The sequence below is a fragment of the Myotis nattereri genome (assembly GCF_964212035.1).
Source record: "Myotis nattereri genome assembly, chromosome: 12".
Lineage (NCBI taxonomy): Eukaryota > Metazoa > Chordata > Mammalia > Chiroptera > Vespertilionidae > Myotis > Myotis nattereri.
Window position 1 is genome coordinate 34,511,384 of NC_138087.1, and position 110,247 is coordinate 34,621,630.

The 110,247-nt window shown below is 37.6% G+C and overlaps 1 protein-coding gene across 1 annotated transcript; it reads right to left on the reverse strand.

The window, feature by feature from the left end:
• Nucleotides 1-7,604: 7,604 nt before the first annotated feature.
• Nucleotides 7,605-109,263, reverse strand: JAK2 (Janus kinase 2). The gene is made up of 26 exons (XM_081103422.1): nt 108,831-109,263; nt 108,382-108,463; nt 75,892-76,142; nt 65,887-66,010; nt 64,137-64,254; nt 61,521-61,666; nt 52,178-52,499; nt 51,282-51,401; nt 49,198-49,355; nt 47,781-47,892; nt 44,831-45,017; nt 44,069-44,196; nt 40,768-40,902; nt 38,742-38,829; nt 35,583-35,710; nt 34,483-34,621; nt 29,753-29,904; nt 29,448-29,598; nt 28,622-28,758; nt 26,261-26,450; nt 25,562-25,686; nt 25,218-25,390; nt 19,865-19,982; nt 17,419-17,532; nt 15,860-16,000; nt 7,605-8,021 (listed from the first exon to the last, which is right to left on the reverse strand). Exons 3-25 carry the CDS (start codon nt 76,115-76,117, stop codon nt 15,893-15,895), a joined length of 3,399 nt encoding a protein of 1,132 aa, XP_080959548.1. The 5' UTR covers nt 76,118-76,142; nt 108,382-108,463; nt 108,831-109,263; the 3' UTR covers nt 7,605-8,021; nt 15,860-15,892.
• Nucleotides 109,264-110,247: the final 984 nt, after the last annotated feature.

Here is a 110,247-nt window from a genome sequence, read left to right on the forward strand (position 1 = left end):
CTCTCTCTTCCTCTCCCTCTCTGAAATAAATAAAAATATATTTTAAAAAAGAAAGAAATTGCAGTCTACTTGGATAACAATAGCTCTTTTTATTAGTGTTTTTCCTATAACTGGTGGTCCACATAATAACAGCCTTTTAGAAGTATTATTCCTACACTGGGATAATTCTAGGTTTGTCAGCAATAGTTCTATTACCTCTCTTAATTCTCTGATCTGTTCTGATAATCCCCAGTCTTAGAAAACAGAAATATTCCCTGTGTCTTTATGAGACATGCTATAAACCAGTGGATCTTAACAAATATCTTTGTAATCATTTCAAAGCAATTCTTGTTCCTGGCTTCAGGTTACTTTTTCAAGGTTATATTTTATATATATATAAATAACAATGTAATTTTCTCCCATTAATTCCTTAAGTACTTCACCCGCAATCTGCCCAGATTTGGTGATTATGGAACTGGCCTTGATTGTTCCCTTAGCTGTTTAAAATACTTGTTGATCTTGTGCTACAAGCATTTTGTTTTATGATAGTCTTGAAGCTCTTTATCCCTATGATCTGCAATGATGAGATGCTATCACTTATAGGGGATACCAAGAATGACGATGGCATATATGACAAACCCACTGCTAATATTATACTCAGTGGGGAAAACTAAAAGCATTTTTCTTAAGATAAGGAACAAGACAGGATGTTCACTATCACCACTCTTATTTAACATAGTACTGGAAGTCCTAGCCACAGCAGACAAAACAAAAACAAACAAACAAAAAACAACAAAACAGAAATAAAAGGCATCCAAATTGGAAAGGAAGAAATAAAACTCTCATTATTTGCAGATAACATAATACTGTATATAAATAATCCTAAAGACTCCATTAAAAAATGATTAGAGTTGGTAAATGAATTCCAGAAAGCAGCAGGATATAAAATTAATACTCAGAAATCAGTTGCATTTTATATACCATTAATGAACTATCAGAAAGGGAAACTTAAAAAATTTCATTTATAATTGCATTAAAAACTACTACCTCAGAATAAATTTAACCAAGGATGTAAAAGACCTATACTCAGAAAATTACAAGGCACTAAAGAAAAAAACTGAAGAAAATACAAATAAGTGGACGCATATACTGTGTTCATTGGTAGGTAGAATTAACATCATTAAAATGTCCACACTACCCACAGCAACCTATAGATTCAATGCAATTCTTATCAAAATGCCAATGCTGTTTTTCACAGAACTAGAACAAATAATCAAAAAATGTATATGGGACCACACAAAAAGCCCAAATAACATCAGCAATATTGACAAAGAAGAACAAAGTTGGAGGTATCACACTAGCTGATATCAAATTATATTAGGAGTCCAAAGTAATAAAAACAGCATGGTACTGGCATAAAAACAGACATATAGATCAATGGAACAGAATAGAGAACCCAGAAATAAATCCATACCTTTATGGCCAATTAATATTTGACAAAGGGGGCAAGAACATACAATGGGATAAAGACAGTCTATTCAATAAATGGTGCTGGTAAAATGGAACAGATACTTGCAAAAAAAATGAAACTAGATCAATTTATATAAAAGAATAAACTCAAAATGGATTAAAGACTTAAATGTCAGATTGAAATCATGAAAATCCTAGAAAAAAACATAGGCAGTATAATCTCTGACATTTCTCAACATTTTTTCTAATATATCTTCTCAGGCAAGGGAAACAAAAGAAAAAATAAACAGATGGAATTAAACCAACTAAAAAGTTCTTGCACAACCAAGGAAACTCATCAAAATGAAGAGATAATCTATTGAATGAGATTTGTCAATGATACATCTGACAAGGGATTAATATTCAAAATTATAAGAACTCAGACAACTAACACCAGAAAAACAACCCAATTGTAAAGTGGTCAGAAGACCTGAATAGACACTTCTCCAAGGAAGACATATAGATGACCAATAGACATAGGAAAGGTTGCTCAATATCACTAATTGTCAGAAAAATGCAAATCAAAATGAGATATCAACTCACAACTGTCAGAATGGCTATCATCAATAAATCAACAAACAAGAGTTGTAGAGGATGTGGAGAAAAGGGAACCCTTGTGCACTGTTGGTGAGAATGCAGATCAGTGCAGTCACTTAGAAACAGTATGGAGTTTCCTCAAAAAATTAAAAATGAAACCGCCTTATAACCCAGTGATTCCACTTCTGGGGATTTATCCAAAGAAACCCGAAATACAAATTTGAAAGAATATATACACACCCATGTTCATTTCTGCATTATTTACAATAGCCAAGATACAGAAGCAACTTAAGTGCCCATCAGTAGGCAGGCAGAGGCAGTTAGGGGCAATCAGGCAGGCAGGCAGGCAGAGGGGTTAGGGGCAATCAGGCAGGCAGGCAGAGGCAGTTAGGGGTGATCAGGCAGGCAGGCAGGTGAGCGGTTAGGAGCCAGGAGTCCCAGATTGCAAGAGGGATGTCCTATTGGAGAGAGTGCAGGCTGGGCTGAGGGACAAACCCCCCCTGCACGAAATTCGTGCACTGGGCCACTAGTATCCTATCTAATAATAGACAAAAATGGTAATTAACCGTACCTCCGACACGCTTCCCATTGGCTAATCAGGGCAATATGCAAATTAACTGCCAACCAAGATGGCAGCTGGTAGCCAGGCAGCTGAAGCAAACAGGAGGCTTGCTTACTCCAGTGATGGAGAAAGCCAAGATTCCTTGCCTGCTGCTGCTGGCCTCTGAGCTGCACTCTAAGAAACAATGTTGCAATTATAGAAGCTAAACAAACCTGAGATACCTGCTTTCAGCCAGCTGGGCCTCAGAGCTGGAGCTGCAACAGTGTTTAAATTATAGAAGCCAAACAAACCCAGATACCTGCTTTCAGCAGCCGAGGTCTCAGAGCTGGAGCTGAGCCTCAGAGCTAAAGCCGGCTCTCAGCTCCAGTGACAGCCACAGAAGGTAAATAAATCCCAGAATAAAAGAAAAAAGGAGAGGTTGGGAGCTTGAGTCACCCGCCAGCCTGAAAACGGCCCTCAGCCCATCGCCCAGACTGGCCAGGCACCCCAGTGGGGACCCCCACCCTGAAGGGGGTGTAACCAGCTACAAACAGCCATCATCCCCTCACCCAGGCTGGCCAGGCACCCAAGCAGGACCCCCACCCTGACCCGGACACCCTTCAGGGCAAACCAGCCAGCCCACACCTGTGCACCAGGCCTCTATCCTATATAGTAAAAGGGTAATATGCAAACTGACCCTAACAGCAGAAGGACTGGGAATGACTGGTCACTATGACACACACTGACCACCAGGGGGCAGACACTCAATGCAGGAGCTGCCCTCTGGTGGTCAGGGCGCTCTCACATGAGAGGAGCTCTGCTCAGCCACAAGCCAGGCTGATGGCTGCCAGTACAGTGGTGGTGGTGGGAGCCTCTCCCGCCTCCTCAGCAGCGCTAAGGATGTCCGACTGTAGTTTAGGCCTGCTCCCTGCTGGCAAGTGGACATCCCCTAAGGGCTGCCAGGCTGCCAGAGGGATGTCTGATTGAAATCTTAGGCCCAATCCCCTGGGGAGCGGGCCTAAGCCAGCAGGTGGTCATCCCCTGAGGGGTCCCAGACTGGGAGAGGGCACAAGCCGGGCTGAGGGACCCCTCCCTACCCCCGAGTGCACAAATTTTTGTGCACCAGGCCTCTAGTTTTATATAAAAGTCTTTACTTTGACGGGTATTTTTATTTTGGATATTTTATATAATTCCAAGTTAATAGTTTTTAATGCACCTTGGTGTGACTGTATTGTGTTCCTCCTACTTAGGGCTCATGATCTTCTTGAATTTGTGTGTTTATTATTTGGAATTTAGAAAAATTTCACTCTTTCTTCAAAATTTTAAATTCTCCTGTTTATTCTGGATCTCCATTACACAGATTACACTGCCTGATAGTATCCCCCAGGTCAGTGATAGTCTGGTTTTTGTTTGCTTGATTGTGTTTTCTCTTTGTGCTTCAGTTCAGATAGCTTCTATTGGAACCATTATAAGACTCACCTCATTTGTTTCCCTTCTCTTGGGGAAGCACAGTTGTGTCTGTTATCCAATATCTGAATTTAGGTGTTTTGTTTCATTCTCCACTTCCTTACAGAGAAAGGGCAAACCTGGTTCAAGTTACTCCATGTGGCCAGAAGCAGACACTTCAGCTTAATCTTTAAGGAAAGAATAATCAAATCAGACATGGGCATACCATCAGATTATCATTCTTAGATTGCAATTTGACTTCAAACTTCAGTGAGAAAGTAATCAGAGAAAAATGCTCTCATGCTTCCACCACCAAATCTATAAACCTATCTGTATTTACTCCATTTTACCATCTTCCCCCTAGTTGTAAAAGTGTCCGTGATGTAGTAAAGAGATATTTCTCTCTTGTGCTCTGGATCACATTCAAAATTTCACTCCTTTTATAATTCTCTCCCTAATATCATTAGTCACTCTCTTTCTCTATGACTCAAGCATCACCATATAAAAGTGGTTTAAGATCTCCCAACTAAAAGATTTCACACCCACATGAAGTTTCACCTTATTTTCCTGCTTTCCTTCAGGGCAAAACTTCTCAAAACAGTTGTTTACATTTACCGTCTCCACTTCTTACCAATCTCATAACTTCTTCAACCTGATAGAATCTGGAAGCTTATCCCTTGAACTTACCCATCAGTTCACAGTGCTCCTATTACTTGGTCCTTCAGTAAATACATTCAACAGAGTTGACCACTTTCTTCTACTTAAAGCACATTGTTCTCTTGCTTTCATGAAACCACACTCTCTCACTTCACTGACCATTCTTTGCCTCCTCATCCTCAATCGGTTGTCTCAGGTTCTGATCCTTTACTTGCTTCCTTTTTCTAACAACATTTTCTTATGTTACCTTAACTATATCCATTATTTTAAATGACTACCTATGGACATTTCTACTTGGCTATCCAATAGGCATCTCAAATTTAACATGTTCAAGATGGAATTCTTCTAAATCCCCACCAGCAACTAGATGGATGGTATTTGCTCAAACCAAAACCTGAGACATGCTTTTGTTTCTTTTTTCTAATCCCTCCCATCCAATTTATCAGTAGCATACTTTTCTACTTCTTTCCATTTCTATCCCCACATCTCTAGTTCCAAGCTACAAGATACTTCCAGAAAATGGTGAGTAAACTAGTCTAGCTGGATTGGCAAGTTATTATTGATGAATAGTGGGAGAAAAATCTAGGGAAGGCAGTTTGGGACATGTTTTGAAGGTCTTCAAATGACAGAATCCTCATTTACAAAGGGGAGCAGACGAAGTTAACCCTCCTGAGCATAATTCTCCTGAAAAGTGGTACCTTTTCAATAACTTAAAATATACTGGCATAACAGTTGTTAATATTATAATAAAAGGATGCTAGTTAAAGGCGTATGAAAGGAATACAAGGAGACAGGTGGAAAAGTCAGTCAAATGATGATATCTTTAAAAAGTACTTTCTTCCTGTTGTTCAATCACACAGCAGGCCCTAACCCAGGCTCTTTTGATGTTAAAATCTAGCTCTGCCTCTGGTGACACTCTGGAGTGTTGAACTTTATTCTGCAGGAAATGGGGTGAGTTGAAAAGCTTTTGAGCAGAAGAGTGACATGGTTAAACTGTACTATACTGTGGGAATAATGGCCTGACAATGATGTGTAGGACTAATGTGAAAATGTAGAAAGAGTAATTAGGTTATTACGATAGAACAGACATGAAATTATAAGGGAGTACAAAAAATGAAATTGATGCAGTAAGGAGGAAGATTGGAAAGAGTACAAGAAATAAAAACAAGAATCAAATGTGTTTATTCAAGGATTCTCATCTCTGATGACAAGAGAATTATGGTGTCATTATGATGACTAAGTACATTAGGAAGGGAGGCTATTTTGTGGAGAAAATACAATGTGTTCTGTCTACAAGTTCTGAACTGACAGCTGTAAATAATAGTTATATATGGCTGTACTTGGCATAATTCTCTGAGTCGTACACCATCATACAAAATAATTTTGCAACCTTGGTTCTAGGTTTACACTTCCAAGGTTATTTACCTGATTCCAATATATTAAATATATATTTGCTATATTATATGCATAACTGATAATGCTTCAGTTTTACCTACCACTGATTTCCTCTACTGCCATTTCATCAGAAGTAACTTCCTTTTAGAGATGTGCTACTTCTTCATGTTGTTTTTTCCCCTAGATATTTGCAGGTTATCTTTGTAATGCTTTCTGAAGATACATCCTACTCCCTTCTCAACTAAAAATCCCTTGAGGCTTTAAACATTTTTGTTTCCTAACAGTACTTAGCATAGTGCCTTGTTCACTGTAGGTTCTCAAAAAAGATTTGTTGAAAGGTTAAATAAGTAAAGTTTATGGTTTGTTTACAACCTGGGCTCATTTCTTCAAAAAAATAAGGTAATTTAGCATGTTTTAGTATATACAGCATCTATCAGAGTCAGAAGAGCTGGGCTTTAGCCTGGCTTTATTCTTATTCAGATCTGTGATGTAGGAGAGTTAAGGTAACTTCTTTGGACTTAGCTATAAAATGATTTCAACTAAACCTCTGATCCTCTTCTTGCACCCCAGTAATCCTCCTTCACGTAGCAAATATTTTGGTGACTATGGAAAACATGATTTAGTCCCTTAAAAAACCATATGTATGTCTAGACTTGAGAGTATTCAATTTAAATAATAGTTATTATTTAAAGTTAATAAAAGTTCACTTATTTTTTATAATGTATGTTTTTATTGATTTTTAGAGAGAAGAAGGGAGAGGGAGAGAGGATAGAAACATCAATGTGAGAGAAGCATCAACATCAATCTGCTGCCTCCTGCACGCCCCCTACTGGGGATCAAGCCCACAACCTGGGCATGTGCCCTGACCTGGAATTGAACTGGTGATCTCTTGGTACATGGGTTGATGCTCAACCACTGAGAAACATTGGCCAGGGAGTTCATTTACTTTCAACTTTCCTCATCCTTACACTGCTCCTTTCATAAAGACTTACTTTCTACACTTAATCAAATTGTTGTACACTTTAACTATTTTGTTTATAGGACAGGATATAGTTAGTTATCCAACTGAAAATATACTTATTTATACTGGGAACTAAAATGATTTTGTCATCTTGCTACCTGGGAAATGTACCTGCAGTTTATCTACTTTATTGCTGCTTTATATGTGTGCTGCCAAAACTGTTAAAGGCAGCATGATGAAGTGATATGAACTCTGATATTGGAATCAGACTGCCTAAATTTCAGCATCCATTCTTTGTACATGTAGGATTTGGGAATTTATTTTATCTTGCTTAACTGCAGTCTGCACACATTTAAAATGAAAAAAAAAAATGGCACCTACCTCATAGTTGTATGGATAAAATGAGACAACCCACAAAAGAGGGACATTACTCCTACCCAAAGTATACTAAAGATTTAATGCAATCCCTATCAAAATCCCAATGACACTTTTTGTGGAAGTAGAAAAACCCATCTTAAAATTCATATGGAATCTCAAGAGACACCAAATAACCAAAAGTTTTTTGTTGTTTTTATTTTTAAACTACAACAAAGTGGAAAGTGTCACACTTCCTGATTTTAAAACTTACTACCAAAGCTACAGTGATCAAAACAGTATGATACTGGCAAACATACAGACCAATGGAATAAATGAAGAGCTCAGAAATAAACTCTCACATATACAGTCTTTTTTTAATTTAGAAAGAAGAAAGCACTCTACTAAAAATATGGCCATTAAGTAGGTGAGTTGGAGCTAAAAGAAAATGACCTAGGGCCTGGCCGGTGTGGTTCAGTTGGTTGAGTGTCATCCCATGCACCAGGTCACTGGTCCGATTCCTGGACTGGGCACATGCCTGAGTTGCAGGCTTGATCCCCAGTAGTGGATGTGCAGGAGCAGCCAATTGATGTTTCTCTCTCATCAATGTTTCTGTCTCTTTCTTCCTCTCCCTTCCTCTCTCTAAAATAAATAAAAACATTTTTTTAAAGAAATATTGGAGTTCACTCATCTTTAAAAAAAAAAAAGAAAGAAAGAAAATGACCTAGGTAATTACTAGAGCCAAAGAATTTTTGGCATTTGATTGAGTTATGCTCTAACTCAGTGATGGCGAACCTTTTCAGCTCAGTGTGTCAGCATTTTGAAAACCCTAACTTAACTCTGGTTCCGTGTCACATATAGAAATTTTTTGATATTTGCAACCATAGTAAAACACAGATTTATATTTTTGATATTTATTTTATATATTTAAATGCCATTTAACAAAGAAAAATCAACCAAAAAAATGAGTTCGCGTGTCATAGGTTCGCCATCACTGCTCTAACTCAATACTCTAATCTTCCACAGTTATTTTAGTAATCCTAAAATAAGAGACATTAAAAAAGTTAGGAAAATTCCCATTGCATGTGAAATTAATATCAGATCTGGAAAAAAACTTTTCCCAGCACCATATTCATTGTTCCTCAGGTCTCAGATGTCTAAATCATTTTTAGGAAATAGACTGGTGGGTGTATATATATATATATACATATATATATATATATATATATGGAAGAGAGAGGGAGAGAGAGAGAAAAACATCAATGATGAGAGAGAATCATGAATTGGCTGCCTCCTGCACACTCCACACTGGGAATCAAACCCACAACCCGGGCATGTGTCCTGACTGGGAATCGAACCATGACCTCCTGGTTCACAGGTCAACGCTCAACCACTGAGCCACGCTGGCAAGGCAATAGACGGTTCTTTACAGTTCTATCAACTTTTGGAAATTTCTTCCTCTGTTAATAGTTTTGGAAATAAATGGGTCTCCTGAAAGGCTGGTAGTAAAATTTATTTGGGTGGAAATAGGCGGCTGCCCCTGGGTTTCCAATGTCCCATCTCTGTTCCTCCTGCCATGGGTAAAGTCCAAATTTGTCTTCATCAAGGCCAAAACAAAGGCCAGTGTCCAGAGTTCTGTTTCATATTATAGCTCCTTTGGAACCCATGCAGTTTGCTACAGGCCCCAGGTGGGACTGCTAAATGCACATGGTTACTACGGGGAGTAACAAATGGGGCCAGTGCAGGACACTGAGAGAGAGAACTCTGCTCCCTGGGGTTATATTATCTCAGTCTTGGACCAGGAGCTTTTCTGAAATAACCAATCAACTTCCCAAACTTTCTCGAGCTTCTGATGGGTCCACCTCCCAACCAATCCTTTCTTTCCCCAGGTTAGATTGACAGGCTATGTTTGCTATTTTGGCTCCTACTATGCGTGCCTCATAGAAGCGCCTTCCCCTGGGCCATTTGGACTTCGACTGCACATGTGCTTACCTCCCTCTTCAGTGTTTTATCTCTTCCCCCAGTGATCTGTGGGGAACAGACCAGTGGTTCCCTGAGGCGGGGCGGTGGTGATGTGAAGCTACAACTTCCTGGTGAAGCAAGCAGGGTCATGCTTCCCAGTTGATCATGCTTAATAATGTCTGCTTCCCTTTGCTTCCTTAATATCTAGCTACCTACGCAAACAGCTGTAAACAATAATATAAACACTCAAGTAGGTGCTGCACAGTGCTTGCTTACACCTCGTGGTTCTTTATTATCTTCAGATATAGCCTTCTGGAACAGATCTATTTGTTAAAATGAACTTAGTATTTTGTTATTATAAAAATCTTTGCTGTCATCTTTGTTTGCATAGCTCAGTGTTATAAAGACACCACTCTAATAATAGTTGCTCAACATTTTAAGATGATCATTAAGGCCTATGAGACTTAATATGAAAAATCTGAAGAAACCATAGAAGATATCAAAAAAAAAAACATGACGCTAAAAGCCTTTTCTATTCTGGCACTCTTATTCCTCAAATGTGGCCGAAGGCTGCTAAAAAACCACTGTCCCTTCTAAATAATATCCCAGGAATGAGTCGTCCCAGCTGTGAGGGACTAACAATGGGATGACAACAAAATGAGCCACCTGACAATGGAGGATGAAGGATCCTTTCATAACTGATCAGTACTGCTTTCCAATAATTGATCAGCAATGCTTTCAAGAAAAAAAATCTTGAAAAGCGTGAAAATGTAAACAATAATATAAACAGAGCCACTTTAATATGGAGCTGCTCTGCCAGAAGAACTGCCTCAAATCTTTGGAATGTTAAAATAGGGCAAAAGAACCTTTAGACTGGGATTAGGCAAACATTGTGTCCCAAAGAATTCTTTACAAAGATAACAAGAAAGCAGTTCTTATGACTAATGGACTGACCACCAAATTCCAAATTAAATATAAAACACTGTTTAAAATTAATATCATTATTATCTGAACCAGTAGAAATGCCTTCCTTCTATTAATGTAATCGTCCTTCTTCTCTTTCTCATGAATACCCACTGCTTTGTCTCCTAACTGAAACACTATTTGGGCTTCTACCTGAATCAGTGCATCCCAAATGCCCATCTTTACTGATTTTAAAGAAATACTTGTTACCTCTCACTTTGAAAGGCTTTTTAATTTTAATTTGATTGACTGGGAGAGAGAAACATTGATTCAAGAAACATGGATCGGCTGCTTCCCACACCCCCCAAGTGGGAATCAAACCTGTAACCTAAATATGTACCCCAACTGGGAATCAAACCCACAGCCTTCTTTTGGTGCACGGGACGACACTCCAACAGAACCACATTGGCCAGGTCCCTTTTTAAGTTAACACAGTTGTGGGCCAACTAACAAAAGTCTACTCACACTCCTGAATGCATATTGGAACTTTAAATCAACCTGCAGGAGTTTATTAGCCAATCACTAGACACCACCACATCCTGCATATATACATGAACTTTCAGAACTGTTGCCTGTAATCAATCAAAAAGTAGTAAATATTTCTTCTTACCGACTGGGCACCTACCATAAAACTGCCTCTACATCACTTTTTCCCACACATGTTATCTGTAACCAATGTAAATTCTTCCAAAACAACTTACATTTTTCTTCTTCAAAACATAATGTATAAAAGTGCTCGTCAACGCCATAATGGCAGACATGTGTATCTTTTCTATGTAGTTCTGTTGATGTGGTCTAGACTTCTGCCCCAGGATCTGGTCCTTTTCTGGCTAGCATATGGTTCAATAAACCCTTAAAGCTTTTGGCTGTGAAAGTTCTTTTGTTTGCTTGTTTGTTTAAACACAATCTTTTCCTTACCGTCCTGCACTATTAATGTTATTTATCAAGTCAGATCTAAAATCTATGTTTCTGTCTATTCACACTACTCAAAGCTGACTTACTTGACCCTGATAAATATCATTTATAGGAGTGCCTCCTACTGCAGTTATTAAAAACAAAACTATTCCCCAAACCTAAGAATATGGATAATTGGAACAAGGATTCTGAGATCTTTTAACCCTCTCGTTTTATAAATTCGTTACAGTTATGTTCAAAAACAAGATGTTAAACAATTGCTATGCATAGAAAGACCTTATAATGGAATATTTATATAGTGTAAGGCCTAACAGTTGAGTTTTCTTCTATTAAATGTATGACTCAAGCTTTGCTTGATGAGACATCCACTTCAAAGAAGATTATCTCCAATAAACACAATGCAGCCACAGACTAGAAGAACCAGGGGACTATCTCCACCAAGGCTCTTTTGCTTTAAAGATCTTGGTTTAATTTCAATAAATGAGCATTTGGGCCACTTGTTTTCTTTTCTTCCCAAGCTTTAAATTCCTGCTCTTACGTTTTATAGTGGGCCCATGAGCCCATGAAAGCTCGAGCCCCAACATTTGAAAGCAGAACCTTAGGCCAATGCATGTTCCCTCTCTGCCTCACTCCTCTTTCTCCCATCCCTCTCCCTCTCCCATCTTTCCATCCCAACAATGATGGTTATTGCTAAATGGCAATCATAATAAGAACCATGGGACCAGTCTAAGCACAACGTTAGTTACTGATAGGCTGAGACCAACATAAAAAGCAAATCATTAACAAGTTTTAAAACCGTATTAATAAAGATTGGTGTTTCACTGGAGACAAGGCTTTTCTTTATACATTTGTAAGACTGAAAAAGAATGAACCATATTTAGGAAAAGAATGAACCATATTTAGGGCCTGCACCAATTAAGCAATGCTATCTGGCAGAAGCACAATATAAATTAATTTCTTAATCTAAAAAAACGACATATTGCAAAAAAGTAAAAACATTAAATATTTTAATAATTAGGTATATAATGCACATTTTACTCATATGAAATTTCACTCATATGAAAAGTTAAAGGCTTGACTATAAATTTGACTAATGTGAAAATTTTTAAATTCTCTTCTCTGTGTCATTCTGAAATCTCTCTGTTACTATCAGCATCATGAAACACTTAGCATCTAGTTACCTTGAAATTAATTACAACCAACCCAAACCTGGGAGAAAACATAAAATTTCTGATATTCATACTCAGATGTTTTTCTTAAATAAAATGAAGCTTATCTCATATAATCTAGTCTTTTGCTTGGGTAATCTTGCTGGCATCCTTATTCTTATTCTTATTATTTATTCTGATACTAGAGGTCTGGTGCATGAAATTCATGCACTGGGGGGGGAGGGGTGTCCTTCAGCCCGGCCTGCACCCTCTCGCAGTCTGGGACCCCTTGCTCCTTACCACCCACCTGCAGTGGAGGCGGGAGAGGCTCCTGATACTGCCACTGTGCTCGCCAGCTGGGAGCCCAGCTTCTGGCTGAGCGGCACTGCCCCTGTGGGAGCGCACTGACCACCAGGGGGCAGCTCCTGCATTGAGCGTCTGTCCCCTGGTGGTCAGTGCTGGTCATATCGATGGGTTGTTCCGCCTTTCAGTCGATTTGCATATTAGGGTTTTATTATATAGGATAACAAAGTGAAAGAGCTTTAGTAAGTAACACTGGAAAACTAGAGAAACTTTCATTAGAAATCATTTAAATACCAGAACTACAGTGGATATGGTCATGTTCATAAGAACATGCAGTATAATCTTAGGAAGCATTTCTTTAAAAAAAAAATCTAAAGGTAAGTTTACTTTTATAACAGGCTTTCTCTGCACATCCCTAAACCAATGTGTATACCCCCACTTCCTTGGTGGGGGTATTTAAAAGACAATAAAAAAGAAAATAACGTCTGAATATTTATTACATCAATATTTCAATTTTGGGGAACATGCTAAAGGCACAATGAAAAACTTAACACATCTTCATAAACTGGCCATATAACACCACCCCATGGAGAATGGCTCCCAGGTATAGAACTATGGGTATTTCCTGATGTCTACTCCATAATAAAATTGTTTAAATAAAATTGAAATATCAGAAGTTATAGTTGTGACAAAAATTTCACTTGACTTTATAGCAGAAGTCTTGGGTTGTAAGAAAGCACTCCTTCACAGCAAATTACAGTGTACTGGCAGCACATGTATAAATAACATAAAAAAGTGACTGTTTCCCAAAGCAGGTAGCCATGGATATAAGGAATTATTTATATAAAGACTGTATAACTTACTATACCAGAATATTTACAGAATTACAGAATTCTAAAAAAATCTTTATCCTCATTTCTGAAGAATATTAACTTGAAGAAACATTTTGGCATTAACTAGTACAGTAATTACCTATTTCTTGTGCAGAAACAACTAAACAGCTACAGGTTCAATTTCTTTTCATGTATAGTCAAAATCAAAATTTAAAACACTACTAACCCTTAATGAATAATAATTCTCTTGAAAACTTAACATTTTACAATAAAGTAGTCATCAACTCTAAATACTTAAAAATGCTTATAAAGTATTTCTTCTCTACAACTAAAAATTGAAACATTAAAAACGTTTAAAAAAAAATTAGTTAACATCCTTGTTTTTAAAAACAAACAAAATGGCCCTCTCTGGTTTGGCTCAGTGGATAGAGCACCGTCCTGCAGACTGAAGCATCCTGGGTTCAATTCCAGTCAGAGGCACATGCCCAGGATTGCAGACTAGATCTCCAGTAGGGGACATGCAGGAGGCAGCCGATCAATGATTCTCTCTCATTGATGCTTCCATCTCTCTCTCCCTCTCCCTCTCCCTTCCTCTCTAAAATCAATAGAAAATAATAATAATAAAATAAATAAAAACAAACAAAATGTTTTAGACCTTTAAAATTCTACCTTTCAGAACTTAAGTTTTAATACAAAAATCTGAAATCAAGCACATCATCATACTTTTGATTTGAAAAGTAGGAAAATGGAGATCTTTAATTGCACTGTATTTACAGATCTTGAAGAGTCTTTACAAATTAAATAAAAACTATATTCAACTTTCATCAAAATATTTAGTAGAAACCTTTTAAAATTTTAAATGATTTTTTTATTCGGCAACCACTAAAATATTTTAAAGATCATGTAAAAAGAATTTCTCCTCTTTCCTTCCTTCTAACCAAAAGAATCTCAAACTTTACATGTGAAGAATTTTTTCTTACAGAATTTGCACTTTAAAACTAGCTCCAAAAAATAATCAGAAAAATAATTAAAAGTCTGTTTAAAAAAATAGCACATACCACTGAAACTAGATTAAGAAATTATTTTCTTTTTAACCCAAATACTAAGTATTTTAAACTTTTTATAAATAACAATAAATACCGCCTTATATTATGTACGGTGTATAAAATGGAGTAGCACTAAAACAATTGATGACAATGAACAACCCATTATACTTCACTGAAAATAAGTATACTCTCATTTTTCTTAGAGGAATATTATGAATTTTCTACTAGCATTCTGGAATAAAATAACAAGCATACTTTTTTTTTTTTTTTTACCAATTTCCTCTCATTTCTCCTTTGAATATAAGACTTTCTAAATTTTCTAAGAAAAAATTTATTCTGAGACTACAAGAGATTTCTGAAATCCCTAAAATACAGTCTTAAAAAACATCCCTAACCCATACTATGAATCTTAATAGGTTAAGTTTAATGCATGATGATAGGTTCCAAGGATTGAAGAATCATACTGACAGCCAATAGCTCAAGGGATGACAATAATCCTGCATTTGTAATCTCAAAATTTTAAAAGAAAACTATTTACCAGTCTTAGAAAAATTTAGAGATCTATTTAAAAAAAACAACAACATACTCATCACAAATAGATACAAGGGAGACAAATAAGAAAATAGATTGTGTTACAGCTTGTAAACTTGTTCCATTTCAAAATGTATTCTTTATAGTTAGGGAAATCCCTATACAAATAAAACTAAACATTTGTTCCCTTTTCTTTGAAAAATATTTACAGTACATAAAATGATAAGCAAAAAGTGTACACCTGCTTTTATATTGCTGGCCAGTGATACAGATGAACAAGAACACAAAAGTGCTTACTCAATTATTTGAGCATCTTAATTTGTTTGTATAGTGAAGTTATTATAGATCAACTATGGAAAAATTAGAAAACACCATAATGAACCAGCCCTTGTGTAAAAGATCACACAAGATGCCAAGGTATTATACATTCACTGTGGTAAAAAATGTACATATATATTCTGTGCTTCTTTAACATTGTAAAATTTATATTACAATTTTTTCATCTCTCAAAATTCTGAGTTAAAAAACATCTATTTTTTTCTTTTGCCAAATAAAAGTGATGTTAATCAACTAAGTTCATGAAACTTTTTACAAAATTCTTTACTAAGAACTTTCATCAATTTCTTTTACTGGTGTCCCCATAAAGAAAAACTCACTATACTTTGGAAGTTTTGAGCAGATATTTCCACATCTTTGTGGCTAGCATCATGATATACATAACAATGACATATGTAGTAATAGTCCACAACAATGTGAAATACAAAACTTTGTTCTCTAACTTTATTTTGGTCTCAGAGTGAAGTTCATTTCGTTCATCCAGCTATGTTGTCCCTTATTTGATCAACTCGAAGAGCTAGGTTTCTGAAAGACGGACGTTGATTTACATTATTATTCCAGCATTCTGTCATGATCACATAGATCTGTAAAAGAGAAAATAAACCAGAATTACAATGAACACAAAGTGCTATTTTTTTAATTAGCAGAAGACATGAATTTAGAACTCCCACTTAATTCTTCCATATAGGTATCTGTGCCTAGATCCACAGTTATATGATTACTAGAGGCCTGGTGTGTGAAATTCATGCACGATGTGGGGGTCCCCCTCAGCCCAGCCTGCACCCTCTCCAATCTGGGACCCCTTGGGGGATGTCCGACTGCCAGTTTAGGCCCGATTCCAGGGATTGGGCCTAAACCGGCAGTCAGACATCCCTTTCACAATCCTGGACCACTGGCTCCTAATCGCTCACCTGCCTGGTAACCCCTAACTCCCGCCCCCCTGCCAGCCTGGTCACCCCCAACTGCCCCCTCCCTGCCAACCTGGTTGCTCCTAACTGCCCCCCCCCACCGGCCTGGTCACCCCTTACTGCCCCCCTTGCCGGCCTGGTCGCCCCCAACTGCTCCCCTGCTGGCCTGGTCACCCCTCATGGCTCCCCTGCCAGCCTGATTGCCCCACGCAGCCTGCTGTTCAGTCATTTGGTCGTGCCTCACTAAACCCCCTGCCGGCCTGGTTGTAGGCAGCCATCTTGTAAGAGTGTGAGGGTTAATTTGCATATTACCTCTTTATTATATAGGACTAGAGACCCGGTGCATGAATTCGTGCATAGGTGGGGTCCCTCTGGGTGGCCTGCAGGGGTTGGGCCGAAACCCGCAGTCCAACGCCACCTGCAGCTCTTACCTGTGGCTCGTGCTCATCCCGGCCCCACTGTGCTTGTCGCAGGCTCGCACCCAATCAGTCCCAATTGGGAGAGGCTCGTGCTGCCAAAGCAGCGCTCGCCAGCCATGAGCCCTGTGTCTGGTGCCCTCCTGAGGGGAGTGGCCTGTGGGATCAGGCTGAAACCAGCTCTCCGACATCCCCCATGGGGTCCCAGATTGCAAGAGGGCATAGGCCAGGCTGAGGGACCCCACCGGTGCACGATCGGGCTGGGGAGGGATCACAGGAGGGCTCCAGGGCATGTTTGGCCCATCTTGCTCAGTCCCAATCGGCCAGACCCCAGCAGCAAGCTAACCTACGGGTCAGAGCGTCTGCCCCTTGGTGGTCAGTGCATGTCATAGTGACTGGTCGACAACTGTCCACCCCCTGGTGGTCAGTGCATGTCATAGCGAACAGTTGAGGAACCTTAGCATATCATTAGCATATTACTCTTTGATTGGTTGTTCAGTTGTTCTGCCGTTTGGTCTATTTGCATATTACCCTTTTATTATATAGGATTATTATATAGGATGCTATTTATTTAAAAGCTCATCAATTAAATTTGATCAAGTGACCTGAAGTCCTTGTTCTAAAAGAGCAAGAAATTGTATGATTACTATGGATAAAAAAAATAAATGAATTTGTGACCTCATCTGGGCATCCATCTGGTCTTGGTAATCTTCCATTATTCTTCAAGAGTTCTATCAAATGAAACACAATCATTTGTCCTTGTTTGTCGTTGCCAATCATACGCATGAATTCCTGAAACATAAACCCACATTTCAGTGAGATTTTTTGGGTACATTTAATTTGAAGCAGAAATCTTTCTCAACTTCTTTCAATAAATGGGAACAATTCTGTATATGCATGCTTTCTTATATGTTTGAAACATTTTAAAAACAGACTATTTTGCTTGGTTGGTGTGACTCAGTGGTTGAGCATCAACCCAGGAACCAAGAGGTTGCTGGTTCAATTCCTGGTCAGGGCACATGCCCAGGTTGCAGGTGTGGTTCCCAGAGGGGGCATGCAGGAGGCAACTGATTGATGATGTTCCTTTCCCATCAATATTTCTACCTCTCTATCCCTCTCCCTTCCTCTCTCTCTAAAAAAAATCAATGAAAAATATTTTAAAAAGTCAAACTATTTTAAAACTTCCTTTTCAGGAATACTTCAGACAGGATTGTTATATGTGGAACCTCTATAATGCCATTTCTATAAATGTAATATACTCAACACAAATTCCCTGAGAAGGGCCCAAAACAAGTGAACTAAAACTATATTTACATTTTTTGGTGGCTATTGTTTTAACATGTCACATTACATTACATTTCAGCTGAAATAAAAACTTGAGTGTAAAAGAGGGCATAATAAAAAGAGTGCAGAATGAACGTTTAAGTAAAAGACCATGGAGAGAAAAATATGTTCAAGTGTTAAACATTCATAAAAATCTGATTTGTAAGCTAGGAAACTATTTACAGCACGTCCTTTATTGAAATATAGAGAGCGCTTATAAACCGGTAAGAAAAATTACCAAAATAAAAACGGGCAACGCACATAAGGAGACAACGCACACACGTATGTGCACCAAAGACCCGATAGGTACGTGTTCAGTCACACTAACAGGAGAAATGCAATTTCAAGTCAAATAGATGCAACTTCTCTCCTACCAATTTGGCAAAGCTGCATAAAAACACAATAGTGGATACTGTCAAATGATGACATGCACATGCCCTGTGCACTGCTACTGAGAATGCAATCTCTGGAAATGCTTTTCTGGAAAGCATTCTGAAAAACTCAAGAACCTTTAAAAGAGTTCATAACCTTTCATCTATTATTAAACTTTTATTCCAAGGTGACAACCACAGAGAAACAAATATTTATGTATAAGGATGTTCACTATGTTCATTGAGGTGTTACATAAAAGACTGAAAATGGAAAATAACTGTTTAGAAATTACATCCTTATTATGAAATGCTATCCAAAAGTTAGAAGCCAGATTTTCAGTAAGTAGTTACTAGTAAAGGAAAATATACATGCTCTAATACTTAATTAAAAAAAACAAGACAGCAAGCTGTATAGTATAACCTTTATTTTATAAAAAAATTATTTTAATACAGTTTCACTTTTACATATAAAATTAAAAGAAGCCAGGAAGAAACATACCACAGTACTAAAATAGTTACCTCTGAGTAGTTGAATTGGAGAGGATTTTTTTCATACTTTTCAATATTAAAGAAAATTCTACAATGATCAGAAAAAAACTACTTTAAAAGTTTAACTTTTGCAATAATTCCTAGAATGAATGAGTTATTGGATGTACTAAGAATAATATTAAGAGAATATAGTAAACTAGAGGCCCACTGCACGAAATTCGTGCACGGGAGGGGGGGGGTGTCCCTCAGCCCAGCCTGCACCCTCTCCAATCTGGGATGCCTTGTGGGATGTCCAACTACTGGCAGTCGGACATCACTCTTACAATCTGGGACTGCTGGCTCCTAACCACTTGCCTGCCTTCCTGCCTGATCGTCCCTAACCGCTTCTGCCTATCAATCAGCCTGATCACCACCTAACTGCTCCCCTGCCGGCCTACTTGATGCCTAATTGCTCCCCTGCCGGCCTGATCGCCTCCAACTGCCCTCTTCTTCCAGCCCAATCACCCCCAACTGCCCTCCCCTGCCGGCCTGATCTCACCCCCAACTGCCCTCCCCTCTGGCCTAATGGCCCCCAACTGCCCTCCCCTGCCAGCCTGATCTCGCCACCAACTGTTCTCCCCTGCAGGTCTGGTTCCCCACAACTGCCCTTCCCTGCTGTCCTGATCGCCCACAACTGCCCTCCCCTGCCGGCCGTCTTGTGGCGACCCTCTTGTGACATCGTGCGATGCCCCCTAGGCTTATATTATATAGGACAGTACTCTACCCCTCTTCTTTTAAAAAATTCAAGTTAATTTAATCAATAAGTTTAGGGTTATTTTGTTGGATGTTGTAATACAAATAAGCAAGAAGAGGCTAGATAAGCTTTAAGCTTACTATTATTGTTTGGCAAAGCTTTTCTCATGTTAAAAAAAAAAGTTGAAAGTAAATAAAAACATACTGACCGCTGGTGGACTTTTACTCTTCTCAATATAGGTGAAAAGTTCATATAGAACCACTCCAAAGCTCCACACATCTGAGGCCACAGAAAACTTGCTCTCTGTCAGTGATTCTGGAGCATACCTGTGAAATAGGAAAGCATTTAAAAGGCGGTTACTTGATGTGTCAACTCTTGTTTGTAGCTGCAAACCAATTGGATTAAAAAAAAAAAAAAAAGAGCAAGATGTACAGGAAAGCATTAACATAGCAGGCTTGAGGCTGTCATCCTAAAAAAGGCCTGCTTGCAATGTTGACACTTGACTGGTACCAGGAACTTAGATTTCAGGAGTGTTTCCACAATTCCCTAAATGATAAGAGGGGCTCACTGTGCCTAAAATGTTTCTGCAAACTACATGGTTTGTGCTGAATGCCCACTTTCCCTCTAGGAGTCTGAAATTGTAGTACATACCAGGCAGAGGGTGCTTACGTGTCCAGTCCCAATACAAACCTTGGGCATTGTGTTGTCACAATTACTGCTGGGAAAAGGAAGTGTGTCCCACATGACTTTACTGAGAGAGGACCTTGGAAGATTGTGCTTGGTTTCCTCCAGCTTTGCCCCAGACTCCTTTCCCCTTTGCTGATTTGCTTTGTGTCCTTTCCCTGTAAGGAATCATAGCTACGAATATGGCTGTATGCTGAGTGCTATGAATCCTCCTAGTGAATATCAAACCTGAGAGTGGTCTTAGGAACCTCCAAATACACAAAGATAACTCAAAACAAAAAACAAACAAACAAAAAAACATTTTGTCTCTATAGGAAACACCAGGGTTAACTGCGAAGTACCATAGAGAGAAAACATTGCTTCTAAACTGGAGCAAGACTTGAAGCTATTAACATATAAAACAAAAAACCTGCTCATCCCAAGGAAGTGAATTTTGTAAAGGAGCACAGAAAATTAGAAAGTCCGGGAGAAATGGTGCGATTATCTACTCAAGTATCAACACTAACCAAGGGAGAATTTTGGCTAATGGACTGTGAATATCCTGGTTACATTGCTAAGTTTATCCATATTATAGAGAGTGATGACAGAGATCCATTTAAGATTGATGAGATTTAAACTATAAATTAGAAAAATTTAATCTCTCCTTTAAAATATGCTCACTTCCATAAATCCTTCTCTGACTACTCAAGGTTTTTATGACCCAATGCTACTGAATTTCTACTGAAATACTTGTAGCCTATACCACACAATTAACCATGCAATGCTATATTAATTTTATATTGTTTTTAAAAACACTTAACATATTTATATTTTTAAATAAATGTTAGCTTTAGCCCACAAATGGAACATAACATCCCTGAAGACAGCACTACTCCCCCAACCATTGTAAACTATTCTCATCCTTCGGTTATACTGAAAGCACTCCTGTAATCGCCTCCTCACTCCTCCCTCCCCCAATTTGCAAGGCTGTTTCTCTCTCCCATCACTACTGTAAGAATAAATACAAATCAAAAATATAATTCTCCTTGTTGAAAATGAGGAAAATGACTCTTCCCCCTCTTTCCTTAAAGCATTTATTTTAGAAAACTTACCATTGTAAATTCTTTATCTCTTTCAAATGTATGTAAGTATTTTTTAAAGCTTTTGCTCAAATGCCTCTTGACAGCTTTATGATATGTTTTTCTCAAGAACCTGGGAACCATCTCTTTGTAATATAATCATCAAGGAAGTTAGCACCCCTACTTCTCAGTTTCTGTGAGAGGGTAGATACCTGACTCCTTCCAAGTTACAAAATTATCTCTTGTCATAAGTTAATTTTTCCTTTGGTAAAGCCAATTAGCTAATACCTGGTGACTTCAATTACCCAGTGACTTTAGGATGAACCATGTGTGACAAATGTGATGTCAAGTCCTCTCACTTGAGGACTAGTTACTGTTTATCATGAGAAAATGTATATAATGGGTTGAATTTGCTTGGCCATAAGAAAGAATAAGATTTCTTTCTCTCTTTGCAATCTATAAGCAGATTACTTTTGATGCACAATACCTTCTGGATTAATGCTTACTCAGTAATAAAACTGTTTTCATTCTAGCTTCTCCCTGCTGTTAGCCTCACCTTAATGTACCCTCTAAGCGAGTTCTCCAACCATTAGGTCAAAGGCCCCTATACACTCTTAAAAATTACTGAAAAAAAGCTGAAATTACTATAAAAAGAATGCTTCTGTGAGAAGAGTAGCATTGTTTTACATTTTTTAAAAAAATATATATTTTATTGATTTTTTACAGAGAGGAAGGGAGAGAGAGATAGAGAGTTAGAAACATCGATGGGAGAGAAACATCGATCAGCCGCCTCCTGCACATCTCCCACTGGGGATGTGCCCGCAACCCAGGTACACGCCCCCGACCGGAATCGAACCTGGGACCCTTCAGTCCGCAGGCCGACGCTCTACCCACTGAGCCAAACCGGTTTCGGCTGTTTTACATTTTTAAAGTTTCTTTACTGTTTTGTTTAACAGAGAATATAAGAGTATAACCTGTGGAAAATTCCACTATCTATTCATGAAAAAAGGAGAGTGAAAAAAGCACATGACATCTTAGTATTAAAATAACTTTTGATAACAGACTCCCTAAAGGGGGTACAAGGAGTCCCCATACTTTGAGAACTGATATACTGCACCAAAAGTAAAGGTGGAGGGGGAAAAAAAGTAAATTCATATTCCTAAAATATGACTCTCACAATGTTATTCCCTGGATAAAGCCTCTAAATCTTTCACCTACACAATGTTTACTAAATAAAGGCTGACCTCTTTAACATGTTGTACAGGGCTCAATATCATTCTAGCCCCAATTGCTCCCTGTTTGCTCTGCAATTATGTCATTCACTTACAAGCCCTCATCCTCTTGTTCTTACCCTCTTCTTATGGTAAACTTAAAAAAAATTAAGTAATACTTTCTTTTCTTTCTCTTAAAGTATAGTGACATATAATATTATATGAGTTTCAGGTGTACAACATAGTTATTCAACATTTACATAGCTTATGAGGTGATCATAGTGATAAATCTAGTAACCACCTGTCACCATACAAAGTTATTATACCACTGACTATCTTCCTTGTACTGTACATTATACCCCTGTGACTTATTTTATAACTGGAAGTTTGTACTGCTTATTCCCTTTCACCATTTTCATCCATCTCCCTAGGACCTCCAACACCTCTAGGGTACCATGCTAAGTGAAATAAGTCAGACAGAAAAAGACAAATACCAAATGATTTCACTTGATATAATATGTGGAAACTAAAAACCCTTGACCTTGAGCAAGCTATTTACCCTGTCTACAATTCAGTTCCTTCATGCTTAAAATGAGATATTAATACATATTCTCCAAGGATTCTTATGAGGATTAAATGAGATAATCCATGACACACATGTAAGCCCAATGCAAGTACATGAGAAATTTTTGCTACTATTATCCTATCTAATAAAAGAGAAACATGGTAATTAGCCATACCTCCGCTACCCTTCCCATTGGCTAATTAGGGCGATACACAAATTAACTGCCAGCCAAGATGGCGGCCAGCAGCCAGGCAGCTTGAAGCGAACATGAGGCTTGCTTGCTTCAGTGACGGAGGACTCCAACATTCCCCGCCTGCCGCTGCCGGCCTCTGAGCTTGCAGTTTGAAACACTGTTACAAATATAGAAGCTAAACAAAACCCCAGAAACTTCTTTCAGCCAGCCGGGATCGCAGAGCTGGAGTTGAAACAATGTTTCGATTATAGAACCCAAACAAACCAGATACCTGCTTTCAGCAGTGGAGGCCTAAGAGCTGGAGCCAAGCCTCAGAGCTAAAGCTGGCCCAGAATAAGAAAAAATAAAAAATAAAAAAAGGAGTGGTTGGGAGCTTCAGTCACCCGCCAGCCTGAAAACAGCCCTCAGCCCCTCACCCAGACTGGCCAGGCACCCCAGTGGGGACCCCCACCCTGAAGGGTGTGTGACCAGCTGCAAACAGCCATCATCCCCTCACACAGGCTGGCCAGGCACCCCAGTGGGGACCCCCACCCTGATCCAGGACACCCTTCAGGGCAAACCAGCTGGCCCCCTCCCGTGCACCAGGCCTCTATCCTATATAGTAAAAGGGTAATATGCCTCCCAGCACCGGGATCAGCGTGACAGGGGGCAGCGCCCAAACCCCCTGATCGCCCTGTGGCTCTGTGTGTGACAGGGGGCGGGGCCACAACCTCCCTATCCACCCTGCTCTGTTTGTGACAGGGGAAGGCACCCCAACCCCCTGATCGGCCCTGCTCTGTGCCTGATAGGGGACGCTCCCCAACCCCCTGATCGCCCTGCGGCTCTGTGTGTGACAGGGTGTGGCACCCCAACCCCCCGCCACGGGCCCTGCTCTGTGTGTGATGGGGTAGAGCCATAACCTCCCCATAGGCCCTGCCCTGAGTGTGATAGGGTGCGGCGCCCCAACCCCCTGATCCGCCCTGCTCTGTGTGTGACAGGGGGAGGTGCCCCAACTCCCCTCTCGGCCCTACTTGTGAGTGACAGGGGGAAGCTCCTCAACCCCCTGATCGGCCCTGCTCTGTGCATGACAGGGGGGAGCTCACCAACCCCCTGATGGACTCTGCTCTGTGCGTGACAGGGTATGGATCCCCAACCCCCCTGATGGGCCCTGCTCTGTGCATGACAGGGGGCAGCGCCCCAACCCCCTGATTGGCCCTGCTCTGTGCGTGACAGGGGGTGGCGCCGCAACCTCATCGACCCTGCCTTGAGTGTGACAGGGGGTGGTGCCCCAACCCCCAAATCGGCCCTACCCTGAGCGTGACTGAGGGTGGCATCACAACCTCCCGATCCGCCCTCCTCTGTGCATGACAGGGGGCGGCGCCCCAACTCTCCAATCAGCCCTGCTCTGAGCCCGACCAGGGGCTGCACCTAGGGATTGGGCCTGCCCTCTGACACCCGGAGCAGGCCTAAGCCAGCAGGTCGTTATCTCCCGAGGGGTCCCAGACTGCGAGAGGGCACAGGCCGGGCTGAGGGACCCCCCCGCACCCCCCCCCCCCGAGTGCACAAATTTTTGTGCACCGGGCTTCTAGTCCTATATAATAAAAGGCTAATATGCAAATTGTCCCCTTGACCTGGAGTTCAACCAGGGGGCAGGGCCGGCCCACCAAATGACCGAGACCCCTCCCCGTGGTCAGCCCCCCCAATCGCCCTCCTGACCCCGATCGGGGTGGGCCAGCCGGACCCCACCTGTGCACGAATTCATGCACCAGGCCTCTAGTAAATATATAAATGACAAACTATTAATAATAGTAAAAATAAAGTTTTAAGTTTATGCTCTAAAATTTCATTTTATTATACTAAAATATACTCACCAGAATATAGGGCTTTCACCAGGTTCTTTCACTTTGTAGTATTCTTTGTCTTGTGGCAAGACTTTGGTTAACCCAAAATCTCCAATTTTAACTCTGTTTTCATTCTCTACCAATATATTCCTTGTTGCCAGATCCCTGTGGATATACCTTTTCGTACCAAGATATTCCATACCCTATGGATAAAAATAACATTTTTTCTTTCAGCCAGTTTTGTAAACATAATCAATTTCAATGGTCTTGCCTATTTATAGTCCCTTAATTATCTAAGATAAACTAGAGAATTTCTTAACAATTACTTCAACATGTTCACTTCATCTACAACTAATAGTCAGAATATTAGGTACCTTGCATATCTGAGATGTATATTGCAGAAGTTTCTTATGATCTATTCGTTCTTTATGCTTTTGGAGATAGTCCCGTAAACTTCCATATGGTAAATATTCCATAATTAATCTTAGATTACGCCGGCCTTTTAAAACACAAATGGGAACATAATGTTATGCTTTGCCATATTTTACTGATGAAATATTAAAAAACAACCATACATAAATGACTTAAAGATATATAAAATCTGAGTCTAAGATGACAGAATTTATTTGTAAATTAAAGGTGAAATAGTAAAGAACACAGGCTTTTTGAAACAAAAAGTTTTAAAAAGCTTTAAAGTAGTTGTTTTAGTCTTCTGTAACGCAAATCAAAATAAGCTGAGAAAACTTCCTTCTCCTCACTTTGTACTGAACAAAAAGCATCAAATTTAAATATTATACTTTTAAAGAAAATATGAGCAAAGACAATTTCTTTCTTTGAAAATGATATTTGCTTAATAAGCATAAGCAAGGGTGATAACAAACATTTTCAGTGAAGAGAATGATTAACCAACTAGTTAGAGATTTCCTGTAGTTACAATACACCATCACCAAGCAGTCTTCCGTCTTCTCTCCCTGGGCACTGTTATAAGTCCACATCTTGACACAGTATGTTTCTATTACGCAGGATGCCAACAACATAGCTTGAGTTCAAAATAGGTTTCAACGGCAACATACCAGCACTGTAGCACACTCCCTTGTACTTTACAATGTTGTCATGCTGCAGGGATTTAAGGATTTCAATTTCCCTTTCAAAGTCTCTGAGGTGCTCTTCAGTACTGTGCTGGAGCTTTTTCACAGCCACCACCTCCCCAGTGTTGTCTTGTAGAGGGTCATACCGGCACATCTCAACACTCCCAAAGTTACCCTGAACAATACAACACATCAGGACAGAAATCTCAAATTTTCCACACAAACACTACCAAATTCTAATTACATTAGCAATTCCAACAGTCAGAATTAGCACACATCCCTAAGCTTAGATTAGGTAACTTTCAAGACAAAAAAGAAAATAGTAATTCCACAGGTAGGTAGTAAACATATACATTTAATTTATTCAAAAAGAACTAAAAGATGAAATATAAACAACTGCCAAAAAGCTTTTAGACACAAATCATGAACATTAATTATGAAGACAAACCAAGGGACATGCTATCTGTCACTACCTTCCAGGAAGAACTTCACTTTTTCACAATACACCCTTTGGTATCACTGTCAGAGAGCTGGATGGAGTAAGGGTCTATTATGGACTGAATGTGTATGTCTCCCCAAAATTCATATGATAAAGCCCTAACCCCCCAATGCATGTATTTGGAGACTGGACTTGTGAAGAGACGATAAAGGATAAATGGGGTCATAAGGGTGAGGCCTTAATCTGATAGAACTGGTGCCTTTAAAAGAAGAAGAGCCCTGACCGGTGTGGCTCAATGCTTAGAGTGCCAGCCGAGCCAGCCGAGCACCAAAGGGTAGAGATTCAATTCCTGGTCAATGCCACGTACCTGGGTTGCAGGTCTGATCCCCAGCCCCAATCGGAGCATGTACGGGAGGCAACCAGTTGATGTATCTCTCACACAGATAGTTCTCTCTCTTTCTCCTCCTCCCTCAGTCCCTTTCACTCTCTCTAAAAATCAATGGAAAAAATCTCAGGTGAGGATTAACATAAAAAAAGAAGAAGAGGAAGAGACACTAAAGCTCTCTGTCAATAAGGTGGCCAAATGAGGACCACTAAGAGAGCCCTCACCAGTAACCAAACCCTTTCAGAACCTTGATTTCAGACTTTCCAGCCTCTGGAACTATCAGAAATAAATATCTGATGGTAAAGCCACTAAGTCTATGGTATTTTATTATGTCATCCTGATAAGATTAGTACACAATCTGTATTATTTGCTCAAGAAAGTAAATTTTTAGCCTAAGGGGATGTTCCCACTTTTTTGTTTTTAAGGTGAGTCATTAAAGAAACCTCTTTTTTTTTTCTTTCCTCTTCTCTTTTTATTAAGGTTTATTATCTATACATAGTTGATATATAATATTTACAATTAAGCTTTGGGTATTAATCAAAGTAATATATTTTGGATATTATTGCATTCTTAAAGAACAGAACAACATAGTGTTAAGCTAAAGTTTCTAAGAGACTATATTTTCAGCTATATTTTTGAAGTCAATTTTTAAAAAAACTTAGACCACATATAAGCTCAAAGTTAAATCTCTAATTACACAGGCCAGACAGCAGTGATGAGATGTCACTACTGAGATTAGGTTATAAAAAGACCATGGTTTCCACATTGGGTATTTTCCCTCAGCTGCCATGTTGTAAGAATCCTATGGAGAGAGAGGCCTGTGTAAGTGAACAGGGTCCAGTCAACATCTTCTAGACTCTGAACAATCAGATTATTTCTTCCTCGGATGACTAAAAAAGGAAGTGAGTAGAAAGGCTTAATTTAGCCCTGGCTGGTGTGGCTCAGTTGGTTGAAGAGTCCTGTACATCAAAAGGTCACAGGTCCAATTCCCAGTCTGGACACGTATCTACGTGGCACATTCATTGTTGTGGGGCGTATGAGAGGCAACCGATGGATGTTTGTCTCTCACATCAATATTCTCTCTCTCTCTCTCTCTCTCTCTCTCTCTCTCTCTCTCTCTCTCTCTCTCTCTCTCTTCCCTTCTCTAAAAATCAATAAACACATCCTCAGTTGAAGATTTAAAAGAAGAAGAAGAAGAAGGACTTAATTGTCCTTTTCTCTATTTCATAAATAAAGCACTCTCTACCAAGAAACAGTCCCATGGTCAAATCAGTTGGGGAAATGTTACCTAATTTTTGAATATGTTCAATGCATATTACATGTTAAAGATTCTGAAAAGTTCTTCTTAAAGATAACTGTTTAACACAGCACTTCTCCAACATCTGACAACTAAACTTTTTCTACAAATACTCCTTAAAGTTTTATGAAATGTGAACTTTAGAGAATCTTTAAAGCCTTTTTTTCCTAAATAAAATGTTCTATGGCTATAATTTAACTACTTAAAAAACTTCTTTCATCTTACCTTGCCAAGTTGCTGCAGAAATTTCAAGTGTCTCTCTTCAAACTGAGTAGGGTCTCGGTCTTCAAAAGCTCCAGAAAACCCTAGGGCACCTATCCTCATATTTGGTAACATGTCATTCTCTGTTAACAATTCATAATCTGCAGAAATAAAGAATAATACACCATAATCTGGCAAATAAATTCTCTGGGTTAATATGTATTCAAGCTGACCAAAATATTTAGAAATACTAAACACAGGATAATGTTAATAGTTTAGATTATATTAATGGAGCCTTTACTTATTACCCACAATCTGACAGGCTTTCAAGAAAGATTTTTACAAAGAATAAATAATTACTTTATAAAATTGGCAGTTTTTATATTGATAAAGAATATATTCTGATTTCTTTGTGAAATTAGTAATACTGGAAAAGGAAATACCTGTAGGTCAGACACATGCATATTTAGCTACATACTTTAAAGGAGTGGACAAAAACAAATCTACTTCATGTTTAGAAAATGAATTATAAAATGTATTAAAACTAGTTTTTAAAAAACAAATAATTGTTTTTTAAAAACTCAAATAAGATAAACTTTTATAATATACTAGTCATCAAGTAGCAGACTAAAATTGGGTAAATGAAGGAGAAAAAGCCTTCTTTTAAATGTAAATATTGCTCAATCAAGGAGCCTAGAATATGTATAAAGTAGGAAAGTCATATGCCCATATGAGACTCTAAAAGACATCAAAGAACTTATTGAGAGGATTACAAAATTAGTAAAGATTTGTTAAATACAAAAAGCACACAAAAAATCAGAAAGATAGCTGGGGAATCAATAATACATACCTGGAGTAAACAAACTATTAAGATCTCGTATGATGGCTCTGAAAGAAGGTCTAAAATCTGGTTCATAATCCATACAATTATTAATAAGATTTGCTAATTCTGTCCACTTTGGTGCAGGAAGCTGGTGTCTATCTTCATAAAACTGTAGCTTCTATAATTAAAGAACCACACATTGAGAATTGTGTAATGCCTTATCAATCCCTTCTTTTTAAAACCCCTTCTTTTTATATTAAAAAAATATAAAATCATGTGAAAGAATCATCAAGATTCACAAAATTAATCCAACCCCACAGACTACAACTCACTCTTTGAGAATCCAAAGCACTCAGAGGCTTGTCTCCTCCACTGCAGATTTCCCACAAAGTGGTACCAAAACTCCATTTGTCTGTTGCCAAGTTTAGGTTTTTAGGATTTTCAATACATTCAGGTGGTACCCATGGTATTCTCTCCTGAAGAACTTTTAAGTGATAGGAACATAGTATGGTTAAATAGTTCTCACAAGTAAGTAATTCTTTTATATGCAAATCATTTTCAAGCTGATTTGAATAATCATTTAATTCAAGATCTCATTTTTAACAATGACAACACTGAGATCCATAAAGACTGAATAATTTGCCCAAAATCACACAATTTTTTATTAGCACTAAGAGAATTAGAACTCTGTACAATAACTCCTGGATCAACTAAACTTTTTTTCATTAAGTCACCAATTTTAAGCCCACGTGCCGCAAGAATTTTTAAAACCTGCAATAGGTATTACTACTTAGTCAGGGGCAATGACCTCTTCTCCTTAAACTGTCAAATAAAAAAATTACAACAGCCAACACAACAACAGATATCCAGTGTGAATGCACCAAAATGCACTTCCATACGTAATTAAAAATTAAAACTGTTTTTTAAAATTATGTATAAAATTGTAAAGAAAACAAAAATTATTTGACGAGGGTATGAGAAGTACACATCTAAAGCACATCCCAGTATTTAGAGAAATGCAGTAGAGGACAAAGGAAGGACACATTAATTAATACCAAAGAGACAGAGGGTAAAACTGGCTAAGTCCTCCAAAAAATGTCAATTTAGATACATTGCACAACAGGGGTCCTCAAACTTTTTAAACAGGGGGCCAGTTCACTGTCCCTCAGACCGTTTGAGGGCTGGACTATAGTTTAAAAAAAAACTATGAACAAATTCCTATGCACACTGCACATATCTTATTTTGAAGTAAAAAAATAAAACGGGAACAAATACAATATTTGTATTTGCATGTGGCCCGCGGGCCATAGTTAGAGGACCCCTGTTGCACAACATCAAAATAAACTCCAGTTCAAAGAGCGGAACATGTAAACAAAAAACATAAAATATTTAGAAAAATGCTTAGGTAAATATTTGATCTGTGGGTTGGAAAGAATTTTCAAAGTATAAAAGCAATGGAAGAAATCATAAAAAATTATCAATAAATTTTCATATTTAAACAATCTTAAGGTTAAAAAAATTAAAAGGTAAATCAGGATGTAAAGAATTCAACCAAAATTAGAAAGGTTAACCAAATTGTTTCATGAAGAATACACACTGATCAAAAACAGTTCACTAAGACCCGCAGAGAAAAATGAACAAAAGATGTGAAGAAACAGTGCAGTAAAAAACAAATACATGCCCGCTGGTGTGGCTCAGTGGTTGAGCACCGACCTATGAACCAAGAGGTCATGGTTTGATTCCCAGTCAGGGCACATGCCTGGGTTGCAGGCTTGATCCCCACTGTGGGGTGTGCAGGAGGCAGCCGATCAATGGTTCTCTCTCATCATTGATGTTTCTCTCCCTCTGCCTCCCTTCTGAAATCAATAAAAATATATTTTAAAAATTAAAATAAATAAAATAGAAATATACAATTTATGAAAAATTGTTTAGTGTCATGAATAATCATAGAACAACAAAGCAAAACAATGAGGTATGATTTTAATGTATTAAATTAAGAGTTCTCTAATGCTTGAAAGCCCTCTAGGTCACTGAGTACCACTTTTTCAGAGCGTTCCCTGATGGCTTGTATCGAAAATGTTCCCATCCCTTGATCCAGTAATTGCACCGCAGTGATCTACTCCTAGGAAATATTCAGAAATATAGCTAAGATTTTCACATATTATCATAGTCTCTAAATAAATATAAAAATAAAGAATGAATAAAATCTGACCTTTCATACATAATTAGGGATAGCCGATTTGGCCCAGTGGATAGAGCACTGGCCCAGGGACTGAAGGGTTACAGGTTCGATTCCAGTCAAGGGTACATACTTTGGTTGCAGGCTCAATCCCTGGCCCAGTTGGGGCACATTCGGGAGGCAACCAATCAATGAGTCTCTCTCACATTAATATTTATTCTCTGTTTATCCCCCTCCCTTCCACTCTCTCTAAAAGTTAATAGAAAAATATCCTTGGGTGAGGATTAACAACAAAATTATCTTTATTTGATGTATCATTCACAAATACGTTCTTCCATATAATGAACTCCCTTTTCATTTTGTTGATGGTTTCTTTTGCTGTGCAAAAACTTTTTATTTTGATGTAGTCCCATTTGTTTATTTTCTCTTTTGTTTCCCTTGCCCTAGGACAGTGATAGCGAACCTTTTGAGCTCGGCGTGTCAGCATTTTGAAAAACCCTAACTAAACTCTGGTGCCGTGTCACATATAGAAATTTTTTGATATTTGCAACCATAGTAAAACAAAGACTTATATTTTTGATATTTATTTTATATATTTAAATGCCATTTAACAAAGAAAAATCAACCAAAAAAATGAGTTCGCGTGTCACCTCTGACACGTGTGTCATAGGTTCACCATCACTGCCCTAGGAGATGTATCGGCAAACATATTGCTAGGAGAGATATTTGAAATTTTGCTGCCTATGGTTTGTCTAGGATTTTTATGGTCTCATAACTTACATTTAAGTCTTTTATCCATTTTGAGTTTGTTCTTTTTTAAAATATATTTTTATTGATTTCAGAGAGGAAGGGAGAGGGAGAGGGAGAGGGAATAGAAACATCAATGATGAGAGAGAATCATTGATCAGCTGCCTCCTGCATGCCCCCTACTGGGGATCAAGCCCACAGCCCAGGCATGTGCCCTTGACAGGAACTGAACCTGAGACCCTTTAGTCTACAGGCCAATGCTCTATCCACTGAGCCAAACCAGCTAGGGCTTGAGTTTATTCTTGTGTATGGTATAAGCTGCTGGTGTAGTTTCATTTTTTTTGCATGTACCTGTTCAATTTTCCCAATACCATTTATTGAAGAGAGTGTCTTGACTCCATTGTATGCTCTTACTTCCTTTGTCAAATATTTAGAATAATGACAGGTTGATTTATGGGGGTCTCTGTTGTATTCTATTGATCTATAGGCATGTTCTTGTGCCAGTACCAGGCTGTTTTGATTACAGTGGCTTTGTAGTATAACTTGATATCTGGTATTGTGATCCCTCCAACTTTGTTCTTTCTGAAGATGGCTGTGGTATTCAAGGTCTTTTTGGCTCCACATAAATTGTGGAGTACTTGTTTTACATCTGTGAAATATGCTATTGGTATTTATTTTAAAAGAGATTGCACTGAATCTATAAATTGCTTTGGGTAGTATGGACATTTTATACCTAGAGAGTATTAAGCTAAGGAAAATAAGTCAGTCAGAAAAAGACAAGTATCACATAATCTCACTCATATGTGGAATCTAAAAAACAAAATAAACTGATGAACAAAATAGATACAGAGGTATAGAAGTATAGAAAAGACTGTCAAATCACAAAGGGAAGGCAGGGGTGGGGTTGGGTGAGGGCTAGAAGGGGTCAGTGGGGGGAAAAGGGGAACATCTGTAATATTTTCAACAATAAAGAATTTTTAAAAACATTATCTTATCGTCCTGTGGACCCTGAGAAAGATGCCTACTAAGAAGGGCTCCTGGGGAGCATGAGTGTGAAGAGCGGGGGGGGGGGGGGAGAGGTTGGGGGTTAATGGGGGGGATGAGGACACATTTGTAATACCTTAACTAATAATAAAAAAAAAAAGGAAAAAAAAAAAAAAGAAGAAGGGCTCCTGGTAGCTAACTGGGCTCAAATTAAAAAAAACAAAAACATAAAACCTCTAGGGCCTAGCAGCCATTTCTGTACAAGGGCCTCTCATGCAAACTGTACTTTAGGAAGAAGTCTACACTATACTACTGACCTCTGCACTGAACTGCCTGCTGCATTGTTTCTGCCATTTGAGTTAGTCCTTATAAAGGAGTTCCTGAAATCGTATTTCAACCAACAAGACTAAAGTTTTCCCCATCCAACTGGAGCTGTGCAGCTGCAACCAATAGAGGGCTCTATTCTGACCAATAAGGACAGTACTTTTTGGACCAATCAAACTGTGAGGATTTGGAGTCTTCATTTGCATCAGGACAGACCAATCAAGGACCAGGGTCTGGAACTTCTGTCTATATAAGCCAGCTCCCCTCTAGCTCTAGAAGGCACTTTCTATTTCCTCCAAATACTGAGAACTGCATTTCCCTGACTTCTCAGCAGAGAACACAGAGCAGACCAGCGGAGGCCAGAGCAGATTTGCACAGAACAGAGCAGACCAAAGCACAGCACAGCAGACTAGCACAGTGCAAAGCAGACTGGCACAAAGCAGAGCAGACCATCAAGGAGGAGCAGAGCAGAGCTGCCTAGCCAGAGAGGGGCCTGGCCCCAGAGTTGCCTCACAGTCTTGCTATATTCACAGCAGTGCTATATCACAATTAGCTGGTTTGCACTGATAAAATTTCCTTTTTCACCATACCCCAAATGGGGATTCCTGCTGGCATTGAATTAGCACTAATCCCTAGTAGCATGCTTATAAGGACAAATGGACAAAGACTAGGATGTAACTATAACTTAATTTAGATTGCTAAAAATGTTAGATAAATTTTATATTAATCAAGAACATGCCAATAAAATGGTTTAAGAAAAATTAACGTGTTTATGCAACCCTCCAAGTAAAGCTTAATAAAATTAAATATGATCCCTAGAGAACTTACTGTCCTTTGGCAAAACTGTAACACTAATGCCAGGATCACTAAGTTTGATGAAAGGAGGATTTCCTGTCTTCCTGTCTTCTTCTCTGATAAGTAGAATGTTTTTGGCACATACATTCCCATGAATAAGGTTTTTTTCTTCCTATTCAAGTAAAATATAAATACATTCAAATATCAATCCACAAATATATGAACATTTAATATGTCTTAAGCCCCAAATGGATTTAAAAAAGAAAAAGACTATTAATTAGTAAACATTAATTATGGAGGTATGCTTTGAGATAATAAAAGGAAATTTTATGGCAACACTGTGCTTCCTGTTTTACATTTTAAATGACACAATAATCTATGCCCAGAATAAAACAAATACATTAAAACTACCCAATGCCACTTCACTTTTAAAGTTGAGATTTTAAGTAGTACCTATTTTTAGGTAGTAGCTGAGAGAAATACTATTTATTTTCAGCAGCAGAATATAGGTGTGCTCTGAAGGGTCTGATCCCTGGTTGGCCCTCTGGTATTCTGCTTCTCCAGAAATATTGCTTTCTTATTAGACATAATTCCTAATTGCCCACAAACACTACAACAAGGTATATTCTGAGTTTTCTGCTATCCATAGTTAGCACATTTCTGCATAATTTTTTGTTAAATTCTTTAAACACAAGTGACATAAACCTTAGATTGTTTGTCATCAGTTCTAAGAGATTGGTGAAATGACAAAACTATGTTAAAAGTGACTTTATATAAATAAATACATGCCTACAATAATACCTTTCATAAAACAAACAGATTTTAAATAACTTAGCATCCATTCACAGACTTATTTCTTGTTCCCAGGTCAAGATCCTTTCTACATTGCTTCACTAAATAAAATACCTGATGAAGAATATACTGCCCTGGCTGGGTGGCTCAGTGGTTGGAGCATTGTCCCATACACCAAAAGGTTGCAGGTTTGAGCCTCAGTCGGGCATGTATGGGAGGCAGCCAATCAATGTTTTCTCTTACATCGATGTTTTTCTCTCTTTCTCTCTTTCTATCTAAAACCAATAAAATATATCCTTGGGTGATGTTTTTTTTTTATATAGAATATACTAATTACTTACTAGAAAATGCATGGCCCATGCCAACTGTTTAGCCACTTCAAGTTTCCATAATATATTTATAGAATTTTTATTCTTTTTCAAATATGTATCTAGTGATCCAAATTTCACGAACTCCTGAACCAGAATATCTGCATTAAAATATAATAATGATAAGACTCAAGTACACATATAATACAAAATATATATAACTTGAAACTTGTATAAATATATTATAGGTACCTGTGGGTATTATAGGAAAAGAGATTAAACTACATACAATTCACTAATTTAAAAAGCTAAACAGCTGCATACCATTCAGAAGGGGGGGTTAGTTTATTCACAACAGCAAGAGGTAGGAATCTAAATTTTATATACATAATATGCATTATTCATAGTAATAAATAAATAATACATAGTAAAATATATGTACACAATACATGTAATATTATATATGTACATAAATATTTTATAATAATACACATTTTACACACCCCTACACATATAAAATATTACTTCAGCATACCTCTATGTGTCATCACTGAATTATGGCTGCTTTTTTAAAACAAATAAAAATGTCTCACATTATTAATTTTTCTTCCATGAAACTATTTAGACATTCAAAACTTCCTGAATTCTTCTTCCACACACAAAAAATAATAACAATGTCTATTCTATTGGAGATATGAAGGATAATTTGAGTTTGAACTGCATCCATTCCTTTAATTTACGCTGTAAAAAATTGTTTTGCATTGCTTTATCTTTAAAACTATTTTTTAAAAATACTATTAAGATATATATTTTCCAGAGAAGCAAGTATTTGCTTTTAAAAAAAAATGCTGACTGCCATTATGAAACAGTAAAAATTCCCTGTTAATACTAACTTATTTCCTGAAAGCCAAGACTGTTTCTACATAAATGCATGCTATTTAATAATTAACTGGGTTTAGGGTTTATTTACAGTCTTCGAGTAATCATTTGTAATAGAGTAACCTTAAGTTCTTGATTTCAAATATGAATTTATTGATATTTTGTTTTTTATCAAGCATAGTGTTGTCTTCAAAATTAAATAATGGAAAATTAAGCTACAAAATAAAAACCACAAAAACTCAAGTAAAAATTTTTAACATGGCATAATGATACATATTTTTAAAGAAATTCTCACAGACTTCACATTGTTATCCATGTTAATTCATGGCCCAGTAAGTTATTAAGTGGCTAAACTTCATACATGCCTATATTTCATATATTTGCTGTAAAATGCATACTGTAGATCTAATCTCAAATTGTGATACTGCTTGATTTAATATTAAAATGACTTAGTTTTCATTTGGAATGTAATAATTGTTATTGACAAAAGTTGCCTTTGGACCTCGCTGAGTAACAGAAACAAATTAAAGTTTTGCTGCCCATAGTTAATTTGGAGAACAATCCACATACCAATAATTAAAAATTGAGCAATGTTACCCCAATAAATTTAATTTTAGAAAAATGCCTGCAGGAAAATTTGTTAGGGGAAATATCCAGAAAAAGACTTAGTAGCTGCAATGTTGCAATGAACAAGAGATTAATAAAATCTTTTTTATGTGGCATGTAAGACTTACTATTTTTCATAGATACCACAGATTATCATATGTCCCCTTATTTTATGTTATACAAGAAAAAAATACCCATTAAGCTGAAAATGCCATCAATTATATCACAGCTTCTCAATTTCAGATTTTTTTAAAATATATTTTTAATTGATTTTTTACAGAGAGGAGGGGAGAGGGATAGAGAGTTAGAAACAACAATGAGAGAGAAACATCGATCAGCTGCCTCCCGCACACCCCCTACTAGGGATGTGCCCACAACCAAGGTACATGTCCTTGACGGGAATCAAACCTGGGACTTTTCAGTCCGCAGGCCAACGCTCTATCCACTGAGCCAAACCAGTTAGGGCCAGATTTTTTTTTTTTTAATGAGAAGAGTACATCACAGAAACAATGAACTAAATACAAAAGCAAGTGCAAGAATTGGAATTATATGCTCTAAGTATATCCTCCCCAAGTGAAAAATTATGAGAAACATCAATAAATAAAAAGGATAAATACAGAACCACTCTAGTTGGTGTTAAGTGGGTAGAACTCTCCACTACTGCACTTAGATTTATAGTCATTTTATTAACTCCTCTGAAATACCTGAGGAACTTACAGAAAACAGATTTGAAAGCTATTGCCTTTGAAAAGATTATCAATATTCAAATATATGAAGCAATGTTATATGAGTACGGATGCATATCTAATCCGCATTACTAATTGAAAATAGGAATTACATACAAAGTTTCTGAATGTAAACCTTGTAAGTTTTTATGAACAGTCTAAATTTAGACATAGAATATATCTGATATCAACATCTAATCATCTCAGTCAGTTTCATTCAAAATCAGTCTAGGCCTAGCCAGTGTGGCTCAGTTGGTTGGGCATCGTGCTGTACACTGAAAGGTTGCCGATTCGATTTCCAGTCAGGAATCATGCCCAGGTTGCAGGCTTGATCCTCAGCAGGGCATATGCAGGAGGCAGTTGATCGATGTTTCTCCCTCTCTCTCCCTTACTCTCTAAAAATCAATGAACTCTTTTTAAAAAATCAGTCTATAATTTATATGCTTTATCTTTATAATTCCAAATAAATGGGTACTGTACAGAAATGTCCAGTTATTCCATTATTATGTTAAACCAGCCATAATATATAGGGTTGGGCAAAACTAGGTTTACAGTTGTTCGTATGGAAAAATAATACAATAATTAACAAATATACAAGAAAGAATAAACTCCATTTAGAGTACTCACAACTATAAACCTACTTTTGCCAAACCCTGTATATTATGGTAAAAGATTAGTAAACATTGTTTATTATAATACTCTACTGTTTAACATAAGCCATATTAACTATTTTCTGCATTTTAATTTCATTCATTGGTTTCCTTTTTTAGAAGGCTTAACTGAAAAGCTCTACAATGTTTTTGGTTTCAATAATATTTAACTCCTGTTAAACTATGGTTTATACTGATACATAACTATGATCCTGAAAATGATCATAGTTTCTATATAAAAATTTTGGATGTATATAAAATTTCTATATTAAAAAAATGGATGTACTGAGAAAGGCATAACATTAACATAAAGAAGCCAGAGCTTTACTTACTCTCCTCTCCACAGACACATACTCCATAATTTAAAACCAGATGCTTGTGAGAAAGCTGGCTCATCATGCTTGCTGCTTCAAAGAAAGACTAAGGAAAAGAAAACCATACAAAAAATGCAAAAGAATTATTGTTTGTGCCTATAAGTATTCACAGTTCAGAAAGATGTTCTTTGGCGGTGCCGTGGTTCTCAACCTTCCTAACGCCGCGACCCTTTAATACAGCTCCTCATGTGTGGTGACCCACAACCATAAAATTATTTTCGTTGCTACTTCATAACTGTAATGTTGCTACTGTTATGAATCGTAATGTAAGTATCTGATATGCAGGATGTATTTTCATTATTCGCGACCCACAGATTGAGAACCGCTGGTAGAGAAATGCACTTTCTCCTCTTCTCTGCAGAACTATATATGTAAGGCTACGATGTGCTTTGGTCCCCTTATATGGTCTTGCAATGCCATCAATCTTAATGCTAGAGTTCACCCTGAAGAAACCCCTCAATAAGGCTGGAATAGAAGATAGCAATGGAAAAGAGCAATAGTGACACAAGGCAGCATGAATGATGGAAGATACACAGGCTTAGACTCATGACACCTAGAGTAGAAGACAGAGGTACAAACAGAAGTAGACACCAGAGAGAGTGATATGAGATTGAAGTAAGTGGATGGGAGCTTCAAATAACACTTCCTAAGGAATTGGAATGTACACCTAGAACTAATATAGTGTATGGCAACTGTAATTAAAAATTAAAATGATTTAAATTTAAAATAAAAAAATTTTAAGTAAAAAAAAATTATCTCTGTGCATATAAAATATCATGACAACTATGTTGGGAGATTAGCATGGTATTAACATCACTCTAACTCAACTAAACTTTGACTAGAACTTCTGGCTATTGCTGCTGAAAATCATATTCACCAATACTGCGGTGTTCTGGATTAGAACAACTCTTTGACTTGTATGTTTCACATCCTCTCCTTACTAACATCCTTTAAGATATTTTAAACATCACAAATGTTTGGTGATGCTGTGCTATGCTAAGAACTCAGGCAAATAGCAGCTGGGTTTCTGTGGGCTAGTATCTCTGTAATCCGTATTTCAACTAGAATGTTTCTTAGTACAAACTTTTTTAAAAAATTGATTTTTAGAGGGAGAGGGAAAGAGAGAAAGAAACATCAATGTGAGAGCAAAGCTTCAATCAGTCTTCTGAACACCCTCCACTGGGGATCAAGCCCGCAAAAGGGGTATGTGCCCCAACCAGGAACCAAACCAGTAACCCTTCAGTGCACAGGACGATGCCCAACTAACTGAGCCACACAGACCAAAGCTAAACTCTCTCTCTCTTTTTATTTTTAAGTAGATGACATTATGAAAGAAATCTGTGGAGCCCATAAAGCTCTGGGAACCAAGTCTGAAAACCACTGCCTTAGTATATGCAGAGACATAATGATACCCTTAACACAATGCCAAAAGTAGTTTTAAAATGTTATTATAAAAATCCTATATAATAAAGCCCTAATATGCAAATCGACCAAATGGTGGAATGACCAGTCACTCTGACGTGCACTGACCACCGGGGGGCAGACGCTCAACGCAGGAGCTGCCCCTGGTGGTTAGTGTGCTCCCACAGGGGGAGCGAGGCTCCGCCAGAAGCTGGGCTCATGGCTGGTGAGCACAGCAGTGGAGTGGCGGGAGCCTCTCCCGCCTCTGCTACAGGACTAAGGACCCCTCAGGGGATGTCCATCTGCCGTAACCTGGCAGTCGGACATCCTCTGAGGCGTCCCAGACTGCAAGAGGGCTCAGGCCGGGACCCCCACCCTCCAGCGCACGAATGTTGTGCACCAGGCCTCTAGTATTCTATAATTTTCTATAGCCACACTAGAAGGCCATCCTCAGAAAGGTCCTTGATATAAACTTTTTAAAGTTACAATTTTGAAAAGCTGCAAGCATGATGTGTTGTGTGCATATTAAGCCCACATCTTTAAATATCATAAACTATATAAACTACACAAAGAGTATACATACCTCTGAATAGTTTCTATGTGCTTTATCCAGAACTTTTAAAAGAACTTCTGTTTCATGCAGTTGACCATAATCTCCTACTTCTCTTCTTACACCTTTAAAAATTTTTGTAAAAGTGCCTTGGCCAAGACTTTCATTCTTTAAAAGAAAGAAAGAAAAGAAAATAATGAGTAAAGATAGATAAAGATGTGAGAATTAGGAAATATGTTCAATGACAAAGAGTAAAAAAAAAAAAATCCATGAGCAAATATCTCCCAGATTTAAGACTCCGGATTATATTCTGCTTCCTTATACAATAATAGAAGACAAAAAAATAAGGATTAATGAATAAAGTGTATTTTTGTTCCACCCATTCTTAAACCCCCTGGGTTGGCTATAATTATCACCTATATTTACCTACATTTTTTTTTATCTACCTACATTTATTTACATGTGAAATTTTGTTGCTGTTGTTGCCTTTCCTAATAGTGCACTATAATGGCAGTACAGTATGGTCTGTGGGGGCAGCATATCTGACTTGTTCCATATTACCTACTATCTTCTAGTTGTTTGACCCTATACACAGTCTTCGGGTTACGTCACACTCGAGGTCATTTCGTGGTTACATTGCCATCTCCCATTTATTTATAAAAAAAAGAGTTCTGTCATTTCGACGTATGTACATATGTGCTTTGTTTTTTATTATTAATTTACCACAAGGTCAGGAATTGTTACCTTTCTTTTAATTTTTTTTTTTTTTTTACTGTTCCACTTCATTACTGCTGTGTATGTGCTCCATGTGAGTGACGTAGGTGCTTATGTAGGTGGGTTCCCACTTACAGTGAAAATTGCGTTACGTCGCGCCTTAGGAACGGATCTCCGATGTAACCTGAGGGCCTACTGTACAGGCAATTTAATCTCTTTCTGCTGCAGCTGTCTTTTCCTCTTTGGAGGAATAGGAATAACTACTTTTCCATAGATTGTTATGAGCAATAAGTGAATAAATACATGAAAGCACTTAGTATAGTCTATGACACAGAGTAAATGCTCAATAATTAGCCTCTACTAGTATTTCTTATACATCCTTCCAGAGTAATTGTTGAAACCCTGAACTCTGAAGCAGGGCTGCCTATGTTCAAACTGAAAGTCTACTATTATTCATTTTATTAATTAGGTTACCTGGTGACTCTGCTTCCCATTACCTGAGGATGTCTTTATAATTCTTGATAATTTTATCTACTATCTCTTTATGGAACTTGGACATCAGTGATCATTTTCCTACTCATTCTGCTCAACATGAAAATTTTTCAGATCTCTCTGCCAATTCACTAATTATCTTTTCAACTAAAGGTAATCTGCTTATTAACCTGTTCATTTTGTATCACTGTCAATGAGTGTGATTTTCCATTTCTATATTTTTCTTCTCTAAATATTTGTTCTTTTTTAAAAAGTGTCTTGTTTTTCCCCCATGCTTCCATTGCCTTTTATATCTTTAAAAATATGTATTTTATTGTAGGGCATGGCTATAGGGTTAAGCCTCGGACTGACCTGTTGGCAAAGTCACAAACAAGTCCCAGCTTAGAGGGCACAGTCCTCTTAGCATAATTAGACTTGACCTTATGATGCTCCCTAGATCTTATCTGGGAAGCTAATGGGCTGAGGGAGGTGCAGCCAAGTGCTGCCAAAACAAGTGAAACTCACAAGAACAGTGTAACTTTGGTAACCACTACCTTGTTTACCTCTGGCTATAAAATAAAGGCTCAGCTTGCCTCTGGATCTCTCTCTGTGGCCTCAGCCGGGCACAGGAAGATCCACCTAGACCCAGCTTATTCTCTTTTTCATTTTCTCCATTCTTCTCCGCCCTCACTCAGGCTTTCGAACCCTTGGCTGAGCTGGCTTGGCACATTTTATAATCTCTTTCTAAAAATCTGTTATATGAAATACTTTGATGTTTGCTGGTCTGCTTACTCTTGGTTATTCTAGGGCTATTTCCCTTTTAATTTTTTCAATTAAAAGCTCATGCTTGGCCCTAGCCAATTTGACTGAGTGGATAGAGTGTCGGTCTGGACTGAAGGGTCCTGGTTTGATTCTGGGGGGGGGGGGGGGGGGCAGGGGTGCATACCTCGGTTACAGGCTACCCTGCTGCCTGGGCCCAGGTCGAGGCGCATGCAGGAGGCAACCAATCAATGTGTTTCTCTCTCACTGATATTTCTGTCTTTCCCTCTCTTTTCCACTCTCCCTAAAAATCAATGGAAAAATATCCTCGAGGGAGGATTAAAAAAAAAGCTCATGTTTGGAGTCATTTCATCGGTAGACTTCTGAGTGAGCGAGGTTAAGAATATGTTCTTCCAAAAAGATTTTGTTTCTGCTTCTGCCAAGCACTACAAGGTATTACTAGGGGAGTATCATTTTTTTTAATTTTAATTATTAGCTTAGATCAGGCGGGTGGTATAAACCCAAACTCAAAAGTCTATGATTACAAATTCTCAGGAGAGACATTTTTTCCTAAGAGCCCACCTAAAACAACACTTCTCTTCCCCTTTTGCTAGTGGGTGAATTTTTCACAATCCACATATTGTTTTACTGAGAATGTATTTATTTGAAGGTCCTGGCTTTATTCAGACATGGCCTCACTTTTAACTCCTGCTCTTCTATAGGCCTTAAGACTTGGCCCTACTTTTAGATCTTAATCTCCTTGATTAGTGAGACTAATCCCAACCCCCAACATCATTCTATAGCCAAACCATCAGATATTATGTACTACTTTATTTTCCGTTTCTTTTTTTTTTTAATATTTTTATTGATTTCAGAGAGGAAGAGGGAGGGAAAGAGAGATAGAAACATCAATTGATTGGCTGCGTCCTGCACACCCCGCACTGGGGATCGAGCCCAAAACCCAGGCATATGCCCTTGACCAGAATCAAACCCGCGACCCTTGAGTCCACAGGCTAACGCTCTATCCACTGAGCCAAGCCAGCTAGGGCCTTTCTTATTTTTAATCCCTTGAATTTCCCTTACTTCCTCTACAATTTGAGAATTAAGATATAGGTCTTTTATAGAAGAAGAGTTTTAATTTTTAATTTAAGATTTATAAAGAAATTTTTAAAATCCTGTAAAAAAATACAATTCCCTTCTTAAAATAACATTATTAATTTCTCACTTAAGTTTGGTATTACACTTTCACAAGAAATAAAAGTATTTAAAGTGCAAAAAATTTTAATATAGTTTATAATAAAACACTTCCAAATGTCACATGAATATAAGTGGGAAACATTTGTTATTTTAAAAGGACAAGAAAGACCATAATCAGCATCTAGTGACTTACAAATACTAAATCTTCATTTCTGATTTTGTGAAACACCATTTGGTTCACATTATTATGTCTCTGTAATGTTGGTGAGGTTGGTACATCAGAAACACTATTTGTTCTAAAGACTAGAAGGTTTGATTTATCTGTAAAAGAAAAAAAAGAAATAATGAAAACATATATAATCAAAACATGCTGAGGACATAAAGTTCTCCAAGGGGGTAAAATAAAATATGTTCTAAATATAAGAAATGCTTAATAACTTTGACTGTTCATTTTTTTCTATAGAAAATTATTTTATCAGTTTATTCACTAAACTTTAATGTACCTTAACCAGTTATTTCAAATATTCAAAATTATTCACTTCCATAACTCAATTTTCAGGAATTTTAATAATTTTTAATAATCATTATTTCACGAGATTTCCAACCTTACTATTTTTATTTTAAAAGTATAAGAAATTATAGTGTTTACTTAGAACCACATATGAGAATTTGGTAGTGAGGTCTTTCACTTCAATTAATAAATGATTGATTTATATCAAGCATTATTATTTTTAACATCATTTTAGAATTATAGAACTTCATGTCACTTCTAGAAAACCCAAACCAAACTGAACAATCCTATTTGAGGATATATTTATAAAGAAGGAGGCAAAAGTAATCTGTTTACGGAGCTGCTGCTTTCATCTTTCTTTTTAAATCAATCTACTAAAGCTATCACTCACTATATACACAAGCCATGACTCATATTTTTAAAATAACTAGAAAATTATTTTACCTTTTGGCTTTGGAGGACAGCATTTTGTAAACTGGAAAATTATATTGTCTGAGCGAACAGTTTCCATCTGGTAGCAATTCAAAAGATCTTTAAGATTATTGAAGTTCTTCTTAGTTCCACTGAGGTTGTATTCTCCATTCTCATTTTTTGTAATCAAACAGTGCTTATATTCAATGACATTATCACGCTATATAAGTTTAATTATAAAGAGAGAGAGGGGAAATCACAATGGACATCATAGTGATTACTATTACAAAATGGATTTCACAACACTAACCAACAAAATATTTAGACATTTGAATCATGAATCCTAGTATAGTATCAGAGTAGGGTAATAGAGGTGCTTGATTCCTCAAAAAGAACTATATTATATAAGGCTAAAGAAATGGCTTAACAGTTGACTTTATTTTTTAAAAAGCAATGATAATTAACAATAATAATACCATCTTTAACAGTTTTCCATCACTTATAAGATAAAGTCTATAACCAATTTAGTGTATAAGGTTTCCTTGAGCAGGATTCTGCCTCCATCTCCAATCTCAACTTCTGCCAATTACAAAATACAGCCTATGTTCCGGCTATATTGTGACTCAAAAAATTCCAAGCAAGTGCCATGCTATTTCATGATAACTGTACATGCTCTCTCTCTACCTATGAATGTACATGTTTTCTTTCTGAGCAATGGACTTTTATTCATTCCTAAAACTTAGTTCACATACCACTTCCTGTGAGGTCTTCCCTATAACTCTCACCACATTCCACAAGCAAAGGTCATTCCCATTCTACTGTGCCACTACTGTATTTGTGTAATTGTCTCCAATATGGGAATGTTAATATTTTTCAGTTTTTCAATGTCTGTCTTATGTGCTTGTTCATTAACAAGCTTGTTCATTCATCTATTTTTTGAGTGGCTTCTTAATAACATATTCAACCTATTTAGGACCATTTGTATAAACTCAACTAAATACTTCAAGGTCTATCTCAAATCCTTCCTACTCCAAAAGATCTTTAACTGTATTTTCTGTTGTTGTCTATGCCTATACTATATAATAAAGAGCTAATATGATAATTAGACCAAACAGAACGATCATTGGGACATCCTTCAGGACGACCGTCTGGAGGACCTTCGGGACGAAGCCAGGGCTGCAAGAGCTGGCTGAGGTTGCAAGGGGCTGTGAGGGCCGGCCAAGGCTGCGTGGGGCTGTGAGGGCCGGCCAAGGCTGTGAGGGGGCTGCCAAGGCTGGCTGAGGTTGCAAGGGGCTCCGAGGTCTGAGCCCCTTGCACAAATTTTGTGCATCAGGCCGCTAGTACTGAATAATTACAATGCTCAATTTAGTAAATTTTTTGTATTCTTTCTTCTTTTTTCCCCAAAAGACAAACTTCTTGAAACAGGGCTATGTAACATACACTCCCTAATACATAACAATATATTCATTTTGATTTGGTAATTGAATATAATGAGCTACTATAATTTCAGTGAGAAAATATTGTGAAATTAGGATAGAGCATTTTACAATACTAAAGTTGTAGAGTAACCTACCTTCTGTTTTTATGGACAATAAATCCACTCTGCATATGCTAAATATAACAACTGTATTTTATAAAACTTAAAATAACTGAATAACAAAATCCTTACTTTCTATATTTTAAAAAAACAAGATAAATTTTGGAAGCTAATATAAAGTTTTTCAAGATTTATACCATGAAACTGCCTTATAAGTGATACTATCTTTTTAGATAATTTTGGATTGTAAACAATCTTACATGGCATACAAATAATCTGCATTAAGAGTGAGGTTTCACCGTTAGAGCATCGTCCTGATATGCCAAGACTGCAAGTTCAGTCCCTGGTCAGGGCACATACAAGAATCAACCAATGTTGCATATAAAAGTGGAACAAGTTGATATTTCTCTCTCTTTAAAATCAATCAATAAGGCCGAAACCGGTTTGGCTCAGTGGATAGAGCGTCGGCCTGCGGACTCAAGGGTCCCAGGTTCGATTCCGGTCAAGGGCATGTACGTGGGTTGCGAGCACATCCCCAGTGGGGGATATGCAGGAGGCAGCTGGTCGATGTTTCTCTCTCATCGATGTTTCTAGCTCTCTATCTCTCTCCCTTCCTCTCTGTAAAAAAATCAATAAAATATATTTTTTTAAAAATCAATCAATAAATAATTTTAAAATGTTTTTAAAAAATGAGGTTTCATTGTAGTTTTAAGCTTAAAACATACATTGTAGATTGTCATTCTTAATATTGAAAGAGGTTAGCCCTGGCTGGGTGGCTCAGTTGACTGGAGCATTTTACATCAAAAGGTTGCAGGTTTGATTCCCGGTCAGGGCACACACCTAGGTTGCAGGTTCAACCCCGGTGGGGCGAGTAAGGGAGGCAACCAATGAATGTTTCTCTCTCACATCGATGTTTCTCTCTATCTCTCTCTCTCTAATCAATAAAAAACATCCTCAAGTAAGGGTTTTTTAAAAATAAAAAAACCCACCACTAGCTAAAAGTTAAGTAATGTTTGTTTCTTTGTTATTACCTTATTTTACTCTAATCTTATAACCATTACTAGTAAAAGGAAAGTTTACTTCTGATTTATTGTGTTCTATATGTTTTGGTAAAGATTTCCATCTTTCTGAAAAAAGAGACTTTAAGAGAACTGATGCAGTATGACACCCTTGTGACACCCAAACACCAAAAAATAAAGTAAAATAAATTCTACATTAAAAGACAGAAGGACATTATAAATCATTTTATATTTTTATATAAATCCTAGGAATTATAATTTATTATACATGCAGGATCCCTGGGGTAAATTAAATATTATTATGCTAGCTATATCCAGAGCTATAATTCAGAGTGTTAAAAAGGAAATATATATGGTACCTAAACATGAAGGGGAAATTATATAGACTAAATAAAGATGTTACTGTTAATGAATGTGACATACTAACCTCGACAGCGAAAGTCAAAAAATATTTATTAAACTCCTTAGGACTGCATCGAAGTACATAAAGTCCAGTCTGATTACCTGCTTTCTTCAGTTTACTTATGGCAAAATCCATTCTAAACATAAAGAAGTAATGTGAATGATAACATAGCAAGATATCATCTAAAAGATCAAAAGTCAAATCTAAAACTCAGAATTTTTAGAAGTCTCCTCTACTTTGTAAGTTTATCAATAATCTTGTAAGGAAAAATATTAAGTTCAAACCAATTCAAGGGACAATTATATTGCTTTAAAAACAAATCAACAGCATTAGAGGACACACAAAATCACAAAGAACAACTCATTTATTTGAATTTTCTGCCTTATGATTGCAAACTTAGTATTTTAAAAACAATACTCTCATAAACACTTATGTCTCTTCTACCATAGCAATTTCTAATATAAAAATTTATGTGCATTATTTTAATACTTAATATAATCCAAAGTCTACTAGAAGACCAATTGCAAGTAACAAAGACTACTGATTTTTAAAATTTGCTATATGCTTTATCGAAGCTGCACATCTTAAAGAAAAATCAAAATGTAATCTACATGAAAGCAAGAATCATCTATCACTATCTCGTAACACACCTAGGCAACTCAAATTATACAAATAAGAAGATTTGTATCTGTAGATTGAGATACAGGTAATAAATTATATCCTAAATAATTCTAATTATTATTTATATCTTATTGCAAATAGACTTTTATTACAAAAACACTTCAGTTAAGTTCTTTTTTTCTAAACTCCTAAACCAGTGATGGCGAACCTATGACATGTGTGTCAGAGGTGACACGCGAACTCATTTTTTTGGTTGATTTTTCTTTGTTAAATGGCATTTAAATATATAAAATAAATATCAAAAATATAAGTCTTTGTTTTACTATGGTTGCAAATATCAAAAAATTTCTGTATGTGACACGGCACCAGAGTTAAGTTAGGGTTTTTCAAAATGCTGACATGCCAAGCTCAAAAGGTTCACCATCACTGTCCTAAACCTATGTACATCACTCTGTTGTATAAAACCTTTTTTGTAAATATTTCATTTACTATTTAAAAAATTTACTTCTAGCTCTAGCAGGTTTGGCTCAGTGGATAGAACGTTGGCCCGCAGACTAAAGGGTCTCAGGTTCAATTCTGGCCAAGGGCACATACCTTGGTTGCAGGCTCAATCCCCAGCCCTAGTCAGGGCACGTACGGGAGGCAACCAATGATGTGTCTCTCTCACATCTCTCTCTCTCTCTCTCTCTCTCTCTCTCTCTCTCTCTCTCTCTCTCTCTCTCTCTCTTCTCTCTCTCTCTCTCTCAAAATCAATGGAAAAATATCCTCAGGTGAAAATTAACAACAACAAAAATTTACTTTTAAACTATGTTTTACTTACGAAATTGGGCCATGACAATTGCTTTGTATATTTTCAAGCACCACTGGAGATGCTACTTCTTTACAGAGGTAATGATGTGCATCTGCAGTTAATCTATAATATCCATCAATTAATGACACAAAAGACAAAGCCTCCTTTAATGAACTAAGTTCAATTTCCTAAGCAGAGAAAAGAAAAGTATCATTTAAAAAGTCAACTGCATACTACAGATTGAAAATTCTCTTTGCTCCATGTTGTTAGATTAATTCTCCTAAATTTTTTTCCACATTGCTCAAATGTTTTTTATGGCCCAATTTGAATTATAAATTATTCTAATATTTAAGACGCTCTTAAACATAAGCTTATTATGCTTTTCCAGTTATCATTCACTCTACATCCATAATTGTACTATATTTTCCAGTATTCCCATTAGAAAAATGCCAGTTATCTCAATTAGAAATCTATCTAATCCAATATAAGTTGGTATTAATTAGAAATAATGATTTATTTTTACATACCAAATATACACTGCTAAGTTAAAGTACTTATGCTAAAAACTAAAATGTATACAATATAAACTTAAATCATATATAGTCTACTAGGGAGTAGGTGCACACTATTAATTCATATTTTTATCTAAGAACAGGAAAGCTTGCTGACTAAAATGAGTTGCAAGTTAATTATAATTTTGGTAATATAAACCTGAACTGGCCAGAGAGGTACATACAGATACTTAAGTTAAATAATCAAATAACACTAATATGACATTTAAGCCAGGAAGTTAAGAAATATCGGAGCTGAAAACAGAGCCACATAAATGAGACATTTAAAAGCAGGGTATAAAATAATGTATTTCTTTTTCATAGAGGAGGGGCATATAATAGAAACAGATTTTCTTACCGACCCTGGGAAACTGAAGCACATGTTACAAGAAGAACAAGCCCGGGAGATAAGGTATCCCAGCGACCAGATCAAGGACAGAACGTATCTGAAGGGAGGCAGCATTCGGGGCTAATCTTTACAAGAACAAGGAAAAAAGGCAGTCCCTGGGAACTCACTAACTGAAGATTTTCCCCACCCACTAATCCTACAGAAGAGTTCTTTTGAAATGAAAGGTCAGAGAGCAGGATATTCAGGATGACCTGCTGCTTTCTCAATACTGCCAGCATTATTGGAATAAACGCTTATTAGTATATATTGATTCAATCTTGTCTCTGCTTAATTTGGCTCAAGTGGTGACAGTCGGCCTTGGACCCATTTAGTGTCTAGTTACATTTCATTTCAATTAAAATAAGTGGGATTTCTGAAGATATTTAATAAAAGAGAAAGGGTTAAATCTTTCATAATCAATCATGTCTTACAGCTTGGGCAGGCTGATCTGGGATTAGTTTACATTTTGCTATATAAATTCCTGGTAGTATTGTTTTGATTTCTTTCTCTCCTTTAATTAGGCAGTATGACTGGTATTATTCACATATCCATAGGTTAAAAAAAAAAAAAAAAAGATGATAATCAGGAATAAGAACTACAACAGGGCCCTTGCCAATTTGGCTCAGAGTGGATAGAGCATCAGTTTGCTGACCAAAGGGGCCCAGGTTCGATTCCAGTCAAGGACATGTACCTCGGTTGCAGGTACCTCAGTTGCAGGCTCCTCCCTGGCCCCAGCCCTGGTCAGGGCTCATGCAGGAGGCAACCAATTGATGTGTTTCTCTCACATCAATGTTTCTCTCTGTCTTCCCCTCTCTTTCCCTCTCTCCCTAAAAATCAATGGAAAAATATCCTCGGGTGAGGATTAACAAAACAAACCAACAAACAAAAGAACAACAGGGAACTAGTGCAACCCAGAGTAGGAAGAAAAAGTAGCTAATGCTTTACTAATCATAAAAATGAATGAAAAACACATTAATGTACAAGAAACTCCATTGGAAGATAGTTTTGGTAGTGACACAAAAAGCTAGATGTAATAAAAAAGCTTACTAAACTGATATTTAGAGCTATATTTAAAACTATTAATAAAAACTTCTACAAGATACCTTGGATATTAAAAATAAATACTTCTAAAAACTGTATAACATAACCATTATTTAGTTATAAAGCAAACTTACCAGATTTTTACCATCTTGCTTATGGATAGTTACAATTCTGCTTTCATTTGAGCCTTCTTGGCTTGCCTGCTTAATACTGACATCAATAATATCGGGAAAGTCACAATATAACTGTAAATCCTATAATTAAGAGTATTTGAAATTAAAAACAGAATCTATGGAGCCATTTTAAAATAAGACTTATGATATAACATTCACTAACAAATTCTTTAAGATAAAAAAGTATTGATAGCAATAAGTAAGTATTAAATGGGATTCTTTCCCCCAATATTCACCCTAGACTATACTGTATCTTGCTTTGACTTAAAAATGAGAGCATTAAAGGGTGCCAGAAATCTTAAGTGTGCTCTAGTACTCTTCAATCCAATCAACAGTAATAGCAATTGCCAGAAAATTAAAAGTTTACCACAGAATGAAGACTAGAATATTTTAAAATCTCTAATAATAATCTAACAACAGATAAGAACAAACTTAAACTTACAATACAATCCTAAGACATACTAAATTATTTAACCATACTTCATCATAAAATTAATTAAAATTAACCTTTTCTAGGATATTAAGTTTTATGATTATGCCTCCTATATCAATAATAGTAAAAGAAAAAATATTTTTTAAAAATAGTAAAAGAAATAAAGAGGCAAAAATACCTTAAAAATAACTTTATGCCATTTCTGAAGCTATAAGAATACCATTACTAATTTTGTCATAAAGAATTAAATAAAAAACATTTGAGAACAATCAGAAAAGATCTATAGATATAACCTCTACACTTACACTTCTATCAATGGGAGAAGAAAAGTACAAGGCCATGTTTCAAATGACTAAAATTACTTTACTTCTACTGCCATTCTACTTAAATTAACAAAGAATGAGAACATATCATTAAGAATTACCTGTTCTGTCAGTGTTTCACTTTCTTTATGTTTCCCTCTTGACCACTGAATTCCACCGTTTCCAGTTATTATAATGGTTGCAAAAATCTCCTCACCTGAAGGACCTCTTCCAGGTTCTTTTACTTCAAATTGCTCTGTGTAGAAGGCAGACTGAAGAGTTTCCAGATTTATAAGATACTTAAGTTTCAAGTTTTTGGCAGTGGCTTTGCAATGGCTGAATTGCTCAATAAATCTGCGAAATCGGTACCTTATTCGCTTTCTTGTCAAAATATGATAGTCTTGGATCTTTGCTCGAATACATTTTGGTAAGAATGTCTTATAGCTAGGCATAAAGAACACACACAGTGAAACAAAACATTTGGAATATAAATCTAAAACAAAAGTAAAAGAGAACTTACCACCTTTTTCCATGATAAGTGCTATAAGAACACAAGTGGAGAAAGATGACATAGTTACCACTGAAAAGAAGGAAGAAATGGTGGACCTTGAAAATGACTTCAAGTTTTCTCACTGCACAGAATATAGTCAGTAATGTATAGTTGGATAAACATTTTTATAGGCCAGCTTTAATAAATCCTAATAATTCTTTTGCAATCAAACAATTTCATTTGGAGTCTTTTGTACTACTTCCTTCTCTATGTAAAATATCCTAAAGAAAGTGGATAACTTATTTCCCGCCTGCTCAAATATCTGACAAATAATTAACATTTTATTTCTTCAAAAACAACTATATTAAATTTCCATGCCTTTCACATATGCCAATCCTTCTTCCCATCACCCAGCCCCTAAAAGTTTAGCTCTTACTCATTGTACAAGTCTCAGTTCAAGCATCATCAAATCCAGGAAACCTTTGGAACCTCTAGATGCAGCCTGATTTGTCTGACAGTATTCTGTGCACTGCTCCATAACATCATTTATCACTCTATACTGTACTTGAGTATCCACAGCCGGTGATGGAATAGCTAATGCTAACAGCTTATTATTACACTTTAGGAATTATTTTGAGCTGTTAAACAGCCATCATTAAAATTTAAGTTATAAAAACTTACAACTGAATAAATTATATTAAAATATAGATAATAGCCGAAACCGGTTTGGCTCAGTGGATAGAGCGTCGGCCTGCGGACTGAAAAGTCCCAGGTTCGATTCCGGTCAAGGGCATGTACCTGGGTTGCGGGCATATCCCCAGTAGGAGATATGCAGGAGGCAGCTGATCGATGTTTCTCTCTCATCGATGTTTCTGACTCTCTGTCTCTCTCCCTTCCTCTCTGTAAAAAATCAATAAAATATATTTTAAAAAAAATAAAATAAAATAAAATAAAATAAAATATAGATAATAAGTACTCAAAACATATTACTTCCTAATTATTTTACATTAAAATTTTTATTTTATATTTTACTACTATCTATGCTTTTGAGATTATGAATGTCTATCATATATGAGTGGTGAAAAGGGTTTGCTACTGCTCATCTCTTCCCAATTCAGTGGTATCAAGTTGATACCTTGAGATTGGCTGTGAAGGGAGTATCCATGGATATCAGCAAAAATTACAAACCAGACCTTCCTTGCCACCTCACCGAGAACAGGTTGTTAAACATTTACCAATTTACCACTTCCTACTCCCTACTCCCCTCACCCACCCAACCCCAACACACATACTCTCCACTGTAAGTCCCTGGAGGAACTCTCTGTTTTGTAAACAGCCAGCGCTGCTGGAGAAAGTTATCTGACAGGGTACATGTGCTGCATCGTAAATTCATAGTCACCTATCCTATCGAATAAAGAGGGAATATGCTAATTGAGCCACACCCTCACAAAGATGGCGGTGCCCACAGCCAATAAAGAGGGAATATGCTAATTGACTATCATGCCCTCAAAGGTGGCAGCGCCCACAGTCACAAGATGGTGGCGCCCAGTCTCCTCAGCCCCCCAGCCACCCAGGGCCAGCCCGAGGCGCAGGCAAGCCTCAGATGGTGGCTGCCCAGCTGATGTCCGAGGTGCAGACAAGCCTCAGATGGCAGCTGCCCAGCTGCCCAGGGCTGGCCCAAGGCTCAGGTAACCAGGGCTGGCCAAGGCTTGCGCTCCCGGCAGTGGCAGCAGCAGAGGTGTGATGGGGCATCGCCGTCCCCTGATCGCCGGGTCGCCTCCTGCCTCTGAGGGCTCCCGGACTGTGAGGGGGGACAAGCAGGGCTCAGGGATCCCCCCCAAGCCCCGCTCCAGTGCATGAATTTTCATGCACCGGGCCTCTAGTTTTAAATAGGCTTTCATCACTTCCATCTCTTTTATGACATTTCTCTGGCTCAACCAATTTCCCAAGTCCCACAACCATGCCAAACCTTCTCCAATTCCTTCAAACCTCCTCTCTCAAACCTCAGCTACATCCCTTCTCACTTTCAGTTGACTTCATCTCTTTCTTAAAAAAAAAAAAAAAAAAGTTAAAGCATCTCTAAGCAGAGTTCCCTCAATACCCTGCTGGCAGCCTGTATACACTGCACTTGGTCTCTCCTCCTTTTCACCTACTCCACGAATGAGGTAGGTATAAACCTGTAGTTAAAGCCACTTCGTTCACATGTATTCCCTATACTCTGTCTTCTTCTAACAGACATCTGCTTTCTGGGGACTCTTACTCTACTTATTCTTTCTCTTCTATCCACATGTTTTGAAAATACTAATCTTCTTCCCATCCTAAATGTAAAATCTCTTTACCCTATATCCTCTCCAGCTACAGCATATATGGTCTTTTTTGGAAAGCATTTAAAACCATTTTAATTTTCCTGCCATCTTACTTCTCAACTCACTCAAATTTGGCTTCTGCTCCATAATCCCACAGAAACTGCTCTTACTAAAATAAAATAAAAAACTTCAATGTTGCCCTAACTGGTTTGGCTCAGCGGATAGCACGTCGGCCTGCGGACTCAAGGGTCCCAGGTTTGATTCCGGTCAAGGGCATATACCTGGGTTGCGGGCACATACCCAGTAGGGAGTGTGCAGGAGGCAGCTGATCGATGGTTCTCTTTCATAGATGTTTCTAACTCTCTATCCCTCTCCCTTCCTCTCTGTAAAAAGTCAATAAAATATATATTTAAAAAAAAAACTTCAATGTTGTTAAAAACTCAAATTCTCTTGTTTATTTGTCTTGTGATTTTTTCAGCAGCATCCAACACTGTTAATCATGCTCTCCTTGAAATTTTCTCCCCTTAGCTTTCCTGATTTTATTACCATCTCTTTGGCTGTTCCTTTTCAATCTTCTTTAAAGCAACATTCCCTTTTATCTAGTGATTAAATGTTGACGTTACTCAAGACTTAATTATGGGTCCTCCTCTTATTTTTTACACATTGTCTTTCTTCTAGATACTCTATATGCAAATCACTTGATATTGCCATCTAAATATCTAAACGACAGACCCTTATCTTTCACAATCAAGCCAATCTACCCATTTAATTTGGATAGCCCCAAAGCTCCTCAGAAAATGTTTCAAAGGAAACTCATGAGTCTCGCTAAAGTCCTCCCAAGATCCTCTTACAACATTCTCTATTTGAGTAAACAGCACTACAATTCACCTACTTCTGCAAGTCCCAGGAATCACCCTTGACACCACCTTCTCCCTCAACCACCACCATTCAATCCATCACTATAGTCCCTGGGCTATACTTTTGACATATTTCTCTTATTTGCCCATTTTTCTCATCACTAAACCATTCAACTGCATCTCCTGGAGGACCTACAGCAATGACCTTGCTCTGTTTGACTCTCATTTCCATTTACATTTATGCCCCTCTGTTTTCTACACTGGAGTCATGGGGATCTTTTAAAAACACAAATTGAATAATGTCACCATTGCTTTAAACCCCTGCATGGTTTCTTAGTGTTCTTAACCTTGACCACATGACTCTAAGGTTCCACATGGTTAAACTCCTGCCTCCTCTCTTACTAACTCTGAGCTCTTCCTATGGTCTCTTCTGCTACGAGGCCTTTTCCATTACTCACTTCTTTCCACCCATTAAGTTCTACTCATTTGTCAGACCTTAAAAGTAACATTCTGTTCCTTTTCATAGCAATTACATATCTGTAAGTAAAGAAATATATAAAATTTTAATAAGTTTATACAGCAAATAGGAGAGCCTCAGTAAGTTTAGAAAACACTGAAAAAAGATTTAAAATACAATCAGAATGCACATTCAAATGCCTACTTTATCTACTTTTGTCAAAAAAAATTAGTTACCAAAAGCCTTACTAAGTGTGGAATGCAATTTACGTCGACATCAATGACTACTTGATTTAATAAGGCTTTGAAAAACTAATTTGAAGATGAAAAAGAGAGTTTAAGATAACATCATACAACATGGCTTTCCACTTTGATTCCTAGAATTAAGGACTAGACATGCACCTTTTGGGACTACCATAGGAGTATGTGGTTCTTGAATATGATGAATACACTTCATGTCATGCTATCAGAACCAGATTTGTTAGAAACACTAAAATATTTCAAGAGACACAAATTGTTATCTCTTACAGCATAAAAACATTTTTCTGATGCTTCTCTTATATTGAGTTTTTTAAAGAATCCTAAAATTAAGGCTCTAAAAGGCTCTGAAATTGAGCTTTGCCTTAGAAACTATACTATATTTTGTACTATAAATGAAATCTTCATCTTACTGCTAAAGTCGTAGTAAATTCTTGTATCTGCTTAGTTATTTAGAAAGGGAGTCTTAATGATATGAGGTATGTAGCTTCTTGCTATGTAAGTGTTCTTGGCCCTGGCCTAGTGTTTGCAAATTCAATAGACTCTCCTTTAAACTCCTTCCATTCTCCAGTTCTCTTCTTCCTACCCTTTAGCAAATATAAGATTTTAAAGAGCAAGTAAAGAATGAAAACAGAAAAATCTTATTTCCTTCACTTTCTATACTCTAACACCTAAGCCAAAATATCCAATTAGGGATTGACATACAAAATATTAAGTATCACCCAGCCGGTGTGGCTCAGTGGTTGAGCATTGAACCAGGAAGTCACAGTTTGATTCCAGGTCAGGGCACATGCCCAGGTTGCAGGCTCAATCCCCAACAGGGGGCATGTGGGAGGCAGCCAATCAATGATTCTCCCTCATCATTAATATTTCTATCTCTCCCTCTTTCTCTCTGAAAACAATAAAAAAAAAAAAATTAAGTATCACCCTGGCCAGTATGCTTAGTGGTTAGAGCATTGGCCTGTGCACCAAAGGGTAGAGGGTTTGTTTCCCCATCAAGGGCACATACCTGGGTTGCAGGTTTGATTCCCAGACAGGTCAGGGCATGTGCGGGAGGGAACCAATCGATGTGTGTTTTCTCTCTCTCTCTCTCTCTCTCTCTCTCTCTCTCTCTCTCTCTCTCTCTCTCTTCTTCTCCCTACCCCCTTCCTTCCACTCTCTCTAAAAATCAATGGAAAAAATATCCTTGGATGAGGATTAACAATAACAAACAATTAAGTATTTAACACATACAGATGCACAAACACATGCGGTTCATATGCACATAGAGGCTTGTGCTGACAGACATAGACATACCTAACACACGGGCACAGATACAAAGAGGTGCACCTTTCATGTATTTTCTTTTTAAGTCTGGGAAAGGGTATGTATTTAGTTATACTAATCAGAGCTCCATACTCTACTGGATATTTCTGGGAACAAAGCAGCTTATTTATTTAACTAGAGGCCTGATACACAAAATTCGTACAAGAGCCTTGGCCTGGCCCCTGCCCACCACCACCGCGGCCGGGGCCCTCTGCCACTTCTGCCTCGCCCCTGCCCACTGCAGCTTTGTCCGGAAGTAAGGATGTCCAGAAGGATGTCTGGTCTAATTAGCATATTACCCTTTTGTTATTACAGATTCTGCCCCAAACTATTAATTCATCTGTTTTCCCATTAATCTTAAATATTTTAACATTGAGCAGAGTCTTTATTTCTCAGAAATGAACACTAAATGAGAATTCAGAAACTATCAGTGAGTTAAATTATATTAACAAGGCAAGCAAGGCAGGTATGTTTTTAACTTCAGGACAGGCATAAATTATTTATCGAATATTAAAATATCATGGTGCAACAGGCAAAAGAAAAAGCTGGAAAATTAGACTACTTCAAAATTTAAATTCTTGTGCTACAAATGATACTTTTAAGAAAGTGAAAAAAACAATATACAGAATGGGAAAATATTTGCAAAACATATATATGATAACTTATATATGTAGTCTTATATCCAAATATAGACTCCTTACAAATCAATAAAAAATGTTGAATTGTACAGTTTAAGTGTGTGAATTTTACAGTATGTGAAATATATATCAATAAAACTGTTTTAAAATACCATGAAATTTTATAATGAATGTTTGATATCTATATAATTTTAAAAGAAAAATAATGCAGAATTTGCAGATGCATTTATATCCTGATTAAGAAAAACCACAGAAATACCATTACTAAACATTCACTGAGTTTAGGACACTGGACTAAATAATATAGGGAGAGGAAGAGAGGGCATAATTCCTGACATTAAGAAACCACAGGATTGTGCCAAGACTTTGGGCAATATCATGGTCTCCAAAGCAGAAGTGTTCCACCAAAGCATAAGCCTAGAGATGGCTTCATATTTATAAAATTCAAAGTTTCTCTGTTCCTCAACTGTGTTCCCCTCAGTTCCTTTAGTTTCCATCAATGGTATGTAAAATGCTCCTCCCCTGACTCTGTTCTCCTATGGTCTGGCATATAGCAGGTATTCAATAAATGCTGTTAATGAGTGAATGAACGAACCAATGAATGAGGCCTTAGTGAAAACAGAAATGGTTTTGTTTTTCCTTTGGGCTTTGGAATCTTCTAGATTCCTCAGTGAGTTCCTGAAATCATACCCTATAGCTCCTACCCTTAAGTTAAGGCTTAATGGACATCTGAAAGCAAGAAAGGAACACTTAAAACCAAAGAGGGAAACGAGAAATCGATAGCCTGCAAACTGCATATGAACTGTTTTGAACACACTCAGTGACTTAAGTCCATCATTGAGAGAAGCATTTCAAGGACTAAAGGGAGTTTTAACCAGATTCATGGCATCTTCAAACTTCTACTCTGGTAAATATGCAATAGGTAAGACATATGATTTCGTATTCAGACTTAAAAAAAAACCCAAAGCAATCTTATATACTATATATCCATATTCCTATATATCTTTAAAAAGAGTGGAAGTTTTCCAGCCATAAAAGCTGGGCTGCAAGAGTAGTGTTTCAAAAACTGTATTTGGTAATACTTTCAACAATAAAGAATTATTTTATTTTATTTTTTTTAAATATATTTTATTGATATTTTGCAGAGAGGAAGGGAGAGAGATAGAGAGTTAGAAACATCGATGAGAGAGAAACATCGATCAGCTGCCTCCTGCACATCTCCTACTGGGGATATGCCCGCAACCCAGGCACATGCCCCCGACCGGAATCGAACCCGGGACCCTTCAGTCCACAGGCCGACGCTCTATCCACTGAGCCAAACCGGCCTCGGCAATAAAGAATTATTTTAAAAAGAAATTTTAAAAAATTATATTTGGCATGATTGTCAAAATTCAATATGCAGAAGAATAATTTGAAGTGTGTGGAGTATGCTTCACTTGTGGAAGATTCTGCTGAATCAGTTATAAGATGAATAAGGTCTGAGGATCTAATGTACAACACACTGACTAATTAACAACACTATATATGTATAGGTAAAATTTTCTAAAGAGAATAGAACTTAAAAAGTCTCTCCCTGCCACCACCCCCCCCCCAAAAAAAATAAAAAACCACAACAAAACTCAAAAAATAAATATGTGAGGTGGTGGATGTATTAATAAACTTCATAGGGGATCCTTTCACAATGTATATCAAATCATGATGATGTACACTTTAAATATTGTGGATGAAAGGGGCCACATGCTAACCTAACAAACTCAGGGAAAAGTAACCACAAAGGAGGGCCTGAAATTAAACTTTAACTAAAAGCAGTTATGCTGGGTAGTTATGTCCTAGGCCGGTGTCTTCACTGACAAGGTCAATCTTTACCTTAACTGACTCTGTCTTTTTGCACCTATGATAACCTATCCTAGAAATGTCTAGGTAACTTGTAACTTGTCTTTTTCCAGACCCCTTGGGCACAACCAATGTACCTGGGCATGAGGACAGATAAGTGTCTATCATTTTACTTTTTATCCAATCCCAGAGGTTCTGCCCCACCCCTCCACCCCCACTTTGCTTTCTCACACATCTCTAATCTATCATGTAACCCACCTGCATCCCCTCTTTTTGATTGCCATATATAAAAATAGATGGAAAAAACCGCCATTCTCTGGAGCATTATCCCAATCCATTGAGATACTGCTTCCCGGCAGTTGTCAACAGTTTGGCTCAAATACACTTAGAAAAAATTCTTTACAGGTTTGAATGTTTTTACATTAACTATATCTTATAATTTTATGTCAATTATACTTCAATAAAACTTATTTTTTTTCAATCTCCTGGAGCACTTATAAAAATTCCTATTTGTAGACCTCACCTCAGATTTACTAAATCCAAATTGTTGGGTTAGAGCCCAAGAATTTTCCATTTTAGCAGGAACCTCAGGTGATAGTAATTCAAGTAAAATATGGACACTATTAGAGACATTCTGATTCAGAATTATTTATACAGAAAATGTGAGGATCTGCTGGTAGAAATTATGACTCCAGGTGCTCTTTTCAGGCCTCTGACCTTACCTAGCCTTTTTAGAATAAATAAATCAAATAATAAATAGGTATCGAACACCTATATTTTCTATAGTATACCAACTCTTTTAATAGTTTCTTTGATAAATAAGTACTACTCAGATACAATGTACAATATGATGACTACAGTTTATGCTGCTTTATGGTATACATGAATGTTGTTAAGACAGTAGATCCTAAGAGTTCTCATCACAAGGGAAAAAATATTTTTTTCTTTCTCGTTTTTTTCTATCTATATGAAATGATTGATGTTATAACTGAATTCATAGTAATCATTTCACAATATATGTAAGTCAAGTCATTATGCTGTATATCTTAAACTTTAGTTAATTTTGTTTTATTGCTTAAAATATTACAAAGAGTACTACATATGTCTCCTTTTTTTCCCCCTTGACCTTAAACTTATACAGTGTTTATGTCAATATTCAATAAAACTGGAAGAAAGTGTGTGTTGTGCACAGAAGGAAAACTTACCCATACAACTTTTAATCATAAAATAAAAAAGTATGGGGAAGTTCACTAAATACAAATAAATCATATAGAGAGTCCAACAGTTCCATTTATGTATATGGATTTACATAAGGAAATTACCTGATAGAGCTATAGACGTCGAGTGGGGTTTGATCATTTTCTTTGGCTATTCTCATCATATCTAACACTGCCATCCCAAGACATTCTTCCTGTGTTTCATGAGTCACAGGTACTTTTATCCATCCATGCAAAAAATCATGCCGCCACTAAAGGAAAAAATATTTAGACGGAAATATTTCATAAGTTTCAATATTACATTTTAATCTATTATCATATTTTAACTGATAATATAATTTCCAGAACACATATATTTAAAAAGAATACAACCTCTTTTGATTTTCAACCATTTTTCCATACAATTTTAATAAGTTATTTTGCAAATGGAAATGGATTAAAATTGGTTCCCAACTAGAGAGTATATATATCAATCTATTTCATTGCTTTTATCTTTAAATTATATCTTCTACATCAAAACTGCCTAAACTAAAATACATATTAATTAAATATGTACTGAGTCCCAAATATGTTCAAAGCATTATACTAAGGGCCCTGGCCAGATAGCTCAGTTGGTTAGAGCGCCGTCCCAATAAGCCAACGTTTCAGGTTTGATCCCGTTAGGGCACATACAAGAAGCAACCAATGAATGCATAAATAAGTGGAACAAATTGATGTTTCTCTCTCTCTCTTTCTATATGAAAAAATCCCTCTACCGTTCATCATGACCTGAAATTTCTATCCTCTAAGTCTCCTGAGCCAAATTTCAGTATCAAGGTCAGTTATTGGTGCCCTTGGAGGAAGTGGAAGCCAGCTAGTTTTCCTTGGGTCCTAACTTGTCCCAATTGAGCTTAGAAACATGAAAGCACCCCAAATAAAATCAATAACATGTGAATGAAAGAGAGAGAGAAGGGGAGAGGGAGAGAGAGAGAAAGGAAGGAAAAGAAAGGAAGAAAAAAATGTAGAAGAAAAGTGCATGATATTGGATCAGGCAATGACTTCTCAAATATGACACCAAAAGCACAGATAACCAAAGAAAAAAATAAATTAGACTACATAAAAATTAAAAACTTTTGCACACCACAGGGCACAATCAACAGAATGAAAAGTAAACCTATAGAATGAGAGAAAATATCTGCAACATATATTTATTAAGGGGTAAATGTCTTGAATGTATAAAGAACACTTGTAACGCAACAAAAAACCCACCTGGTTTTAAAATGGGCAAAGGATTTGAATAGTTTCCCCAAAGAAGATATACAAATGGCCAACAAGCTTATGAAAAAACATTGAACATCACTAATCATTAGGGAATTGCAAATCAAAACTATGAGATACCACTTCACACCTACCAGAATAACTATTATTAAAAAAATAGAAGGTAAGTGTTGGCAAGGATGTGGAGAAACTGAAATGCTTTGTGCACTGATACTAGGAATATAAAATGATGCAGCTGCTATGTAAACCAGTATAGCAGTTTCTCAAAAAAATTTTTTTAAAAACCAATTACCATTTCATTTAATTAATTCCACTTCTGGATATACTAGTATATTCAAAAAAATTAAGAGCAGGGTCTCAGATATTTGTATGTCCATGTTCACTGCAGCACTATTCACAAGAGCCAAAAGGTGGAAGCAACTCAAATCAACAGATGCATGGATAAACAAAACGTGATACTGTGTACAAGGGGAATAGTCAGCCTTAACCTGTGTACGCCATAAGCATCTATAGATGCAATTAAATTCAAAATATCGTGGCATGTGGGGATGCTTTCTATTCTGGACGTGTGGCAGTTAACTGGTTAAAAAGGAAGGACATTCTGACACATGCTACAACAGAAATAAGCCAGTCACAAAAGAGCTAATATTACATAACTGTAATTATATGAGGTACCTCAAATAGGCAAATTCATAGAGACATAAAGTATACAGGTGGCTGTCAGGGGCCAGAGGAGAGGGATATGGAAACTTATTGTTTAATGGGGAATAACAGGAACATATCTTTACCCAAAAGTACAAATATATTTTCTTTCTTTAGTTTCTACTCAGTCTTCTAGCACATAAAAACAAAAGTTATTTAATGATAAAACATTTTAATTACTGTTTAAATCAAGGTAATAGAGAAAAAAAGCATTGTTCAAATATACTACAAAAAAATTAACATAATAGTATTAATAAACAAATAACTAGAACAAAGCTCTCAGACTCAGTATCAGCTAGCCAACCTCCCCTGAGAAGCTACACAAGCTATTATAGCTCAACTTTTTATGCAGTTACCAAGTTTCTTTACGTTTCACTCCCCACTATTTAAGTCTGAATTTGTTCAGGAATTAAAAATCAAACTTCTCTAAAGATATTTTATTGTCCTATGTTCCAGCCACTTATGTTTACATGAATCATGTTATAAAACTCAGTCAAAAACTTTGTGAAATCCTTAAAATAACTTAAAGCACTAAAAAAAGAAGAAGGATGTTCAAAATGGTCAATTCAAGGAATCTCTATGAAATAAATTCTATTGTCCATAAACCATAAACCATAGGATTAAAAATTAGTAATAAAGACTTCATTTTGTTACCTAGCTATACCTGCTATGCAAGACGGAACAATTTTCTCATATATGAAGATTTTTCTGACTAAGAGGTATTTGTCATTTAACACATGAAAAGTAGATAATATATCATACCTGAGCAAAAAGGTAAGACATAACAAAGTCATCAAGAAGAGGAGCTTCAGCACCTCGAGATATTCCATGCCGATAAGTTCTGTTGCTGCCGCTACAATACCAGTAAGGAAAGTAAAATCTACAAGACAGTTAAAACAATCTGTCAGCCTCCAAATAAATCAAATATAAACATACTGTGTACATATAACCACTTCCAGCATAACGAAAGGTATTATCCCATAATCAGAAAACACAGTTAATAGTGTTAAATACAAGTTGACAGCAAAAGGAAATCTGGATAAAACCATAATTAAAATATAGGTAGAAAATACAAGAAATCTAAGTGTAAAATCAATATGCTGCCTTCTTCCATGCATAGACTGTAGAATAATAGGAAGCAGAGAAATGTAGAAATATGCTTATAATATCACATCCAAATAATAACCTTTTGCTTCTTTGTTCTAAATTATTAAACTTTTTTTCCTGTCTTATTGGTTAGGAACTCCATTAAAATCCTAAACAAAAGCAGTAACTAAGGTTATCTTTTACCTAATTTTAAAGAGACTGCTTCTAACAAACATTTTATCATTTAAGAATATTATTTGATACATGTTTTTTATAGATACCCTTTATCATGGTAAGGACGTCTCTCTTGAGTCTTAGTTAATTAAGGATTCCTTCACCTTTTTTTTTAAAGTTATGAAAAAGTCCATGCTCTTTTTTACTGCAACATTGACTCTATGCATTGAATGGATCTATTTCATAAGTACGAGCCACAGATCAAACTTAACTTTTTAAGATTTTCTATTAATTTTCAGAGAGAGAGAGGATGAAGAGGGAGAAAAACATCAATGTGAGAGCAAAACATCAATGGGCTACCTCCTTGCATGCCACTTACCAGGGATCAAACCTGCAACATAGGCATGTGCTCTGACTGGGGAATCTAACCAGCAACCTTTCTGTGCATGGGACAAGGCCCAACCAACTGAGCCACACCTGCCAGGGTCAAACTTCTTTGTTTCATCCTTTTGAGTAGAAAAGTATCTCTGGATTTCACTAATTTTACCATAAATTATTAAATAAACTAGACTGCTTAGGCCCACTCCCTGCGCTGTCAGCAGTTGGATATCCTTAGCTCTGCCGCGGAGGTGGGAAAGGCTCCTGCCACCGCTGCTGCACTAGGCAGCTGTGAGCCTGGCTCTGGCTAAGTGGCGCCCCCCCTGTGGGAGTGCACTGACCACCAGGGGGCAGCTCCTGCACTGAGTGTCTGCCCCCTGGTGGTCAGTGTGCGTCACAGCGACTGGTCATTCTGCTGTTCGGTCAATTTGCATATTAGCCTTTTATTATATAGGATTAACTTTATTATTTGTGACTGTAATAAATACTGGCAAAACCTCCTTTTCACTTTAAAAAAGTTATTAAAAAGAAGATATGTGAGATAACATTGTATTGCACAAAACATCTAATTTCCTAGGAAACTAGAAATATTCCAGACATTTAGGATTTTGCTAGTAAAGTCATGATCACCTTTTAAAAATGTAATTATAAGTGGTAAAGTAGTATTTCACCAGAACAGCTTTATTTTCAGAGCATTCTAGTTAAAAAACATGTCTGGACTATTCCTCTAATAAACAGTCATAGAAGGAAAAAATTAAATGCTCATTAGCTGTAGTCTCTGATATTAGATACCTTACAATTTTAAAAATGTTCTATAATTTCTCCCACTTTGTTCTTTTGCCATTAAGGTGAATCACTTTACTGAAGAAAGTACCTTATTCTGTAGAGTACATTGTGCCTGGTTGACTCATCTATATGGAAGACATAGTTGGGCGGATACCAGATCCTTTCTGTTTCACTCATTAAAGCAAACATACTATGATACACAGGTGTGATTCCTAAGAAAGAAGCAGAAAAAGAAATGAGTACAGATAGTTAAAAGTACATTTATATAACATCTATAATTTATAGTGGGTCTAAAGTAACAATTCAAAATCAGCACAAAATGCAGTAGCAGTTGAAATTTTTGGTTCAACACGAACTATAACTGAATTTTTAATTAAATATCAATTTGCCCTATATTTTAAAACATGACTGCTGGGACTTTTCCAAACAAATTTTTTTAATTATTCAATTTTTTGATGTCTCTACAGATAAACTGATTTAAATCAGTGTATTTAAATTGATAATAAGGACATCACATCAAGTAATTAATATTTAGAACTCACTGGATACTTTTAAGAGAACAGTGAAATAGCCTTATTTTTATATATCAAATTTTACACAATACACTAGTAATTAAGTTCTCTGCCCTATTTAAATTTAGAAAAATTTTTAATTGTCAACTTAAAATGCAGGAGTATGTGATTTTTTTTCAAAGATATTTTAGGATGTACTAGTGCATGGACAAAAAGTTGAAGGCCACTGAATTTTATAAAAGCATATAAAATATCTAAGGCACACAATAATGCTTTTTATTTCCCAGCGCATATAGAACATTCACACATACACACCCATATAGACACACCAATCATATGGAGACTAAAAATAAGTCTCCCAAAATGCCAGAGAATAATCATACATAGCATGTTCTCTAATCATGCTTGACTTAATTCAGAAATAAATACTTAAAAATTATTTTAAACATAAGCCTCAAAAAACAAGAGAATTTTTATTTTAGTGACATTTTCATTCTTTTCCACTGTAGGCAAAAATGACACCAACTTGACACACTGACAACAAAATTTTTAAATTTATAGTTAAATTATTAAAACAACTGTCTACTCATAGATATGTAATAATTTCAGTAGGTTACATATAAAAAGCTTATTCAGTAAAAACTCTGAAACTGCATCTTTGCATTCATCCTTGTATTTACAAATACTTTTTTTTAATCCTCACCTGAGGATATTTTTCCATTGATTTTTAGAGAGAGTGGAAGAGAAAGGGAAAGATGGAGAAAAATATCAATGTGAGAGAAACACATCAACTGGTTGTCTCCTGCACATGCCCAGATTAGGGCCCAGGCCGGGAAGGAGCCAGCAACCAAGGTACGTGCCCTTGATCAGAATCAAACCCAGGACCCATCAGTCCACAGGCTAACACTCTACCCACTAATAGAGGCTACAAATACTTCTAAATATCTCACAGGTCACTGAAATTAAAGAACATTTATAATAAATGATCACTAATACCATGTGTTAAAAATTATAAAATATAACTGTGATACTCAAGAGGGAAAATTAGAGCTCTAACCTGATTACATTAAAAAATAACAGACTAATCTAAATTATCTAAGTCAAGTCAGCAAACAACAGAATAACCCAAAGACAGCTGAAAGAAGGACATGACACAACAGGAGTTAATAGGGATAAAAATTTAATAAAGAGAATAAACAAGATAAAAGCTGATTATTTGCAATGACTAAATAAACAAACCTTTGTCAACTCTGATCAAAAAAGAAAGAAGACACAAACACTAAGAATTTTTTTAAATATAAGTTCTGAAGGCAAAAAGGGAGTGCTAAAATAAATGCCAATAAATTTGAAAATGTAGACAAATTAACAGTTTAAAAATATATAACTTTAAAAATGGATTTAAACTTCAAAAGAACTATAATCATTAAAAAAAATCTCCCACTTAAAAAAAAAAAAAAAGAGAGAGAAGAAAGGAGGAGGAAGAAGGAAAGAGAAATAAGGAAGAATCAGAAAGAAGAAAAGAAAACCTCCATAAGGCCCAGAGGAAATTTATATGAGTTCAACCAAACATGAAAGACAATTCAAATCTTAATTACAGAGAATTAAAAAAGAGAACAGAAAAAATGGCACATATTGTGGATTTAGTTTGACCATGATACCAAAACCAGGCAAAGACATCATAAAAGGATAATCTTGCTTACCAAAATAGTTACTAACAATCCTAAACTAAATATTAGCAAACCAAAGCCAACAATGTGGTTTTATTTTATTAACGAAGTTTATTCACCCTAAGATTGCAAAAAATGACTAAATTAGAAAACTCCATTAATATAATTTATCACAATAATGTACTGGAGAAAACTCTGCAGTAAAATGGCAAAATCATAGATTTGAAAAGTTGGGTAGTGAGTACACTGGTATGTATTATACTTTTATACAAAGGGTTACTTAAAATATTTTATAATACTGAAATCAAAATTAAAAAGGCAAAATAAAAAATTAAAGTGATAAATGGAAATAAGTTATTCACAGTAGAGCAAGTTTATAAGACTAATAAAATGTGAAGGGATGGTAATACCTAATACCTAGTATTGAAGAAAATGCAAATTAAAATTATGTGACATCACTTTATACCCACTCAACTAGCAAAAATAGTAAGAGAAATAATATCTATTGCTGATTAATGGTGAAAAAGGGTACTGTTATGTAACTGCTAGAAATGTAAACTGGTAGAGTTTCTGAGAAAGCAATATTGATATAAATTTGAGAAATTAGTATCAGTAAAAAATGGTTAAAACCTTTAAATCCAGCAATCTTTTCTATGTATTCCTAAAAGTGCAGTAGATTAATAAGAAAATGTAAATTCAAGAGCAGAAGAAAAAAATTAGGGTGGTAAATTCCATGCCATGGACTGTTATGAAATTAAATAAAAGAATGAGCTAGTTCAAAAGCAGTTGGCTTAAATAGATTTTTCACAATGTATATATTCATAAAAAAAGCAAAAAACACACAAAAATATATGATTCCATTTTATAAAACAATAGCTTCAAAATCCTAATGACTGTTTATGGGAGAAAGTGACATAGTGTGTCCATTATGTGATTATATGATCATGGAAAAAAGTATAAAAGGATCATAAGAGATTATGAATGGAATGTAACAGGATGGAACTAAGAAAAAAGGTAAGAGTACAGTGAACAAAAAACTTTTTCAAAGAATTTATTAAATAAAAACAGTAAGCCCTCATGTCAAAAAGAAAAAGAAAGGTGAAAAGGGAGTAAAAAGAGACTTATCCATACCAAAATAAGGGTTCACCATGTAAGTCATCTTGAAACGAGAGAATAATGACTTGTAATTTCTAAATTTAAAAATAACAATAAGTAGATAGCAAATAGTTATTTTATCTGACTATTACTTTGATCCACACAAATTCTGAATTGAAAAAATATTTTAAACTTGAACTTTCAAATAACATATAATCAAGTAGTTAGCATCATAATCCTATGTCTCTGTACATTGCACATACTACTTCTTTTATCTAAAAGTACTACGCTCTCCTCTATCTGCAAAATATTTCACATAAATCAGTGTTCTAAGTACATAAAAGACACAGTGGGAGAGGACATTGACCATGAAGGGGCCATAAAAAACCTGATATGAGATTATCTTGGAAAGAGAAAATACTGGGAAAAGAACCTTAACAAAGAGCTAGCATTTAGTTTAAATATAACCATACTAGAGGCCTGGTGCATGAAATTCATGCATTTCGGGGGGGGGGGGAGGGTACCCTCAGCCCAGCCTTAGCCCTCTTGCAGTCCAGGAGCCCTCATGGGATGTCCGACTGACAGCTAAGCCAGCAGTCAAACATCCTTAGCACTGCTGCGGAGGCAGGAGAGGCTCCCACCACTGCCACTGCACTTGCCAGCTGTGAGCCTGGCTTCTGGCTGAGCAGCACTCCCCCTGTGGGAGTGCACTGACAACCAGGGGGCAACTCCTGCACTGAGCATCTGCCCCCTGGTGGTCAGTGTGCATCATAGCGACCGGTTGTTCCACTGTTCAGTTGATTTGCATATTAGCCTTTTATTACATAGGATAAACAAAATTATATATAGAACTATTATTCTTAGCATGTGTTGATAAAGGTATTTTTCAGAACAAAATGTAATGATTTTCAAACAATAGATGAACTACACAAAGAAGGAAAAGTGAATTCACACTATGAGTCATCAGGATTTTTTTAAATGATTAATAATGATTTCTTAACATAAGAAAGACTCCTTTAATTAATTATAAGTATCAAAATAGGAAAATGAATGCATCCATATAAATTGGTACAAAGGGGTCAGAAAAAAGGGAGTATATACCAAAAGAAAATGGTTAGATCAGCCCTGCAATAACAAAAGACAATGCTTATAGTCATGTTTAGTCACAATGATACTTATTTCAAAATGGCAATTATATATTAATACTTATTTCATTTTGATTGGGTTGTTCTAGAAAGGAAAAAAGGCAGTGACACTGTATTTGAGATATACATTGTATTGAAATAATAGGACCTCAAAGAAATTTCTCTGTCATTCTTAAGTCCCTTTTCTTTCCCTATATACCAAGTCCAAATTCTTTTTATTTTTATTTATTAAAATCACTTTGATGTGTTTCTTCTTTTCCAAGTCATTACCAGATTTGTGGTGTAGTTTCCTATCATTCTAGAGCAGTGGTTCTCAACCTTCCTAATGCCGCGACCCTTTAATACAGTTCCTCATATTGTGGTGACCCCCAACCATAAAATTATTTTCGTTGCTACTTCATAACTGTAATTTTGCTACTGTTATGAATCATCATGTAAATATCTGATATGCAGGATGTATTTTCATTGTTACAAATTGAACATAATTAAAGCATAGTGATTAATCACAAAAACAATACGTAATTACATATGTGTTTTCCGATGGTCTTAGGTGACCCCTGTGAAAGGGTCGTTCAACCCCCGAAAGGGGTCGCGACCCACAGGTTGAGAACCGCTGTTCTAGAGTAAGAACAGTCATCATTCCACTAATATTAACGGAGTTCCTATTCTATAATAAGCACAAGATGGGTGTGGGAAATACAAAAATGAAAAATAGTGCCTAGCTTGAAGGATCTCACAGTGTAGTATATGGTACAGAGAAACCTTTGGAAAATTATAATTCAAGAGAATAAGTATGATGGTGAAGACCCAAGAAAACATAGAAGTAAAGGGGAGAGGTGATATTCTTTTAATTCTTTATTGTTGAAAGTATAACATATGTCTCCTTTTTCCCCCATTGACCTCTCCCAAACCAACCCCCAACATAGGCCTTCACCCCCCTATTGTCTGTACCCATTGATTATGCTTATACGCATACATACATGTTCTTTGGTTGATCTCTTACCCCCTCCCTCCCACCCTTCCCTACCTTCCCTCTGAGATTTGATGCTGAGTTCGATGCTGCTATGTCTCTGGATCTATTTTTGTCCATAAGTTTATGTTGTTCATTATATTCCACAAATGAGTGAGATCATGTGATACTTACCTTTCTCCAACTGGCTTATTTCACTTAGCATTAAATCTCTTCAAGTCCATTCATGCTCTTGCAAATGGTAAGAGTTCCTTCTTTTTTACAGCAGCATAGTATTCCATTGTGTAGATGTACCACAGTTTTCTAATCCACTCATCTGCTGATGGGCACTAAGCCTGTTTCCAAATCTTAGCTATTATAAATTGTGCTGCTATGAACATAGGGGTGCATATATCCTTTCTGATTGGTGTTTCTGATTGCCTGGGATATATTCCTAGAAGTGGGATTACTGGGTCAAATGGGAGTTCCATTTTTAATTTTTTGAGGAAAAGCAATACTGTTTTCCACTGTGGCTGCACCAGTCTGCATTCCCACCAGCAGTGCACGAGTGTTCCTTTTTCTCCACATCCTCTCCAGCATTTGTCATTTGTTGATTTGTTGATGATAGCCATTCTGACAGGTGTGAGGTGGCACCTCACTGTCGTTTTGATTTGCATCTCTCAGATGATTAGTGGCTTTGAGCATGTTTTCATATGTCTCTTGGCTTTCTGTATGTCCACTTTCAAAAAGTGTCTATTTAGATCCTTTGCCCATATTTTTTATTGAACTGTTTATCTTCCTTTTGTTAAGTTGTATGAGTTGTATAAATTTTGGAGATTAAACCCTTATCAGATGTAACATTGGCAAATAAGTTCTCCCATGCAGTGGGCTTTCTTGTTGTTTTGTTGATGGTTTCTTTCTTGTCTGGATCAAATTTTAGTCAGGCTCCTTTGAAACCACTGCCCAACAAGGACCACATGTACTTCTTCACAGACTCCAATTTTAGCAAGAATCCTGGTAAGTCCCTTTAGCAAGAATTCCCCATCTTTGATATATCATCAAACTCCTTTTCTCTACTTGCCACCAGGTGATACTTAATCATTCTAGCCTGCCTTGAGCAAAATCCTATTAGTGTGTAACCACTAATAGAATAATATAAAAACTAACAAAAAATCTAATGGAAACTATAAATTTTTTTAAAAAATACTTGATTGACCTTTAAAAATATTAGGAAAGAAGTAAAATAGAAAGATATCTGTAATAATATCAACAATAAAAAATACATTTTTTATAAAGAAGGAAAATAAAAAACAAATGAAACAACGCAAATAGCAAGATAATAGATTTAAACACAATTATATTGGTAATTACATTACATTATATATAAACGTAAACAAGCCAATTAAAACACACAGCCTATGATTCTGGATTATAAAAAAGATTTTGTGCTATTTAAAAGATATACTTTAATTACAAGGATATATATAAGTTGAAGCTAAAAAGAAGGAAAATGATATATCATACAAACACAAAGTAAAAGAAAGCTGGTAAGAACACTAAACTTTAAGAAAGAAGTATTAGTTAAAGTAAAAAGGAACACTTTATGGTGATAAGAGGGTCAATTCAACAGAAAGACAAAAAATATTAAATTTGTGTTCAACTAATAGCAAGGCTTCAAAATATATGAAGCAAAAGCAAATGGAACCAGAATAGAAACAGACAAATGCAAAATCTATAAACATGGGAGAAGGCAAAAAATAAAAGGACGCAAACATTTTAAATTATTAACCACCTTAAACTTAGTTTAAATTTAGAGAACACTATACCCACATGTTTCAAATGTATGTAACACATTTTTTAAAACTTGCCTGATAATCTGAATCACAAGACAGTCAAAAATTTCAGAGGACTGAAATTATACAGAGTATAATATGGGAGTCCCAGAGGAAGATAAAATAGAAAAAGACACAAAAGAATATTTAGAGAAACAATGGCCCAAGCCTACCATTGTTTTAACTTTTTATTGATTTTTTAGAGGAAGGGAGAGGGATAGATAGAAACATCGATCAGCATCCATCTGCACACCTGCTACTGGGGATAGAACCCACAACCAAAATATATGTCCTTAACCTGAATCAAACCCTTGACCCTTCAGTTGAGGGCCTGTGGTCTATCCACTGAGCCAAACCAGTCAGGGCAAAACCTCCCCAAATTTGATGAAACCCACAGATACACAAATCCATGAAGATCAGTGAGTTCCAAGATAAACAAACGCAAAGTGATATACACCAAAACACATTAAAAATCAAACTGTCAAAAGCCAACAATAGAGAACCTTGAAAACGGCAAGAGAGAAGTGATTCATTACATACAAGAAATTCTTGATTAGGAATCCTCAATAAGACTCAAAGCCAATTGTTCATCAGAAACCATTCAGGTCATAAGGCAATGGAATGACATACTTACAGCATTCAAAGAGAAAACTCTCAAACAAGAATTCTGTATCTGCAAAATTATCCTTCAAAAATGAAGAAGGAAGTAAAACATTCTCAGTAAACAAAAGCTGAAAGAGTTCACATCTAATAGATATTCCCTATAAGAAATAACTCTAGGTGGAAATGATGAGATATTAGAGAGTAACTCAAAGTAATGAAAAATAACTCTGATTAAAGTTAACTACATAGGTAAATATACAAGCCAGTATTATTAGATTTTTATTATAATTCTTCTTTTTACCTAGATGATTTAAAAGACAAATGCATAAACCAATAATTATAAATCTATACGAATGGGCACACAATGCATAAAGATATAATTAGTAAAACAGTATTATAAATGAGAAGATACAGAGGTGTATATAAGGAAAGTTTTGCCTACTATTGAAGCTAAGGTGGTATTAATTCAAACTAGATTGTTACAAATTTAAGAGACAAATTGTAATTCCTAGGCCTGGCAGAGTTTGGGCCCCCAAGGCTCTAGAAGCACTGCCCCATGGATTTGGGTGACTCCATCCTTTGAAATCTAGGTGGAGGCAGCCATGCCCCTGGGCCTGTGCATTCTCAGCTGGTAGAAACAGCTTACTCTACCAAAGTTTGCAGCGTGCAACCTACAGAGGGGCAGCTGCTGCACTGAGGACTACCAGAGCTAAACCTGGGCAGCTGGGGAGCTCAGCACTGCAGAGCACCAGAGGAACCCTCAATATGAGGCAGCACCAGGAAGCATGCAGGAGGTCACTAAGATTTGGCAGCTCCTCCTTTGAAATTGTTCTGCCATCAGGCCCTTGCTAAAGAAGGGGCAGCCCAGATGATTTCTAAATTGCTTTTAGTGTCATCCTTCTATTGTCTTAGGAAATAGCTCCTGGCACCTGTTGCTATGGCTGATCCACACTAATTATCAAATAGTGTTTTCTTTAGACACCACTTTCTCATTTTTCACAAGACAGATTGAGAATTTTCCAAATCTTCAAGTTTTGCTTCCTTTTTGTTTAACAATTCCATCTTTAAGTCATTTCTCGAACATTTTACCATAAGCAGCAGTCAAGATTTGTCAACCACACTTTGAACAGTGTGCTTAGGTAAATATCCAATTTTATTGCTCACAAAACTCTATCTTCCACAAAACAGTAAAATACAAACACAACTCAGGAAAGTTCTTTGGCACCTTAAAACAAGGATCACTTTTCCTCCAGATTCCAATAACATGTTGCTCATCTGCATCTAAGACCTCATCAGAATGGCCTTTACCATCCATATTTCTACCAGCATTCTGTTCATGATTACTTAAGTATTCTCTAAGAAGATTGAGGCTTTCTCTACAGCTCTCTTCTTTTCTTTCTTAGTCCTCACCAGACTGCACAACAATGAAGGCTTTTTCTAGCATGCACTCAAAACTCTTCCATTACCCATTACGCAATTTCAAAGGCACTTCCACTTTTTTAGGTATTTGTTACAACATCTTCCCCCCTCCTCCACTTTTCAGTACCAATTTTTGTCTTAATCCATTTGGAATGCTATAACTAAAATACCATCGACTAGGTGGCTTATAAACAACAGACATTTCTCATCATTCTAGAGCAGGGGTGGGCAAACTTTCTGACTCGAGGGCCACAATGGGTTCTTAAACTGGACTGGAGGGCTGGAACAAAAGCATGGATGGAGTGTTTGTGTGAACTAATATAAATTCAAAGTAAACATCATTACATAAAAGGGTATGGTCTTTTTTTTTTTAGTTTTATTCATTTCAAACAGGCCAGATCCGGCCCGCAGGCCATAGTTTGCCCATGGCTGTTCTAGAGGCTAGAAAGTACAAAATCGAGGCACTGGCAGATTCAAGTTCTAATAAGGACTCACTCCTGGTTCATAGATGGTTCATCTTCTAGTTCATCTTCTTACTATTCCTCACATGGCTGAAGGGGCAAAGATGCTCTCTGGAGTCTTTTTTATAAGGGTACTAATTCCACTGATGAAGGACTCCCCGTGATGACCTAATCACTTCCCAAAGGCCCCACCTCCAAATATCACCACACTAGGGGAATAGATTTCAACATAAATTTAAAGGGGAACACAAAAATTCAGTTTATAGGACTAGACCAAGGCAGATTTGCCTTAAATTCTACTCTAGTGATGTTCTCATGTTTTATGCATGTTCTACGTGTATGTTATATTAGAGTAGCATAATTAAAGCAATCATCTATTAATAAACAGAAAAAATATTTTCAATAGTTACCACAGGCTTTAGAAGCAGCAACACAAATTTCTTCTGCAACATATTCCCCAGTTGAAAACTTCAGGTAATCTCCCTCAGTTTTCCCAAGGGAATGATAAAGATACACCTGAAGGACTGGATCTGTTTGCTTCACAGAATCAGTAATTCCAGGAATATCTCCATTCTGATGCATAGGAGGTGTGCATGTTCCTTCCATTTCCGTCATTGTGAGGCAAGCCATTTCCATGCAGAGTCTTTTTCAGAACATTTGCCTGTAAGAGAAAACAACACAGTTAATCAATGACTGTGAAAAACATCAAGATTATAAACTTCCTGTAGACAAGGACTATAAAACTGTGAAGTTTACAATTTAACTGAGGAAACATAATATAAATACGTAACACAAAACAGAGAAAACCAGTTGTAGCCCACAGAAGAGATCCCGTGAGGCAACATGATTTCTTTTCTTTTTTTAAAAATATATTTTTATTGATTTTTTACAGAGAGGAACGGAGAGAGATAGAGAGTTAGAAACATCGATGAGAGAGAAACATCGATCAGCTGCTTCCTGCACATCTCCTACTGGGGATGTGCCCACAACCCAGGTACATGCCCCCGACCGGAATCGAACCTGGGACCTTTGAGTCCGCAGGCCAACGCTCTATCCACTGAGCCAAACCGGTTTCGGCGCAACATGATTTCTTAACAAATGAATTACTCTGACAAATGTTTATTAATGTCTGGAGGAGAAAAACAACATTTCAATATAGGATTAATTGATGATTTTTATGAGAGGAGTTAATATTTAAAACTGATCTTGAACAATGGATTGGATTTAAATGGATGGAAGAGGAAAAACATTCCAAGAGAATGAAACTGCTGAAGAGTAGAAAAATACAAAATATGTTCAGTAAGTTATTGGGCAGAAGTATAGAATTTGAGTAGTTATACCATTTAGGATAATTGATACATACCCAATCTGCATTTTTCCTTCTTCCTTGATACTGAAGCCCAATTTTGTTGAGGAGAGTAAAACAAAACAATACACTGTACTTCCCCACAGGTGGATGGCCACATGAACCAGTATCTACACTAATAAAAGACAAACATGCAAATTGACCATACCTTCGCTATGCCTTAAGCCATGCCCACCAGCCAATCAGAGCGACTATATGCAAATTAACCCAAACAAGATGGTGACCGGCAGCCATGGAGCTGGAGCGAGCAGTAGGCTTGGTTGCCCCAGTGATGGAGGAAGCCAAGCTTCCCACCTGCTGTGGCCAGCTCTGAGCTCCACTGAAAGCAACAAAGTTTCGATTATAGAACATAAATAAACCCCAGATACCTGCTTTCAGCTGGCCATGGCCAAGGAGCTGGAGCAAGCAGGAGGCTTGGATTGCCCCTGGCAATGGAGGAAGCCAAGCTTCCCGCCCCGCCCTGGCCAGCTCTGAGCTCCACTCAAAGCTACAAAGTTTTAATTATAGAAGGTAAATAAATCCCAGAATTAAAAAAAAAAAAAAAAAGAAAAAAAGGAGAGGCTGGGAGCTTCCGTCACTGGGGGGGCTTGGCCAGCCTGAAAATGGCTCTCAGCCCCTCACCCAGACTGGCTAGGCACCCCAGTGGGGACCCCCACCCTAAAGGGGGTGTGGCCAGCCTGAAAACAGCCATCAGCCCCTCACCCAGGCTGGCCAAACCTCCATGGGATGAGGGTCCCCACTGGGGGGTGGGGGGGCTTGACCAGCCTGCAAACAGCCATCAGACCCTCACCCAGGATGACCAGGCACCCCAGTGGGGACCCCCAACCTGAAGGGGGTGTGACCAGCTGCAAACAGCCATCAGCCCCTCACCCAGGCTGGCCAGGCACCCCAGTGGGGGCCCCACCCTGAAGGGGGTGTGACCAGCCTGCAAACTCCCATCAGCCCCTCACTCAGGCTGGCCAGGCACCCCAGCGGGACCCCCACCCTGATCTGGGACACCCTTTAGGGCAAACCAGCCAGCCCCCACCTGAGCACCAGGCCTCTATCCTATATAATAAAAGGGTAATATGCAAATTGACCCTAACAGCAGAACGACTGGGAATGACTGGTCACTATGACACACACTGACCACCAGGGGGCAGACACTCAATGCAGGAGCTGCCCTCTGGTGGTCAGGGTGCTCTCACATGGGAGGAGCTCTGCTCAGCCACAAGCCAGGCTGATGGCTGCCAGCACAGCGGTGGTGGTGGGAGCCTCTCCTGCCTCCTCAGCAGCACTAAGGATGTCCAACTGCAGCTTAGTTCTGCTCCCTGCTGTTAAGTGGACATCCCCCGAGGGCTGCTGGGCTGCCAGAGGGATGTCTGACTGCCAGCTTGGGCCTGATCCCCCAGGGAGCAGGCCTAAGCCAGCAGGTGGACATCCTCCAAGAGGTCCCAGACTTCAGGAGGGCATAGGCCAGGCTGAGGGACCCCCCGAGTGCACAAATTTTTGTGCACCAGGCCTCTAGTTAGCAAATAAGATTAAATGAAAGTTGTTGGATTATACTTCCAGGACCACTCCTTAAAAGGAGGGTGACTCCTTTTGTTTTTTTCCCCTTCACTCTCTTCCTACCTGAATCTGGTGGTCAGTGCACATCATAGCTACCAGTCGAACGGTCAAAAGGTCAGACACTTAATATATTAGACATAGATATATATACACATACACTAGAGGCCAGGTGCATGAAATTCATGCACGGACCGGGACGGGGGCTGATGGATGGGTGAGGGGCTGATGGCTGTTTCCTCCCAGCCTGCACCCACTCCAATCGGGAACCCCTCGGGGGATGTCCAACCACCGGTTTAGGCCCGATCCCACAGAGGTAAACCGGCAGTCGGACACCCCTCTTAAAATCTGGGACCGCTGGCTCCTAACCACTCACCCGCCTGCCTGCCTGATTGCCTCTAACCCCTCTGCCTGCCTGCCTGATTGCCCCTAACTGCCTCTGCCTGCCTGCCTGATCACCCCTAACTGCCCTCCCCTGCCGGCATGATCAAAGCCCCAACTGCCTCTGCCTGCCTGATCACCCCTAACTGCCCTCCCCTGCCAGTCTCATCTTGCTCCCAACTGCCCTCCCCTGCAGGCCTGATCTCGCCCCCAACTGCCCTCCTCTGGACAATTTGGTTCTGATTGGTCAATTTCTATGCCAGTCAGTATCAAAAGCTCCGCCTCCTAGGCAGCCATTGGCTCCTTACATTCACCAAGGTTTGGTTCTGATTGGTCAGTTTCTATGCCAGTCAGCATCTCTGGGCCTACCAACGGGACCTGATCAGAAAGGCCGGGCTGATCAGCAGCCCTGGTGGAGGCCTGGAGAGAAATGAAGGCGTGGCTGTTGGCCAGGCCGGGAGAGAAGGGGAGGCAAGTTCTGATCAACAGCTGTCACAGAGGCTACAGATCAGACCCTGCCTCTCTCTCTGCAGGCCTCTCTCCAGGCCTGATCCACAGCCCCCTCGGCCAGTGGTCGGCAAACCGCGGCTCGCGAGCCACATGCGGCTCTTTGGCCCCTTGAGTGTGGCTCTTCCACAAAATACCACGTGCAGGCACGCACGTACAATGCAATTGAAACTTCGTGGCCTATGCGCAGAAGACGGTTTTCAGCCTGGGCGAGTCTATTTTGAAGAAGTGGCGTTAGAAGAAGTGGGGGGGTGTCAGTCGATGGGGCAACGGGAGACGGGAGACACAGCCGCGGGATATGCAGCGCGGGGGAGGGGTGCGCGATTCATGCACGAGTTGAGTGAGCCAGTCAGTCAGCAGTCTCATTGTGCAGTAGTTAGTTATGTTGAGATGGTCTGGACATATAGAGAGGATGAACGAAAGGAGATAGACGAAACAAGTATACAAGACGAGTGTGGATGGGAGAGTTGGAAGGGGTCGACCTCAGTGAACGTACCTCAATCAGATTGAGGATGTTTTTAGCAAAGGCCAGCTTAAGAATACCCTAATTAAGTTAATAACAATGTACCTACCTATATAGTTTAAGTTTTAAAAATTTGGCTCTCAGATTCTGGCCTTCTTTTAATTCATGAACATGCCAAGGGCTTTCTGGTTCCAAGTATTCACATACCTGGTCCCTTCTCATCCTCAAGTCTCAGTTGGAATGTGACCTCTTCAGAGAGTCTTTCCCAAACCACCTTACCTAAAGTTACTTTTCCCCACACCTTATCCTCTCTCACATCACCCCATTTACTTTCTTTGTGGCCATTTTCACAATTTATCATTATCTTGCTTATTTAGGAACTGATTTATTGTGTTTCTTTTTCTAGATGTAAACTCCTTGAAAGTAGAGGCTATCTTGTTCACCATTGTCTCTTCAGTGTTTAAACTATACCTGGATACCTGGTACATAGGAGATAGTCAATATGCTTTCAAATAAATGAATGAATAGAAGAAATAAAAAAAAAAAAATTTGGCTCTCAAAAGAAATTTCAATCGTTGTACTGTTGATATTTGGCTCTGTTGACTAATGAGTTTGCCGACCACTGCCCTAAGCAGTCAGTGCTGGGTCGGAGCGCCCGCAGCGGCCCCAGTCAATACTGGGTCACCAGGGCAACCCAGCACTGACTTACGGTCTGGTTGAGCCTTCAGTCATTATGACCCTGGCTCTTTATTATATAGATATAGATTGCACTCATATGTGGAATCTAAGTACCAAAATAAATTGATGAACCGAATGAACCTAGAGACATGGAAGCATGGAACAGAGTGCGGAATCTCAGAGGGAAGACAGGGGAGGGTGGGTGGGTGAGAGGTAATCAACCAAAGACCTTGAATAACCCATGGACACAGACAATAGGGTACTGAAGGCCTGGGGAAGAGAAGGAGGAAGGAGGGTAGGTTAAAGGGAGTCAATGGGGGGTAAAAGGGGGACATATGTAATACTTTCAACAATAAAGAATTTTAAAAAAGATTTATTATTTTTTAAATATTACTAGATTCAATATGCTAGTATTTTGTTCAGCATTTTTTCATGTATGTTAAACATATCCCCCCAGATACCTGTTAATATCGAACAAACTTTTCTCGTCTTTATCTATCCTCAGGTGTACTTTAGGTTAGTTGGTTTCTACCAGATATTTGGCTACTGAAACATATTTTCAAGTGTACATTTGGCCAATTATACCTAATGCAATACCTCTCCAAACTATAATCAAACATCCAAGTAAGGGCACAGCCAAGAAAAGTTACATAACATGAATTGCACAAGGGCAGAGTCCAATTCAAGCTTCTTGTCAATGATATTAGGAACATCATGTCTAACAAATATCATCAGTGATAAGAACTTGGATCTACTTTTCAGCAAGTACTGTTTTTTAAAAGGCCTCAGGCCCAGCAGGTAGCTCAGTTGATTAGAACATTGTCCCACTACACCAAGGCTGTGGGTTCAATCTCCAGTCAGGACACATACAAGAAGCAACCAGTGAATGTATAAATAAATGGAACAACAAATTGATGTTTCTCTCTCTCTCTAATCAATTTTTTAAAATCTTTTAAAAGATTTCATTTTAAAAAAGGTCTCAGATTTTTCTTAATCAAATATAATTTTCCATGGTAATGACAAACATTGGCTGAAAACTAGAGTATCGGGGTGCTATATTAATGTAACCGGCTCTCTGTATCTCTAACATTCCTCAAAGGCTCAGCTAACACTTAAGGGATGACAACTAAAAAGTAAACTACAGAAGGCATCAATTATTTTTTAGCCTCACCTACTTTTAAGTTATTGGGTAGTTTAAGAACTGGATTTACTATACACTTCATCTAAAATATAAAAGACCCTTACCTAAAAACACATTTTCTGGTGTCAGCAATACTTCCTTTAATTTTTATCTATATTATTCATTTGATTAAGTCGAATTTTTTTATTATATACTATTAAAAATTACTTCAGCCCAGCAGGATGGCTCAGTTGATTAGAGCGGCATCCCGTACACCAAAAAGGTTGCTTAAGGGTTCAATCCCAGCAAGGGCATGTTGTAGGTTCAATCCCTGGTAAAGGAGGGAGCCAACCAATGTTTCTCCTTTCTCTCTCTCTCCCTCTTTTTCTCTCTCTGAAATCAATAGCATATCCTTGGGTATGGATTAAAAAAATTATTTTAACTGAAATAAAAATTTTACAAAAATATATCCCATTGCCCATCTGGTGTGGCTCAGATGGTTGAGTTCCGAACTATGAACCAGGAGGTTACGGTTCAACTCCCAATCAGGGCACATGTCCAGACTGTGGGCTCGATCCTCAGTAGGGGGCATGCAGGAGGCAGCCTATCAATGATTCTCTCTCATCACTGATTTTTCTATCTCTTTCTCTCCTTTCCTCTCTGAAATCAATAAAAATACATTTTTTAAAATTACTTCATTAATTAGCCTCTGAGCTAACCTTAAACAAATTTATTATACAGTTTATAAATATTTTTGTATTCATTTATAATATTTAGACTTTATTATAATTAATTTGTTGGAATTTAGCTATATTTTCTTTATGTGAATGCTGATTTCCATTTTCCGATATTATTCTTTGTAAAAAGTAGAAAAAAAATCACTTAAAACTTAAAATAAATGTTAATAGAAAGGAGACTATTTTTGAAAGTACACTACAATAATCTGTGACATAGAAATTTCCTGGTGATACAGTAAAATATACAATGCTGCTTTATGAATTTTTGATAAAACAAGATAAAATGCCATTATACCATACATACTTATATTTTCCCCATGTCTTTACAGAAGTATTTTAGGAATAATTCAACTAAGACCTAGATAAAATACAAGTGTACCATATTTGTTAGCTTATGAGAAATTTTAAATTTGTTCATGTCAAATTTTCTAGTCTAAATGCATTCCATCACTTTTCTGTCCACATATCATTATATTATCTGCCTTCATTTCAATTTACGTCTATTCATTTACTCATTCAACATTTTCCCAAAGAAAAATATAACCCTTTGCCTCAAAAGCTCTTTATCTGAAGGAAAATAATGTGGACAATTTTAAAACAGATTTCATAGTAATCAGGCAAAAAGAAGGAAGCTATATCAGTCTTACAATGTTATCCTGATATAAGGTATAAGATGAGAAGAGGATCAGAAACTAAATCTCTGCGGTCACAACAAATTTTTGAAGCTAGTAAGAACTGACAAAGACAGGCATAGAGAGGAATGTAGCCGACTCTTGCAAAGAAATAGCCAGAGAAGTAGAAAAACTGTAAGTATTCATTTTATCAAAATTCATTCTTCTATGTATACTTCAGATTCATGTGCTTTTTTGTATGTATATTTTAATAAAAATAAGGTTCTCTTTTTTAAATAAAGAAGAGTAGAGAGTTTTATGAGGAGAGTTATTAAGTACTACTAAGAGGTTAAATAAGATAGAAAAAAAAAGGGAAACGAATCCACTGGATTTGGCAATTAAGAGTTAAAAGAAGACTACCTATAGGAAAAGGATCTGAAAGGTAAGGATGGCTATTCCTTTTTATTTTGTATCATTATTTTGAATTTTCTAATCTCATACACAGTGTACAGCTTAGAATTTTGACCCAGAAGGGGAAAAACAAGCATTTTCAAACATTTGAAGATTCAAAGTTTACCCCAAAAGCAGCATTTAACAAGTTACTTTTCTGAGCTATAACATACCAAACCAAAGGAGTAAATTAAGAAGTATAACATCTGGTCCAAAAAATAGATCCAAACCTGGAAAGCAGTAAAGTCAAGGCATACTAGTATGATAACAGCTGGGCAGCGGGTCTCAGGCAGGAGCAGAAGGCCTTTGAAAGGCTTGCGAAAAAAGTGGTGCTAGTCTGTTTGCTAAGATGGACTGGAAAACAAAGCTAAACAAAACATAAACACCTACAGATGATATAATAAGGAAAGCAGTGATAGAAAAGAAAAAGGCAATTCTAATGGAAGAAAACTTGAAAGGGGGTGAAAATAACAGTATAGATACTCCTTGGCTCTGTAACAAATAATCCTCATTATACTATAGGCAATGTTATTGTTTTTACAAATTAGTCACCTACAAAGCACTAAGGAACTAATTATGGTTTCTAAACAGAAAGGCAATTAGCTGAAGAAGTAGAAATAGTAAGATAGGAATACGTAAGAAAATGTTTTCTGAAAATATATAAACAGAGAAACACATTAAACTTTGCCATGAAGCTGTGACCAGCAAAATCTAGGTTGTGGGAAACTAACCAACCTGGTTAAAAAAGGAAAAACAGAAGTAATGCAGGAAACAAACAGATTAATAGAGACTGTAAAGTTGTAATGTGTGGACTTTATTTTGATCCTGGTTTTAAAAAATTATAAAAAAGAAAAAGCATTTATGATATATCAAAGAATTAGAAATTTGATTACTTGCTGAATTATTTAAAGAATTAAGGAATTATGATTATCTTCTTATTAATAAAAGAGTTCTAATATTTTAGAGATACACACAGAACTATTAATGAAAGAAATAAGTCTATGATGTGCTTTTCACTGTAGTGAAAACTAGATGGCACAGAATTAACTATAAGCTATTAAGGCTGAGTGACTAGTGTATTGTACTATTATGCACATTTTTGCATGTTCAAAATTCTCCCTATAAAAAGGTTTTTTTAAAGGATTTTATTATATTTTATCTAGCACTTCCTAATAAGAGTGTTTTCAGATTACTCATCTGGAAAATATCAGGAGCCCGGCCAGTATGGCTCAGGGGTTAAGCGTCAACCCAGGAACCAGGAAATCAGGGTTCGATACTGTCAGGGCACGTGCAGGTTGCTGGCTCCATCCTGAGTATAGGGTGTGCAGGAGGCAGCTGATAAATGATTCACTCTCAGCATTGATGTGCCTATCCCTTCCTCTCTCTGAAATCAATAAAAAACATATTTTTAATTAAAAAAATTCTTTGAAAATGTAGTTAAGAGACATAAAGAAAGGATTGTGAGGCCCCAGAATGCATCTAAGAGGCAAATAAGAACAAACATTGAAAGAAATAATGGCTGAAAATTTTCCAAAATCAAATGAAGATATTATCAGGAGTTAAGTGGACTAAAATAAATTTCAAAAATTCACACCTAGATACATTAAAACTACAGAACCTTTAGGACATCATACATAAAGAAAAAACTGAAGAGCTACCAAAGACAAGTGAGAGATTATTTACAAACTAATGGCCCGGTGCACAAAATTCATGCACTGGGGGGCGGGGCAGTCCCTCAGCCCGGCCTACACCCTCTTGCAGTCTAGGAGCCCTTGGGGGGTGTCCGACTGATGGCTTAGGCTTACTCCCTGGCAGCTGGACATCCTTAGTGCTGCTGTGGAGGTGGGAGAGGCTCCTGCCACCACTGCTGCACTTACCAGCCATAAGCCTGGCTTCTAGCTCAGCAGTGCTCCCCCTGTGGGAGTGCACTGACCACCAGAGGGCAGCTCCTGCATTGAGCATCTGCCCCTTGGTGGTCAGTGTGCATCATAGCAACTGGTCGTTCCGCTGATTTGCATATTAGCCTTTTATTATATAGGATGAATAAAAATTAAACTGGCATCATCTCAACAACAATCAATACTAGATTATAATGCAGTAATATCTTCCAATTGATTACAGAAAATAATCCAGGAAACAAGAGGGGGTGAGGGGGAAAGATGGCATTTTCAGACATTCAAAGCCATATGAAGACAAAATGTTAAACCACCCACAGACTCTTGCTAAAAGAACTATTAATAGATACACTTTTATGAGAGGAAAACAGAATTCAGACAGAGAGCATTTACTTACAACAGCAAACACCAAAATTGATAAAGTATTGGTAAAATTTTTTTAAATGGAAAAGAAACATAACACCCTGTTAAAAAAGAAACACATGAAGCTGAAACTTTAAATTAGAATAAGGTAGAAGGGGTTTGATTCCTCCTTGCCTATTTAGTAGGACATTTACTAAATAACTTAGAACTTTGTTGTAAATGCTTATATTTAAACATATGTCAAAAATGCTAAAGGCAATCACACTCAGTTGGTTAGTGTTGTTCTGATAGGCCAAGGTTGCCGGGGCACATACAGGAGTCAACCAATGAATGAATAAATAAGTGGAACAACAAATTGATGTTTCTCTCTCCCACTTTCCTCTCTCTCTAAAATCAATGAATAAAACTTTAAAAATAAAAAAAAATGTTAAAGGCAACCATTAAAAGACAGATTTATAATCCATAAGAAGGGAGAAAACAATATCATGTCATCTGCAAATAATGACAGTTTTACTTCTTCTTTTCCAATTTGGATGCCTTTTATTTCTTCTTGTATGGTCACTATAGCTAGCACTTCCAGTACTATGTTGAATAGGAGTGGTGAAAGTGAACATCCCTGACTTGTTCCTATTCTTAAGGGAAATGGTTTTTGTTTTTGCCCATTGAGTATGATATTGGCTGTAGGTTTGTCATATAGGCTTTTATCATGTTGAAGTATGATCCCTCTATTCCCATTTTGCTGAGAGTTTTTATCAGAAATTGCTGTTGGATTTTGTCAAATGCTTTTTCTGCATCAATTGATATGATTATGTGATTTTTGTCTCTCAATTTGTTTATGTGATGTATCACATTTATTGATTTGAGAATATTGTACCAGCCTTGCATCCCCGAAATAAATCCTACTTGTCATGGTGTATGATCTTTATAATGAAATTAAACCACCAACTTACACCATACACAAAAATAGACTCCAAATAGATAGAGGACTTAAACATAAGACGGGAAACCATAAAAATCTTAGAAGAATCCATAGGCAGCAAAATATCAGACATATGTCGTAGCAATATCTTTACCAATACAGTTCCTAGACAATGGAAACTAAGGAGAAAATAAACAAATGGGAACACATCAAAATACAAAGCTTATGCATAGCAAAAGAAACCATCAACAAAACAACAAGAAAGCCCACTTGCATGGAAGAACATATTTGCCAATGTTATATACGAAAGGGTTTAATCTCCAACATTTATAGGGAACTCAAACGACTTAACAAAAGAAAGATAAACGGTCCAATAAAAAAATGGGCAAAGGACCTAAATAAACACTTTTCAAAAGAGGACATACAGAAGACCACGAGACATATAAAAACATGCTCAAAGCCACTAATCATCTGAGAGATGCAAATCAAAACGACAGTGAGGTGCCACCTCACACCTGTCAGAATGGCTATCATCAACAAATCAACAAACCACAAGTGCTGGCAAGGAGATGTGGAGAAAAAGGAACCCTCATGCACTGCTGGTGGGAATGCAGACTGGTGCAGCTACTGTGAAAACAGTATGGCATTTCCTCAAAATATTAAAAATGGAACTCTCACTTGACCCAGTAATCCCACTTCTAGGAATATATCCCAGGGAATTCAAAACGCCCATCAGAAAGGATATATGCATCCCTATGTTCATAGCAGCACAATTTACAATAGCTAAGATTTGGAAACAGGCTTAGTGCCCATCAGCAGATGAGTGGATTAAAAAGCTGTGGTACATCTACACAATGGAATAATAAGCTTCGGTAAAAAAGAAGGAACTCTTACCATTTGCAACAGCATGGATGGAGCTGGAGAGCATTATGCTAAGTGAAATAACCCAGTTGGAGAAAGATAAATATCACATGATCTCACTCATTTGTGGAATATAATGAACAATATAAACTGATAAACAAAAATAGATCCAGAGACAGAGAAACACTGAACAGATCATCAAACTTGAGGGAAGGTAGGGGAGGGTGGAGGGGCGTCGGTAAGAGATCAACCAAAGGACTTATATGCATGCATATTAGCATAACTAATGGACATGAACACTGGGTTGGTAGGAGCTTGTTCTGGGGGGGTGGCAGTGGCCAGGGAAAGGTCAATGGAGGTGGGGGGGAGAGACATATGTAATACTTTAAGCAATTTAAAAAAAAAAGGAGGAAAAAGAAAAACAATGACAAACAAAAATATAAGATAGTAAAAAAATTTTAGGTCCAAATGTCAATACATACAATAAATATAAATAAGCCAATTAAGCCCACCCTATAAAAGACAAAGAACATCAGACTGAATCTTTTTAAATCATGGTATACAGTATTTAGAAGAGACAGATAAAACCATACAGAAAAGTTAACCAAAAAAAGACATTTTTCTCAATTTGACAGGTGCAAAATGCATTAATTCTTGTTGATTATAAGCCAAGCTACAAACTCAAAGAAGTTTGCAAAATATAAATCAATAATCAATAGAAACCCCAATTTTAAAAGGGTTAAAAAAATATATGAATAGATAAATAAGCATAAAAGATGATAAATCCCACTTGTAAAAAGAAAATATAAATTAAAATAAGATACTAGCCAAAACCGGTTTGGCTCAGTGGATAGAGCATCGGCCTGCGGACTGAAGGGTCCCAGGTTCGATTCCGGTCAAGGGCATGTACCTGGGTTGCGGGCACATCCCCAGTGGGAGATGTGCTGGAGGCAGCTGATCGATGTTTCTCTCTCATCGATGTTTCTAACTCTCTATCTCTCTCCCTTCCTCTCTGTAAAAAATCAATAAAAAAAAATAAAAATAAAAATAAAAAATAAAATAAAATAAGATACTAAATCATAACCATCAGGTTGGCAAAATTGAGAAGTCTGAAAATACCAAGTATCATAGAGAGGATGTAGAGGAGAAGAACCCTTCAGACAACTAGTTTGGAAGATTAATTAGGCTGCATTAATTAATCTAAAGATACACCTATTTTACAATCAAGCAATTCATTTCTAGGTATAACTCTAGAGAAATAAATATACTAGTGCGTAATTTTCAAAGTAGCATTATTTGTAATAATAATAAGACAAATAACTTTAATGTTCATCAGTTGATAAAAATTATATGTAAATTGTGGAGTTTCATACAATGGGAATATTATACTATTCATAAACTTAAATGAACTAAATGGATATCATGGTTAAATTAATGTCATAAAAATAAGTGGGGATTAAAAATTTGTTTAGTAGTAAAAGTTTAAAATATGCATGAAAATGATACTAACTTCAAGTTAGTGGTTACCTCTGGTGTGGTAAATGGGAGAGATATCAGAGTAAGAGTAGGTAGATGAGTTTCAACTGTAACTATAATGTTTATTTCTCAAAAAAAAAAGATCTAAAGCAAAAAGTGGCCAAAAATTATTAGAACTAAAAGGTAAATATAAATAACTGAATTATTTTATTTTTTCTAATTTCCTGTATGTTAAGAATATTTCAATAACATTTTAAGCTCTAACTGGTTTGGCTCAATGGGTGGAGCATAGGCCTGCGGACTGAAGGGTCCCAGGTTTGATTCGGGTCAAGGGCATGTACCTTGGTTGCGAGCACATCCCCAGTAGGGAGTGTGCAGGAGGCAGCTAAATCGATGTTTCTCTCTCATCGATGTTTCTAGCTCTCTATCCTTCTCCTTCTCCCTTCCTCTCTGTAAAAAATCAATAAAATATATTTTTTAAAAAACATTTTAATATTAAAATGAAAAGAGAAAAGGGAGAATATAGCCTTTGCTTTAGGACCCAAGTTGAAATAGGACTGGATTTGAATCCTGATCTCTATGCTCTTACTCAGAAGAAATTATTTAATCTTTCTGAGCCTCAGTTTCCTAATCTCTTTTTTTTAAAAAAAAAATAACATCCACTATTTCATAAATTATTGTAAGGATTAAATGAGACAATCTATCTGAAATAATCTCACCCATAGACTAGTACTTTGCCGGAAGCCAGTCCATCCTTGCTGCTTGACACAGTCGCTGCAGGGAAGAAACATCTGCACAGCATATGTTTCAAGGGACCTGGCATATATGGCATACTGTTCTTAATATGTTTGCTCCCATTTTTAGTGCTGTGTGTTTTAACCAAGGTCACCTCTCTGAGAAAGGTTGTTTCCCCAGGTGGGGATTTTTCCCTGGAGTTAGGGATTAACAGGACTAAGGAAGGGAATAAATCAGTAAAACCACTTAACTAAGTGCCAGGCAGGTAGTTAATCACCTTAACTATGAACAATCACGCTTAAGCTACATAATCTTTACTTAGGATAATCTCCTTCATTTACTTCCTTGTAGCTTAACAGAACAATAGAGTAGTGACCTTGGAATGGAGATAACAAACACTCTAACCTTTGGAATAGAATGGATAGGATTAAAATCAAATGGTATAAATACAGATGTAACAGGAGAATAAAGAGAGAACCTGGCTAGAACCTGGCTAGAGATCCTGGATAGGCTGCTAATCAACTGAATGCTGTCTGTCTCCATGTCATTCCTTCTTTACTGACCCAATCCATACCTTTGGGAACCCCTGGACCTGCTGGGCCTGGACCCCAACAGTACTTTCCCTTCTCTTCACCCTTTATAAGACAATGCTCAGGTTTTTGGGGTTTTTTTAGCTTTTTTCCCTCCTTTTATTTTCCCCCCCAAACATATAGGCAGTGAGGATTAAAATATATGGTAATTCATATATGTTGAAAAACAGAAACTACTTTTAAAAAGTAAAACTTCTCACTAAAGTTTGGTTACATTACCACCAAAGACATACTGTCTTAAATATTCCTAAAAGCAAAACCTGGTACAGGATTCGGTGAAACACTAGTTTTTTTGAAATTTAGGTAACATGAACAGAGAAATAAAGAGGCGATACAGGTTAATGTAATAATCTGAACAATAAAGATTTAATTGAAAAAAAAGAAAAAAGAAAAAAGCGATACAGGGAAGGGAAGGCAGCCAATAAAACTGCAGTCTTACACTAGCTACCACAGCAGGCTTAACTCCTTGGAAAAGCTCTAGGAAACAGTATAAAACATCTAGAATTATTCCACCCAGGGGATCACTATAGTATTTATACAGTACAAACCCCTGAGAGTTACTCACTGGTTGAGTGAGGGCTTGCTCCCAATAGTGTTAATTCCACAACATTTCTGGCCTGCCACAAGCACTGGAAGCATGGCTTCCCATAGTTCCAAGAAAAAAAAGTCAGCAGGTAGAGATGCAAATATTAACAGAATTTGTGTTTGCTAAAGCACAAAGAAGGTGATAGGGTTTAAGGGTGGGACATAAACGACATCAGCTTCAGCTACCACACTATATAATTTTGCTATTAAACAGAACAAAAGGAGAAAAGGAGATGATATGTATGGTCTCAGCTCTACTGGCTAATTAGTTCAGAACTTGTTCTTCCTCAATTTCTGCTTAAAAATTAATTTACATTAAACTGAACGAACCAAATGTCTTCCCTTTTTTTTCATATGTATTTTGTATGGTCTTTAAAGAGAGAGTGATCATTTCTGGTTTGTCAAAATGGAATGTCCACCTCACACAGCGTAAGAAAAATAGATTCTAGATACAGCAGGAAAATTAATTTAGCACAAAAAGGTTTTTAAAAAAGATAGCTTTTTAAGTGTTTTTATCTTATATTCACACCATCTAATCTATGATGCTGCACATTTCATTGAATATAAACATTAAACATTTTATAAAGTCAGAAATAGTAGAGACTATTAAGCACATTTAGTATAAAGCCATGGATAAATTTTGTAAAGGCAGGGATTTTGGCCCTAGCTGGTTTGGCTCAGTGGATACAACATCGGCCTGCAGACTGAAGGGTCCTGGGTTCAATTCCAGCCAAGGGCACATGCCAGGTTGCGGGCTAAATCCCCAGTAGGGGGCATGCAGGTGGCAGCCAATTGGTGATTCTCATCATTGATGTTTCTAACTCTCTCTCCCTCTCCCCTCCTCTATGAAACCAATTTAAAAAATATTTAAAAAACAGGGATTTGGGATGTTTTAAAACCAAAATAATTTGGTTGTAGGAGGGGAGGTGCTATATACTTTCATCCAAAACTTAGAAGGTATGCTAAAGTAAAAGATACTTGTGAATCTGATTAAAACAACAGCAATCTTTTGTTATTTGTGCATACAGACTCTTTCTTCATCTAAAATATACCTACAAAAGCTGTAATAGCACAAAAGAACCCCTTTTGGATTAATGAAGAGGAACATTGAGTGTCTGGAATAATATAAGAATCTCATTTATTACATGAACATGTGTATCTCTTATAAACAAGACTAAAGGCAAATTATGCATTTAAAAAATATATAGAAATCCTGTTAAATTCTGTTTGAATGCTTTTGATAGTCATTTAAAACCAAAATAGTATTGATATACAATTAGACAGATCAGTAGACCAAAACAGCATCTAAAAATAAATTCAAGAATGTACGGGAATTTAATATAACAATATTTTGATACACTAGGAAAAGTATATATGTTTACAAATGGCACTAACATAACTGACAATACAACTAGAGAAAACATGCCAAACCTATATTTAAGTAAAAAATAAAGTATATATAAATTAAATATTTAATGTAATATATAAAAGAATTAAAATACTGAAAGAACCTTTGAGATGACTTCTATCTGGAATGAAAAAACTTTCTTATGCAAACTGAAAAAACCCAAAATCCATATAATAAAAGTCACATAAATTGCCTGAGTCCTTATTTTCTTTGGCTAATAAAGTGACTTTTATTCCCACTTGAATTTCAATGCCTTAGGCAGAAAATGCACTGACAGTTTCCCTTGGTCTGCCCTTCTCCCTACAATCTTACATAACAAGTTTCTTTATCTTTATACACACTAATGACACGGAAATCAATGAAGTTTTTTACCTGTACAATAAAGAAAAATATTATATTAAATTTTTAATTTCTCTAGAGGAAAGGAATTATAAACAAAACCAAAAGGCAGACTGGCAGAAAATATCTGCATTTCATTTGTCAAACAAGGAATACCTCCAATATACAAAGAGCTCCACAAACTGATAAAAGACAATACTAGAAATATTTATTACAACCTTCCACCAAAAATATATTTTGAGCACATATGAAATATTTACAAAAATTAACCATAAGAAAACATATGCTCAAAATTAAAGAAAGAAAATTAAAACTAAACATAACAAAATCTAAAAAATTACCTCAATTTAGAATAACTGCTATTAGGAAACAATTTTTGCAATGACTATATCTGCCTTTATTTCGTTTCTCTTTATATTTGTATTCTACTCTTTCAAAATGACAAAATAATTTCAAGTGTTTGTATACTCTCTTTAAAAATCATTTTTGTTAGCTCTTCTTATTGTTCTCTGACTCCTCTCCTTACATATTTGAAGTTGGACATTTTCAGTCATTTCTTTGGTTCTTCAAATACATCCACTTCAATTATTTCTTTACCAAAAACTCTTTTGCACATGTACATCCTTTCCAAACCTAACATCTAAGTAAAAAATAAAATAAAATAAAGGAAATAAAGACTGATAAACCTGACTACATAAAATTATAAGCATCATAATAAATTTTTTTTAATTGAGGAAAAAACATATGCCACAAAGGTTTACTATATTTATATAAGTAACCCTTACAAATCAATGAGAAAATGAATAAAGAACATTAATAGGCATTTCATAAAACAAATGCAAATATTTCCTAAAATGAAGACATGGTCAACACCATTAATAATGAAAGAAACGTAAATAAAAATGAAATATTGTTTCTTCCTTATCACACTGGCAAAAATTAAGATTGGCAATAGTGTTGGCAAGAATATTAAAAAAGAATATCTGCCGAAACCGGTTTGGCTCAGTGGATAGAGCGTCGGCCTGCGGACTGAAAGGTCCCAGGTTCGATTCCGGTCAAGGGCATGTACCTGGGTTGCGGGCATATCCCCAGTAGGAGATGTGCAGGAGGCAGCTGATCGATGTTTCTCTCTCATCGATGTTTCTAACTCTCTATCTCTCTCCCTTCCTCTCTGTAAAAAATCAATAAAATATATTTAAAAAAAAAAAAGAATATCTAAGAATTTTCCTTTTAAAGAGGACAAAAGCACTGCAGTAGGATGTGTATCTAAGAATTCTCTGAAACAGTTAGTAATAATGGAAAATGACATTAAAGGGATCTGATAAATACACCATGGTATACATAGCCAATAAAATAGTATGAAGACATTAAAAAATGATATCCATGGCTTACATTTTAAATATGTTTTATTGATTTTTTACAGAGGGAGAGGAAGAGGGACAGAGAGCTAGAAATATCAATGAGAGAGAAACATTGATTCAGCTGCCTCTTGCACACCCCCCACTGGGGATGTGCCTGCAACCAAGGTACATGCCCTTCACCGGAATCGAACGTGGGACCCTTTGGTCCGCAGGCTGACGCTCTATCCACTGAGCCAAACTGGCCAGGGCCTATGGCTTACATTTTAATCTTAGCATAGCACAAAATGGACACCAAGTAAGTATTTATTGAGTACAGTGGGGCCTTGACTTACGAGTTTAATTCGTTCCGTGATGGAGCTCGTAACTCAAATTACTCGTATGTCAAATCAATAGTGAACGAGTGAGACACGTGATGCTGGGCTGATGTTGTGGCATTCACTGTGACAACCGCTGCGCCAACTAGCGGTGGGGTATCTGAAGGTGGCTCGTAACCCGAATTTTAGCTCGCAACTCAAAGCAAAAAATTGGCCGAGAGATGGCTCATACCTCGAAAAACTCGTTAGTCGGGACACTCGTAAGTCAAGGCCTCACTGTAATTGATTACATTAACTGTTTATTTAATGAGTGATTGATTAAACACTGAGGGATTGCTTGAGTATGTAGGTGGGTGAGTGACTGATTGACAAACTGAGTGACTACTAAGTAAACAATTGACCCACTGAGTGAGTGGCTTGAGTGACTGACTTATCAGCTGAATAAATGACTGAGTGAATGATGACCCTACAGGATGGTCCTATTCATTTAAGACTATATTTAAATGTCACTATACACAAACAACCAGAAAGGTTAAACTTATTAAGGAAGTTCTGTCAGTCATAAGAAACACTTGCAATTCTTTTTGCCCCTTTTACCAATTAATGTAATTTTTAAATACCAATATAGAAATATTCCCTGACTCAGAAATCACAGTACAGTTTCACAGCAGCCAATGTTGGAACAAAACAGAGTCTGAAAATAGACCTAACTATATTCATAATTTAAAACACTACTATTTCACAGCAGCAGAGAAAAGATGGATTCTTCAACAAAGAGTGTTGGAACAACTAGACAACCATCTGAAGGAAAAAAGTTGGATCCCATCTTATACTTTGCACCAATATAAATTCCAGATAAATCAAGAAAACGAGAGATTTTCAAAATAGAATTTCAGGGTTAAGCAAGGACATAAGTAGGATTTATTTTTTTTTTTTTTGTAACAAAAAGAATGACTAACAAAAAGAATAGCATAAAAACAAAAAGGTATGCATGAGGAAAAAAATCACACTATAAACAGAGTCAAAAAGATAAAAAGATAACCTGGGGAACATATTTACAATTCATTTCACAAACACAGAGCTATTTTTTTAGTCGAGAAAGAGCTTCTAAAATCAAAGTAAAAGGTCAACAATCAAGACAGAAAATGGGCCAGGATATGAGTGAATAGTTCTCAGAAAAGAAAAATTCAAAGCAAATTAAAATTATGAGATTCCATTTTTCACATCTCAAATTGACAAATATCAAACTAACTGAAAACAGGTGTAGAAAAGTATGAGCTGGCATTTCTATGAAGATCAATTTGGTAATATTTATTGAAATTAATAACATAGCTTTTGAATCAACAATTCCTCTTCTATAAAACCTAGTTATGGTCCTACACACGCAAAATTACATTACAGAGATATTCACTACTTTTTGAATTCTAAAACATTTAAAGTGCCACCTGACCAGTTTGGCTCAGTGGACAGAGCGTCGGCCTGCGGACCAAAGGGTCCCACGTTCGATTCCCGTCAAGGGCATGTACCTTGGTTGCGGGAAAATCCCCAGTGGGGGGTGTGCAGGAGGCAGCTGATCGATGTTCCTCTCTCATCGATGTTTCTATCCCTCTCCCTTCCTCTCTGTAAAAAATCAATAAAATATATTTCAAAATAAAATAAAATGCCACCTGTTCAGAGTAGATAAAATTTTTGAGAGAATAAAAAGAAGAGACAAAGAGCTTTGCTTTAAAGCAGCCGTGGGCAAACTACGGCCCGCGGGCCGGATCTGGCCTGTTTGAAATGAATAAAACTAAAAAAAAAAGACCGTACCCTTTTATGTAATGATGTTTACTTTGAATTTATATTAGTTCACACAAACACTCCATCCATGCTTTTGTTCCGGCCCTCCGGTCCAGTTTAAGAACCCATTGTGGCCCTCAAGTCAAAAAGTTTGCCCACCCCTGCTTTAAAGGGAAGGAGAAAATGCAGCAGTACCATGAAGAAAATGTGTCAAGTAATGGTACTAAATTGGGAATTGGCAAACTAATGCTCAGAGGTCAAATTCAGCCAGTTGCCTGTCTGTAAATAAAGCTTTTGAATCCTTTCATTTTTGTCTTCTCCTTGGTGGCTTTTGCACCACAAAGGCAGCATTGAGCAGTTGCAGTAGGGACAATCTTGCCAACAAAGCCTAAAATATTGACTATCTGGTCCTTACTAGAAAAATTTTGCCAACCCTGGTTTACATCAGTGATTTTCAGTCTGGTCCCCAAACCAACATCAGCAGTATCACCTGGGAACTTGTTAGAAATGCAGATTCTCAGGTCCCACTCCAGACCAACTGAAACAGAAACTCAGCAATTTGTGTTTCAACCAGCCCTCTAGGTAATTCTGATAAGAACCCCTGAGTTAGGGGTCCTAGCATAGACAAGAAGAGATGAGGACCCATCTGACATTTGTGTTCACAGATAGAGAGGGCCTTGAGGAGATTTAATGGAAGCCTACTAAGTCTCAAGGAGGCTATCGAAGAGGGCTTAAAGGAAAGTGAGGAAAATACTATTGAAGGCTGAATTGAAGGAGATCTGTGATATAGTAGTGGAAAGTTTGGCGAAACTATCACCTACAGTAACTTGGAAAATAAAATATACAGTTGACTCTAAACAACACAGGAATTAAGGGTGCTGATCCCTGTGCAGTCAAAAAATCTGCATTTAAGTTTGGAATCCCCAAAAACTTAACTATTAATAGCCTACTGTTTGTCCAGAAGCCTTACCAGCAATATAGTTGATTAACACATATTTTTATGTAAGTTTTATATACTTTATTCTTATAGTAATGTAAACTAGAGAAAAGAAAATGTTAAGAAAATTATAAAGAAAATACATTTATAGCACTGTCTTTATCAATACAGTAAGATTACATCGTCTGATGGTTATTTACTATTCATTAAGTGGCAGTGGATCATCATTAAGTGGCAGTGAATCATCATCAAAATCTTCATCCTCGTCTTCACACTGAGCAGGAGAAGGAGGAGAAAGAGGAAGCGCTGGTCTTGCTGTCACAGGGGTGGCAGAGGGAGAATATGTGGAGGATATGGAAAGGGAGACTGGAGAGGCAGGCACCCTCGATGTAACTTTACAGAAATACATCATAATTTGTCTGACCTTTTTGCTTTTTCATTTCTTTAAAAATGTTTCTACAAGGTACCAATTTTTTTTCTACCATTTGCTTTAGTTTCAGTGCCCGTATCTTAGAAAGATCCATGTCGTAAAATAAGTCAAAAGCAGTCATGAATTATCAGAACCCTTCTGTTAGATTGTCTAATGTCAACTTATTTTCTGGCACTGCTTCTTCTACATCTTCTTTCTCATCATATGGCACTGGTTCTAAAGCATCATCTACATCAAGTCATCTTCTGTTAATTCCTCTAGTGTGGTGCCTATTAGCTCTTGTATTTTTCCAAGATCCATATCTTAAAACCCATCACCCTGCCCCCTTTTTGCCATATCCACAATCTCATGATTTTCTTCTTTGGCTCTGCCATAAATCCTATGAATTCATGAACAACATCTGGACAGAGTTTCTCCAGCAAAAATTTATTATTTCAGCTTGATGACTTTTACAGTTTTTTCTATAACAACGATGGCATCTTCAATGATGTATAATCCTTCCAAACTTTCATGATGTTCTATCAGGGTTCTCTTCCATAGTGTTGACAATCCTTTCCATAATACTCATTTGTAGTGAACCTTAAAAGTCCTTCTGACCCCTTAATCAGGCTGAATTAGAAACAATGTGGTTGAGGGCAAATGGACCATTTCGATGCCTTTGGTGTTGAATTCATAAGGTTCTAGCTGACCAAGGGCATTGTCCAGTATCAAAAGAACTCTTACTGGCAAGGTACTGACTTTAGGAACAAAGCATCCAAAAAACCAATCCAGAAAAAGGGTTCTTGTTGTCCAGGTTTTCTTGTACAACCAAAAGACTGGCCGCTGATGTTTTTCTTTTCTCTTCGAGGCTCCAGGGTTAGCAGCTTTATAGATAGGGGCAGTCCTGGTCATACACCTGACTGCATTGCACAAAACAGTAGAGTTAGCCTACCCTTGCCTGAAAGCCTGGTGCTCATTTCCCTTCCTTAACTAATAGTCCTTTGGCATTTTCCAGAATAGGGCACTTTTGTCTGTATTAAAAACCTGTTCAGGCAGATATCCTTCTCCTCAACAACTTTCTTAATAACATCCAGAACTCGTTTGCTGCTTCTTATTCGGCAGAAGCTCTTTCTCCTGTTACCTTGACATTTTTTACACCAAATCTCTTTCTAAAATTATCAAAACCTTCCTTTGCTGGCCTTAAATTCTCCAGCATTAGATTCTTCACCTTAATTTTGCTTTAAGTTTTCATATGATGACTTAACATTTTTTGGAATTATATTACAGTTCATAGTTATGTCTTTCTTATAACAAGCCTGCACTCACATAAAAGGTACATTTTCTATATGAGATAAAACGGTAGTTAACAAAAAGTACATGGTTTTCACACCTGCTAGCGTAGCTTCAGTGATAGCTTCACAAATGTTTTTTTTATAGTGGTCCTTATGCTGGATTCATTTTTCTTGAAATGATGGTCAACTGTAGCTGCATACTTCAATCTGGTACATGTCAAGCAAGTCAACTTGTTGTGAGGAGTATTTCCAACATGGCACTTTGTATGGGTCCCCCACTGTTATTCAAGGTTCACAGTATTGCAGTAAACAATGAAAAATAGGCAAGAACCACAAGAGATCACTTTGCGATACTCAATTTACTGGAGAGATGAACTGCTCACATGCAGATAATTAGTGTCACAGCATTCTAAGCAGATACAACACTTGAGCTCACTGCAATAGCTACAGGAGGTGATTATGAAATTATTAGAGTAGTACAGTATGTACTACAGTTAATCTTATGCAGTTATAATTTAATACTGTGTCTTTCTTTTATTTACATTTATTTCAGCAACCAATGGTGCCATGTACAGGCTGTGTTTGTGTGCCCAAGTTTTGATAAATTTTAAGTTTTTATAATAGATTTGTGTATACTTCATTAATATCATAAAATGATAAGATAGTATCTACATATATTTGTGCATTCATGACATACCTAACTTTTTCTTAATTTATTCAATATTTCTAAGCTACACAGTTCTTCTGCAAGTTTTTCAAATTACCACATATCTCCAAAAATTTGATATATTTATTGAAAAAAATCTACCTATAAGTGGACCCACCCATTTCAAACCAGTGTTGATCAAGGGTCAACTGTACTTAATGATTGTTGAAGAAGCAGCTGGCTTCTTCTAGCTGCCTTTATAATTAAGAGAGCAGAGAGAGATGAACTAAAGAATGAGTTATTCACTTTTCGAATGGAATTTCAAGAAATGTAAAGGACTCAGAACAGTCTTTTCAGCCAGCAAAGTGTTCTTGAAGTAAAAAAAGATCTCAGGGCAAAGATCCATTTAGACTGGGACTGTAAGATTCATTGTTAAAACCTCAGCAGATCGAAGCCAGTACCTCACAGATTCTCTCAGACACAAAATTATCCAAGAATCGTGAGTGCTGTTCCATGGCAGCCTCACAGGAAGCCGAAAGTAGGAAAAGATTGCTGTGAGAGACTTGTGGGAATAGCTTTTGTCTGATGGAGTCAATTAATACACAGCCAGTACACAAAATTTTTAAAGGAGTTATATTAGCTTAGAATGAAAGGGACAGTAACTATATAAAATAAAAGGAGGCTTTGGACCCTAAACCACACTATAGGCATAAAGCAAACTCAGAAGATTACTCAGCTGCAAAACACAGATAAATTCTTCTGGGGGAAAAAAGAATGATTCAGAAGGTGAGACCAAAGACCAAAAGAAGCAGCCATGGCACACTAAGAACTAGGAAGTAGGACTGAGCTCCAATCAAGAAACTGCCAATGTGCACCCAGCCATGTTTTAGAATTGCTATAGACTGCTGTGTGCCTCCCTCGTCTCTCTTTTTGAACAGGAAAGTGTACTGTGGTTAACATGTGCCTTTCTAATCTCATATGGTAATTATGTGGGGACATATTACTTGTCTCTTCACAGACAAGTAAAGAGCAATCATTCTCAAGAAACCATACCAAAGGAACCTGATCTGTATCTGGACCTGATTTGGATGATGACATACTAGATTTTGAGCTGATGTCATAAAGAGATGTGAATTAGAGGTCTCTGAGGAGGAGGTTAGTATATTTTGCATGTTTTGGGTGTGGAAGGGATGTGTAGTGTGGCAAAAGGGCAAACTATGGCAATAGTATTGTCTAGAGATGGCCATAGCAATATCTCCCATTCCACGTTTTCTTCTACAATGTGACCTTGCCACCCCCCTATTAATAAGTGGAGTCGAATCCTCAGACCCCTCCCTCCATCACCATGTTCACCAAAACACTAGCTTTTAAATCCTGACTCACCAACTGGTTTGGCTCAGTGGATAGAGCATCGGCCTGCGGACCAAAGGGTCCCAGGTTCGATTCCGGTCAAGGGCATGTACCTTGGTTGCAGGCACATCCCCAGTAGGGAGTGTGCAGGAGGCAGCTGATCGATGTTTCTCTCTCATCGATGTTTCTAACTCTCTATCCCTCTCCCTTCCTCTCTGTAAAAAATCAATTAAAAAAAAAAAAAAGTAAATCCTGACTTATCAAGAAAGTCAACTATCTTGAGGCCTCCATGTTGTAAGGAGGTCCAGGCCACATGTACATGCTCATTAACAGCCCCAGATGAGATCTTGGTTAACTGCCAGCACCAACTATCAGTCATACGAGTGAAGATACCTCCAAATGATTCCAGTCCCCACCTTCAGGTTACCCCCAGTCAAAGAGTCTTCCCATCTGAAGTCCTAGACCAGTGATGGTGAACCTATGACACGCGTGTCAGAGGTGACACACGAACTCATTTTTTTGGTTGATTTTTCTTTGTTAAATGGCATTTAAATATATAAAAAAAATATCAAAAATATAAGTCTTTGCTTTACTATGGTTGCAATTATCAAAAAATTTCTATATGCGACATGACACCAGAGTTAACTTAGGGTTTTTAAAATGCTGACACGCCGAGCTCAAAAGGTTCACCATCACTGTCCTAGACATTGTGGAGTAGAAACAAACCATCATTGGTATGCCCAATCTGAATTACTGACCCATAATATCTGTGAGTCTAACAAAATAGTTGTTTTACATTAGCAAGTTTTGGGGTAGTTATGTCATGCAGCAATAGCAACCAGACTACATACTGATTGAAATGATCTAGTAGAGAGAAAAAAATGAGGATATAAGAAAAAGAGGGAGAGGTAGAATGGCAAAGTCCTTGGAGGCAAACGGAGATGGATTCCTCTATACAAGTAGATGGAGAAGCCTTAGATGTGGCACTGAGCAGTTCATTCATTGCAAAGGGGAAAAAGGCAGAGTATAGGTACAGACACAGAATGAGGTAGGGGGGGATACTGATGGTAGATTGTTATTTAGAAATAGAGAGGTAAACACCAGAAGACACTGTTGTGAAATTTATACACATTTTACTACATGATTCCACCCTTTTAAAATAAAGTTTAAAAAAATATTTAGTCCATTCTTCATTATCTAAATAAGGAAAATAGAAGACTCAATGATTATGGGTCTGGCTCAAAATCATACACCATGCTGACAGGAAAGTCAGTCCCTAATTCCGATTCCCAAAACATCTCATTACCTCGCATATTACAAAAATATTGCCTAGTGGCATTATATTTCATAGTCAGAATTTATTAAACTAAGATAATTTAATAAGCAACAATGAATACCTTATCCACAAGGACTGATATCAAAAAATAAGGCTGAACGATGTCCTTGGGGAAATCCAAATAAGCATTCAAGCAAAACAAACAGCCCATGGACTATCCCAACCTAGTTCACTCTGTTAGCTCTACCACACGGGCTTCAAAAACAGATAATGTTTTCAGTCTCCAAAACTGAATACTTTCAATCATACTAACTTCAGTTTTAAGTTATCTATCAAGAAGTTCTCTTCTTTTTATTTTTTTTAACTTTTTTCCTCACCCAAGGATATGCTTTTTATTGATTTTTTTTTTATAAAGAGAGGAAGAGCCCTGGCTGGTTTGGCTCAGTGGATAGGACGTCAGCCTGGGGACTGAAGGGTCCCAGGTTCGATTCCAGTCAAGGGCACATGCCTGGGTTGTGGGCTCAATCCCCAGTGGGGGGCGTGCAGGAGGCAGCTGATCAATGATTCTCTCTCATCATTGATGTTTTTTTCTCTCTCTCCCCCTTTCCCTTCCTCTCTGAAATCAATAAAAATATTTAAAAATAAAAAATAAATTGAGGAAGAAAGGGAGAGAGAGGAAGAAACAACATGAAAAAGAAACATTGATCAGTTATCTCCCATTCATGCCCTTATTGGGGATCAAGACACAACTTGGGCATGTGTCCTGACTGGAAATCGAACCCACCTCCCTTTGTACAGATAACACTCCAACCAACTGAGCCACACCAGCCAGGGTAAATTCCTCTTCCTTTTAGAAACTCATCCATTAGTGTTTTATTCAGATTTTACCAGTACAATAGCACCCAGAGATCACTTTCTAACTACTGGATCACTAAATGTATAATGCTAATCACTGAATGTCTACTTACTTAAATAATACAAATGCAGGGCTAATGTCCACAAGGAATAGCAATACCTATGTTGTGTGAAATGAAAGGACACAGAAAAATGACAAACACTCTGTAGAAAATACCTCCCAGTCTTTATTATGCCCAAAATTCTCATCATTAGTCCCAGTGATAAGAGTTTTGGATAGAAGTCTCCATTGTTCAGCCAATTGTCAAATCCAAAGATCATCTGTCATACTAGAAAGAACAAAATATTAATAGCAGTTATTTCTGCATGAGGAAACTATAAACAATTTCTTCTATATTCTGCTTTTCTAGATTTCATGCCAGGTAAAATACTAGCACACATTTTTAAGACCTTATTTCAGTTCTGATTCTTCTCATTTGTTGCCAATAATCAACAACAATCAACATTTTTAATCATTCTCACCTTCTTAACCTACCTATCCCCTTACTTCTCATATTAACTGCTCCTTCTTCATCTCCTTTGCCAGTTCTCTAATTACAAGCAATTCCCAAGACTCAATTTTAGGTCTAGCTCTTTACTCTGAGCACTACTATCCCAGCCTTAAATTTTTCTACCAAGTTCAAGTTATATGTCCCACTGTCTGGCTATCTATTTTCACTTGACTATCTCACTGTCATCTCAAACTCAACATATCCAAAATATAAGCCCAGCTTATATCTGTAACTTCTCAACCATCTACTAATACTTTCACACCTACTTCTGTCAATACTGCCATTAATAAAATTCTAGTTATTTCTTTGTCACTAACTAGCTGAGTAATTTTAGACACACTTAAATCTCTCTGGTTCTCATATTCTTAACGCACAAAATGTATATATTGTGGCCCAGATGTCTTACAGTTGCAACACTTCATTTCCTCTGTCACAGAAGATCAAAATCTCAAAGTCATCTTTGATTACTCTTCTTCCTCCCTGCCTCTCTTAACCCCGCCCCACATCTTCCTTTCCTATACAATCTATAATGAAATCTTGTGTGACATCTCTGTCTTTACCCCCACTAAGTGCAAATCCTCATTACTTCAGGCCTAGATTATTTTCCTACTCTATCACTTCTCACATATCACTTCAACACATACTATGCCTCACATTGGAGCCTCTCCGATTTTCCTAAAATACTTCTTTTAGCAAGCTCTTTCTCAATCCAAAATTTTAAAAATTTCTCTGTTACCTAGAGATACAAGTACTAGTACATTCTTCTCATCCCAGCTCTTAAAGGCATCCATAATCTAATTCCAACTTACATTTTCAACCAGATTTCTTACTACTCTCCATACAATACTTCGTTTCAATCAAGTCTTTTGGACTTAGCAATGTACCTTTTACATTGTAAGTATTAATAAATATTTGGTGACTGACTAAAGTTCCTTTTTAATACACAGCATTTACTGAATGCTCCCCATGTGCATTAGCACTCTGTGCTTTTTAAAAATATATATTTTTATTGGCCCTAGCTGGTTTGGCTCAGTGGATAGAGAGTCAGCCTGTGGGCTGAAGAGTCCCAGGTTCGATTCTGGTCAAGGGCACATGCCTGGGTTGCAGGCTCGGTCCCTAGAGGGGGGGTGACGGAGGCAGCTGATCAATGATTCTCTTTCATCATTGATGTTTCTGTTTCTCTCTCTCTCTCTCTCTCTCTCTCTCTCTCTCTCTCTCTCTCTCTCTCTCTCTCTCTCTCTCCCCATGGGGATCGAGCTTGCAACCTAAGCATGTGCCCTGACCAGGAATCGAACCTGGGACCTCCAGGCTTATAGGTCAATGCTCAACCACTGAGCCACACTGGTTGGACTGTGAATGTGCTGGTTTAATTCTAGGTATTGTTCATCAAAGCACACACTATCGATCTGAAAAAATATGGTTAACTCTAGGGCAGTGATGGCAAATCTTTTGAGCTCGGTGTGTCAGCATTTTGAAAAACCCTAACTTAACTCTGGTGCCGTGTCACATAGAGAAATTCTTTGATATTTGCAACCACAGGAAAACAAAGATTTATATTTTTGATATATTTTTTATATATTTAAATGCCATTTAACAAAGAAAAATCAACCAAAAAAATGAGTTTGCATGTCACCTCTGACACGCGTGTCATAGGTTCGCCATTACTACTCTAGGGAAATAACTATCAAACAACCAATGCATGGTATACACGTAAACTATGCAAAAATAGAAATTATAGAAATACAGTGAAGGGGAAAAGCATATTTAGTGAAACAGTTTCACAAATGAGAGAATTTTAACTGGAAGTACAGTGATAATAATAGTAGTAATAATAGGAGTGGTAAATCATTATAATAATTCCTAAAACTGAAGGTGTGCTTAATGTGCCAGGCACTGGTCTTGAGAACTTTTCATGTATTAACTCAATTTTCACTACAACCCTAAGGAAAAAATACTATAATTCTCCTCATTTTTCAGATGAGGAGACTGAAGCCCTGCTCAATTATTCCATGTCTAGTAAGCATTGCAATAGGATACAGAACTGGGCCTTGGTGGAAAAAATATGAAAAAAGTGAATGAAAGTTAGAAGTTGGAAATAAGCACAGCTGCTATTAGAAAGTGTGAAAAGCAGCTTGCAAGTCAATAGCAGAGAATGCTTATAGGGGGTCCTTAGACAAAACACTGGATAAATAGGGTAAGGAATGATGATAGAGTATCTTGAAAGCAAGAAAAAGGAACTTAAATTTAATAGGTATAAAGTGGGAAGCTAGTGAAGAAATGGGGCAAGAGAACAACAACAATAAGGAGTAATAGAGTGATATTTTTATTTTTTGTTAATTCTCACCAAAGGATATTTTTTCTTTTTTTTTCTTTCTTTTTTTTTAGAGAGAATGGAAGGGAGGGGGAGAGACAGAGAGAAAGAACCATTGATGTGAGAGAGACACATACCCAGACGGGGACTGGGGGTCAAGCCTACAACTGAAGTACATGCCCTTGACTGGAACTGAACCTGGCACCCTTCAGTCCAAAGGTTGACGCTCTAACCACTGAGCAACTGGCTAGAGCTATAGTGACATTTTTATTAAAGATAACTAGAAGGAAGAGATGCTGGATTCTGGGAGGTTGCTATGACTCTCAATATTCTAGGCTGAGGAAATGAGTCCTGGGATTCAGGTGGTAAAGTGAGGGAAGCAGAGTAGAGGGACAAAGAAATATGGACAGGAAATGTTGAATGGGTTAATATGAAAGAGATAGTTTTAAAATGATCCCTAATTTAAATCCTATATAACCAGGAGAGAAGGAAATCACAAAGGGATATAAAATAATAATTTTCATTTGAGGGATGTTGAGTATGAGGAGATGATCAAATATACCAGAAAACCAGTACTATGACTAGAATGACAAATGGGCAACAAGATTAGTTTTAAAATGAAAGAAATGAGCAGAAGCTATGAAGATAATGAATAGGAAAGGAACTAACTATATTAAGCCATGATCAGTTGATACTAGCCTTGTATCAATAATGGTATCAATGATTTTGGTGGAGAGGGGATCCATTAGTGACCAACATTTTAAAAATGCAGTTTTTCCATTAACTAAAAAATTTTTAAATCAGAAGAGCCAACCAAAAGATAAAGCAGAGGTTCTCAAACTTTCTCCATTTAGGGAGTCCTCAGTCTTAGTAATTTTTTCATAGGAGCCCTAGGCCAAAAGAAATGCTTAAGCAGGTAGGTAGGTTCAAACCACCTAAGTATTAATGTCCTGAAAACGTAGTGTTGGGCACTATACAACTTCTCAAACCTTGGAATTAAATCGGACATCACATTCTCCTTGCCTGTATCATTAATTTTCATGCACTATTTGCTTTTTATCACAGCGACCTCTAAAAACACAACTTTGCAAAGACATGGCATTGTAGAAAGGAATGTGTTAATTTAATGTTAAAACTATGAACTACCTCAAACAAATAGTTCAGGCCTGAGTTCACTGGTACTGTGGGGCACCTCACTCAGTGCACAGTTTGGGAAACTGGGAGCAAAGGGAAGGGGCCGAAAAAGAGACCAAAAAAATGCAATGTGGGAGGAGCAAAAGGAAGTTCTTAGCATAATTAACCACAAGAGGGCAGCACATAGCTGGTGGGGACAGCACAATGTGGGAGGGGGTGCCAAGGAGATGAGTACAATCTTTCCATAAAGAGATTATAAAATCCCTATACCACTAAGACCCAAAAGTCCTTTTTGTCCTTTTACTAAAGAGGAAACAATACTGGTCACTGGCAGATCACCTTATGCAGAGTCATTCTGTCCTTCCCTGAGTCTCCTTGGCCTGCCCAGCCATGATAGCAGCCAAGACTTTTATAGTAACCAAGCAATGTTCTACTTTGCATACATATCCTTATTCAATCTTCACAACAACCATAAGAAAAGTGAAGCTCAATGAGATTTTAAGTAACACAACACCAGGATTCAACTCAGACCTGACTTCAAAGCCAAAGCTGTTTCCTATTCTGCCATCTTTCAGCAATACGGCCAGGTGAAGGTAGAGAAAAGATATCAGTTCCCATCCCATACCTGAGACACTGTCTCAAATCAAACAATGGTCCTTCAATATCCCCCTGTACTATTCCTTAAATAGCCTCTAAAAAAAACACTATAAACTCCAAACACAGGTCATTCTACTAGAGCAAAAACAAGTATTATATGCTTATATAGTGGAACTTTCCTATACAGGTAAATACATGTACTATTAAGGCAAGTATTGGACACATCCAGTTTGCAGATATGTTTGTTATACACTAACACATATGTACGTATACAAGCAAATGATTCTTGCACTTTAAGTGGTAAAAAGGTGAAGAGGGTGGGGAGAGGGAGACCAAAGATTGATTATCCACCTTCAAATCTGCTGGGTGTGATATCAGAATATTTGCAGTAGCCCAACAACTCAGTAACACAAATCTATTATGAAACCAAAAGCAATCGTCACCTCTCTTATTCCCACTTCTTGTTTCCTTCTCCACATTTCTCCTTCCCACTATGCATGACACACCTTAGCTGCTTCATTCAGAAAAAAAGGAAAGAAAGAAAAGAGTTTCTCCTGTCAGATTAATAACCACCGGAAAGCAAACGGGGTAAATTCAACCGACACAGCAAACTTAGGCAGATAAAACCATCACAGGAAGCATTCAATGTGGCAGCAGAAACCCCAGCAAGAACGGCTAACGTGATCTCTCAATAGGTATCTCTCAGTCCTAGAAAATGTTCCTCTTTGAAAGATCAAGACTCTCTGGCTGCTCGAAGAGAAAGAGTAACTGACAATGTGTTGTTGTTTTTTCTGCAAAGCCACGTTTATTTGTATAGTCAGCGGAGAAAGAAACAATGAATGCTTCTTAAAGGATCCCAGAACAACAATAAACAACCCCCCCCCCGCCCCCCTTCCCCAACATACCCTCCCAGACCAACGTTAAAAGTTCAGCTCTGCCATTTTCAGAGGACCAAGAAGCCACGACCCTGCCGGTCTACACACGCTCCCCACCTTCCTACCCTCGCACTCGCGGCTCGCGACACCCTCACCTTTCCAGCAGCCAAGATCGCATACCCACCTTCGCGGGAAGGGGAGGAAGGGCCTCTTGTTCTGCAGAAGGAAAACAGTTCACATCTTGTTCCCTTGCCTGTTCCTGAAACCTAAAAAAAAAAAAAGAAAAGAAAAGAAGAAGTTACTACCGCAGAAATCCAGGGGAAATGCTCGTTTCTTCTCTAGGCTGTTTGGGTGTCTGGAAGATTTTAAAGAGGGGTAGTGGGCGGTGGGGATCGGGCGCACATGGATGCAAAGAGCAACAGCAAAACACTCCGTCGTTTCCCCAAGAGGACGGTTTTCCTTGCTGTCAAGTTTACTGCCACAAGCGGTGGGGGGGAAGCGGGGACCGGGGGGTGAGAGGATTGTTGGAGAGACCAGGGCTGTCCCCCACCCGGGGAGCAGACGGCAATGACACCCACCCGCTGCTCGGACCGGGCGACGAGGACGCGCCCCCAGACCCCAGGCTGCTCCTACCGGGCGCCTCCGGCCGGCCGAGGTCTGCGAAGCCCCCGCAGCGGGCACGGGTTCGGGTCCGAGCGTCCGCCAGGCTGGGACCTCCGGATCCCTCCCGAGCGACTGCGGCTCCCGCTCACATCCCTGGGCGGCGAGGACCCGGCCTCTCCCTGCGCCGCGGCACCAGCTCTAAGTCCGGGCCCCACAGCCGGGCAGCGGAGGCGGCGGCGCGAACTCCAGAGCGAGCGGTTCGCCTGCCCAGCGGTCAGCGCCCCGGGAGGCCGTTAGCTGCAGGCGCGGCTGCCCCCCTCGGCTCCTCTGCCTCTACTTCCTGCACCCACACCACTCAGCAACGGCAGCCGGGAAGCCCGGCACCGCCGTCGTCTCCACCCTCCCCCGGGCCACCCGGTGTCTTCAGAACCGCAGGCGACACTCGGATCCAGGGCCTTCGGTCAGGCAGCCGACTAGCCGCGGACTGAGGCCGGGCCGGAGCCGGGCGGGGGCGGGGGCGGGGGCGGGCAGGAGCCCGGCCGGGGGCGCGCGCGGGGCCGGGGGCGCGCGCCTGCACTGCGCGTGCGCCGCTCTCCGGAGGCCGCGCGTCTCCCGGTGCGCGCGCGCCGCGGGGCCGAGGCCTCCCGTGGCGCGCGCGGAGATTCCCGGGAAGGCCCCTGGGCCCGAGCGGGCGGAGAAGCTGAGCTGGCGGTGGGGGCTCGCGGGACGGCCCTCCCCAAGATGGGCGTGTGTGTGTGGCCGCGACCGCAGCGGAGGCGGCTGGGAATGAGTCAGCCGGAGCGGGAAGGCACCGCCTGCGCGCAGCCCGGCACCGCGCAGACTTTCCCCGCCCGCGCACTGTCGTCTTCTGTCTGCCTCTGCTTCCACGTTCCGGGTGCTGCAGACCTGCGCTTCCCCGGTCTTGGCCTCAGGACCGAGGGGAGGTGGCGCCGGGGCTTTGGCGCAGCGTGCTCAGCCGCGCCGTTTCTCGCCAGTGCAATCCCGAGGGCCTGGCTCCAGTTCGTACCTCTGCTGGGTAGCATTGCGGGTGGGGTGAAGCTCCCAGCTGCCTGCAGACTGACCACGAGGCCTGGGCGATGGAGTAGAAACAACGTCCACCATCCCAAAGAGCTTCCTTCATCCATTCAACAAATATTTACAGAGCACCTACTAGGTTCCCCAGGGGGTGCTATGTGAATACTAACTGCATATGCCTTGCGTGCTGAAGCTAGTATTCTGATATAGTGACCCCAAAAAATGCCTTAAATGTATAATGTGCAAGTGTATAATTGCCACTAAAAATAATAATAATAATAATACTGCAAAGTGAAGGAGTAGAAAGTGAGCAGTCTGTGTGCTATTCCAGTGAGGGTGGTCAGGAAAGACCTCCCAGAGTAACGGACATTCCCGCAGAGATCTGAGGCATGAGAACGGGCCAGTCCTGTGA

Bases quoted from the DNA above. Each gene is read 5' to 3' on its own strand.
- JAK2 (XM_081103422.1), bottom strand. From the start codon at position 76,117: ATGGAAATGGCTTGCCTCACAATGACGGAAATGGAAGGAACATGCACA. The intron at 61,667-64,136 runs GTATGATATATT...TTTTTCCTTTAG, and splicing joins TGTCTTACCTTTTTGCTCAG to TGGCGGCATGATTTTTTGCA. The intron at 44,197-44,830 runs GTAAAATAATTT...TTTCTTTTACAG, and splicing joins CTGTCCTCCAAAGCCAAAAG to ATAAATCAAACCTTCTAGTC.